General features: G+C 46.2%; 3 protein-coding genes across 5 annotated transcripts in view; all 3 read left to right on the forward strand.

Moving 5' to 3' along the window:
• Positions 1-5,853, forward strand: part of C13H11orf88 (chromosome 13 C11orf88 homolog) — a 12,112-nt gene extending 6,259 nt beyond the window's left edge. The window contains exons 4-6 of the mRNA XM_032228940.1: positions 1,271-1,330; positions 3,166-3,215; positions 5,716-5,853. Of these exons, the coding sequence (XP_032084831.1) occupies positions 1,271-1,330; positions 3,166-3,215; positions 5,716-5,776 (171 nt within the window). The 3' untranslated portion in view covers positions 5,777-5,853. The remainder of the gene's footprint in view (positions 1-1,270; positions 1,331-3,165; positions 3,216-5,715) is intronic.
• Positions 5,854-11,409: 5,556 nt separating this feature from the next.
• On the forward strand, positions 11,410-24,610 carry LAYN (layilin). 2 transcript variants are annotated; one of them, XM_032228893.1, is made up of 7 exons: positions 11,410-11,585; positions 15,065-15,359; positions 18,071-18,228; positions 18,621-18,662; positions 19,606-19,692; positions 21,137-21,236; positions 23,793-24,610. In XM_032228893.1, exons 1-7 carry the CDS (start codon positions 11,465-11,467, stop codon positions 24,142-24,144), a joined length of 1,155 nt encoding a protein of 384 aa, XP_032084784.1. In that variant the 5' UTR covers positions 11,410-11,464; the 3' UTR covers positions 24,145-24,610. The 2 variants fall into 2 exon arrangements, with proteins under 2 accessions (XP_032084784.1, XP_032084785.1); XM_032228894.1 differs by lacking the exon at positions 19,606-19,692.
• A 28,632-nt stretch (positions 24,611-53,242) lies between these two features.
• Positions 53,243-120,981, forward strand: SIK2 (salt inducible kinase 2). Of its 2 annotated transcripts, XM_032228812.1 has the most exons (15): positions 53,243-53,552; positions 69,187-69,303; positions 78,247-78,310; positions 95,348-95,509; positions 102,657-102,781; positions 105,312-105,435; positions 106,276-106,496; positions 109,624-109,776; positions 111,143-111,295; positions 112,237-112,465; positions 114,783-115,067; positions 116,339-116,502; positions 117,200-117,313; positions 117,612-117,703; positions 118,847-120,981. In XM_032228812.1, exons 1-15 carry the CDS (start codon positions 53,325-53,327, stop codon positions 119,406-119,408), a joined length of 2,793 nt encoding a protein of 930 aa, XP_032084703.1. In that variant the 5' UTR covers positions 53,243-53,324; the 3' UTR covers positions 119,409-120,981. The 2 variants fall into 2 exon arrangements, with proteins under 2 accessions (XP_032084703.1, XP_032084704.1); XM_032228813.1 differs by lacking the exons at positions 53,243-53,552; positions 69,187-69,303; positions 78,247-78,310 and adding an exon at positions 93,460-93,942.
• The last annotated feature ends 8,720 nt before the right edge of the window (positions 120,982-129,701 follow it).

A 129,701-nucleotide genomic window follows, 5' to 3' on the forward strand; every position in this document is an offset into this window, starting at 1 on the left:
TTAATATGAATCCAGATTTATAACCAGATTTATACATTTGGAATCTGTAGGAGATTACTCAGCTGATTATTCTCCAAAGCACCTGCAGGCAGGACGAGAAGCAATGGGTGGAAACTAATCAAGAAGAGAAGCAACTTAGAACTAAGGAGAAACTTCCTGACAGGGAGAACAATTAGTTAGAGGAACCATTTGCCACCAGAAGTAGATGCTCCAACGCTGGAAGTTTGGGGATAACCCTTTGTCTGAAGTGGTGTAGGGTTTCCTGCCTAAGCAGAGTGTTGGACTAGAAGACCTCCAAGGTCCCTTCCAACTCTGCTATTCTATTCTAACCTTTGAAGGACGTGGAACCTCTTTGGAGTCTGATGAGGTAAGCCCCACGTGATGGTTATACTAGGGTGCAGGAGTGGTTACATTCAACTGTTGGTTGCGCAAATCTCAGCTATGCCAAAACTGCCATCCTAAGCTTCAGCCTTGCTTTGCTAGAGGCCAGAGGGAGTTTCTGGGAAAGGGAAACCAAAACTACTCACTGTGCCTTCCTGGGATGTCGCCTCATCGTCCCAAGGGCAGAGACCTGGGAGGGGAATGCAACGGTTTACCATCTAACCTGCCGATGCAGGGAACATTACCAAAACAAGTCCTTCAAATGTAACTGGACAATAGGAAGATAAGAGGAAGAACAGGAAAGGACAGTTAACTGGGGAAACTTTGTGCATGAACTTCTAGTTCTGGCTTTGCTATACTGTCGCCACTTCGCTTCTATTGAAAGTATACCGTTTGCATTCATGGAATCAAGGGTTTCTCTTTCCTAAGGACCCAAGTCAGGGCAGGTGTGACACGGTATTTCCCAAACTTGTTCACTTGAAGATGTGTGCACTCCCAGAATTCCCCAGCCAGTATGTCTACACCAGGGGTGGTTTCCTGCCGGCATTACTACCAGTTCGGCGTGCAAACATTTTTTTATTCACTCTGCGCATGTGCTCATTTGCACCTTAAAAGGTATGCGCATGCGCACAACATTAGAAAAGAAAAAAAAATACATTTTTCACATGAAGATTGTTCTGCGCGTGTGCAGAACAGAAAATCGAGATGGCAGCCCCAAGCATAGAACTGGTTCGGGCGCGTGTCCGGACGAGTTACTATCTGTTCAGCCGAACCGGGCCAAACTGGTAGGAACCCACCTCTCGTCCACACCTCTTCAAGCAGCCAGTCTCTGGAATTAACCAGTCCACTTCCTTCCTTCTCACCATTGCAAAAAAATCTCTCTTCACAGGCTAAAATGAGAGAAGACATCATTGCATTACTGAAAAAACAAAGGGAAGAGAGAATATCGGTAAGATGGCTTTTTAAATTGTCCGAACCTCCTGTTGCGGCCCGCCAGCGGTCAGTGGAGCTGGCAGCAGATTCGGGCAGTGAGGAGGTTAGGGAGGAAGATGGGCCAGTCCTGGAGTCTGGGGGAGGCTCGGATGAGGGCTCTGTGTCGGAGGCAGAGAGGGGGCCAGAGCCGTATGCCAGTTATCAGCTGCCTTCAGAGTCAGACATCATTAAGGCAGCAAAACAGCTGGAGCCTGTTCCCAGTATGCACATGTGCAGAATTGCCAGACGAAGGGAACGGCTAAAGAACTGGGATGGACTTGGGAGTAAGGCCACAGGTGGATGGTGAATGGCCCCTCCCATAGGAAACAAAAGGGGAGGGGGCTTTTGCGGGAAACAATTTGTTTGTTCGGTTAGATTCATTTCAGGAGTGTGAAGATCTGTCCATGAATCTCAGAGACTCTGTGCCAAGTCTTTCCTTGCACAGCACCTCATTTGGAAAACATTTACATGGCAGCTTTCCAAGACAGATAAGGTCTGTGGTCATAAATTCACCTTTGAGAGACTGTTTACAAGGCCTGTGCTGAAGGTGAATGGGTTTTGTTGCATCCAGGACTTCCCTTCTGCTTTTGGGGGAAGCAGGACATACCCTCCTCTCCCGAAAACCAAGCATCGCTTCCATGCTCAGCTTTCCTTTCTCGTTTCTTCCCTCCTGCCAGCTGCAGCACGCAACACAAAAGAAGGAACTAAGCCAATAACCCTATTGAAATTTGGCGAGTTTACTAGCCAGGCTGTAATTCAGTCCTCCATAAAACTGGAAAAGATGCCAGAAGCCTGGCATGAGTTGAGATGGTTCTGCTTTCTGCGGAAAGCTTTGCGAAGAGGGAGAGCTGGGGAGAGTTATTTAAAGGAGATGATTGGTGGGGAGAAGCTGCCTTAATTATATGGAGCTGGAAAGAAGATCCTTAGTGCATGTTTAGCTCAATTGGCTGGAATCTGTCAAGGGCCTTTCTGTCCCGTTTTCTCCTCCTTCCTGAATCGGTTTCACCCGGGTTCTTCCTGCATTTCTGACTTTTATTTTGTTTTTTTCAACTCGCGGGACAATTCCTTGGCAATTTTTGTGAGTGTTTTGCTTTGCGTGTTCTTCTTGTCCAGCCTGCCAATGGTGTCGTGTATTTAAAGCTGTCGATCCTATTGCAAAATTCAAACCCATGGGAGTAATCCAAGAGAGAATATCTGTAGCTCGAGGCTGAATCGTGGGATCCTTGGTGCTCCCTGAATGTGGTGGTTTTCTTGGAGATGTTTCATTACCCAACTAGGTGATGTCATCAGTGCTAGAACTGAGTGGGGTTGAGGAGGAGCGGAGGGGGAAGAGGAGAAGGAGGACTGTGGGGTCCTTGGTGCTCTCTGAGCTTGGTGGTTTTCTTGGAGATGTTTCATGACCCAACTAGGTAACATCATCAGTGCTAGAAGGGAGGGGGGTTGAAGGAGAGGGGGAAGAGAAAGAGGAGGAGGAGGAGGAGGAGGACTGTGGGGTCCTTGGTGCTCTCTGAGCTTGGTGGTTTTCTTGCAGACGTTTCATTACCCAACTAGGTAACATCATCAGTGCTAGAAAGGATTGGGGTTGAGGAGGAAGAGGGGGAGGACTGTGGGGTCCTTGGTGCTCTCTGAGCTTGGTGGTTTTCCTGCAGACGTTTCATTACCCAACAAAATCAGTGCTAAAAGGAGTGGGGTTCGCATCAAGGACCTCCCAGAACCCCCGTAAATTTTGCACTGCCCCCCCCCCGCAAAAGGACAGTTTAAAACGGGGGGGGGAGTTTTTAACAGCAAATTTTTTTCTCTCTCCTTTCTCAGAAAGAGTCCTTATCTAGTCCACACAAGCCGAAGGCCAAATCATCACAGAGGTAATATATCAAGAAGACAAGTTTCTCCCTCCCTGTTTGTTTTCGTTGATCCTCGTTGTAGATAAACGCCTGCCTCATTTTGAAAGGTGTAACTTTCCCCCCCCCCCTCCTCCCTTCTTTCCATCTTTTTTTTTAAAATTTCAGGGACCAGGAAGATGATGGATAAACTTCCTGTCCAAGTTTAGAATTATTTCACGCAAACCAGAGGGGGAAAAAATGTGTGCTAAAAAATTCCTGGGATTTAAGACGAGCCAAATTGTTCAGGGGTATTTTTTGTTTGTTTGTTTGGGGTTATTTTTGGCCAAGAAATCAACCTGGCCTCTCCATATATTCTCCAAAAGTTCAAAGGAGACATTGCCCTTTTTTTTTTAACTTTTAAAATGACCTCTCTGAAAAAGCTGATTTGGCCCCTTCTGTTTCTCCTCTCAGCCTTTAATTCAGTGTTTCTCAATCTTGGTCACTTGAAGACGTCCGGACTTCAACTCCCAGAATTCCCCAGCCAGCATTCGCTGGCTGGGGAATTCTGGGAGTTGAAGTCCGGACGTCTTCAAGTGGCCAAGGTTGAGAAACACTGCTTTAATTTGTTACCCATTTTTACGGCAGTTCAGGTGCTTCTTTCGAACCCTGGCATGCCTCTTGACTCCAGTTATTTCCCCTGAGTCACTGGGAACAACCCGGATCTATCCGGTCAGTTGGGCTCACAGATAAGTAAGTGGGTCTTGTTGAAATTGCTTGCTTAGGTGTGAATTGCCAGCTGACAGGTTTTCACGAGCCTGGGAGTTCCAGCCACCCACCTCACAGGGGTTTCCAAGCAATTCCTGTTAACCGAGAAATCCTGTGAAAACCTCCTTTATTTCAAAACAAAACAAAACTGTATTTCGCAGAGGGAAAAAGTAACCTTGCTACATGAATTGAGTAGAGTAGAGTAGAATAGAGTAGAGTAGAAAATAGAATAGAATAGAATAGAATAGAAAATAGAATAGAAAATAGAATAGAAAATAGAATAGAAAATAGAATAGAATAGAATAGAAAATAGAATAGAATAGAGTAGAATAGAAAATAGAATAGAATAGAAAATAGAATAGAAAATAAAATAGAATAGAATAGAAAATAGAATAGAAATAGAATAGAAAATAGAATAGAAAATAGAATAGAAAATAGAATAGAAAATAGAATAGAATAGAATAGAATAGAAAATAAAATAGAATAGAAAATAGAATAGAATAGAAAATAGAATAGAGTAGAATAGAATAGAAAATAGAATAGAATAGAATATAGAATAGAATAGAAAATAGAATAGAATAGAAAATAGAATAGAGTAGAATAGAATAGAAAATAGAATAGAATAGAATAGAATAGAATATAGAATAGAATAGAATATAGAATAGAATAGAAAATAGAATAGAAATAGAATAGAATAGAATAGAATAGAATAGCAATGCCAAAAGGGAATGGGGTTACCAGAGAGAAAGAGGAGGAGGGGGAGGAAGAGGAGGAAGAGGACAGTGGGGTCCTTGGTGCTCTCTGAGCTTGGTAGTTTTCTTGCAGATGTTTCAATACCCAACTAGGTAACATTATCAGTGCTAGAAGGGAGAGGGGTTTGTGGAGAGGAGGAGGAGGAGGAGGACGAGGAGGAGGAGGAAGAGGATGATGATTGTGGGCTCCTTGGTGCTCTCTGAGTTTGGTTGCTTTCTTGCAGATGTTTCATTATTCAAACTAGGTAATATAATCAGTGGTAGAAGGGAAAGGGGTTTGAGAGGAGGAGGAGGAAATGATGACTATGGGCTCCTCGGTGCTCTCTGAGCTTGGTAGTTTTCTTGCAGACGTTTCATGACCCAACTGGGTAACATCATCAGTGCTAGAAGGGAGTGGGGGTTTGCTTCCTGTTTACATGCAGCAGCTTGCCCGGCAGTGTTGGTGGGGGTGTTCAGCCCCCAAATAAGCAGAGATTACCAAGATTAATTAGACCAACAGCCTAACCAAGGAACCACCAAGAAACATCCCGCCCCCCTACTGACAGGGCAAGCCACCAGCATATACGAATGAGAGCACACTCCACCCTCATCTGACGCTGTTGACGTTACCTAGTTGGGTCATGAAACGTCTTCAAGAATAACAACCAAGCTCAGGGAACACCAATAGCAATAGCAATAGCAGTTAGACTTATATACCGCTTCATAGGGCTTTCAGCCCTCTCTAAGCGGTTTACACAGTCAGCATATCGCCCCCCCCACAGTCTGGGTCCTCATTTCACCCACCTCGGAAGGATGGAAGGCTGAGTCAACCTTGAGCCGGTGAGATTAGAACCGCCGAACTGCAGATAGCAGTCAGCTGAAGTGGCCTGCAGTACTGCACCCTAACCACTGCGCCACCTCGGCTCAAGCGCTCCCAAGCTGAAAAGACGCTTTGAGATTGGGAGATTTTCCTGCTTGTGTTGGGGAGAAGGAGACGGGGAGTGTTCCCAATGACTCCAGGGTGTCCTTAATTCCTTTCTCTTCAGTTCCAAAAAGGAGAAGGAAGAACAGTCGGAGGACGAAGAGAGCGTAAAGACGTTACCTTGAGGATCCCGACCAGGGACACCAACGTAGAAGGCCTGTTGGTATTTTCAGCCAGACTATCCTTGGTGTCCGACAGTGGCTGTGGCTCATTGTTGTTGTTTTTTTTAATAAAAAGTTTTTAATTAAACATTAAAAACATTGGACATAGTGCGACATTTCTGGCATAAACATTTCCATACGGTGATTAGATCTTACAACAATTACATTTTATATCCATTACATAGGTAGGTGTAGTCGGTCAGATTACCTGTCCATTAATCCCTTCCTTTAAAGAATTACTAACCGTCCAAATACATATCCAATTCCTACCTATCACACAATCTTAATACCATGTTTTTCAATTCTTGTCTGTGTTTTTCTATCCCGACCTTTTTCCTTCCTTTCTATTTGTCCCAGATTTCGTGGTATTCCATCTCCTCCTTGTCTTTGAGCTCCAAGAGTCAGTCTGTTCATTTCTGCGCACATCACTATCTTATTTATTATTTCTTGTTCCGAGGGAGTCTCTTTGTTTTTCCATTTTTGTGCGAAGACCAATCTTGCTGCTGTTAAAATATGCAGCATTAGATGTAATCCACCTTTGCCATGTTTTTCTTTTGTGATCCCTAGTAGAAATAATTCTGGCCTCCTTTGATTTAGCATCTCTTCCAAATACTTTCTTATCTGGTGCCAAAAAGCCCTAGCTTTCGGGCACTCCCACCACATATGGTGGAAGGTCCCAGTTTATGTTCTGTTGCTAAGTGGGGAGGGAGGGAAGGAGGGAGGGAGGTGATGGCACAGTGGTTAGAATGCAGAATTACAGGCTAACCCTGCAGACTGCTAGCAGTTCGATCCTGACCAGCTCAAGGTTGACTCAGCCTTCCCTCCTTCCGAGGTGGGTAAAATGAGGACCCAGATGGTTGGGGGGGGACAAGAGGCTGACTCTGTAAACCGCTTAGAGAGGGCTGTAAAAGCACCGTGAAGCGGTAGATAAGTCTAAGGGCTACTGCTATTTCCCTCCCTCTCCATTCTTCCTTCCTTTCGTGTTGGCACAGTGCTAGAATGCAGTATTGCAGGCTAATTCTGCAACAGTTCGATCCTGACTGGCTCAAGGTTGACGCAGCCTTCCCTCCTTCCGAGGTGGGTAAAATGAGGACCCAGATTATTGTGGACAAGAGGCTGACTCTGTAAATCGCTTAGAGAGGGCTGTAAAAGCACCATGAAGCGGTAGATAAGTCTAAGGACTATTGCTATTATTCGTTGTTGTTTTTTTTAGCCCCATCTTGGGATTTGAATTTCCAAAATACCCAGCCAGCGGGAGGCATTCCAGAGCTCCCAAAACCCCTGGCGGGCACCAGGCAAGAGAAAGCCGGTTTCCATCTTAAGTACAGCACATCACGTTTTCACTCTCTTCTGAGTAAACGGAACAGCGTGCTAAAAACAGCTGGCTCTTTCCCAAGGCTCGAGACGGCCCGGTTGAATTTCTGCCTTGTGTTTTCTGCTTTTGCCTCCCAGTTTCCCTTCTGGCCTTTCGGCATAAATGTGCTGAGATGAAATTGCTGGGGCTGAATCCCTCCCCTTCTTTCCCCGGCATGCAGGAAACGGTACCGTCCTTTGCCAGAAAATGGGTTTGTGTTGTTGGTGGTGGTGGTGGTTTTTTTCTCTCTCCTCCTCTTCCAACTTTCAAAAATTGGCCTTCAAGAGGTTTTTGCACTTCGAGTTGTGGGAAGACGGCAGGGGCGAGAAATGCCACTCAACCCCTCACTGGGTCAATAAAAGGAATGGCTCCTGTAATTTAGCTTGTTTTGACTGGGGTGTTCAACCCAAGTTCAGCACTCTCGGTTAACCAAATGCCTTACCCGTAAGCCAGGACTTTTCTGGCTGGTGGCGGATTGTCCTGGGATGGCCAGTAGATGCCACTGACCAAGTTTCTGTGTTCTGACCGAGGCTTCCCAAGAGCATGAAGCCAACTCCTGGTCCCGACAAAACTCCCTTTTATTAATTGACTGTGGATTCTGCTCATTCACATCCAGCAAAGTCTTTTGAGGGAGGATTTACAGCCACAGACCTTATCTGGCTTGGAGAGCTGCCAGGCCGATCTCTGCAGAACTTGGCAAGGAGTCTCAGAGAGTAAGGAACCAATTAAGTGAACTAATGGTCTCCTGCAAACTCCACTCCCCTTTCGCTCCTCTTTTATTTCCTCTGGGAGGGACCATTCATTGTCCACCTGTGGCTTTACTCCCAAGTCGACCCCTGTTCTTTAGCTGTTCCCTTCGTCTGGCCATTCTGTTCAAGCGAACCCTGGGTACAGGCTCCAGCTGTTCTTCTGCCCCACTGCTGTCTGACTCCGAAGGCAGCTGATAACTGGCTTACGGCTCTGGTCCCCTCTCTGCCTCGGATGCAGAGTCTTCATCAGAGCCTTCCCGGACTCCAGAACTGGCCCAGGTTCCTCCCCAACCCTCCTCACTGTCTGAATCTGCTGCCAGCTCTGCTGGCTGCTAGCGGGCCACAACAATGGAGGATAATGGCGGAGAAGCTCATTCCAACAGGCTAAAGAGACACAATTCATCCCAGATCCCTACTGATGGCTGCAAAACCTGGACTCTGGAAAAGGCAGATAGGAAAAGGGAGCTTTGAACTGTGGTCCTGGAGGTGACTGTTATGCATCCCACAATAACCCCAAAAATAACAGAAGAAGTCCTCGCCAAAAATACCATCTCAAAGCCAAGCTCGCCGCAGAGGCTGTCACATTTTGGCCCTGTCCTGAGAGCTGACTCACTCGACAATGCAGTCACGCTAGGAGTGATCAGCGGGAAAAGGAGAAGGGGGTGCCCTGGCACCCGCTGGCTGGACACTATAAAGCAGTGTTTCTCAACCTTGGCCACTTGAAGATGTCCGGACTTCAACTCCCAGAATTCCCCAGCCAGCGAATTCTGAGAGTTGAAGTCCGGACATCTTCAAGTGGCCAAGGTTGAGAAACACTGCTATAAAGGATGACACCGGGATGACCATGCCGGATCTGAAGGAGGCGGTCAGATCTGAGAGACGGAGAGGGGCATGGAGAGTCTTGATCTTGATTGTATCCCTCTGTTAATGCAACTTAGAATTGTGTTGGGGTTTTTTTGGCCACTGCCGCCGGCGCTGCCGTAGCCTCTTGGCTCATATTTCATTGTTTGATGTGCCATGGCACCCAGCTCCTCTTTTCGTGACAGTGGACGTAACTTGAAGGCCCCAGCTCCTCTTTTCGTGAAGGCCCGTTTCTGCTAGTCAGCATGAACTGGAGGCAGATTGGGGGGCAGTAGGGTCGAGAAGGAATGAGTGTGCAGGCATGAATGCGCACATGCACTCAGAGATAACACACACACACACACACACACACACACACACACACACGCTTCATAAATCAGAAAGCCACTTAGGAAATTGCTGATGCGGCTTCCAACGGCAGGCCAGATTTCAATAGGAGTTGGAATCGTTCTAGTCCAGCCTTCCAAGAAATTCCTCCGACGTTAATAAGGAGACGGGATGAAGCAAATATTGTGTTCCCCATGGCGTCCCTCCCCAGCCATCAGAAGCTTACAACGCCACACAGCCAGAGTTTTGACAGTGTGGGATAGCAGTTTAGTCCCCGTGTTTTTTGAGCGGCTGGGGTCACGCATTGTTCTGAGCTGCTGTTCATTGGGAGCACGGTTTGTTGAATCCATCCACGAAAGAAACATTGGGGTTGGACTAGAAGACCTCCAGCACCCCTTCTAACTCTGTTATTCTGTTAACCGAGGTGGCGCAGTGGTTAGCGTGCAGTACTGCAGGCTACTTCTGCTGATCACCGACTGACAGCAGTTGGGCAGTTCGAATCTCACCAGCCTCAAGGTTGACTCAACCTTCCGTCCTTCCGAGGTCGGTAAAATGGGGACCCAGGTTGTTGGGGGCAAGGTGCTGACTCTGGTTATAGAGGGCTGGAAAACACTGTGAAGCAGTAGATAAGTTTAAGGGCTATTGCTACCTTCCTTCCTTCCTTCCTTCCTGTTAGAATGCAGTATTGCAAGGCTAATTCTGCTGACTGCCAGGAGTTCGATCCTGACTGGCTCAAGGTTGACTCAGCCTTCCCTCCTTCTGAGGTGGGTAAAATGAGGAGCCAGATTGTTGGGGGAAAGATGCTAACTCTGGTTAGAGAGGGCTGGAAAGCAACACACACACACACACACAGAGGGGGGCATGGAAGGGAAAACTTCCACGCTCTTGGCTGCTTCCTCCCAACCCCAAAGCCAAAATAGCATGTTTGCAGCTGGCCTCCTTTCCTTCCTCACCCCGGCTGGGCATCTGGAAGCTGTTTCCAAACCAGGATGAGTGGAAAGTTGGCTCGGGATCCCGGAAGCTCAGCCCAGTCCAGCTTCCCAGTGCTCAGGAAACCAGCAGACAAATGAGTCCCGTCAGCATCTGGGCAGGAGCCGATCCTGCGATGGGAGCATTCCGTGTGCATTTCCTCCTCTGTTCCCAAGCAGAATCTGGCCCAGGCTTGTTGCAAGATCCCTCGCAAAGATGTAGACTTAAGGTTGCTGGGAAGGTAGTTTTTCTCATCCAGGTTTTCTGGATTCAGACAAGACGGCGAACCGCGATTCAGTCAGACCGATTATTTTCAGAGCCAAGCAAAAACGTGATTTGATGGTATTGTGCCAGCACCACTATAACAGCCTGTAAGAAGAAAGATTAGAGGAGAGGAAGTAAAGGAGTGGGTAGTAAGAGTGGGGAAGAGAGTAAGAAGGAGAAGAAGAGGAGTAGGGGAGAGGGAGGGGAATAAGAAGAGAGGAAGGAGAGGAGGAAAGAAGAAGGTAGAGAAGGGAGGTTTGGGAAGAAAGAAGGAAGGAGTAGGGTTGTCGCAAGATGAGATGGATGTACGGGTTGGCAAGAGAGCAACCCCTATTGTGCTTTTTGTATCCTTAGACTGGTTGTGATAAATGCTAGAAGTCAACAGATAAATGTTGATAGTACCTATGAGAAAGAGGATTAGGGGGCTGGAGGCTAAAACATACGATGAAATGAACGGTTGCAGGAACTGGGGATGTCTAGTTTAAGGAAAAGAAGGACCAGGGGAGACATGATAGCAGTCTTCCAATATCTCAGGGGCTGCCCCAAAGAAGAGGGAGTCAAGCTATTCTCCAAGGCACCTGAGGGTAGGACAACAGGCAATGGGTGGAAACTAATTAAGGAGAGAAGCAACTTAGAACTAAGGAGGAAATTTCCTGACACTTAGAATAATTAACCAATGGAACAACTTGCCTCCAGAAGTTGTGAATGCTCCAACACTGGAAGTTTTTAAGAAGCAGTTGGATAACCCTTTGCCAGAAGTGGTGTAGGGTTTCCTGTCTAGGCAGGGGGTTGGACTAGAAGACCTCCAAGGTCCTTTCCAACTCTTTCATGCCCCGCGACTCTTCTGAATCCATCCTAGGTTCACTCCTCGGCGTTGCGGGGGTCCAATGGACACGCGTGGACGCTGCTACACACACACACACACACACACACACACACACACACACGTCCCTCAGCCTCGCCGGCTGGAAGCCAAGGCTCGCCCTCCGCCCCCGGGAGCCCCTCCAGCGGCCTCCCCCCTCCCCTCCCTCCCTCCTCCCCCCGGCCCAGAGGCGGAGCCGCTTCGCCTCGCCCGGGCCAGACGTTCGGCCGCTCCCGGCGACTGCACTGGCTCCGGCGGCTGCGGCCATGTGGCTCCCGGGCTGCGACGGGGGAGCGGCCGGTGGGCTCTGGCAGCTGCCGCTGCTGCTGCTACGGCTGGGCGCCTTCTGCGAGCCGGCGGGCGGCCAGGAGGCCAGGCTGCCCAGCGGTGAGTCCGGCCCCCCGGCGGGCGGGCGGGCAGAGGGTGGACGGGGCTGGCGGAGCGAAGCGCAAAGGACGGGGATGGGCGGACGGCGGGGCTGCCCGGCTGGAGCGCGGAGGAAACTTTGCAAAAGTCGGGGAGACTAGAATCACGTCCCCACTTAGGGGCCGCGCGTGGGGACGGCGGTCTGCTGGCGGGGGGGGGGATGCAAAGCGGGAGCCCCCTTCCGTCCAGCCGGGAAAATGGGGGCAGAGGGGTGGAGGGGGGGGTTCAGCTGCAAGACACAGCCCCCCCCTCCCTCAAGCTTGCCCTCTGCCAGCCTCCTCCTTGGAGGCTCTTTGCCACAGAACTCCCCCGTGGTCCTTTTTCCCAGGGTGGTAGCGGGCATCCTCTCAAAGCTCTAGCCACAACCCTCCGCCCTCTTTACTTTGGGGGGGGGGGCTCTACCTGCAGTCCAAAAGGGCAACCAAGCAGCCAGCCTGCCAGTTGCCCTGAATTCGTTGCAAGCCTTCAAGCCAAGATATGCCAACTGAACAACTGGTGCCTACTGAGGCTTTGCTGCCCACCTACCCCAGCCCGGAGCCGCCCGCAGAGGAGGAGGTTAAGATGAAGCAGCTAAAGAGGCCGGGAGGGGGGAGGCTGCGGGAATCGAGGTGCAGCCGTCGGCCCAACACCCCCCCCTCCCCGCATCAACCGGGCAATCGTGCCCATCCAAAACCACGATTCGTAAATCGCTAGTGGAGTGTTTGAGCGCTCCCGCGTATAAAGGCGGCCGGACAAGGAGGGGAGGGCAGTCCCGAGTGGGCTGAGGAGAGGGAACAGCCAAAGGGGGGGGGGGACTCCCCTACTTCGTCTGCCAAAGCTGCGGCGGGACCGGACACCCCCCCCCCGCAGCTTCTTTGAAGGCGTGGGGAGGGGTCGTGTCTGCTGTCGGGCGGTGGGCGCGTTTCCAAGTCCGGGATGGGATGAGGAGGGGGGGTCTCAGCTGCCGGAGTCCGGCCCTGAGCCAGCGACGGCCCCTTTAGCCTCCCGTCAGGCCGCTGGGATGTTTGGGGGCGGCCAAGTTGGGGGCGCAGAAGCCCCCGTGCCCTGTGGAATCCCGACGTGCTGCGGATCGCCTAGGGCATCCCTGGATTCGGGCTCCACAGCCGTCGGAACCTGAACCCACTTCCCTCCAGGGTGTCAGCCAAAGGACTAAGCCTGAGAGCATCGTAGCTGGGATTCCCGCAGCTCTCTAAACGTCTTGCGGAGGGGAGGGGGGGTACAATCCTGGCACTGGAACTGGACCATAGCGGGCTCTGTTTCCACTCTGAGCTCCATCCTAGATCAGAAAGGTCCCTTTAGCTGCTTTATCTTAACCTCCTCCTCCTCTGCCGTCTGCTCAGAGCTGGGGTAAGTAGCAATAGCAATAGCAGTTAGACTTATATACCGCTTCATAGGGCTTTCAGCCCTCTCTAAGCGGTTTACAGAGTCAGCATATATTGCCCCCACAGTCTGGGTCCTCATTTCACCCACCTTGGAAGGATGGAAGGCTGAGTCAACCCTGAGCCGGTGAGATTTGAACAGCCGAACTGCAGATAACAGTCAGCTGAAGTTGCCTGCAGTACTGCACCCTAACCACTGTGCCACCTCGGCCCTTGGGTGGGTGGGCAACAAAGCCCCATTAAGACAGCAGGTACACCCCCTCCCCATGCCTTTAAAGAAGCTGTGGGGGTTGGCAGGTAAAGTAGTGGAATCCTCCCACCCCCTTTCTGGCTGTTCCCCCTCCCAGCCCACTCGGGACTTTCCTCCCCTCCTTGCCCACCTACCTTCAATGGGTGAATGGATTCCCAAGGCTGGGATAGTTTTAGCAATGCCCGTCCAAAGGACACTGAACAATGGGGCAGGCAGCGTCTTGGCAATGACGCAGAGGACCCTGAGAAGATCCAGTCACTTAAGACGATCTCATGAAGCGCAAACTCTGGCGATTGTGTTCTTATTTTAAGTTTTGAATCAGTTCTTCCCAACATCAGGCACTTGTTTACTATTTGGATTGTTCTAATTTGTTGGGTTTCCATTCGCACGCTGCCCAGACACTGCTGGACAGTGGGGGGGCCATATAAATCATGGGAATAAATCAAGCATTGAGATAAATGACTGCCAACCAGCGGAGGACTGCTGTGAATGGAAAAGAAGAAAAGAGAAGAGAAGAAGGAAGGATAGAGAAGAGAAAAAGGAAAGAAGAGAATAGAGAACAGAACAGAACAGAAAAAGGAAGGATGGAAAAGAGAAGAAGGAAAGAAAATGTAGAGTAGAGTAGAGTAGAGTAGAGTAGAGTAGAGCTGGGCTGGAAGGGACCTTGGAGGTCTTCTAGTCCAACCCCCTGCTCAAGCAGGAGAGTAAATCTGAGGATCCTCACTTGACTCTCAATTCAGATTTGAAATAAACCCAAAGGTGCTTTTTCATGTGCCAATTGGACTTTCTTGTTTTTCTTTGGAGATGTTTCCGCTTCTCATCCAAGAACCTTTTTCAGCTCTAAACTGGACAGAAGGGAAGGGAAGGATTGATAACTCCTTGCAGACAGCTGGTCATTTGCATCCTTTTAGAGAGTCGTTGAGGTTTATCTGTGTTCTCACAGTCACCTGAGTAGGGCAAAATGGATGTGGAGCCTTGAGAAGCGAAACGTCTTTTTAAAAAATCCCCCAAGAAAGTCTAGTTGCCCCTTGAAAAAACCCCGTTGGGACAACCAGGACCTGGACGCTGGAGAATCTCTATAGACATTTAAAATAAACATTTTTATCCCATGGCCACCGGTTTCTTCCCATAATATTCAGCAACAAGAAAAGAAGGCAGAATTTAGAATATTGCTGTTCCTTTTGTGATGCTGGGAAAAAATCTACATCGTGCAGTTGTGGAAGTCAAGAATTCTTTCTCTGTCTAACCCAGGGATGTCCAATATGGCGACTTTAAAATGTGCGAACTTCGGTTCCACCACAAAACCGCGGACGACAAAATCGCGGTCGACGAAAGCGCGTATGTGACGTCATCACAGCGCGACGAAAAAGATCGAAAAATGTAAAAATAAAGCGAAAACCTTACCCTAACCCCCCCAAACCTAACCCTAAACCTAACCCTTAACCTAACCGTTAACGTAACGCTAAACCTAACGCTAATCCTTAACCTAACGCTAAACGTAACGCTAACGCTCTAAACCTAACCCTAACCCTTAACCTAACCCTTACCTTTATGTGAATCGGCTTGCTGTAATTTAATTTTTATTTCAATTTTTCGATCTTTTTCGTCGCGTTGTGATGACGTCACATACGCGATTTCATCGACCGCGCTTTTGTGGAACGCGCTTTTGACGGGTCACGGTGAACTTCAATTTCCAGAATTCCATGCTGGCTGGGGAATTCTGGGAGTTGAAGTCCGCAAGTCCTAAAGTTGACAAAGTGTTGGACCACCCAGCTCCCCTCCTTCTAACCGAGGCTGTTTCTGCTCCACAGGGCAGGCCGTCTGCCTGAGAGGCACGCAACGGCCTTGCTACAAAATCGTCTACTTCCACGAAGTCGCACGTAGGGTCGGCTTCCAGGAAGCGCTTCAAACCTGCCGGAGTGATGGCGCAGACCTGGTCAGCATCGAATCCCAGTCGGAACAGGTGATGGTTGAGAATATGATCCAGCGTTTTTCAGCCTCCGATGGCGATTTCTGGATCGGCCTCCGGAGAGAAGACGAACCCGAGAACGGCACCGAATGTCCATCTTTGTACACCTGGACCGACGGGAGTTCGTCCACCTTTCGGTAAGCCAGAATGAAGTTTCCATCAAGAATTTAGGACAGGGAGGGCGAACATTTTAGACACCAAGTGACCAAACTACGTGCTCGGACATGCCCAGACTGAAAGGTGGGTGTGCGAAGGCAAACACGTCCATGCGCTGACATGCGCATATGTGCAGCAGGGACCCAAAGACCGGCTGGCTGGCGTGAGCTGGGGCATCCCAACACCAGCAGCGCAACAACCAATTTTTATTTTTATTTTTTTTAATTAGGTTTTTTGGGGGGGGGGTTCAAAAGTTTTATTTCTTTTAAAACAAACATTTCATCATTCCTCAATCAGTAAGACATCGGAGTACAATTTTTTGTGTGTCAAAATAGTTCTAGTTTTCCACCAAATTCTTGTCTAGCCTAATGTATACCCCTCCCTCCCTCCCCCTCCCCCAACCCCCCCTCTCCTTCCCCCCCCCCGACTTCCCAGAACCCGTACACGGTATGGATTTTTAACAAACACAGTCTAAAATCTATTGAGAAAAAAAGAAATAAAGAAATTAATGACATTCTACATTGACCTTAGCTTCTTCTTGCTGAGCTAAACAATTTAAATCATTTCTGATCTTAAGCATAGGCTAACTGGAATTTCTTGGTCCCGTATTTATTTTGTATATAGTCAATCCATTTTTTCCAGTCTCGTTTATATCTCTCATTTGAGTGATCTTTAAGATATGCCAATATTTTAGCCATCTCGGCTAAGTTTGTGACTTTCAATGTCCATTCTTCAATTGTAGGCAAGTCTTCCTTCTTCCAGTATTGCGCCACCAACAGTCTTGCTGCCGATATTAGGTGCAGAATCAAGTTAGTCTCTACCACTGTAACGTCAGTACATATACCTAGTAAGAATATTGTATTTATTTTGTACAATGATAATAAAGACTATACTAAGAGGTAAGCTCTTTTTCTCTTGGGAGCTTCTGTTCCGTCGTTTGCAGGGAAGCAGAAGCTCACGAAAGAAACATCAGAGAGATCTGACCGGCGTGCGTGCCAGCAGAGAGGGCTCTGCATGCCACCTGTGACATGCGTGTCATAGGTTCGCCATCACAGATTTAGGAGGCCAGGCAGACTCTCTCTCTTTTTTTAAAATATATATTTATTGTACATTTTCCTTTGTTCTACATCACAATTTTCAATTTTGCAACAGCGGCATACTGGTCGTCTCTAATTCTTTTTAAATATACATAATGTTATACACTCTAATCACAACCATTTTCCTCTTAATCATACAGTGTAGTCCTCTGATGGCGAACTTATGACACCGTGCCCGAAGGGGCACACGGAGTCATATTGCCCGACATGCACGCCGACGCCCATTCCTCTTCCAGAGTTCTGGCACACATGCGCGCGCGATGATCAGCTGGCCTTCGTACATGCGGCACTGCCCAAAACTGGAAGAGCTGGTCTTCTGTTTTCCTGGCGTGAGCATGCGCGCCAATCAGTTGTTTGTTGTGCGCATATGCGCATCAGTAACCGGAAGGCTAGCTGGGTGGCCGTGCATTTTTGCACACCAGAAAACAGAAGTTCATTTTCCAGCATGTGCATGGCCCCTGGGCAGCTCCTCTTCCGGGTCACAGATGAGACATGCGTGCAAAGCAGACACACTCGCTCGCTCCCTTTTCGGCCTTCGGTGCCGAAAAGGTTCACCATCACTGGTATAGCCTCTTTTTAAATACAGAATATTGTACAGCATAGTTTTAGTCATTGTTTCCATGGTTATGACGTAACTCTCTGTACATTTATCTACGCATTTTGATTTACAGTTGTGTACAATGCAATAATGATATTGCTTGCAATATGTATTCTTCTATATAACTCTGTACCGTTATTTGTTTCTAGTTTGTTAATCTTCTTTCATTATTAATTTTCTAACCTCTGCGCCTATTATCTAGCCATTTATACCATAAATTACTCATATTGAGCAATATTCTATTTCCCCTTTATCTTTAAGTTCTATCGTTAACTTGTCCATTTTGGCACATTCTAATATTTTCTTTATTACCATTTCATCTGTAGGTATACTTCTGTTTTTCCAAATTTGTGCATAAGGAATTCTAGCCGCTGTTACGACGTGTAACATTAAATATATAATTCTTGTATTGTATTTCCCTGGCAGTATGCCTAATAAGAATAAATCATCTCCTCTAACCACTCTTTTATCTTTAACCAATATTTTTTTGCCGATGGACAGCTCCACCACATATGGTAATAAAATCCCTGTGCGTTTTGAAAAAGCACCTTTTCACATGTCAATATACCTCTAAAAATACCTCTATAGTACTTACTTTACTTTCAGATAAGTGTAATACTACAATTATTTAATTAATTGCTTAATTGATAGCGAGTCATTCATAGTTAATAATTAATAGGTCAATTGTTTCCTTATCTATCTGAAAAATATTCTGTACAACTATTACCGTTGTATTATCACTTTTTCATTCAGTTCAATTGCATTCAATGACTTAAACAATAGCGTTCCTAATATTATTTTCTAAACACTGATATTAAATGCAATAATAATCCTAAATAAAGAAAAGAGCATCAAGCAAGATGTTGACTTTGTTAATCTATAATTTCTTCCCCACAATTTTTGCCAGTTATCTAAATTCTGTAGTGTACCCATTTTTTATTTTTTATTTTTGGTGGAGGCCAGGCAAATTCTCATGATTTGCTTGTCCTCCTTACAGAAACTGGTACGCGGATGAGCCCTCCTGTGGAAGTGAGTGGTGCGTGGTGATGTATCACCAGCCCTCGGCACCTGCTGGCGACGGGGGACGTTACCTGTTCCAGTGGAACGATGACCGATGCAACATGAAAAACAACTTTATTTGTAAATATTCAGAAGGTAACATTCCCCCTCCCAGCCTCAATGGAGTGAGCTCCCCGTTCCTTGTCCCAGCTTCTGCCAACCTAGCAGTTCGAAAGCACGTAAAAATGCAAGTAGAAAAATAGGGACCACCTTTGGTGGGAAGGGAACAGCGTTCCGTGCGCCTTCGGTGTTGAGTCATGCCAACCACATGACCACGGAGACATCTTTGGACAGCACTAACTCCTTGGCTTTGAAATGGAGATAAGCACCGCCCCCTAGAGTTGGGAACGGCTAACACATATGTGCGAGGGGAACCTTTATCTTTGCTTCTCGCACGGTGGTTTTAAAGTTCCTGTAATCAAATGTAGGATTTGGGGCTTGGTTTTTCAGCATGTGTGCCGTCTTGATTGTTTTCCTTCTCTTTGCAGAAAAGCCAACAGTTGTCCCTGAATTGGCTGCTTCTCAAACAGGTAACATTTGGTGTTAGGGAAAGGAGGGGGAGGTTGCGACTTTTGCTGGGAGGAATGCCAAATCTAGCACAAATAACAAACAATGCCAAAAAAAATGCAAAAGAAATGGTTAGAGGCGTGAGAAAGACAATGAGGCGTACTAGGGAGATGTAAATTGGAGTCCACGTTTAACCATGGAGCCTAGGAGCCTTCTCATGACTTCAGAAGGTCTCTGCATTCCAGCCAGCCTTCCTCACAAGGTTGTTGTTATTGTTTATGGGAAAAGAAGGAGAGATTTGTCCCCACTCTGGAGTTTCCTCCACTCCAGGGGTGAAATCTAGCAGGTTCTGACAGGTTCTAGAGAACCGGTAGCAGAAATTTTGAGTAGTTCGGAGAATCGGCAAATGCCACCACTGGCTGGCCCTAAAATAGGTGAGAATAGAGATTTTGCAGTATCCTTCCCCTGCCACGCCCACCAAGCCACACCCACAGAACTGGTCGTAAAAAAAAATTGAATTTCACCACTGCTCCACTCCCAAAGGAAAGACAGACTTATCCATTAAATTGGTGTTTCCCAACCTTGTCAACTTTTAAGATGTGTGGACTTCAACTCCCAGAATTCCCCCAAGCCAGCTTGGCTGTGGGGATTCTGGGAGCTGAAGTCCACACATCGTAAAGTTTGCAAAGTTGAGAAATGTTGTTTTAAACAATAAATAAGCAAAGTTCCTTCTTTTGAACTGATGACTCTCAATTGCTTTTTCAAATGTTGGATGCTAATTGATCCTTTTCTAACTGATTGACCCCCAAAATGTGGATGCTTCGCCCAAATTTGAGTCTTATCCTAGTCCTAAATCCTCTTCCATCATTCTTAGGGCCTCGTTAATCTTGAATTATCCAAATCAACTACTTACATTATCGAGACAACATCCTTAAATCGTAACACTCGTAACACTTTTTTCCCTAGGGTATATAACAGGGTCTTCAGCATTCACATCCCCAGAACCCCCCATGCAGGAGGCTGTCGCTAACAAAACCCTCCCACAGGCCAAAGGTACCAAAAAAAAACCCTGCAATTTCTTGTAATTTTAAACAAAGTTTTTTTTAATTTTTTGTTAACATAGTTTAAAAAAATTATAAGCAAAGTGTTGTCCAGGTCCCTCCCCCCTCTTTACATCTTCTATTTATGCATAGTACATGTTACATCTTATTTCCATTTTACATTTCAGTCATCTTATTTTCATTCCATAATCTCCCACTTAATTTTAATTTCTTCTTAATATATTGACAATATCCTTATTTGCCTCTCCAAGTTAATCACATTTAACATATTATTCTATCTGTTATTCTGTTTAACAAACATATATTCTCAAATTTAGTTTTATATATTACACATTTCATTTGATTAGTTATCCACAAGTAATAGTTTTAATCTATTTCCCACACATTATATTAAACATATACCTTTGGCTATATTTACTAAATTTCATTCTATTCTACAAACAAATCCTTCTCTTTCTTTTCTCCTTCCAACCATTTTCTCTTAGTATCTCAGGAACTTCATTTCTTGTAATTTTAATGAGGATGGAAAAAGAATAAGTTTGTTATCGTTGTGGCAAAGAAAGTTGGAAGTCTTTTCTTTATGTATCTTTTCTTATTCATATGTCTTAATCACGTTTCTTGAGTTCTGAATTCCATGACCCGTCAAAACTGCGGTCCACAAAAGCGCGCTCGACGAAAGCGCGCATTTGACGTCATCACAACGCGACGAAAAAATTAAAAATTGAAATAAAAATAAAATTAAAGCAAGCCGATTCACATAAAGGTAAGGGTTAGGGTTAGGGTTAGGGTTAGGGTTAGGGTTAGGTTAAGGGTTAGGGTTAGGTTTAGAGCGTTAGGGTTACGTTTAGCGTTAGGTTAAGGGTTAGCGTTAGGTTTAGCGTTAGGTTAAGGGTTAGGTTTAGGGTTAGATTTAGGCTTAGGTTAAGGGTTAGGTTTAGGGTTAGGTTTAGGGTTAGGTTTGGGGGGGTTAGGGTAAGGTTTTCGCTTTATTTTTACATTTATCGATCACAGCGCGATGTTTTCGTCGCGCTGTGATGACGTCACGTACGCGCTTTCGTCGAGCGCGCTTTTGTCTACCGCAGTTTTGTGGTGGAACCCTGAATTCACACTTTTCCTTTTATTTAATCTTACTTTATATGATGTCATGTTTACTGTGAGTGAAACCTTCTAGTAAAAAAAAAAATACTTTAAAAATACAGTTGCAGTTTCCTTTCTCCAAAGCTGTTTTAACAATACCCTGACTTTCTCGGAGAAGAAATGTCTTTGCCGCACCCGAAGAGAATTTAATATACATTGTTCTTGTTGCTTTATACCCTACACAGAGAGTATCTCCCCACAATTCATAAATAAATGGGGGTTTGAAAGTCACAATTCCACTGTGATCAAACTTTGTTCTCGGTAACACATTAAAACTCGTGCGTTTCTTTCCTCTTCAGAGCCTGCTTGGAGCCTTCTGTACATCTTAATTTCAAGCATTCCTGCTTTGCTTCTGTTGATCGCCATCGCCGTTTTTATCTTTTGGGTTTACGCAAAAAGGCAAGTGGCATTATAATACAAACTGGGAACAGTTTTGAGGGCAATGCCTCAAGGCCAAGGTAGAGAGAGGAGAAGAAATAGAGATGATACTGTTGTCTGTGCACAGCTGAGACGCTTTTCTTGTTGGAACAGGTGTTGGCTAAGAAAAGCACCCTGTCCCAAGAAAAAAAACAGATTTTTGAGTTCCTTCAGGAAATAATAGGAGTCTTGCAAACTAAGCATAGGGAAGGCCAAAGCATTTTGCTCAAGGAATTTCGTTCCTTGAATTTAGATCCATACAACCCCTAAACTTTAGAGCAGGGGTTGGTAACCTTAAACACTCAAAGAGCCACAAAGATCCTAACCGGAAGTCCCCCTTTCAATTCTGGAGCCAACCGGAAGTCCGGTTCCCCCCCACACACACCATAGAATCTCCTTCTTGCGCGGTGTTTTTTTTCCTCTGCCAACCAGAAGTCTAGTTCTCCCTACCATAGAGTCTCCTCCTAGTCTGGCGAAGAGCCGAGGTGGCGCAGTGGTTAAATGCAGCACTGCAGGCTACTTCAGCTGACTGCTAACTGCAGTTCGGCGGTTCGAATCTCACCGGCTCAAGGTTGACTCAGCCTTCCATCCTTCCGAGGTGGGTGAAATGAGGACCCAGACTGTGGGGACGATATGCTGACTCTGTAAACCGCTTAGAGAGGGCTGAAAGCCCTATGAAGCGGTATATAAGTCTAACTGCTATTGCTATTGCTATTTTCCTCTACCTGTCCTAACTGAAAGCCCTATCAATTGTGTAGCCAACTGGCGACAGGGAGCCGCAGCAGAGGGATGAAAGAGCCACATGTGGCTCCAGAGCCACGGGTTTCCGATCTCTGCTTTAGAGCAGGGATCTCCAACCTGGTATCTTTATGACTTGTGGACTTCAACTCCCAGAATTCCTCAGCCAGCCACTTGATGGATTGTGGATTTCAACTCCCAGAATTCCTCAGTGAGGAATACTACAATACTACGACAAGTCGTAAAGTTCTCCAGGTTGGGGACCCCTGCTTTAGCGGACATGGGGGGGAAAGGCCTTAAAAGACAGAAAGAAAAGTTGCTCCCATGGCCAAGATTAGATAAGCGTGGCTTGAGCCCAGGCCAAGACAAGAACGTGAGAAAACAAGTTCCGCCCCGATTCACACAAACTTAAAGAGAAGAAGAGAGACACACATTTGGGTTTGCAAGATCCTGCCACTATGGCTATTACAATCAAATTCACTCTGAACTACATGCCATTGGTTTCTTGATCTGGTCTATAGGACTAACACACACTTTGTTTGGACTCGAGAGAGCTTGCCCTTAATTTACACCCAGTTGCAAGTAAAGTCTTTCCCTTCCCCAGAATCACTCTTTTCTCCATGAGTTGAAGAGGGGAAGGATTGCATCGGCGTGGTTTCCAGATTTAGCCTCCCCACCCACTCACAGGAAGGAGATGCTTGCGAGCCGGAGTCAAAAAAGGAGGAACTTAAGCCTTCCTCTGGACAAGTCAGCTTTTGTTGAGACATCTGAGTTGTTCTAAACTAAAACTCTTGTCTCCTGCCATCTCTGCTGTTAAATTTTGGGTGCGTTTTGATCTCACAACAGAGGTGGATTCCTACCGGAGTTCGGCCCAGTTCGGCCAAGTAGGTATTAACTTGGCGGCGTGGGTCACTGGAACCAGCAGTAACCCAGGACTGCCACGACCCTGAACCAGTTCTTTCGGGGGGGGGGTGTCTGTGTTTCTGTGTGTCTGTGTGTCTGTGTGTCTGTGTTCCACCATAACTCTGGAGTGCCTCAAGCAATTTCAACCAAACTTGGTACACAGATGACTTACTCTCTGGAAACAAATACTGTAGGGGTAAGACACCCCTAACACTCCTCGGGGGGGGGGTGTTGATATAGCCTGTTGTGCCTTAAAATGGCTTCTACTGTACTACCGTAAAATGGCTTTATTAGTCTACAGCACAGTGGAATTGCCATGGTAACGGCTTCACAGTATTCCACAAGGGGGCTCTCCCTGGTAAGGGGGAAAATCCAACATTAGAAATTACGTTTGGTCCAGACATTTTACCTCTATAAATAAATACCCAGGCAACGCCAGGCTATCAACTAGTATTTTAATTTAAAAACTATCGAAAAGCAAGGCTACCCCTTCTTATCTGTCTAGATCACCCAAGCATCCAGCAAAACCATGGTTCATTCATGACTAACCCAAGTTAGAAAGTAGAAGAAAACTCAGAAAATCAGAAGGAAGTTAATATATTTTTCCTTCCTTCCTTCCTTCCTTCCTTCCTTCCTTCCTTCCTTCCTTCCTTCTTTTTTTCTTTCTCTTTCTTCCTTCCTTCCTTTCTTTCTCTTCCTTCCTTCCTTTCTCTTCCTTCCTTCCTTCTTTTATTTCTCTTCCTTCCTTCATTTCTTTCTTTCTCTTCCTCCCTTCCTTCCTTTCTCTTCCTTCCTTCTTTTATTTCTCTTCCTTCCTTCATTTCTTTCTTTCTCTTCCTCCCTTCCTTCCTTTCTCTTCCTTCCTTCCTTCATCCCTTCCTTTCTTTCCTGGCCAAGGAAACGGGAGCAGAGAGAGGAGAACACGAAGGAAAAAGACGATTGGTCGTCTACCAAGACGCGAAACAGCCCCAGTTTAGAGATATATAACGTGATTAAAACCCAGGGGGAAGCCGATCTTGATGGAACGAGACCACAAACCCAGAACTCCTCTTTCCGTGTCCGTCTCGGAGGAGAAGACCTCTGTGGAGACTATGACAATATGGTGGTCAACAACTCCGAGAGTGGCTTCGTGACCTTGGCAAGCACCGAAAGCGGGTTTGTCACCAACGACATCTATGAACTCTGCCATGACCGAGTGGGGCCAAGCAAAGAGTCCGCTTGGGTAGAAAACGAAATTTACGGATATTGAAGAGCCGGTGGTGAGAGACGGATTCAAGATGGGGAATGTTCCTATCGATACAAACTTTAGCACACAAAAACATGGCTGTTGCATTGAACGGGGAGGTTCTTTTCCTCCCTGAAAGGGGCACATGGATCTAAACAAATTGATTGATTGATTGATTGATTGGTTGATTGGATGTCATCAAGTTGTTTTTAATTTCTAGCAACCACGTTTTCTCCATGAAGATCTGTCCCTGGTCTGGTCATTTATATCTTCCGCTGGTGAACCCATCATCTCTGTCATTGAGTCCATCCAGTTGGTGCTGGTCATCTTCTTTTTCCATCCATCTTTAACCGTGAAAGCAGAGATCTTATTGACCAGGAAATGGTCTTGGGAGAACTTGATTCCCTTCCTTGTTACAGCTGCCTGATCTGTTCTGACCGAGGCTTCCCAAGAGCCTGAAGCAAATTCCTTGTCCCGACAAAAACCTCTTTTATTAATTTGCTGTGAATTCTGCTCATTCACATCCAGCAAAGTCTTTCGAGGGAGGATTTATGGTCACAGACCTTATCTGGCTTGGAGAGCTGCCAGGCCGATCTCTGCAGAACTTGACAAGGAGTCTCAGAGAATCACAAACCAATGAAATGAACTAATTGTCTCCTGCAAACTCCACTCCCCTTTCGCTCCTCTTTTATTTCCTCTGAGAGGGGCCATTCATCGTCCACCTGTGGCCTTACTCGTCGACCCCTGTTCTTTAGCTGTTCCCTTCCTCTGGCAACTCTGTGCATGCGCACATCGGGAACAAGCTCCAGTTGTTCTTCTGCCTCCCTGATGTCCGACTCTGAAGGCAGCTGATAAATTTCGGACGGCCTTGGTCCCCTCTCTGCCTCCGACACAGAGCCCTCCTCAGAGCCTTCCCCAGACTCCAGGACTGGCCCATCTTCCTCCACAACCTCCTCAGTGTCCGAATCTGCTGCCAGCTTCGCTGACCACTGGCGGGCCACAACAGTTACAGCCGCCTGATCATCTAGAACCTGGCAACATCTTTCGCATTATAATAAGCACATCAACTAATTGCTGATATCCAGATGGAATATTTGTGAGGTATGGCTAAATATAACACAGGTTTCGTTTCTCGCCACCTGGCTTTGATCAGCTGCCGAGTTTCCATCTTTACCTGTTTGGCAATCCAAAACATTTTTTCCCAGAAAGGAGGGAGTTTGTTTCTGCTCTTCTATTCTTCACGTGGTATTTTTGCAGGATGATCCAAGGACAAAGGAAAGGACATGCTCTAACTGCAGTATCTTCCGTATTGATAAAGACATTTTTGTTTTGATTCAGAAATGAGGCAAGCGATAAGAACTCCTTGGCCGTTGTGGGCAGGCCTGTTTCTTGGAAGCAGAATTAAAAAAAAATGGGGTGAAGTCGGTCAGGGGTGGGTCGCTGCCAGCGTTACTGGCAGTTCGTGGCGCATGTGCTTTGCATGCGCAGTTTCCTGTAAATAGGTCTGCGCATGCGCAGAACATTTAAAAATGCCAAAAAAAAAAAACATGCTGCAGTGACGGGAACCAGTTTGCGGGCATGGCCAGCCTGCCATCCCTACCGATTCGGTGACCCCGTCACAATTTTCACTACCGCTTCACCTGAACTGGTGCAAACCAGTAGCAACCCTCCTCTGAAGTTGGTGCTAGTTTCAAAAAATAAAGCTGCCAAAGATTATTTCCTTCACATATCAGATGCTTTCTGTCCCAGATGAGATTGGCAAATTTGAGAAACGAGCAACATCCTTGTGGTTCTAAGCAACATACAGTTTCTAATTCTGAAACCATATCCAGCTTTGCAGGGGTGGGTTTCTCGCCCCGTTCCAATCGGTTCGGTTGGAACGTGGCCGGCGGCATCCTCGTGCATGCGTGCAGCGCACGCATGCGTACTAGCATCTGTGCGATGCTCCAGCTGCTCCTGGAGGATCGCGCAGGCGCTGTATGCATCCTGCGCATGCGTGGAAGTGCAGAACTCGTCAAAACCGGGTAAGGAACACGGGCGGGCGGGTGGGCCCTTCGCCGTTCCCGGAAGTTACTTACTTCCAGGTTCGCCGACCAACCGGTTCGCGGGGACCGCCGTGAACCGGTTGAAACCCACCCCTGCAGCTTTGCCTAAGTAAAACATTCCTACTGTTCTTAGGAAAAAACACTAAGAGCAAATAAGCAATGCATTCTTTGAGATCCTTCGCAAATTTTGATACCTTTATAATTGCGCTTTTCAACTCAAAATGTCAGCTCTTCGTGTGGCTGTCCCCACAGAGAAGCTGCAAGATAAGACATAGAAATATTTTCTGGTGTCTTCCTTTGTTATTTGATGTGTAAAAGAGTGGGGGGGGGACTTTAAAAAAAAATCAACAGGCCGGTGTGATGTTCTGTGCATGTGTTACTCTACCAGGTTTCAAAAGCTTTCGATATGTGCATGTGATGTCATCTTACATTGTCGTGGACTGAGAGGTTTCATGCTGGTGTTGGATGCACGAAGCCTGTGGCTACAGCGGTTCAGTTGCTATGATCTTGTGGAATGTTGGTGGGAATCTCTGAAGGACCAAAAGTCTAGCTCAGTGATGGCGAACCTATGGCACGCCTGGCACAGGTGGCATGCGGAGCCATTTCTGAGGGCACACGAGGCGTTGCCCTGTCAGCTCCAGCACGCAGGCGTGCACTGGACAGCTGATTTCAGCCTTCATTTTCAGCTGTTTCTCGCCCTCTGACGCTTCTGGAGGGAGAAAAATGGCCCAACGAGTGAATCGGAAGTCCATTCCCGAACTTCCAGTTTGCATGTTGGGCTGTTTTTCGCCCTCCTGAAGCCTCCGGAGGGTGAAAAACGGCCCAACGCGCAAACTGGAAGTCGGATATCGGGCCGTTTCTGGCCTCCAAGGGCCTCTGGGGTAGTGGTGGGTTTCAAAAATTGTTCGAACCTACTCTGTGGGTGTGGCCTCCTTTGTGGGAGTGGCTTGCTGCCCATGTGACCGGATGGGAGTGGCTTGCCACCCATGTGGCCGGATATGAAGATGCCGACGACACTTGTCAGAACCACCTTAAATTACCTCACCACAGCACTGGCATGCATAAGAATAGGATGTAAACTTGTTTCTTAAAAGGCATCTTTGGTTTGCCGTTAAAACAACTTCAACACACGCAATGTTCTGATTGCACCACAAACGCAGTAGTCATCCTTACCTTTCACAGAGGCACTGAGTTTTATAAATAGGAGCATGATAGTGTAGAATAATCATATCCAAGGACCAGTGGTGGGTTTCAAAAACTTTCGGAACCTCTTCTGTAGGTGTGGCCTGCTTTCCGGGTCCACTGGTGGAACCTCTTCTAACCGGTTCGGTAGATTTGATGAACCGGTTCTACCAAATAGGTGCGAACTAGTAGGAACCCACCTCTGCTCTGGGGGGGTGGGGGCGTTTTCACCATCCCCAGGCTCTAGAAAGCCTCTGGAGCCTTGGGAAGGTGAAAAACAGAACTACCAGAAGTTGGGAAACAAGCCATTTCCAGCCTCCAGGGGGTGAGGGAAGCCGTTCTTGCCCTCCCCAGGCTCCAAGAAAGCCGTACATGCATGCCCGGGGCAGCAGGGAGAGAGTCACGCACACATGAGCAGGGAACATGGTGCAGGGGGGGAATTAAATGATGGGGGTAGGCACACTTTTGGCACCCAATGCGAAAAAGGTCCTCCATCACTGGTCTAGCTTGACTAGAAGTTTTCTTTGTGCTTTCCCTTCTAAGTGGAAACAGCAAAGCTAAACCTTTGGCGAGAACGTCTGCAAAGATTGGAGAGGAGAGGAGAAACCCCCCTCCCCCAAGAAACCCCCCCCCCCAAAAAAAATGGCCAGGGGAAACTCCTGATGGAATGTTGATGCTCGGTGCAATTCTCATCACTCAAGGATTATGCAACGTTGTGGGATGAAAAATACACACCGAGGAAAAAGATGGGAGAGGTGGCTTTGAAGTGCCATGCTTGGACATGATCTCCTGACACCACATGGCTGGCAAATGTGTCATTGTTCTTGGCTTCCTCTGCTGCACAAGCCACGCGGTGTCCCACATTATGTCTCTCAGTCCTAGGAGCTGCCGAAGAAGGACTACATGGGGCCGAATGAGGTGAGGCACAGCTTGTGGTTGCTTAATGCCTGGGGCGGGGCGGGGTGGGTCTGAAGAGCCTTACTCATGGTCTCATGTCATGACTGACAGACACCCGAGCATCTGTGGGTAGAAGAAGCCGCTGGCGTTTGCACTGTTCTCATTTCAGTCCGGGTGTTTTTCCTGCACTTCGGTATTGCCTTACGGCCGTGTTTCTCTTGTGCATGTCTGAATGAAATGTTGGAATCTCTTGAGCTAAGAAATAAACGTGTTTGGTTGCAGAGCAACAACAGATTAATATTATAGGCCTCTTTTTTTGTGTGCTGGGTCTTTCTCAGTGGTGTTCTGACCTGACAGTAAAAAGCACACGCTTAGTCCCAAAAACCCTCTTTTTATTTCAAAGGCTGTGAATTATATTCATTCACAGCCTGTAATGAGTCCCAAATAGTTGTAGAGAGTCTTACAGTAGGCTGCCAAAGTCTTTCGGGATAAAGCTGATAAGCACCCACCTTTATCTTCCTTGAAACACTGCCAAAGACTTAACTGGCAACTAGCTTTGCTAGGCCACACGTAGCAAAGAGTCAAAACAGAGCTGCAGAAGTTAAACCGACCAGCACGAACCAAGTTGCTTCCTGCGAAGACTCACGTTCCTTTGCTCTTCCTTTATGTCCTATGGGAGGGGCCAATCATCTCCAAGCCTTACTCCCAAGTCGTTCCTTAACTGTTCTTGCCTTCTGGCAGCTTTGTGTATGCACGCACTGGGAACAGGGGGAGCCTGTTCCTCTGCCTCGCTGCTGTCTGGGTCTGGAGGCTCTGAAGGCAGCGCATAACTCCCAGATGGCTCTGGTCCCCTCTCTGCCTCCGACGCAAAGCCCTTGTCCGAGTCTTCCCCAGACTCCAGGTCTGCCCCATGTTCTTCCCCAACCTCCTCACTGTCCGACTCTGCTGCCAGCTCCGCAGGCCACCGGCAGACCACAACAAGTGGTCTCTCTCGATCTTGCCTTAGGGGTATCTTCAGCAGAATTTATGTACACTGAGGAACATAAATGGTGATAACTCATAATCTAATTTTGGAGTCAGCAATGTGCCTGTTAATCCTAGCTAAAAGCAAAGGTATTCAGGATTCCTGTTAGCAGTAGCTGGAATGGTAAGGAACAATAGAAGGTTAATTGTAGTAGAGAGATAGTAACTAATCCAGAGTTGCTTCCTGGTGTTATCAGTATTCTTGATGTCTTATTGTGACACATCCTTCATTCAGCAGTTAAATGCACTTCAATTCTTTTCTTGCTTGGTAAAGCAATTTTTTTGTAAAGCAATTCCTTTTCACCAATAGTAGTTGCTCAAGGGGAAATAATTTCCTTATTTGTGGAATTTGGGCTTGAAAGAAGTTTCTTGTATTATTGTAAGAAGTTCCCTCACCAATCAGCGAGGGCTAGGTAGCTAGAGAGAGACTGTGGAAAATGTACAGTAGGGAATTATGGCAATATACAGATTTCTCTTTTGATATTGGCAGGATTCATAGCCTTACTTTTCTATCTTACTTACCTTACTTTCATTTTGTGAGAAAAAGAGCTAAACCACAGGATCAAAGTAAATAAAATTATATCCTAAGCACCCGGAAGCCAAGATTTGCACCAAAATCTCTGGGGGGGCAGGGAAATGAAGTATATGGATTGATTTCCAAAACTGACTTTCAATTTCAAAGCATCTGGTTCAACAATTCAATATTTGACACCATTTGGAAGTCAATTCAGTGCAAAGATCCAAAATAAATTGTGCCTCTGTCTGGAATCTTTGCACCACCCAAGAAACAATCGTATGTTATGGGTATACCACTGATTAATTTACAGCTCCTGCGGTCTTTATCAAATGCCACTTTTCAATGCATCTTTTCACATCATCTGCGACGGGTTGTCCTAGGAAGTAGCGTCAGAGTTTGTTGCAAAAATCCAGAAAGCACACATAGGTAACTGATTCAGCAGGATTCATTAACTTCTTTATATACATAACGCATGGATAAATGTACAATACCAACAGCAGATCCTTCCAATGTAGTAGAGAGGAGAGATTGGTTTCCGGTTTCAATTCAGAGAGCAGACTAGATTAGTTCTCTTGCACAGACTCAGAGCTATATAGGTAAGCCACGCCCATGCTCCAAGCCATCATCACCAAATAATTCCCATTGGCTGACCCAGTTGCCATGCCTATACATTGGCTGACCTTGTCATCATGTCCTATTCCAGCCAGTCCCCAATAGCTGACCTGTTGCTATGTCCTATTCCAGTTCATGAATATTCTGACAAGTAGCTACCTTGGGAAACGTGTATTGAACCTCCTAAGTGCCAGGTTTTCTGGAAAGGGGTGATAATATGTGAGGGAGACAGGATTAGGAGATGGAGAAATGTTTGCAAAGCAAACTTGGCTCTGGCTGCCAAACTACAGTGGATTAAGCCATAATAGCCAGCCTGAACAATTCTCTAGTTTCCCCATCTTTATTGGTTATATTTTCTGCAAAGCTGTTGCAGCTTTGCTGGTGTTGTCATAGCTGCCCGTTCTCAGTTGCTTTGCTTTCCTGGCCGGTCCAGAATCATCTGTTGTTGATTTAGGAGAAAGAGGAAATGAGCTATGTTGGAAGAACGCCTGGCTTCAACCTTTTCACATCTTATCAATCTCTGTCACGATGGGATGACCACATTTTTTGGATGCCGCTGGTGATGGGGCGGCCCATGCAAATATCAAGCCCGCTGTTTCGCACAGATATTTTTTAAGTGGCGAACGGGTGCAAGAAGTCGCAAAGCAAAGGCATGAAAATGATTTACTTCTAAAAGCTAAAGTGGAGTGGCAGTGTAAGATGGAAATGAAGAGGGTTTCCAAGTTTGGAACAAGACAAAAGGATGGAGGTGCACGAGCCAGGATCAGTGCATACTTGCAAATTTGGCGTTAATTTTATCTGTGGTGTATGTTTGTTAGAGGGGCGCAGTGGCTCAGTGGCTAAGACGCTGAGCTTGTCGATCAGAAAGGTTGGCAGTTCGGTGGTTCAAATCCCTAGCGCCGCGTAACAGAGTGAGCTCCCTTGACTTGTCCCAGCTTCTGCCAAACTAGCAGTTCGAAAGCACGTAAAAATACAAGTAGAAAAATAGGGACCACCTTTGGTGGGAAGATAACAGCGTTCCATGAGCCTTCGGCATTGAGTCATGCCAGCCACATGACCACGGAGACATCTTCGGACATCGCTGGCTCTTCAGCTTTGAAACGGAGATCAGCATCGCCCCCTAAAGTCGGAAATTACTAGCACATATGTGCGAGGGGAACCTTTACCTTTATATATTTGTTCTATATATTTGTGATACCCAAAGCACTGCAATTAGTCTGGTAGAAGGGGTTGGTGTTTGTTTGTTTTTGGAGTTGGGTAGGAGTACAATTTGGGTGAAATTTTTCATAAAATAAGGATGTTCATGCCGTCTCCAAGACTTTCCCTTTGTCAAAATCACTCTGAACTGTTGAAAGATGAAGAATTCAAGGAGGTTAAAAATAGGACATTTTTGAGACTTTTTGGTTTTTGTTTTTTTTCCCAAAACCCTAAAATGTCCTGGGAAAAAAAACATGTATCGCTAGAGGGCGCTTTTTATTTTGTACTTAAAATAGCTGCAACCTGCATTTCCTAAATAGATTGCAGACTTCTGACTGGAAAAGGGTTTTATTAAAATCCAATTGGAAAAGCAGCTGTGGCCTTTTATATATATCCCCAATCTTGAGTGACAGTTAAAATTTTAAAAAGCCATTGACTTAAATGAGATGTTTCTTTAAAAAGGTATGCGTGCATGACAGCTCCAGAACAAACTTAAATTGGAGCTTTTCAGAAGAATTTGGTAGCATGAAAGAATAATAACAGATTATCCAGTTTTGGTCACCACACTCTAAAAAAGATGCTGAGACTCTAGAAAGAGTGCAGAGAAGAGCAACCAGGATGATTTTAGGGGGCTGGAGGCTAAAACATCCGACGAACAGTTGCAGGAACTGGGCCTGGCTAGTCTAGTGAAGAGAAGGACCAGAGGAGACAGGATAGCAGTCTTCTAATATTTGTGGGGCTGCCAAAGAGAAAAGGGGGTCAAGCTATTTTCCAAAGCACCCAAAGGCCAGACGAGGAATAATCAATGGAAACTGATCAAGGAGAGATTCAACCTGGAAATAAGGAAGAATTTTCTGATAGTGAGAACAATCAACCGATGGAACAGAAGTTGCCTTCGGAAGTTGTGGGAGCTTCATCACTGGAGGCTTTCAAGGAGACTGGACTGTCATCTGTCAGAAATGTTGTAAGGTCTCCTGCTTGGGCGGGGGGAGTGGGTTGGACTAGATGACCTACAAGGTCCCTTCCAACTCTGTTAATCTGTATGTACATTCATGCTAATTATACAGCGCAGATCAGGACCTTGAATGCATGAAATACCCTGCCTTTTTTTTTTTCCAGCAGAAGGAATAATGAATGGGTTTATGAATAGACTGGTAGGATATCATTGTCTGGTAGAACTATTCTTAGCTGCCTCTCGGTTGTCTCCAGCATCTCTGGGGGAGAATGCTGACTAATCCTACTCTGCAGTTGCTCATTCACCGGAACTTTCTAAAATAGCTAAATCAGGAAGGCAATAAAACAACCGGTAAGCACAACGGAATAAGTCATCATTGACAGAAATGCAAACAGCATCTCACCAGATCCGCATGGCCTGGAAAACTGTGGGCGGAGAAGGATGCAAAACTTTTATTTCCATTGTAACGTGGGAACGTTACGTATTTCGTTCCTCTTTTTTTTTGTCACTTTAATTCCCATCCATAAAGGCTGCTTGGTGGTGAAAGAAAATTCCATCCTTTAAGCTGAACTTTCCGCCTCCTTATATTATCTTGCATTATAACTTTCCCTTATGTTAGAGGCTTTTTAAATGTGACTGAACTGGATCTCTTGGATTAAAATTCTTCTGAAATAATTGACATGTTATTTTGCTAGTCGTTCTGTCTTTTGCTCCATTTATTGAATTTCTTGGAGCCATTGTTCCAAGTAGGTGCTTTTTGGGGTGGGTGGGATCGATTTTTCTTTTTTCGGTCCTTGCCTTTGATACTCTTGTCGTGGCCTGAGGTTTATTTTTTAAATGAACCGAACTTGAGATTAAAGAACTTATTTTTCTCATTGAGTTCTTCCTCGAAAACCCTTCTGCTATGAGTAAAACTATTCCATCCAAGTAGTGTTGTTTAGGGTTCCACCACAAAACCGCGCCCGACTAAACCGCATAGCTGACGTCATCAACAGGGCGACAACAGCGCGGAGACAGAAGCACGCTGTAAACCCTAAACCTAAAATTAACACCTAAACCTAAACCTAAACCTAACCCTAAACCTAACCCTAAACCTAACCCTTAACCTAACCCTAAACCTAATCCTAACCCTTAACCTAACCCTAAACCTAACCCTAACCCTTAACCTAACCCTAAAGCTAACCCTAAACCTAACCCTTACCTTAAGTTGAATCGGCTTGCTTTCAAAGCGCTATTTAAAGCGCCCTTCTTTCTCCGCGCTGGCTGTTGTCGCCCTGTTGATGACATCAGCGACGCGGTTTAATCGGGCGCGGTTTAGTCGAGCGCGGTTTTGACGGGTCATGGTTGTTTAGTGACCCATACGGAGACTGGCAACTCATTGGTTCACTGAAGCTGTCACTATGTGAAACCATGCCTGTGATTTTACTTCAGTTTTCCTTTCCTTTTACACACTTGCAAAGGTCATAGATGCAAGGACTGGTTGCAAAATTATGTTTTCATCTCCTTTCTGAGAACAGTTGCGAAATGATGGATCTCCCCATAGATCCATCCAAGGAAATTACAGACCTTTCTTTGACAAAACATGTGCCATGTTAGGAGTTGTTTGCATTATTTTTGAGTATCATTTTTGACTATTCTGTCCATCAAGAGAGTTGATCTAACTCTACTTGACCATGATCTGGGGCATAAACAAACGACAGTTTAAGAATCCTCAGTGAACACCCAATACATCTAAAAAGTAAAGGATTGGCAATTTAACTTTGATTTTATTCCAACCAGCTTGATGGTTTATAAGATGTTGGTAGCCCATGATCAAACACTGACTAATAGGAATAAGCTAAAAGCAGTTTTACATAATTTAACAGATTAACAGAGTTGAAAGGGGCCTGGTAGGTCATCTATTCCAACCCCCCACCCAAGCAGGAAACCCTACACCAGTGCTGACAAATGACAGACCAATCTCTTCTTGAAAGTCTCCAGTGATGAAGCTCCCACAACTTCTGAAGGCAACTTCTGTTCCATGGGTTGATTGTTCTCACTCAGAAAATCTCTCCTTATTTCTAGGTTGAATCTCTCCTTGAGTTCAGATGATGTTTTTAAAAATATGGGCTGGCTTTGATACCAAGTGGAGACAATGACTTTCTACTGGAAACTTCCTGAAGCCAGATAATACCTACACATATCCAAAATAAGAAAATAGGAGTCTACCTTATCTTTAGTCATGGCATTGATCTGTCAGCGTCATAACTTTTGGGCTAAAGACCTTCAGGATTCAGATTGGAGTTCTTCCAAGCCTTATTTGAAGTTGTTGATAATTGAATATTTATTTATTTATTAAATTTGTACGCCGCCCAATCCCGAAGGACTCCGGGAATATGGGAGGCAAAACAGGTGCTAAGGAGTTGAACAAGAACAAACTTGATTCCCATTGCTAAGTAGCTTCCTTTGGAGTTCAGAGAGGATCCAAGAGTATTAATATAATATTTTGGGGGGAATTGGGCTGGTAGGGAACCATAGCTTTGATTTACTCAGGAACTCAGGAACTAATCAATTAGCCATAATTAATAAAAACACAGTAAGTATTGTATGGGGCATCACATAAGAAATTTAGCTTCATATATGTCTGAAAACAGTCCATGACCTTCAAAAAGAAATATACGGTTGCAGGAACTGGGAATGTCTAGTTTAATGAAAAGGAGGACCAGGGGAGACATGATAGCATCTTCCAATATCACAGGGGTTGCCCCAAAGAAGAGGGAGTCAAGCTATTCTCCAAGGCACCTGAGGGTAGAACAAGAAGCAATGGGTGGAAACTAATGAAGGAGAGAAGCAACTTAGAACTAAGGAGGAAATTTCCTGACAGTTAGAACAATTAATCAGTGGAACAGAAGTTGCTTCCAGAATTTGTGGATGTTCCAACACTGGAAGTATTTAAGAAGATGTTGGCTAACCATTGGTCTGAAGTGGTGTAGGGTTTCCTGCCTAAGCAGGGGGTTGGACTAGAAGACCTTCAAGGTCCCTTCCAACTCTGATATTCTATTCTATTCATTTTTGTTTCCGGTCTCAGTCTGACTTTGTTTCTGCTGTTCTTGCTTCTGCTTTAAGGATTTATTCTGCTTCTCTGTTGCTGGATCTGCTGCAGCAAATCAGTCTGTTTTGCAAGTGCTTGATCTCCTGAGTCATCTCTTGAAAGTCATTTTTTTAGGTGCTCTATCTCTTCTGCATAGATGAGAAAGCCAAAGAATGATGTCCAGAGCCTGAAGGAAGGAAGATTGACCTTATCAGATTGAGGTCCCTTTTATGCAGCACCAGAAGAATTATGAAGTTAACAGGGGGGGGGGGACATGCAAAAAGCATACAACATTTCATCATGTACAGGAACATGCTGTGCTTCCAGATGTTGTTGGATTACAACTCCTAGCAGACTCTGCCAGCATATCAATTGGCAGGAAGTACTAAAGGCTAGAGTGGTACCACAACATCCAAAAGATGAGTTTCTCCATTGCAACTTTATTCTAACACACAACATAGAAAGCAGCTGATTTTATCAATCAATCAGTAGCTGGGCATGTCCATCACAAAGAATCGGTCACCACCTCTGTGAAAGTAGGTCACGTTGATAACTTACAGTTCATTGTCATTCAAGGACAAAAAATGTGGCTAGTTCCATAAACCACATTTAAACCATGAATAAAGACACACAACCAAGACAGCCATTTATTATTTTGCACTTGTTGGAAGAAATGTCCTTCTGGGTTCAGTTCCAAGTGGGGAAAAAGAGGTTGGAAATATGGAGGTTGCTTGGGAAAATGGTTGAATGGTGGACAGGACCACATGGCTTGAGCTCCTGAACAGAAAAGGGGGATCACATGTTTCCAGATGTTGGGTGAAGAAGAAAAGAGCCAGAGATACTGAAAGCGCCTGGTTTTATGCCTTCTCTGGGCTTCGAACCTGAAGCCTGGAGGAGAAGGCATTTCACACTCGCACGCACACACACACGTGTGAACAGACCGCGTGCCTGCCTCTAATCGCCCTCACCTGTGCGGCCGTGGCACACCTGGCCACGATGAGCCGCTTCCCAACGTTCCCATGGCAACTACAGCCGCGGCTCAGCTGCGCCGCTTTTCCCGGCCACCGCTCTTCAGAGCTACTCCACACCCACCTCGGCTGGGATTGGCTGTTTTTGGAAACCCAGCCCTCGGATTGGCTGAGCGGCCTCTCTCTCTCGCTCCAACCTCCCTCGAGGGGCGGGGTCGATTTAAAAACACGGCGGGCTCCTCGAGCTGAGGCAAAGCACGCGAGCGCGCTGCTGAGGCAGCCGACGCCGCGGTTGCTGCGCCTCTTGTTCCTCGCAAGAGGCGATGCTGCGGGGCGCGGGAGAGCCTCCCAAAAAAGCCTCTCTCCCCGTTGCGCCTCCGCAGCCCAAGACCTCGCGCTTGAAGCCGGGACGTGGCTTTTTGCGCTCTGAGGTAATTCTAGCTGAAACTCTTCGGCGTTGCGGGGTATGGAGGGGAGGCTAATTAATGGCTATGGAACCTTAACTTAGGTCAGACTTGCATGCAGATGCGTCGGGGTAAACTTCGCTTATATTTTAAAACAATGCATAATTGCAGGGGGGTTGGACTAGAGGACCCTCCGAGGTCTCAACTCTTCCTCTGTTAAAAGCTATTCTGGCACCTGTGGTAATTTTAACCACGGCGAATATATTCTTAGAGGAGTCAAAACGCCAGTGGTGGCTGAGGTAAAAGTCTCGATTTAGGCGTCTTATTTTAAAGGACTCCCAATACCTCAGCTTCACCCAATGGTGAGTTGCCTCAGTTTCCCTCAGGGAATAAGGTAAACTTTTGGGTCCTGTTTAATTTTAGTCAAGGCTCAAGTATTTCCCGGAGTAAAATATTGGTGGAAATTGAGGTAATATCAAACGTATCCTGTTTCAAAAAAAAAAAAAGGACCAAGCCACCACAGGTGAGTTAAAATTAGCTTAAGAGGAATCATGCTGAGCCAATTTTAAGTCAGGTGAATGCAGTTAAAAGGGGCTAAACCACCACAGGTGGAAAGAGTTAAAATCAGCTTAAAGGCAAAATTGCCTCAGTCTCTTCAGTTGGCTTTCTTGAATAAAGTCAACTTTGGGGACCTGAGGCAATGTTTAGCCAGAGGTTCAAATTCATGAAGTAAAACTTGTAGAGGACTTAGCTACTTCAGGTAAAGGCAGAAGTTAACTAAAATTACTTCAGGTTCTGGAATTGACCTTACTTTCTTGAAATAAAGTCAACTGTTGAGGTCTGAGGAAAATTTAGCCAAAGCTTAAGTTCTTAAGAGTAAAATACTGGTGGAACCTGAGGTAATCTCAGCCACATCCTGTTAAAAGGACCAAACTACCAAAGCAAGTCAGATTTAAAAGTAGGTTTAAAGCTAAAATGACCTAGCCAAGTTCTTAAAATCTTGACTGAGGTAATCTCAGCCATGTCCTGTTAAAAGGACCAAACTACCAGAGCAAGTCAGATTTAAAGGTAGTTTTAGAGATAAAATGGCTTAAATTCTAGTTCTTAAGAGTAAAATACTAGTGGAGCCTGAGTTCATCTCAGCCATATCTTGTTGAAAGGACCAAACCACCACAGGCGAGTCAGAAAATCAGTTTTAAATATAAACTTCTCAGGAATAAAGTGAATTCTTGGGACCTGAGGTAATCCTAGCCAAGGCTCAAATTATTCGGTTCTTGGCAAAATAAAGTATTGGCCAAATAAAGAAGCAAAGCATGTAGAGGACTAGCTACTTAAAGACAAAAGTTAATTAAAATTACTTCAGGTCCAGGAGTTGACCTGCCTTACTTGAAATAAAGGCAACTCTTGAGGCCTGAGGAAATTTTAGCCAAAGCTTAAATTCTTAGAGTAAAATATTAGTGGAATCTGAGGTTAATCTCAGCCATGTCCTGTTGAAAGGACCAACCCATCATAGGTGAGTGGGACTTAAGAACTCAGGAGCTGACCTTGTTCTCAGGAATAAAGTGAATTCTTGGGACCTGAGGGAATTCTAGCCAAGGCTCAAATTCTTAAAGTCCTTGTGTGTCTAATCACACTTGGCCAATAAAATCTATTCTATATTCTGTTCTGTTCCACTCTACTCCACTCTCCTTCCATTTTCTACTCCTACTCTACTACTCTAAGCAAAACATGTGGAATACTAGCTACTTCAGCTAAGACAACAGTTAACTAAAATTACTTCAGATCCAGGAACTGACCTTGCTCTTAGGAATAAAGTTAATTCTTGTGACCTGAGACAATTCTAGCCAACTCAAATCCTTAAAAGCAAAACATGTAGAGGACTAGCTACTTCAAGGCACTAGAGGCAAAAGTTAACTAAAGTGTCTTCAGGCCCAGAACCTGACCTAATTTTGTTGCAGGAAGATAAACTCTCAGGACCTGAGACAATTTTAAGGATGCCTTTCTACTCCTGCAGTGTAAGAGAAACTTATATGGAGGCCATCTCTTTGGGAACAGTAAATTTCACTTGTAGGATAAAACCCCATTATAAAATTGTTGAATTGGTTTTCTACTCTCTGAACATCAGATGGTCATCTGGTAACGTTGATTTGTTTTCCCCCAAAAGGCAATCTACATGATTGACAACAGACAAGCAGCCGAAGACATCAAAGGTAGGACCAGTTTCATTAACTAAACAGTATTGCATTTAACTAAGAAGCTTGACAGGTACTATTGGCAACATGTGTTTTATTACTGCAAAAACTTTTGGGACTTGCTAAAGCTTACCCTAAGGCATGCTTTAGATAACTTTTCTATCTATAAAAAAAGCAATGATGGTAAAAACAGTAAGCATAAATGTGACAAAAGTATCTAAAATGTATAAACAATTTCTGATCTGAGATAATTTTGATTATTGGCTGTGGTTTTTAGAACCAGAGAGAGCCCCACAAGAAATTCCCCATATTAAGAAAGTGTGGAGAATGGGGGTGATGCCCCTACTTGTGGAGGTTGTTCAGTCCCTGAGTTTCCATTCTGTGACGCAATCAATGAGCCCAGCAGTTTGGCCAGCTGCCTGGCTCATTCTGCCTGATCACACACTCTGGGAGGCCTCTCTGGAGTTCCACTAGGGGAACCTTTCAGTCCATGAGTGAGCAGTGAGGGTGAATCACTCTGGAGGAGTCACTCACCTGCAAGCCTCCTCCAGTCCCTGAGGACACCCTCAGTACTCCGACTGCAAGGGGATCCTTTTGGATCACCTCCCTCCCACATTTACTTCCTAAGAAAGAATGCCAGTACCAGCCAGACTTCTTAGAACTGAAAGTAAAACATGATGATGTGCTTTAATATGATGCTTGTATACAAATAACGTCGAAGATTTGTGGCTCGTGATTGTAATTAAGGGTCCTTGGTGCTGTCTGACATTGACATCAAGGAAGTGAACAAATAGACAAACCAACGAACCACAAAGACCACTTCTACCGACCCTGAAACCACAATCCACTAGAACATGAGCTCAGAGCAAACTCATTCTTTCCTACCCATTGGCATTCCCTAGTTTGGCCAATGAATCGTCAAGATTCCTTAACCAGACTGGGGGATGTCAGTGCTAGGAAAGAGTGAGGTTTGCTCTCAGCTTATGTTCTACTGGATTTGTGGTTTCAGACTCTGTAAAAGTGGTCTTTGAGGTTCTTTGGTTGGGTTATTTGTTGTTCACTTTTTTGACACTTCCTTGATTCAGGGATTGTTCATGACTGTTGATCTTACGTTGAATTTGTAGTTAGTTGATGCTCATATTGGTGTTGATTGCTGGTGAGAAGTTTTGGTCCTTTTTGATTCCTTTGGGCTTGTTGATGGCGCCGCCTTGTTCATAGATGTACAGATTGTTTATGGAACTATTGATGGCTAATTTTTCATACTGCCAGGCTTTTTGAAATTTCCAAACATGATTGATTGATCTATTATGGTCAGTTTCCCAATTGGCATTATACTTAAGTGTGTCAAAACATTGTGAAATTAAGTATTTTTCATCATGTATTATGATTCTTAGTTGGGGCTATGATTGATAAGAGATTTGATAGATTTCTAGCCTGGCATAATTTGGCCATGGCAAAGGTTCTTAGAACCAGAGAGAAAACCACAATGGCCCATTTTAATGCTAGGTGTGGCTGTTGATGGGTCAAAGATTGTATAGATTTCTTGCCTGGCATAAATTGGCCATGGCAAAGGTTCTTAGAACCAGAAAGAAAACCTCAGCAGCCCATTTTAATGCTAGGTGTGGCTGTTGATGGGTCAAAGATTTTATAGATTTCTTGCCTGGCATAAATGGGCCATGGCAAAGGTTCTTAGAACCAGAAAGAAAACCTCAGCAGCCCATTTTAATGCTAGGTGTGGCTGTTGATGGGTCAAAGATTGTATAGATTTCTTGCCTGGCATAAATTGGCCATGGCAAAGGTTCTTAGAACCAGAGAGAAAACCTCAGCAGCCCATTTTAATGCTAGGTGTGGCTGTTGATGGGTCAAAGATTTTATAGATTTCTTGCCTGGCATAATTTGGCCATGGCAAAGGTTCTTAGAACCAGAGAGAAAACCACAATGGCCCATTTTAATGCTAGGTGTGGCTGTTGATGGGTCATTGGCCATGGCAAAGGTTCTTAGAACCAGAAAGAAAACCTCAGCGGCCCATTTTAATGCTAGGTGTGGGCTGTTGATGGGTCAAAGATTTTATAGATTTCTTGCCTGGCATAAATTGGCCATGGCAAAGGTTCTTAGAACCAGAGAGAAAACCACAATGGCCATTTTAATGCTAGGTGTGGCTGTTGATGGGTCAAAGATTTTATAGATTTCTTGCCTGGCATAAATTGGCCATGGCAAAGGTTCTTAGAACCAGAGAGAAAACCACAATGGCCCATTTTAATGCTAGGTGTGGCTGTTGATGGGTCAAAGATTTTATAGATTTCTTGCCTGGCATAATTTGGCCATGGCAAAGGTTCTTAGAACCAGAGAGAAAACCACAATGGCCATTTTAATGCTAGGTGTGGCTGTTGATGGGTCAAAGATTTTATAGATTTCTTGCCTGGCATAATTTGGCCATGGCAAAGGTTCTTAGAACCAGAAAGAAAACCTCAGCGGCCCATTTTAATGCTAGGTGTGGCTGTTGATGGGTCAAAGATTTTATAGATTTCTTGCCTGGCATAAATTGGCCATGGCAAAGGTTCTTAGAACCAGAGAGAAAACCACAATGGCCCATTTTAATGCTAGGTGTGGCTGTTGATGGGTCAAAGATTTTATAGATTTCTTGCCTGGCATAAATTGGCCATGGCAAAGGTTCTTAGAACCAGAGAGAAAACCTCAGCGGCCCATTTTAATGCTAGGTGTGGCTCTTGATAGGTCAAAGATTTTACAGATTTCTTGCCTGGCATAAATTGGCCATGGCAAAGGTTCTTAGAACCAGAGAGAAAACCTCAGCGGCCCATTTTAATGCTAGGTGTGGCTGTTGATGGGTCAAAGATTTTATAGATTTCTTGCCTGGCATAAATTGGCCATGGCAAAGGTTCTTAGAACCAGAGAGAAAACCTCAGCAGCCCATTTTAATGCTAGGTGTGGCTGTTGATGGGTCAAAGATTTTATAGATTTCTTGCCTGGCATAAATGGGCCATGGCAAAGGTTCTTAGAACCAGAGAGAAAACCACAATGGCCCATTTTAATGCTAGGTGTGGCTGTTGATGGGTCAAAGATTTTATAGATTTCTTGCCTGGCATAAATTGGCCATGGCAAAGGTTCTTAGAACCAGAAAGAAAACCTCAGCGGCCCATTTTAATGCTAGGTGTGGCTGTTGATGGGTCAAAGATTTTATAGATTTCTTGCCTGGCATAATTTGGCCATGGCAAAGGTTCTTAGAACCAGAGAGAAAACCACAATGGCCCATTTTAATGCTAGGTGTGGCTGTTGATGGGTCATTGGCCATGGCAAAGGTTTTTAGAACCAGAAAGAAAACCTCAGCGGCCCATTTTAATGCTAGGTGTGGCTGTTGATGGGTCAAAGATTTTATAGATTTCTTGCCTGGCATAAATTGGCCATGGCAAAGGTTCTTAGAACCAGAGAGAAAACCACAATGGCCATTTTAATGCTAGGTGTGGCTGTTGATGGGTCAAAGATTTTATAGATTTCTTGCCTGGCATAAATTGGCCATGGCAAAGGTTCTTAGAACCAGAAAGAAAACCTCAGCGGCCCATTTTAATGCTAGGTGTGGCTGTTGATGGGTCATTGGCCATGGCAAAGGTTCTTAGAACCAGAAAGAAAACCTCAGCGGCCCATTTTAATGCTAGGTGTGGCTGTTGATGGGTCAAAGATTTTATAGATTTCTTGCCTGGCATAATTTGGCCATGGCAAAGGTTCTTAGAACCAGTGAGAAAACCACAATGGCCCATTTTAATGCTAGGTGTGGCTCTTGATAGGTCAAAGATTTTATAGATTTCTTGCCTGGCATAAATTGGCCATGGCAAAGGTTCTTAGAACCAGAGAGAAAACCTCAGCGGCCCATTTTAATGCTAGGTGTGGCTGTTGATGGGTCATTGGCCATGGCAAAGGTTCTTAAAACCAGAGAGAAAACCACAATGGCCCATTTTAATGCTAGGTGTGGCTGTTGATGGGTCAAAGATTTTATAGATTTCTTGCCTGGCATAAATTGGCCATGGCAAAGGTTCTTAGAACCAGAGAGAAAACCACAATGGCCCATTTTAATGCTAGGTGTGGCTGTTGATGGGTCATTGGCCATGGCAAAGGTTCTTAGAACCAGAAAGAAAACCTCAGCGGCCCATTTTAATGCTAGGTGTGGCTGTTGATGGGTCAAAGATTTTATAGATTTCTTGCCTGGCATAAATTGGCCATGGCAAAGGTTCTTAGAACCAGAGAGAAAACCACAATGGCCATTTTAATGCTAGGTGTGGCTGTTGATGGGTCAAAGATTTTATAGATTTCTTGCCTGGCATAAATTGGCCATGGCAAAGGTTCTTAGAACCAGAAAGAAAACCTCAGCGGCCCATTTTAATGCTAGGTGTGGCTGTTGATGGGTCATTGGCCATGGCAAAGGTTCTTAGAACCAGAAAGAAAACCTCAGCGGCCCATTTTAATGCTAGGTGTGGCTGTTGATGGGTCAAAGATTTTATAGATTTCTTGCCTGGCATAATTTGGCCATGGCAAAGGTTCTTAGAACCAGTGAGAAAACCACAATGGCCCATTTTAATGCTAGGTGTGGCTCTTGATAGGTCAAAGATTTTATAGATTTCTTGCCTGGCATAAATTGGCCATGGCAAAGGTTCTTAGAACCAGAGAGAAAACCTCAGCGGCCCATTTTAATGCTAGGTGTGGCTGTTGATGGGTCATTGGCCATGGCAAAGGTTCTTAAAACCAGAGAGAAAACCACAATGGCCCATTTTAATGCTAGGTGTGGCTGTTGATGGGTCAAAGATTTTATAGATTTCTTGCCTGGCATAAATTGGCCATGGCAAAGGTTCTTAGAACCAGAGAGAAAACCACAATGGCCCATTTTAATGCTAGGTGTGGCTGTTGATGGGTCAAAGATTTTATAGATTTCTTGCCTGGCATAAATTGGCCATGGCAAAGGTTCTTAGAACCAGAGAGAAAACCACAATGGCCATTTTAATGCTAGGTGTGGCTGTTGATGGGTCAAAGATTTTATAGATTTCTTGCCTGGCATAAATTGGCCATGGCAAAGGTTCTTAGAACCAGAGAGAAAACCACAATGGCCCATTTTAATGCTAGGTGTGGCTGTTGATGGGTCAAAGATTTTATAGATTTCTTGCCTGGCATAATTTGGCCATGGCAAAGGTTCTTAGAACCAGAAAGAAAACCTCAGCGGCCCATTTTAATGCTAGGTGTGGCTGTTGATGGGTCAAAGATTTTATAGATTTCTTGCCTGGCATAAATTGGCCATGGCAAAGGTTCTTAGAACCAGTGAGAAAACCACAATGGCCCATTTTAATGCTAGGTGTGGCTGTTGATGGGTCAAAGATTTTATAGATTTCTTGCCTGGCATAATTTGGCCATGGCAAAGGTTCTTAGAACCAGAAAGAAAACCTCAGCGGCCCATTTTAATGCTAGGTGTGGCTCTTGATAGGTCAAAGATTTTATAGATTTCTTGCCTGGCATAAATTGGCCATGGCAAAGGTTCTTAGAACCAGAGAGAAAACCTCAGCGGCCCATTTTAATGCTAGGTGTGGCTGTTGATGGGTCAAAGATTTTATAGATTTCTTGCCTGGCATAAATTGGCCATGGCAAAGGTTCTTAGAACCAGAGAGAAAACCACAATGGCCCATTTTAATGCTAGGTGTGGCTGTTGATGGGTCAAAGATTTTATAGATTTCTTGCCTGGCATAATTTGGCCATGGCAAAGGTTCTTAGAACCAGAGAGAAAACCACAATGGCCCATTTTAATGCTAGGTGTGGCTGTTGATGGGTCATTGGCCATGGCAAAGGTTCTTAGAACCAGAGAGAAAACCACAATGGCCCATTTTAATGCTAGGTGTGGCTGTTGATGGGTCAAAGATTTTATAGATTTCTTGCCTGGCATAAATTGGCCATGGCAAAGGTTCTTAGAACCAGAGAGAAAACTACAATGGCCCATTTTAATGCTAGGTGTGGCTGTTGATGGGTCAAAGATTTTATAGATTTCTTGCCTGGCATAAATTGGCCATGGCAAAGGTTCTTAGAACCAGAGAGAAAACCACAATGGCCATTTTAATGCTAGGTGCGGCTCTTGATAGGTCAAAGATTTTATAGATTTCTTGCCTGGCATAAATTGGCCATGGCAAAGGTTCTTAGAACCAGAGAGAAAACCACAATGGCCATTTTAATGCTAGGTGTGGCTGTTGATGGGTCAAAGATTTTATAGATTTCTTGCCTGGCATAAATTGGCCATGGCAAAGGTTCTTAGAACCAGAGAGAAAACCACAATGGCCATTTTAATGCTAGGTGTGGCTGTTGATGGGTCAAAGATTTTATAGATTTCTTGCCTGGCATAAATTGGCCATGGCAAAGGTTCTTAGAACCAGAGAGAAAACCACAATGGCCATTTTAATGCTAGGTGTGGCTGTTGATGGGTCAAAGATTTTATAGATTTCTTGCCTGGCATAAATTGGCCATGGCAAAGGTTCTTAGAACCAGAGAGAAAACCACAATGGCCATTTTAATGCTAGGTGTGGCTGTTGATGGGTCAAAGATTTTATAGATTTCTTGCCTGGCATAAATTGGCCATGGCAAAGGTTCTTAGAACCAGAAAGAAAACCTCAGCGGCCCATTTTAATGCTAGGTGTGGCTGTTGATGGGTCAAAGATTTTATAGATTTCTTGCCTGGCATAAATTGGCCATGGCAAAGGTTCTTAGAACCAGAGAGAAAACCACAACGGCCCATTTTAATGCTAGGTGTGGCTGTTGATGGGTCAAAGATTTTATAGATTTCTTGCCTGGCATAATTTGGCCATGGCAAAGGTTCTTAGAACCAGAAAGAAAACCTCAGCGGCCCATTTTAATGCTAGGTCTGGCTGTTGATAGGTAATAGATTTTATCGTGGCCCGACAAAACCATGAAGCCCTTATCTGCAGAGACATAAGCGCGTCACTAAAGCCGCGACGTCATCACCGCGCGTCATCACCGCCGCGACAACAGCGCGGCAACAGAAGGGCGCTTTAAAACGGTGCCGCGGCAGAAAGCCGATTTCAATTAAGATAAGCGTTAGGATTAGGATGTTTTAGAGTTAGGTTTAGGGTTAGGTTTAGGGTTAGGTTTAGAGTTAGGTTTAGGGTACTGAGTGCTTGGGAATGCGCGGATTTGCCCTCCGCGATTATGTTATCGCGGTAGGGTCGCGTTTTTCCTTAGCGCTTCGAACGGCGCGAATTAGTCTTCGCGCTTATGTCTCCGCGGATAAGGGCTTCGCGGATTTGTGGTGGAACCATTTTTTATGGATTACTTGCCTGGCGTAAATTGGCCATGGCGAAGGTTCTTAGAAGTAGAGAGAAAATGTCAATGGCCCATTTTAATGCTAGCTATGGCTGTTGACAGGTAATAAAGGTAGGGCCCCCTTCACGGATTACTGCCTTGTCGTGGCGAAGGGGCTTGTGTAGCTCAATTAATCTATGGACTAATGCCGTGATGGACCACCTAAAACGGACACCTCATAGCATTGAGCTCTGACAAAACGTAATCCACTGGAGAAGGAAATGGCAACCCTCTCTTTTATTTTTGCCATGAAAACCTAATTTAATGCCAAGTGTGGCTGTTGATAGGTAATAAAAATTATAGATTTCTAGCCCGGCTTAATTTGACCATGGCGATGGTTCTTAGAACCAGAAAGAAAACGTCAGCGGCCCATTTTAATGCTATTTTGGAAGCAAAAGATTATATAGGTTTCCGGCTTCGTAAACTGAGAGGAGGAAGAAGTGAAATTCTGCTGCCAGTTGTCTTGTTCTTGGAAAGACGTATCCTTTGCTGGGGACAGGAGAGGAAGAAACAAGAGAAGGAACAAGAGAGCATTCCCAAGCCCTGTTAGCCTTCGGCTGTGATGTTGCCTTCTATGCTCTGAGGTAATTTTTGTTGAGTCTATTACAGAGGTGGGTTCCTACCAGTTCGCACCTATTCGGCAGAACCAGTTCGTCAAATCCACCGAACCGCTTAGAAGAGGTTCCACCAGTGGACCCGGAAAGCAGGCCACACCTACAGAAGAGGTTCCAAGATTTTTTTGAAACCCACCACTGACACACACACACACAGACTCACACAGAGAGAGAAAGAGAAGGAAAGGAAGAAAGAAAGAAATAAAAAAAGAAAAAAGAAAGTAAAAGTGAGAGAGAGATGAAAGAAAAAAAGGAAAAAGGGACAGAGAGGCAAAAGGAAGGAAAGAGAGCGAGAGAGAGAGAGAGAGAGAGAGAAAGAAAGAAAGAAAGAAAGAAAGAAAGAAAACACATGGCTGGCAAACCACTCCCACCAGATCACATGGCTTGCAAGCCACACCCACAAAGGAGACCACACCCACAGAGTAGGTTCAAAAAAAATTTGAAACCCACCACTGGTCTATTACTGTTCAACATGTTAGGATATAGAAGATGGGGTTTATGGCCTTCAGTAACTGATCGTTCATTGTTCTTGGGTAGGTAAATATAGCACCTTCTTCTGAGGTAATACTAAGAACGATGGATTGTATATTCTTGAAAGCAAAACTCCAATGGCAGCTGAAGTAATGTTGTCGTCTTTTTAAATCTCAAAGTCATGTACCACACCTCCTTGAAAAGCCAGAAGACTCACTTTTCAACCTGCAATGTGGATGGGGAAAATGCAAGAGGAATGGAAAACAAGAATAAATATCATCCTTGTCCCTAATGCTACTTCACCAAGTTAATCAAAATGGATCTGTAGAAGATTCCTACAAATCGTAAGTCAGTTTCATTAGTACAACACACTATACATTGCCTAGTTTTATGGTCTGGCATAATTTTAGCCATGGGGGTGGTTTTTAGGACCAAGAACAAAATCCTGTTTTGATGCTAGGTGTAACTGTTTATTGATAATAGATTTTATAGTTTTCTTTCCTGGAATAATGTTGTCCTTGGGGATGGGTCTTAGAACCACAAAGAAGATCTCAGCTGCCCATTTTAATGCTAAGTGTGGCTGGTGTTTTAAGGGGCCGACTGAGCAAGCTCACCTTGCAGGCTTTGATTGGTGGCTATGTGGGGAAAGGCTGTTTGTGGCCAAGGGGTGTTGTGGCAGCCTTTGAGGCTGGTGGACGTTTTCTGGCATAGGTCCCTGCCTTCTCGTAATGCCAGCCCAGCCAACCAATGGGTGGGGTGCAATGCCAACAAACGCCCGCCATCCTTGAGCACCGCCAACTCCCTTGGCTGTGGATGCCATCCCTCCCCAGCTAGCCATTCAGCTACGCTTGCTCACTCGCTGAAGCAGCCCCTTAAAGGCACCTGGCTGGCAGGAAGTCTCCAAACTGTGCATAAAAGTGCGCACATTTGTGGCTCTGCCAGTCACCCTGCATGAATGTGTCAAATCCCTATTATGGTAGATGTTGGGTACTTTCAAACGGGCAAAGGGAGTGCATGTTTCCTGGGAAAGAGGGATATCTCAAAGCCCCCCCCCATCTCCCTCCCAAAATGATGTTTTCATTTTTTATAAATGTTCTTGGTTTTACTAGACAATTTAAGATTGCTTTTTATTGCTTCTCCTAACTGGTTTTGCAAGAAGAGTGCTATAGGAATAGAGGAAAAAATGAAATGGGTAAATGAAAATCCTGTTATATAGGTCAGTGTTTCTCAACCTTGGCGACTTTAAGTCCTGTGGACTTCAACTCCCAGAATCCCCCAGGAGTTGAAGTCCACAGGACTTAAAGTCGCCAAGGTTGAGAAACACTGATATAGGTGCCTAACAAGAACAAGCAACAGATGTTACAGTCATCTGTGGTAGCTCAAGAGCTGCCGAAGTTATTGCATAAATGGTACCACGGGTGACAGAAAACTGAATAAAGTCACGAGGAGTCAAAAGTGGGACCCATGGCTCTCATTTACCATATCTGCAAAAGAGGTCTTTGGTTAGGATCCATGGCGCATGATTTTAACGAGTTGTTTTGTCTTCTGCAGGAATGGTAGCATACTGCCAGCTTCTATAGCAGCAAGCAAGACATGGGGAAACCAAAAAATGATAGTCAAGACGTCCGGAGACATCTCAAGGCCACGGTCCTGCGAATGAAGCCCATATCCATCTACCAAATCACCACACGGACCTGTCACCAAAACATATTCTCTAAATATGAGTGTATAATAATGTGGAAATAATAAAGGTCATGGCTTGGGAAGGGGAATTTCAACCTAGGAATTTTTACACTCGAACTTGAGTTATGTCTTTGCATTACCCTGATCACTTGGCTTTTAGTAAAAGTAACCTTTTCACTTCGAATGGTACTGAGCAGTCTTTTTAACACCGTCGGAGCATAGCTGTTCTATAAACTGATGGATTTTATTGAAATATTTTTCAAGTATACCTCTAATAATTTGCTCCTCCATTTTTTAACTCCTCTTTAGTCAAAGAGTAGCTTTTTTTTGTAACTCACCTAAGAATTGCTGACCAATCGGGAATCATAAAAATCAGAACCTTTTAGTTCTAGTCACCCATAGCAAAAGCAGACCAAGCTACAAATGGCTAAAAATAATCTAGAACCACAACAATTTTCTGCCTTTATATTCATATATTTTTTAAAGATAGCAGGCTGTAGCTAAAGCTAGCCTCTTCCAGTTTAATGAAGATTAATAGTCCTTAAGGAAGGTTAAGGAATGAAAAGCACAACTGGGCAGTAGCCCAATTGAAAAATAAATTCCAGAATGGCTACTTCTTCAAGCATGAACTGATTACAGCTCTACCCCTCAGCTTTCGGCACACAAGCTTCTTCAAAAGAGCTCTCCTGTGTAAGGGAAAGTCCCAGAATGATCCCAAAGATCCTGAAACTACTTGCAAACCTTTTGCTGTAGCGGAGGGTCTTGTGGGAGGATTCTGGGACTTTCCCTAACCCAGGAGAGTCTCATAAACTAAAGGAATGCCGGTTCTACTCTGCTAAACAACTAATTTACTAAGACTATTACTATTATTCTTTTCATCCTTCCTAATATACCTACCTCTTCCTACTTATGGCTATAATGATGCTTCTTGTACTTTACAATTTATATTGTTTTGCTTCCTGGTATGGTTTGATTGCTTATTAGTAACCTATGAGTATAACTAAGTCTTATATCTTATGACTCTTGATGAATGTATTGTATTTTATTTTTCTTTATGTATTCTGAGAGCATCTGCACCAAATCACACTTGGCCAATAAAGAATTCAATTAATTCTATTTAATTCTAATTCTATTGTATATTCTATTCTATTATATATTCTATTCTATTGTATATTCTACTCTATTTCTATTCTATTCTTATTCTATTCTTTCTATTTCTATTCTAAATGAAGCTGAAGCTCAGATATTTATGGCCACCAGATGAGAAGAGAGGACTCCTTGGATGTTGGGAAAGTTGAAAGGCCAAAGAATGGGACTTCAGAGTATGAGATGGTTAGATAGTGTCATCAACGCAACGGACGTGAATTTGGGAAAATTCTGGAAGACAGGGAGGCTAATGTGCTGTGGTCCACAGGGTTGCAAAGAGTCGGGCACGATTTAGCAATTGAAGAACCGTAACTAAACCACTGTAACCCTTCCCCTGAACTCCACAACTCACTCCTATCCTAAAATTACACACTATGAATATTCATTTGTAATCCCATTGAAGTTACAGTTGCGTCTATGCAAGATGCAAATTCAATTTATTCTATCCCAAAGTGTCTTTTCTTTGAAGACGGTTCTCACATGAGAAGCGAAAGGTGTTCAAAAGAAAACCAGAATATCCAGTTGCTGCTTTGAAAAAGTCCGGAGAGGAGAATCCACCCAATGGAACAGAAGTTGCCTTCGGAAGTTGTGGGAGCTTCACCCCTGGAGGCTTTCAAGAAGAGACTGGGCTGCCCTCTTTTGTCAGAAATGGTGTAGGGTCTCCTGCTTGGGTGACGGGTTGGACTAAGTGACCTACAAGATCCCTTCCAGATCTGTTAATCTGTTATTCAGTTGCCTTTTGCAAAAAGCCCCTTTTGGACAACTACGACCTGGATGACTGAGAATCTCTAGATTCATCCATTCATTCTACCGTCTTCAGCAAGGTGGATTTGCAGATTCACCTTGAAAACATTCCCACATGGAGATAAATCAGGCAAGTCAATTCCTAATTTCAAGACTTTTGTGCACGATCTTTGCTTGCATTAAGTTCCTATTGACAGGCTCTTTAGATCCCAAGAGATCCATTTGGACCAGAATTTAACAATTAATTAAACGAATGATTGTGAAGTCAAGGACTCCCTGTAATTACAATCCAATTAGCAGATCTTGCAGTGTGAATGTCTGATTTTGAGGAGGGGTCAGATTTGTGTGTGTGTGTCATCCCATGTGGTCTTAGCACAGCCCCTTTGCTTTTGACTCAAATTATCCTAGCTAAGAACAAACCCTGCTTTGAGGCCAAACCAACATCATCAGCTTCTCCCAGGCTACAGCGGGTTGCATAAGCCAACTGAGCCGCATGCAAGGGAGGGGGCGTGCCCGGGCATGTGGGAATGCATGTCCAGAGGACGCGTGTCGTCGATCCAAACCAAACAAAAAGAAGAAGGCAACTCAAGGACCAAACTCAAAGGCAGAAGCTGCAGCCTGTCCACGAGACATTCTCAGGGTCGAAGGCTTTCCCAGACCACCCCCTACTCATCGGGACCCCACTGTGAGGGGAAGGGGGAAGAAGGAAGGGAAGAAAGAAAGATGGGAGGAAAGAAAGAAGGAAGGAAAGAAAAAAGGAAGGAAAGGAGGAAAGAGGAAAAAGAAAAGGAAAGAAAAAAGGAAAGGAAGGAAGGAAGGAAAGAAGGAAGGAAAAAGATGGGAGGAAAGGGAAGGAAAGGAAGGAAAGAAGGAAAGAAAGGAGGAAAAAGAAAAGGAAAGAAAAAAGGAAAGGAAGGAAGGAAAGAAGGAAGGAAAAAGATGGGAGGAAAGGGAAGGAAAGAGAGAAGGAAAGGAAGGAAAGAAGGAAAGAAAGGAGGAAAAAGAAAAGGAAAGAAAAAAGGAAAGGAAGGAAGGAAAGAAGGAAGGAAAGAAGGAAGGAAAAAGATGGGAGGAAAGGGAAGGAAAGAGAGAAGGAAAGGAAGGAAAGAAGGAAAGAAAGGAGGAAAAAGAAAAGGAAAGAAAAAAGGAAAGGAAGGAAGGAAAGAAGGAAGGAAAAAGATGGGAGGAAAGGGAAAGGAAAGAGAAAGAAGGAAAGGAAGGAAAGAAGGAAAGAAAGGAGGAAAAAGAAAAGGAAAGAAAAAAGGAAAGGAAGGAAAGAAGGAAGGAAGGAAAAAGATGGAAGGAAAGGAAGGAAAGAAGGAAAGAAAGGAGGAAAAAGAAAAGGAAAGAAAAAAGGAAAGAAGAAAGGAAAAAGATGGGAGGAAAGGGAAGGAAAGAGAAAGAAGGAAAAGAAGGAAAGAAAGGAGGAAAAAGAAAAGGAAAGAAAAAAGGAAAGGAAGGAAAGAAGGAAGGAAAAAGATGGGAGGAAAAGATGGGAGGAAAGGGAAGGAAAGAGAAAGAAGGAAAGGAAGGAAAGAAAGGAGGAAAAAGAAAAGGAAAGAAAAAAGGAAAGGAAGGAAGGAAAGAAGAAAGGAAGGAAAAAGATGGGAGGAAAGGGAAGGAAAGAGAAAGAAGGAAAGAAAAAAAGTTGGGAGGAAAGAGAAGGAGAGAGAGAAGGAGGGAGGGGGAGAGAGAGAGAGAGAGAGAAAGAAGGAAAGGAAGAAAAGTTGGGAGGAAAGGGAAGGAAAGAGAAAGAAAGGAAAGAAAGAAAGGAAAGCGCTTCCCCTCATGACCAGAGCCCCGACTGAGGACTGGCTCGCGCGGGGCATGATGGGAATCTCTCCCGCTGGGTGTTTTTCTCCCCCCCCCCTCTCTTTTATTTGGCGGGAGCGGCCCCGCCCCTTCGAGCCGAGCGTCCGGATTGGCGGCGGGCGGCGGTTGCCGGGGCGACGCGCTCCGCCCGTGGTGACGCGCAAGGGGCGGGGCGCGGCGTCCGGGAGGGAGGGAGCGCGCGTGCGCGTCCCCGTGTCCCCCCCCCCCCCTCGGGCTCCCTCAGCGGCTCTCCGTCCTTGGCGGCGGCGGCGGCGGTGGCGGCGGGTGAGGCGCGGGAGCCGACCCGGGCAGCATGGTGATGGCCGAGCCCCGCCGGCTTCCTCCGGCCGCCGCCGCGCTGCTCCTGCAGCCTCCGCCGCCGCCGCCGCCGTCCTCCTCCTCCTCCTCGCCGGCTCAGCCTCAGCCGCCCCGCGGCGCTTCGGTGCCGGTGCGCGTCGGCTTCTACGAGATCGAGGGCACGCTGGGCAAGGGCAACTTCGCCGTGGTCAAGCTGGGCCGGCACCGCATCACGCGCAGCGAGGTCAGAGAGGGGCACGCGGCGGTGGGGGGGGGAGGGGGCAGGGGAAGGTCGTGGGAACGGAGCACCGGAGACACGTGTCTGCTGGGGGGGGGGGGAGGGGGCGCGCGTCCCCGAAAGGGGCAGAACGTGAGAAGCGGGGAATTGGGGGGGGGGGGAATTCCCTCTGCGTAAGGAAGGGGGGAGACCCTGCTCTTCAATCTGCCCCACATTTGGGACCCTAAATTGGGGGGGCTGGGGGGAAGCAGAGAATCCATAAGGGGATCCCCATAGCTTTGGGGTGGGGGTGTCTTCTTCTTCAATCTGCCTCCCCCCCCCCAGACCCTGCCCTACATTTGGGACCCTAAATTGGGGGTGCTTTGGGGAGAAACGATTCAAAAAGGGGACCCCCCATGGGTTTGGGGGGGGAGATCCCGCTCTTAAATCTGCTTCTCCCTAATTTAGGGTCCCGCTGCCCAAACCCTGCCCCACATTTGGGACCCTAAATTGAGGGGATGGGAGGAAGCACGGATTCAGGAAGAGAATCCCTCTTGGCTTGGTGGGGGGGGGGGGAGAAATCCTGCTCTGCTTCCCCCAATCCTGCCCCATGGTTTGGGACCCTAAATTGGGGGGGGTGTCTTTGAAGGAAGCAGGGATTCAGTAAAGGAACCCCCATAGCTTTGGGAGGTGATCCTGTTTTTCAATCTTCCTCCCCCAGACTGCCCCACATTTCGGACCCTAAATTGGGGGGGGCTGGGGGGAAGCAGGGAGTCGGGCAGGGCACCCCCATGGCTTTGGGGGTGGGGTGTGCTCCCTCCCCTGCTATGCTGTGACACACACCCCTCCAAGTTGGGACTGCAGTGATGCTGCAGACAGCCTGGCCGTGCTGCCCACCTGGGGCAGGGGCAGGTGGAAGAGTAGAGGAAACACCAACACCCCAAGAATATGGGGGGGGAGGGAGGTCTTGGGGTCTGGGTGCGAGAGAAAAGAAGAAGGGGGCGTCTGTGCGGATTCTCGATCATCCAGGTTATCCCGAAGGTCAAAAGCCAAGGAAATCCAGTTGCCTTTTTTTGGGGGGGGGGGACAGGTTTGGGACAGCCAGGGGGTGTGGTCTCTGAAAGGGGGGGACTCCCCCCCCATGCAGATTGCTTGGTGCAGAGGTGCCCCCCAACCAAAGGTGTTGTGGAGCCCGGCTGGCTTTGGAAGAAGAATGCTGAGTGTTGCCGTTGGTCTCCTCGGGCCGGTGACCGACGTGGCTTCAGATCTTTTCAGAGATCTCTGTGGATGCAATGATAAGATCATCTGGGGAAAATTCCCCCTCCTGGGCAGTAGATTCAAAGGCACCCATCCGAGAGTAGACAGGAGAGAGGACTAGTGGTGGATTCAAACGTTCCAGCATTCTTTCCTATCTCCACGGAGCCCCATCACGACTCTCCAGGAGACCTGAGAAACTTCATTTATTCTTTTTCTTTCTTTCTTGTTTATGTTCGGTTGTCGGTTTCTTGGCTGGGTTGTTGTGAGCCACGCGGGATTTTTGAGACTCGGGGAGCGTACACCTTCGATGTATTATCATGGCTTGTCAGCCAGATGTTCAGGCTGGGTTTGGCGTTTTTATCCACCTTTCGAGTCCTTCCCAAGGAGCTGAGATAGGCAAATGTGGTTTAATGAGAATGTAAGCTGATCCAAATTGCCTTTTGCAATTGACGGGTAGAGATTTTGGTCAATGCCGAAGATTCTCAAAAGGGTTGCTCCGTTTGTTTCGGGGGTTGCAGCCAAGGCACCTGTCTCTCTCGGTGCTGCCTTTGCTTTCTTACTCTGGCTACGACTACTTTAAAAATGGTTGTTTGTGGCTTTTCGATGCTTGGTGTGAAACCTGAAATGTCATTTGAATCTCTGGGTGCTGCATTTGTAAGCTGCTTTGGAAACCTACTTACGATTATTGTTTTTTGAATGGTGGCCTCTGTGTTTCTTGCTTAAAAGATAAATAATGAAATAGATTCTGAGAAATTGTAGTAGCTGCTCCAAAGGGAAACATGGAGGGCTACCAAAGAAGATGTGAGGGCCATGTTGATAAGTGGCTCCTTTGGAAAAGGGTGGGTTGCACCTCAAGAGAGGGTGGTCTTCACCAAATTGGAGGTCCCCTGCCCTCTTTCCCCCACTGTTCTGACTGAGGCTTCCCGAGAGCATGAAGCAACTCCTTGTCCCGAGAAAAACCCTTTTTATGAATTGACTGTGAATTCTGCTCATTCACACCCAACAAAATCTTTCAAGTGGGGGATTTACAGTCACAGACCTTATCTGGCTTGGAGAGCTGCCAGGCCGAGATCTGCAAAACTTGGCAAGGAGCCTTGGAGAGTCACAAACCAATGAAGTGAACTAATTGCCTCCTGCAAATTCCACTCCCCTTTCGCTCCTCTTTTATTTCCTCTGGGAGGGGCCATTCACCATCCACCTGTGGCCTTACTCCCAAGTCGACCCCTGTTCTTTAGCTCTTCCCTTCGTCTGGCAACTCTGCGCATGCGCACACTGGGAACAGGCTCCAGCTGTCCTTCTGCCTCATTGATGTCTGACTCCAAAGGCAGCTGATAACTGGCATACGGCTCTGGCCCCCTCTCTGCCTCCGACACAGAGCCCTCATCAGAGCCTTCCCCAGACTCCAGGACTGGCCCATCTTCCTCCCCAACCTCCTCACTGCCCGAATCTGCTGCCAGCTCCACTGACCGCTGGCGGGCCACAACACCCCCTTCCAAATAATTAGGATGCTCACACAGGGTATAGATGAGTGGGAATAATGCTCTCTCGTGGCAGCTTACTATATTTCTGAGACTTTGTGCATGAAGATGACCAAAAGGAAAGTCTTCGGGAAGACATCCTTCAAAGATCAAGGGGCTTCCTGTTTGCTCTGATTCCTTATTCAGGAAAAAAATTCCATAGACAGGAAAATAGCTTCCTTCAATGTGTAGATACTTCATCCAGGGATGGTTTCTAGTGAAACTTGCTGTGCCAGGTCCTTCAGAAGTGGAGGACCATATCTAGGAAACAAGTCTTATCAGAAGGGAAAGGAAGATCCAGAGATATTGAGCGGCCTCAAAAGAAGGTCATCCGAGATGTCCTTCAGAAGATTATCCATTGAAGTTGCTTTCTGAAATTCAAAGCGTTTTCTCCAAAAAAGGACAGAAGTAAGGAATCTTGAAGGGAATCAGACATGGTATCCTGATTGGGGGGGGGGGGCATTTTAGGAATATTGTGAGAACCAAGTCACGGGTCGAGATGGATGATAAAGCATCTTGAAGACAGGTTGATGGTTCTGAAAAGGGGCTTCCTTCCTTAGCCGAAGGATTGATGATCTTGAGATGAACCTGCTTGAAGGAAAAAGGGGACTTAAGAGGCCATGAGCTGCTAGCAGGACCAGCCTCCCAGGTAGAACGGTGAGGAATTATTTCCTTGCTCTTCAAAGAGATTTGGAATTAGGATTAAATAAAATCTATGATCTTTTTTGGAAGGAAATTCGAGAAATCCATTGGAGAATGAGATAACTTTGGAAGGGGAGAGGTAGAAAAATGCTGTAAATTTCCAAGGATTCAGTCAGAATATTAGCTGGAAGGGACCTTCGAGGTCTTCTAGTCCACCCAAGCAGGAGACCCGATACCATTTGAGACATGTGCCTGTCCAGTCTCTTCTTAAAAACCTCCAGTGATGGAGCGCCCACAATTTCTGGTGGCAAGCTGTTCCCACTGGGTTCATTAGGAAGTTTCTCCGTAATTCCAGGTTGATTCTCTCTCTCGATTAGTTTCCATCCATCGTTTCTTCTCTTGCCTTCTGGCTCTTTGAAAAAATAAATGAAGAAATAAATCTCATAACAAAAAATAACTCGAAAATACATCTCGATCCAGGCAAGAGGACGTGGCCCTCTTAAACAACGACTTGAGCTTCGGAGGTGCGAGCGGTATAACCAACCACAACGATGCCAGTTTCTAAGTGCCAATCCGAAGCGTGGTCCCATTTTCCCAGCAGTTTCTGATTTCTGCCGACTCTTAGATGGCACAAATCCACCTTTCCACTGCTAGGCCTTTGTTCTTGCAGCCTTCCCCCCCACCCCCCACCCCCCAGTAGCTGAGAATACAATGGGGTGCATAATGTTTGTTCTCTCTCTTTTTGCCATCCCAGCATCAAAAAAAGAGGGCGGCTAGTCTAGGCCTGTCTTAATCTTGCAGCCCGTCCGTCTTTCTTTCGCTGGTAACGCCGTTCGCCGGTTTGGAAAGGAAGATGAAGGAACAACACCCCCCAATTCCTTTGCTTTGCCCACTTTTAAAGCGCAGAGCCCGATGGGCAGCTTTTGGCAAACTTTCGATTCCTTTCAGTGCTTAAGCAGGGAAAGTCTCCGGAGGCCTAGCCCCGGCGCCTGACCCGGAGGGACGTATTTGGAGTGCGGCTGTCGTACACAGCATGGATGGGTTGCCTCAGCCAGGCTTTTAACGGCTTGGACAAGCGTGGCAACAGCTGTGGAAGCAGCCTTGTACTTCCACTTGTTAACTACCGTGGAAAAGAACTCACACCTTGATCGTGTTAATGGTGTGGTTGCAATAGCAATAACAGTTATAGCAGTAGACTTATATACCGCTTCATAGGGCTTTCAGCCCTCTCTAAGCGGTTTACAAAGAGTCAGCATATTGCCCCCAACAATCTGGGTCCTCATTTTACCCACCTTGGAAGGATGGAAGGCTGAGTCAACCCTGAGCTGGTGAGATTTGAACCGCTGAACTGCTGATCTAGCAGTAGCCTGCAGTGCTGCATTTAACCACTGCGCCAACTTGGCTCTTCATAGGGCTTTCGGCCCTCTCTAAGCGGTTTACAGAGACAGCATATCACCCCCACAGTCTGGGTCCTCATTTCACCTTGGAAGGATGGAAGGCTGAGTCAACCTTGAGCCGGTGAGATTTGAAGCGCCGAACTGCAGAATGCAGAATGCAAACCCCTGTCTCTGAAACCCGGCATCGGTAGAGTAATTTGGTCTGTCCTGCTGTGTAGTCTGTGTACAAGGAGTCCTCGACTTACGACAGTTCATTGAGTGACCGTTAACAACGGCGCTGGGGGGAAAAAGTGATGTCTGACCATTTTACACACTTAACGACCATTAAAGCAATCCCCGGGGCCACGTGATCAGAGTTCACGCGCTTGGCAATTGATTCGTATTTATGTCAGCGTCCTGGGGGGATGTGATCCCCTTTTGCGACCTTCTGACAAGCAAGGGGAAGCCAGATTCACTTAACAACCAGGTTTGCTAACTTAACTGCTGCAATGATTCAGTTAACAATGGTGGCAAGAGAGATGGGGCAAAACTCACTTTAACAAATCTCAAATGGGCTCGGTTGTCATAAGTTGAGGACTACCTATGATTTGCTGGATCAATAGGTGGCTGTGAGGCAGTGGGCCCAGTGTCGCCCACATGCCGTACCTGCCTGCGATGCCTCCCCGATGCTCCAGCTGCTCGGCAGAGCGTTGTGCAGGCCCTGTATGCGCCATGTGCATGCGCAGAAATGCCGAAGGTTTTAAAGGACAGGTAAGGAGCTCGGGCAGGTAGGTGGGCCCTCCGGAGCATCGTATCAGAACGGTACCCGGTGCTGAGGGCAGGTTCCGGTACGCCCGTACCGAGACGTACCGCCTGCAACCCACCACAGCTGTGAGTTAAACACTGAAAGAACAATTGAAGGATTCGTCTTAAATTGAGACATCCAGTGGGTTTTTAAAAGTTCTTGGTGGAGACCAATGAATACGTCAAACAAAGATGGAGTAGATTTCTGGTTAATTTATTGAAAGTGATGGTATGCATGTTTAATAAATAACTACACTGGAAAATCCAACAGCGTCACCACATTCAGAGAACGCTATAGATAACTTTTTCTCCATTCATTCAGAAAATCACGCCAAGAAAGCTGATTGGCGTTGAGTTGGGCCTGACTTTGGAGGAGAGATCCATTTTATTGCGGCCAAAAAGAACAGTTCGCTGGCATTTGCACTCCGTTTAATGGGGGCTGATGTAGCCTTTTAGAAGCGCTGGCATTTAAATAGCCATTTGTGGCCATGGTGCCTTTAGCCAAGGCATAAAGGCTAATGAACAAATTGGTTTACAGCCTGTTGCTACATTGCAAGTCCCTAAATCCTGAATCCCATTAGAGCTGAATATTTTGGAAGAGGGGACCGGGCAGAGAAAGTTTTCCAACTGGTTCTGTAGTCCTAAGGAAAATCCATCTCGGTTGACTCTCTGCCCATCACGATGTTCCTTATCGTGATGCTCCTTCCGTGATGCTCCTTCTAGGATCATTGGTTCTTTAGACATAAGAATTCATAAATAGGGATTTTTATTTCCTTTCTTTCTATTCCTATGCTTCGTTTCAAGTGTTGAATTCCCCCTCGAGTAGAGTTTGAGCATTAAATTGCACCCCGCTTTTAATTGCTCTGCCCAGAACGGAGATTGCGTGTGTTCAAAGCTATGCGCCGCCTCATTTAGCATCGTCTTTATATACAAGAAGAACGCTTCTATGACATCATCTTAAATATTAGGTTGGGACGAGGTTTACAGAAATGAATTTTCATAAATGTTCTGGCCCACACTTCACCTTTGCAGTCAAGAAACAATATTCAGAGCTTTCCGCTTTGGGGTTTTGGAAAGTTGCTTGACCTTAACCTTAAGGTAAAGGTTCCCCTCGCACATATGTGCTAATTGTTCCTGACTTTAGGGGGCGGTGCTCATCTCCATTTCAAAGCCGAAGAGCCAGCGCTGTCCATAGACATCTCCGTGGTCATGTGGCCGGCATGACTAAATGCCGAAGGTGCACGGGACGCTGTTCCCTTCCCACCAAAGGTGGCTCCTATTTTTCTACTTGCATTTTTTACGTGCTTACGAACTGCTAGGTTGGCAGAAGCTGGGACAAGTCACGGGAGCTCACTAGGGATTCGAACCGCCGAACTGCCAACCTTTCTGATCGACAAGCTCAGCATCTTAGCCACTGAGTTACCATGTCCGTGGCCTTAACTATAGCTGTGTTTAAAAATCCAGTTTTAATTCTAGAATGCACCCAGGCCTCCTTGTTTCAACCCTGAGCTACGAATATTCCCCTTTATTAATACAGATCTTCCCATTGGCGGCTCCCATCAACTCAGTGTGGCCAAGGGTGCCATAGGCCTTTGACCAGATGCTAACGGTGCAGTTAATTTGTGCTGTTTTGTTACGAAACCTTAAAAAAAATTCCTTACAGACTAAAATCTTACACTCTCAAAACTCATCTTCTGAATAGGCATCAAACAGTTTTATTTGCTGCCTATAATTACAAGCAAAACTCCTTAGAGCAGTGTTTCTCAACCTTGGCGACTTTAAGTCCTGTGGACTTCAACTCCCAGAATCCCCCAGCCAGCACAGCTGGCTGGGGGATTCTGGGAGTTGAAATTCACAGGACTTAAAGTCGCCAAGGTTGAGAAACACTGCCTTAGGATGGGGATGGTCTAGTGACCAAGTTTCTTGGCCAGCCATTAAAAGACATACCTAGTCTTGGTTTCGCGCCATGTGTGAGCTCAGCCATGGTTACTGAACCATGATTTATGGCTTAGCACAACGTCTGAAGACCTGGCATATTCCGTCCGCCGGGTCTTAATCCAAATCCGTGAATCCATTCCAGATCAGTTTAGAGTTAGATTTGATCTACCGAAATCAATGACCAAGTGCCATTAAAAAAACCCCATTGAAATGGGGTTTTAATGATGTTTACCTCAAATCCTGTCGTTTTTAACCGAAACCCAAGCTCCAAACTTGACATCTTTGTCTCTTCAGAAACAAGGAAGCGGCGATCGTGGTCACCTCATGGCAACTGCTCTGTTGCAATATTTGGGGGGGGGGGTTATTTTAGCCCATGCCCTCAAAAGCCCGATTGGGCTTATTATCCAGGGAAGGCTTATTTTCAGGGAAACAGAGTAGAAATGATCTAACGGACAAAGTTCAGGACAGGGACTAATATGGTGGGATAAAATAATCCATGCAGTGAAATTTGATGCCACCGTGATTGTCAAGGCCCACTAACGTCTCAGGTGTAAAAGCTGGGTACCGCCACCCAGGTATAAAGAGATTCATCGTTATTTCGCTGTTTTATCAAGCTGAGCTTTTTCTGTTAGAACTTTCTAACAGAAACCTGCAATATATTGGAGCCCCGGGCGATCTTGATTGCATGCTTTAAAGAAAATATAGAATTATCTCTGGGTGGCCAGGTCTCCTGCAAGGACTTGAGCAGTGAGGTGAAGGGCCTCCTTTGCGGTAGAACAGCTGAAGAGGAGATTTGGTTGCAATCAGAAGGCTTAGGCGTTAAGATAGCACAGAGTTCCTTTTCCGAGTTGAGATGCTGAAGACGTTCGTGGCAAAGACCACACTGGCTTTGGTGTGAAGCATCTGACTTACCGTGAAGTGAAGTTCTTGGAACTGGATAGCTCACAGACCTTCAGGAGAAATGTCTTTCTTCATTGTTTGGAAACATTATTTTGCTTGTGAGTGTATGTGTGTGTGGATAGATTATAGATAGATAGGTAGGTAGGTAGGTAGGTAGATAGATAGAGTAGATAGATAGATGATAGATTAGATAGATAGATGATAGATAGATAGATAGATAGATAGATAGATAGATAGATAGATAGATAGATGATAGAAACCACATTCTAGCACAGGGATGGCTAAACTCTCTGTCGTTGCGTGCCGAAAGCACAGGCAAGCGCCCGCACCCATAATGCAATGCGTGCACCACGCCCTCTACGCACGTGCTCACAACTCCCCCCTCCCAGTGCCCTGTTTTGGGCGTAGTAAGCCTCCCTGCAGCTTCCTAGGAGCAAAAATGGACGGGGGGGGCACCACACATGCACCCCCAAAAATGGGCTGCATGTGAGTGTACTGCACTCCCCTGCACTCCCCACGCATGTGTGTGCATCTGCATGCACAGCGCCCCCGTGCATGTGCGGCAAAGACCCGAAAATCAACTGGCCGGCAGGAGGCGCACGCGCATGCACAGTAGAGCGGAGCTGGGGCAATGGCTTACACACACACCCGAGAGGGCTCTGCGTGCCACCTGTGCCACGCCTGCCGTAAGTTTGCCATCCCAGTTCTAGCAGAACCTGGAGTAGGCAACAAACATCCTGTGATCGGGACCAAAGAGCATCTTTGACTCCTTAAGGCCGGGTCTCCCAGCCTTGGCGACTTTTGGTTGACCGACCCACTTTGGATCCTGCGATCTGATTCTACGACACGCATTATTCTCTTTTATTTGGAAATAATTCGATAGTGCAGGGAGAATAACTGTCCTGCTGCCAAAATACAAGCCGGGTCCATCTGTTTTGTGTCTCTTCACAAATGTCCCTGTATCTTTGTGGATTTGTTTTGTTTGAATGGTGCAAGCTGCTTCCTGGCCCTTCTCCCCCTCCCTTCTCTCTTTCTCTTGATACATGCAAGGTTTTCAGGGATGAATAAGAGTTTCTAAACTTCATCTCTCTCTCTCTCTCTCTCTCTCTCTCTCTCTCTCTCTCTCTCTCTCTCTCTCTCTCTCTCTCTCTCTTTTGCATGTGTGTGTGAGAGAGTGAAAACCACTCATAGCAATAGCAGTTAGACTTATATACCTCTTCATAGGGCTTTCAGCCCTCTCTAAGCGGTTCACAGAATCAGCATATCGCCCCCACAGTCTGGGTCCTCATTTCACCCACCTCGGAAGGATGGAAGGCTGAGTCAACCTTGAGCCGGTGAGATTAGAACCGCTGAACTGCAGATAACAGTCAGCTGAAGTGGCCTGTAGTACTGCACCCTAACCACTGCGCCACCTCGGCTCTCATGCCGCGATCATGAAACTTCCAGAACCGTAAAGCTTACAACTTGAAATGGGGCATGTATGTTCCTCTTCTTCTAAGGTGCGCTCTTAGAAAGGATTTTTCGAAACGACCAGAGCATTAGCATTTCTTATTATTAACATGCTCTGATGCTAAGGAGTTCTACTCCCCCTCCCCACCCGAAAAGATATCTGTTCCAACTGCCACTCGGGTGTGACCAGCGCATGACTCATCCGGCCTGTGGGATGGGAGTTTGGAGAGGATCAAAGGGCCGTCCTAAGGAAGAGAAGGGAGAGGAGGAGAGGAGAGGCTTCTGTAGGGCAAGCCTGAGGGAGAGAAACTCCCCCGCCCCACCTGAAAAGAACTCTGTTCCAACTACCACTTGGGTGTGGGCGTGGCCAGTTCATGACTCATCCAGCCTGTGGGTTGGGAGTTTAGACATTCTACTCGCCCTCCCCACCTGAAAAATGCTCTGATGCTAAGGAGTTAGCCTGAGGGAGAGAAGGGGATAAGATAGGAGAGGCCTCTGTGGGGCAAGCCTAAGGGAGAGAATTGGAGGGGAGAGGATCAATGGGGCCAGCCTGAGGGAGAGAAGGGGATAGGAGAGGCCGATCATAACTACTCCTTAATTTCCAAGCTGTAAGTGTCAATTTATCGAGCACGGATATTCAGCTAGTTTCTAATAAAAGCTGTTTCTGCTGATTATTCTTTCTGTCTCCGTTGGAAGCCCTGCTCATCTTAATTATACGTGGTGACATTTTCATAAGCTGGTTATCTGTTGGGTAAACAAGAGAAGTGTGGGTTGGGTGCTTCTCCCGGGGAGATTGACTTTCAGTTTCCAGGCCTGTGTTCGTGACACAATGCTTTGCAGCCCTCGATCGCTAGGTTCCAGCGCTGTTCGAGATAGAAGTGCTTTCCCCGATAAGGCCAAAAAAGAAGAAGAAGAAGAAAAGATGGAATTTCCTATTGCATCAAACCACCGCTGGGTTTCCGCAGATGGTTACAGTGGAATTTTGCTGCCCAGGATGGTTGCTGATGACAGGGGCTTGGAAAATAATCCCTCCTAAATAGACCTGTTCTTAGAAAAAACTTGACTGGGGATATTTCGAATATTTTGGGACAGATGAAAAGTACAGATTAGCCCTCAACTTAGAACAGTTCTTTTAGTAACCGTTCCAAGTTACGACGTCCCTGAAAAAAGCGACTTACGACCGTTTTCCATGGTTACCTATGCATCCTCCCCACGAACATGTGAACGAAATTCAGACGCTTGGAGACTGGTTCGTAGTTACGACCGCTGCAGCGTCCTAGGGGGTCACCTGATCCTCTTTTGCGACCTGCTGACCAGCAAACTCCACCGTGGGGGGGAGCCAGATTCACTTAACAACCGAGTTACTAACTTAACAACGGCAGTGATCCCCTTAACAACTGTGCCTAGAAAGGTTGTAAAAATGGTCGCAACTCGCTTAACAAATTCTCCCTTAGCCACAGAAATGTCGGGCTCAATTGTGGGCGTAACTCGAGGACTATCTGTACCTTACAGTCCCTTTTTTGTGCCCCCTGCATGCCAACCAGATTTGCCTAAAATCAATGCATAGAAGAAGGAGATGATGGGGCTCAATCCATGTTTCTGAAAACTTCACAATGGGTGGACTTCAACTCCCAGAATTCACCCTGGGGAATTCTGGGAGTTGAAGTCCACTCATCTTAAAACTATCCAGGTTGAGAAACGCTGCTGTAAACGTCTTATTTACATTTATTCACATTTTAAAAGAAGTTTTAAGAAGCATTTTTAACTCTTCCCATTGGGCCAGAGGTAGGATTCAGCAGGTTTTGACCAGTTCTGGAGAACCAGTAGCGGAAATTTTGAGTAGTTCGGAGAGCCGGAATACCATCTCTGGCCCCGGCCCCATCTATTCTCTGCCTCCCGAATCCCAGCTGATCGGGAGGGAATGGGGTTTTTGCAGTATCCTTCCCCTGCCACGCCCACCAAACCACACCCACCAAGCCACGTCCACAGAACCGGTAGTAAAAAAAATTTGAATCCCACCACTGAGTTGGGATGCTATTGGAAGCCCACCAACCGGCAGGATGAGGATAATTGTCTTCTCAATCTTGAGGTGTTCGGGAAATGCGCTTATAGTTTTTACACTGTCTTTGCGAGCAGCAAATTACGCCAACTAAATATATGCACCACCAAGAAAGATTTCCCTTTACTCGCCGAGAAATTTTCACCATTTCTCTTTCTCAAATGGATTGCAGCTTTCAATATTCTGGAGAAAAGTGCCTGCTTAGAGCCATTTTGGTTTTTAATATTCAATATTTGCCTCTACCATGTATTGTCCAACATATGAAAAAGGGGGTGGTGGTGGTACCGTAACAGTTCAGAATAACGCCGTCTGCATAAAAAGCAACTTAATAAAAAAACTCCGAAGATTGATAAGGGGGTGAAAACCAAATAAACCACATTGTGTAATTATAAGCTAAACCTGTCTGCCAACGTTTGTATGAGAGAGAGAACGAGAACAATTGATACTGATTTTTTTAGAGGTCACCTTGTTCTTTCCTGATTCTTCACTGACAATGCACTGTGATTTTTCAGTTGGTCACTCCTAAATTCTAATTTTTAATTTTAACATGGGCGTATTTTAATTTTTCTCACGGGGACGCGTTGGCTAAGACGATCAGAAAGGATGGCAGTTGGGCGGTTCGAATCCCTAGCACCGCGTAACGGAGTGAGCTCCCGTTCCTTGTCTCGGCTTCTGCCAACCTAGCAGTTCGAAAGCACGTAAAAAAAAAATGCAAGTAGAAAAATAGGAACCACCTTTGGTGGGAAGGGAACAACATTCTGTGCACCTTTGGTGTTGAGTCACGCCGGTCACATGACCACGGAGACGTCTTCGGACAGCGCTGGCTCTTAGGCTTTGAAACGGAGATGAGCGCCGCCCCCTAGAGTCAGGAACGACTAGCACATATGTGTGAATGGAACCTTTACTATTTAAATTTCTAAATGGCTGTCTCTTTGACTCTTTTTTTAAAAAAAAATATATCCAGATTTGTAGATAGTTTGAATTGTGTTAAGCTAAGTGGCTTAGCTTTCTCTTAGCGGTTGTATAATAATATACAGGAGTCCTCCACTTACAACATTTTGCTTAGTGGCCATTCAAAGTTACAGCGGCATTAAAAAAGCATTTTAACCGGAAGGAAGAAAGGAAGGAAAGAGAAAGATAGGAAGGAGAGATGAGAAGGAAGGAAGGAAAGAGAAAGAGATAGGAAGGAGAGATGAGGAGAAGGAAGGAAGGAAGGAAGGAAAGAGATAGGAAGGAGAGATGAGGAGAAGGAAGGAAGGAAAGAGATAGGAAGGAGAGATGAGGAGAAGGAAGGAAGGAAAGAGAAAGAGATAGGAAGGAGAGATGAGAAGGAAGGAAGGAAGGAAGGACTATTTTTCACCTGATTTACATTAAAATCCTTGACAAGTGACTCACATTTAGGACGGTTGCAGTGTTTCCCTTTGTGACCTTCTGACAAGTAAAGTCCATGAGGAATCCAGATTCACTTAACAACCTGGTTATTCATTAAGAACTGTGTTGATTCACTTAGCAAATGTGGTGAGAAAAGTCGTAAGGGAGGGAAAAAAACTCACTTAATAAATCTCACTTAGCAACCTGAATGTTGGGTTCATTGTATGCCTAGGCCAGTGTTTCTCAACCTTGGCCACTTGAAGATGTCCGGACTTCAACTCCCAGAATTCCCCAGCCAGCGTTCGCTGGCTGGGGAATTCTGGGAGTTGAAGTCCGGACATCTTCAAGTGGCCAAGGTTGAGAAACACTGGCCTAGGACTACCTGTGTGGGTTTTTACATCCGAAAGATTGATCATAGTTAAATAGAAAGACATGCAATAAATCAACCCCATTGATTTTGCTTTCTAATCCCACTTTCTTAAAGGACGGTTTTATCTTAAATAACCTTCCCCCCCCCCCCCCCGTCTCTGAGGAATAGTAGGTGGGGAGATTCCTCCTGCAAGCACAGAGAATGTGAGTTAAACCTATGACTAATGCACAACATGTTAGTCATGCCCTTTTAATAGGAGCAACCTTTGAGGCACATTTGGTGTGAAGCAATGTCTGGTTTATTTATTTGTTTTCTTTCTCGGCCGCAGTCCCTTGCTTTGCTTATCCTTTCCTCCACGATAAACCTCAGAAAGTTTGCTCTCCCTTGTGATCTCTGGTGGCCAGGATAAGGCTCAATACTTAAGCCTCGCTTTAAAGCTCTCTGTCCCATTTTAGCACAAACAGGACGACAGTCGATGCTCCGGATTAGGTTCAGTTAAACTGATTTATTGCTGTAGCCTGTGCACATGAATCTTCACCACTAATAGCAGTAGCCCTTAGACTTATATACTGCTTTACAGCCCCCTCTAAGCGGTTGACAGAGTCAGCATATTTGTCCCCAACAATCTTGTGTTCTCACTTCACCAACCTTGGAAGGTTGGAAGGCTGAGTCAACCTTGAGCCAGTCAGGATCGAACTCCTGACAGTCAGCAGAATTAGCTTGCAATATTGAATAGTAACAGGGAAGGAAGGAAGGAAGGAAGGAAGGAAGGAAGGAAGGAAGGAAGGAAGGAAGGAAGGAAAGTAGCAATAGCACTTAGACTTATATACCACTTCACGCTGCTTTACAGCCCTCTCTAAGCAGTCTATAGACTCAGCTTCTTGCCCCCAACAATCTGGGTCCTCATTTTACCCACCTCGAATGGACCGAAGCTGAGTCAACCTTGAGCCTGGTGAGATTGAACCTGCCAAATTGCAGGCAGCCGGCAGTCAGCAGAAGTATCCCGCAGTCCTGCATTCTAATCACTGCGCCACCACGCTTGTTAAAGAGTTACATAAGGGACCAACAGTGCTCAAGGAAGAGTGGGCCGATCTCGCTTGTGACTATGTAGAGATTAGGCTGGTCCCTCTCTTCACTCTCCCCCTCGCTCCTGCCACTCGTTCTCTCACAGCAGGATAGCTGTAAAGAGTAAAACGAGATAAATTAATGGGATCCAGTGCTAATCGAATGGGAGAAGTATATTCTCAAAATCTACTTTTAGGAGAAGTCTTTGAAACACGTTGCTATGGAGAAATGCGCTAGCCAGTGAGTGTGGATCCCATTCTTTCAGGAACCAGCTTCCATCAACTCAAGCACCGCATTGGTTTTTATACAATATATATACATACATACATACATACATGCATACATACATACAAATATAAATATAAATATATTACAACCCCCAGTATGCCCAAATATGGGAGGAAGATCACTACTTCCATTCTCTGTCCTTCGGCTCGTCACAAGAGACCATCCAGACAGACCCAATATTTTTTTACTGTTGCCTTTTTGTTACGTTTGTTATATTTGTGCTGATCAATAAATAAAGGGAGACTAGTATAGATCTATTTCAAGCTATTTAGCTCTCATCAGTTAGCCATACCCTTACTGGGAATACAGCACAGGCTCGATTCCCAGTAAGGGTATGGCTAGCTGATGAGAGCTAAATAGCTTGAAATAGATCTATACTAGTCTCCCTTTATTTATTTATTGATCAGCACAAATATCTCACACACACACACACACACACACACACACACACACACACATATATATATATATAATATTTGCTCTCACTCAATCCACCACCCCACCCACCCCTCGTGCGATGGTTCAGCATTAAGTCAAAACTGGTTCTTGCAGTTTCTTTGCACTTTGGTGAAGCGGCTTATGAAGGCAGGGCTGATCTCATCCTTTTGTTTTTGTGTGTTTCTAGGTGGCAATAAAAATCATCGACAAATCTCAGCTCGATTCTGTGAACCTGGAAAAAATTTACCGGGAGGTACAAATCATGAAAATGCTGGACCATCCACATATTATCAAGCTTTATCAGGTATGTGACACCTCCCCCCCCTCTCTCTGTCTCTCGCCTGTCGAATCTGAAAGTTAAAAAAGTGACAGGGGAAATCCTTAATTCATCCGTGGTTGGTTGCTGTTGGTGGAATTATTGAGCAGTAATTTCTCCCTCCCAATGTACAAATCTGGAAACAATTTGATACTTCAGATCCTTCAAGGTTAGTTTTTTTTTCCCCTTCATCCTTTTTTGAACGTTAACAGCTGTATGGCTTTGAATAATTCATGAATTCACCGGCCTGAACTTCCCTTGGCTTCGGCAACGAAAAGCCAAGGGGGAGCCGGCCTTAAAATTTGTTGACTCGGTCATTGTCGAAAAGAACAAGAGTTTTTTAACCGATTGAGGCTAGTCTGCAGGAATTGTGTTCCGTTTGGAAAATCGGTAGCAGCAGCAACAGCTTCTGAATGCCAGGATCTTAGAATAGAACAGAATTCTTTGTTGGCCAAGTGTGATTGGACACACAAGGGATTTGCCTTTGGTGTATACAGAATGGAATGAAATAGAAATAGGAATAGAATAGAATAGAATTAATAGAGAATAGAAATAAGAATAGAGTAGAATAGAATAGAATAGAACAGAACAGAATTCTTTATTGGCCAAGTGTGATTGGACACACAAGGGATTTGTCTTTGGTGCAGATGCTCTCAGTGGACATAAAAAGACAAGATACGTTCGTCAAGAATCATAAAAGTACAACACTTAGTGATAGTCATAGGGTACAAATAATCAATCAGGTTTACAATCAATATAATCGTAAGGATACAAGCAATAAAGTTATAGTTCTGCAGTCCTAAGTGGGAGGAGGTGGGTGATAGGAACGCTGAGAAGACTAATAGTAACAGTAATGCAGCCTTAGTGAATAGTTCGACAGTGTTGAGGGAATTAGTTGTTTAGCTGAGTGATGGCGTTCGGGGAAAAACTGTCCTTGTGTCTAGTTGTCTTGGTGTGCAGTGCTCCATACCGTCGTTTTGAGGGTGGGAGTTGAAACAATTTATGTCCAGGAGGCGAGGGGTCTGTAGATATTTTCTCAGCCCTCTTTTTGACTCGTGCAGTGTTACAGGTCCTCAACGGAAGGCAGGTTGGCAGTAATTGTTTATTCTGCCGTTCCGATTATCCTCTGAAGTCCGTGTCTGTCTTGTTGCGTTGCAGAGCCAAACCAGACAGTTATGGAGGTGCAGAGGACAGACTCAATCCTTCCTCTTGACTTATAATCTTGACTTAATAATTGTTAGCAAGTACAGGTGGATTTACAGCCATCCGTTTAGTGACTGTGAAGTTACAACAGCGTTGGGCAAAGTGACTTATGACCATTTTCCACACTTACGACCGTTGTGGTATCCCCACGGTCGTATGATCAAAATTCAGGCACTTGGCAACTGTTCCTTATTTATGACGGTTGTAGCGTCCCGGGGTCACGCGATCCCCTTTGCAACCTTCTGACAGGCGAACTCAAGGGGGGTAGCGAGGTTCCCTTAACAACCATGTTATTAAGATTTGCGGTGATTTAACTTGAGGTTGTAAGATGGGCCAAAATTCATTGAACTGTCTCGCTTAGTGACAGGAACGTTTCGTATGTCAAGGATTATCTGCAGGCCTTGCCCATGTTGCACAATTGTGCCTATGTGGTTTCTTTCATCTGCAGGGCTGACAGCTATGCTAACCAAAGGCTTGCAGGGTAAACCATCGTATATCTGAATGGCTTGACTTCTAGCCAGTTTGTTGGTCTGCAAGGAACCGAGGTTTAGAAATGTTTACCGTATCTTTTGTAGTATAAGATGCACCAAGATTTTGAAGAGGCAAATTAAGAAAAAAGGTTTTACACTCTGCAGACCTCCCAAAAACAGCCCGTTTTTCACGAAAACAGGCCCATTTTTTGTTCAAAAAAAGAGCATGCATAGCCTTTATAATGCTCCTGGCGGCTGGGGAGGGGCAAAAAATGAGCCAAAAACCAGGCCCATTTTTTGCCCCCCAAAAAGGGCATGCATAGCCTTTAGGAAGCTTATAGAGTGCTTCTGGGGCTGGGGGGGGCAGAAATGAGCAAAAAACAGCCCATTTTTTCTGCTCATTTTTGCCCTCCCCAGCCCCCAGGAGCACTCTGGAGGCCTCCTAAAGGCTCTGCACGGCAATTTATTCAAAGGGAGCGGGGTTTCAGGAGGCCAAAAATGCTGTATTCAGTGTATTAGACGCACCCAGATTTTCACCCTCTTTTTTGAGGGAGAAAGGTGCGTCTTATACTCCAAAAAAATACGGTAACCCCAGGCGTGTTAAGAGAAATGGCCATGGCTTGGGCATAATGCTGAACATTTCCACCCTGGTTGCTGGTTAGTTTATCTGTCTCTGCTTGAAGAAAGAGTGGAGCAGGAAGCCAAGATTCATCAGCCCACTTTCTTACTAACAAGCCACGTTGGGGAAGAATCCTGGCTTAAGAGTCTTTTAAGGAAAGCAGTGAGACGCTTGAGGTTATTGGCTCTCGCTAAACATAAGGTCGGATGGATCAGTGGGATCCCTGACAGGATCCTGTTTATGTAATCTGCGGTGTGACCTGAATAGCTTTGCCCCAGCGTGTTCAAGTCGAGCGATTCCCTACGCCACAATTTGCCAGCTTCCATTTGTATCGTGACTTTTACTCTTGGTGTAAAGCAGGGATGGGCATCTGTGGCCCTTTTAAAGCTGCGGACTTCAACTCCCAGAATTCCCTTTTTTTTAAATTTGGTTTTAGTTGAATAAACATTACAAACATTGGACATAAAGCGACCTCTCTGGCTTTGTCATTTCCATACGTATTTTAACATAACCACAAATGCACTTTCCGCTTATCGTACATAGCTACGTTAACCTTATTAACACATCCCCTTATCCTCCTTTATATATTTATCTATGTATTGTCCAATTCCAATTTTACAATCCTCAAAATATTCTGTTCCGATTCCTTTTCCTCATTTCCAGCCATTGATACATTTTGTTCCAAATTTCATAATATTCTGTCTCATCTCTATTTCTGATTTCTACTGTCAGTCTGTCCATTTCTGCACAGATCAAAAAAAATTTTTATTACCGCTTCTTCCGTGAGGGCATCTCTGTTTTTCCAATTTTGTGCATATACGAATCTTGCTGCGGTTATCCCATGCAGCATTAAATATGTCACTCCTTTACTATATTTTTCTTTTATTATTCCTAATAGGAATACTTCTGGTTTCAAATCTATCTTTTGATCTAACATCTCTTCCAACCATGTCTTTATCTGACGCCAAAATTCCTTGGCTTTTGTACATAACCACCACATATGATAAAAAGCCAAATTACATTTCTAACGCTGCAGAAATGGATTCTTATTCATTTTTGCTAACCTCGTGGGAGGAAGATGCCACCTATAAAACATTTTGTACAAGTTTTCTGTATACGAAGTGGCTAGTCTTAGTTTTCTATTTCTTACACTTAATGCTAATCCATATTCCGCAAATATGAATTTATGTGGAACCTGTTTATCAACTCTCCCAATTTATCGGTGAGTTGCTACTGGCCAAAGCGCTGAAGACTGATCTAATTCCTTCAGACAAATACAGCTCTTAAATAAGTTTGAAAGTTTAAATAGATCACATAATATTTGACTTTAATATGGCCTTCCTTGTTATGTTCCTCCATGCTGTCCTACCAAAAAGAATTTCATTTTAGCATTAATCAAGTGAATATCTTAGAAACGTCCTTGTCTAGGGCAGCGTATCTCCATTAGCATTGATTATCTTTTATCTTATGCGGGTGGTATGCGCACACAAAGTATTAAGCAATCAGGAGTTTATGTAACATCGATACAGAAAGCTACATTATGCCCCTTTAAACAGTTAAACGCTACTTATTTTGATACTCAACGTTGATCTGTCTGATAAAGAAGGATGGTTTGATTTTGAACAGAAGTCTTTCTCATGAACCAGGTGTTTGAAATGATGGCAGCCAGTTGTAGAACCGAGGTATTGTGTTTCTCCGAAAATAAGACAAAATAAACGCTTGGTTTTATTTTCGGGGAGGTCTTATTATTTTTGAGGTGCAGGAGGCGGCGAGCGTGGTCACTTCATGGCTGCTGCTCTGTTGCAATATTTTTGGGGAGGGCTTATTTGGGGGGGTGGCTTATTTTAGCGCATGCGCTCAAATGCCCGATTGGGATTATTATCCAGGGAGATCTTACCCTGTTTCTGTCAGCTGCGACTTCATTTAGTAATCAGGAAAGAAACCACTCAACTCCATTTCTTTGAAATCAAGCTGACTGCAGTTTTGCAGTTCGGCTGTTCAAATCTCACCGGCTCAAGGTTGACTCAGCCTTCCATCCTTCCGAGGTGGGTAAAATGAGGACCCGGGTTGTTGTTGGGGGCAATATGCTGACTCTGTCAACCGCTTAGAGAGGGCTGAAAGCCCTATGAAGCGGTATATAAGTCTAAATGCTATTGCTATTGCTAAGTGTACTTTTACTAGTTATAAACAAACAGTAGCAAAGCTAAGCTGAATCTGGTTAATTAGGCGCGAAAGCAAATAATATCATGTATAATTCAATCCCCTCCCCTTGGCACCCCAGTCCATAGTCCAATTATAATGCACCCAACTGTCAGGTGGGAGATAACTTCAAAAGACATCACCAGGATGGAATGCTGGACAGTTAGCCTTGGCGGGAAACTCCCTTCCTCCGCATGCGCAGTAAGATGGTCAGGTCAGCGTCTAGAATCTTCCTCCAGCACATCATGATTCCTCTCCCAAATACTATGCCCCCCCCTCCCCGTTTCAATGGCAGCCTAAGCAGCAGCAAAGCGGAGGCTGACAGTTTCCCTGAAAATAAGACCTCCCCAGATAATAAGCCCAATTGGGCTTTTGAGCGCATGCACTAAAATAAGCCCTCCCCGAAAATATTGCAACACCGCAGCAGCCATGAGGTGGCGCAGTGGGTAGAGTGCAGTAATGCAGGCTACTTCAGCTGACTGTTATCTGCAGTTCGGCGGTTCAAATCTCACCAGGCTCAGGGTTGACTCAGCCTTCCATCCTTCCGAGGTGGGTAAAATGAGCACCCAATAGCAGTAGACTTATATACCGCTTCATAGGCCTTTCAGGTCTCTCTAAGCGGTTTACAGAGAGTCAGCATATTGCCCCCAACAATCTGGGTCCTCATTTTACCCACCTCGGAAGGATGGAAGGCTGAGTCAACCCTGAGCCGGTGAGATTTGAACCGCTGACCTGCTGATCTAGCAGTAGCCTGCAGTGCTGCATTTAACCACTGCGCCACCTTGGCACCCAGACTGTTGGGGGCAATATGCTGACTCTGTAAACCGCTTAGAGAGGGCTGAAAGCCCTATGAAGCGGTATATAAGTCTAACTGCTATTGCTATTGCCGCCTCCTGCACCTCAAAAATAATAAGACCTCCCCGAAAATAAGGCTGAGCGCTTATTTCAGAGGGGGGGTCAAAAGAAAATAAGACCCTGTCTTATTTTTGGGGAAACAGGGAAGGAAGTAGTTGAGACTTCACCATGGAGTGAGCCAAAACTCAAGAACAGAAGTTTTAAGCGCGGAGAGGGAAGGCAGTAATTCAGGAGCAAATCCCAGGCGTGAATCAGTCAAATGAGCAGAGTTTTTCGGAAGCTGTGCTGTGGGCCACCAGATGCCATCGGATTCCGACGCCTGTAAATGTCTTGCTTAGAACTATCTTTATTAGTTTACCCAATGTCATTAGCAAATTACTCGTATTAAATGTTGAAGCTCAAGAAGAAGAGACCTCCCCACCATTTAAAGAAGAAACATTTGGTTTAACAAGGATTGGCTGGGGCTTTTTATTAAATCATGTCTCAATATTGACAGCGGGCTGTAAATCAAGCGGTTAATGGCGATATAATAAAACGAACAGCTTACTTATTTGAACTGGAATTTAGACATGAGAGAACGATCCAGATCGTTAAAAAAAAAAAAAACCTCAACATAATACTATTTCATGCTCTGAGATCTTCTGGAAAAAGCAGCCAGCTGTCATCAGGATTCTTTTAGTCATCTTTAAAAAGCCTTTTGCTTTTGCTATGGAGCAGTCGAGACTTCCTTTGACTTCTAATTATCCAAATCCTTCCAATGATTTCGCCAATAAATACATTCAGAAGAAGCCTCCCAGCTTACTATGGTTGGGTGGTGTTTCATGCAAATCTTTTTCAGCCTTGTTGATTTCCTCACTGGTTTTTTTTTAAGTTTTAATTTGTTAATTTTAATCTGGTTTTTTTTAAAAAATTCTTTTCTTAACTGTGCTGTTAGTCACATTTTTATATTATTTTATAGTGTTGTTTGTAAACTGCCCAGAATTACTTTGGTGAGATGGGCAGTGTAGAAGATGATAGGTAGGTAGGTAGGTAGGTAGGTAGGTAGGTAGGTAGGTAGGTAGGTAGGTGGGTGGGGAGAGAGAGAGAGAGAGAGAGAGAGAGAGAGAGAGAGAGAGAGATGATAGAGAGATGATAGATAGATAGATAGATAGATAGATAGATAGATAGATAGATAGATAGATAGATAGATGATAGATAGATGATAGATATAGATAGATAAGAGTAGATAGATGATAGATAGATAGATAGATAGATAGATAGATAGATAGATAGATAGATAGATAGAAGTAGATAGATAGATGATAGAGAGAGAGAGAGATGATAGATAGATAGATAGATAGATAGATAGATAGATAGATAGATAGATAGATAGATAGATAGATGATAGAGTAGATAGATAGATAGATAGATAGATAAGAGTAGATAGATGATAGATAGATAGATAGATAGATAGATAGATAGATAGATAGATAGATAGATAGATAGATAGATAGATAAGAGTAGATAGATGATAGATAGATGATAGATGATAGATAGATAGATAGATAGATAGATAGATAGATAGATAGATAGATAGATAGATATAGATGAGAGAGAGAGAGGAGGGAGTGATGGATGGTTGGATGGATGAATGGAAAGAGAGAGAGGAAGAGAGAGAGATGGAGATAGGTAGAGATAGATGGATACATAGATACATAGACAAACAGAAAGAGAGACAGACCCATTCTGTTCTAACCAACTATGGCGAAGAGCCGGCATCCTTTATCTCAACCTGAGAAATTACGTTGGGGACTTTGCTGATTTGTGTGTGTCAGGAGGCCTGGTCTGAAATAGCCGCAGCCCTCGCTCGCCATCCTTGCACTTCTTCTCAAGGCCCGAGAAAAACCCTCCCAGCTTTGCAAGTCTCCAACTTTCTCCAACATTTATTAAAAGCCTTTCGGTCTCCCCTCCCTCGTTTCAAGAAGGGGCCAGGCTGTTTTAACATTCTAAGTGAGATTATTATTCACAAACGCCAGCAGCTCTCTCTCTCCGGCACACGAGGTTTTGCAATCTGTGTTCGATTTGGGGAAAAAATATATATATTTGAAGTTCTTGGAAGTGTCTTGTGATAGCTTGAAAGCAGACAAACGTATTCTGGCATAAACCCCTTTGTGGATCCCATCCAATTCCCTCATTTCCGTATTTAAACACTTGGGAGACAGAAATTGGTACTGATCTAGTTGGGCCATCTAAAATGCCCCACTTGACCAATGCTGTCTTCTCTTCACCCCAAATTATAACACCCTGGAGAAGAATACGGTTAACCGGCAAGGACGAGAGTATTGGGATACTCTGTTCTTGCAAGATTTCAAAAACCCCATTTGTGGTTCTTATTTGCCTTCCTATTTTGTGCAAAAGCCATTGGAGAATTGTTTAATGAGAGCTGATCTTCCCCCCCCCCCAAAAAAACATCTATTCATTTTGGTGCCAAGTGATTTATCTTGTCTCTGCCTTCAACTATCTGGCATTGTTTTCTTATATTTGGCATCCCCACAGTAAATGCTTAGATGTGTCAGGGAGGCGATGCAGAATTCAGGACTATGGATTTTATTTGTTCGCCTGCTAATTTGGAAGTTATTGCTTCAGCATATTGGCTCAAATCCCACAACGTTCGTCTTTGCGGTTTATTCTGAGAAACCTCCATATATCTTAAGGTTGTTTGTGTTCCGGTAACGAGGCATTCCTTTTAATCACCAATTTGGGGGTGCCTGATCTCCATCAAGCCTTCTTCACCTTTGAATTTTTGAATTTTTGAAGTTATTTAGAATTTGTCTAAATTTGAAGTCAGGATGGAGAGGAGAAAGGAGAGGAACAGGAAAGGCAGAAGAAGGGGGGAAGGATAAAGAGGAGGAAGAGAAAGAAGAGAAGGGAAAGGAGGTGGGAAGAAAGAAGGAGAGAAGAAAGAGAAGAAACTGGGGGAGGAAGGAGGGAGGGAAGAGGAGAGGGTAGTAAAGAGGGAAAGAGGGAGGGAAAGAAAGAGAGAAGGAGAGTTGAAAGGAAGGAAGGAAGGAGGGAGGAAAGGAGGGAGATTAAGAGAAAAGGAAGGAGGAGGGAAAGAGGAAGGGAAGGAGGGAAGGTATGTGAGAAGGAGGGGGGGTCGAGGGAGGGAAAGGAGGGGGAAGGAAAGGAGGAAAGGAGGAAAGAAAGGAGGGAAGGCAGGGGAGAAGGAAGTAAGGGGGGAGGGAAGAAAAGGGTATGGAAAAGAAGAAATGAGGGAAGAGAAGAGGGAGGGAAGGAATAAGATACCTAACCTTTGATGTTTATAAGGATTTGATAGTATGGGAATATCTCGAAATGTAGTTGTATTGTTTTTTACAAGTTATGGATGTTGTATTTTCTTTTTACCAATAAAATCTTTTTTTTAAATAAAATAAAAAAAAAGAATTTGTCTACGTGTCATGATAACCTCTGGTGTTTCATTCACCCCAGGAAAAATATTTAAAAAGTTGCTTCCAAAGATTTCCTGGGATTTCCACACACACACCCGCCGCCACCCCTTCCCTCTTTTTGCCACTTAAAATGATGTTTTATGTCTTTCATTCACAGGTGATGGAGACCAAAAGCATGCTTTACCTTGTGACGGAATATGCCAAAAATGGAGAAATCTTTGGTAAGCTTTCTGACTATAAAAATAGCTTGTTGGTTTCTTCCAACAGTTGCGCGCTGTCATGTATTTGGAAATGATCTTTGCTCTTAAAAATAGAAGCTTTTCTCTGCTCAGTCGTCCAGAAACAAAGAGTGGGGGATTTTGGACAGTAGATTATTCACTCCGGTATGTCCTCGGTCCCAAAATTAAGATGGTTCCTCTTTCCATTGGCATGCCGTATCCTGCGAGTGATTTCAGAAGGGGAAGTGCAGTCTTCATCAATTTCAATTTCCCTTCTCTTAGATCTGTGTTTCTCAACCTTGGCCACTTGAAGATGTCCGGACTTCAACTCCCAGAATTCCCCAGCCAGCATTCGCTGGCTGGGGAATTCTGGGAGTTGAAGTCCGGACATCTTCAAGTAGCCAAGGTTGAGAAACACTGGCCTAGGACTACCTGTGTGGGTTTTTACATCCGAAAGATTGATCATAGTTAAATAGAAAAGACATGCAATAAATCAACCCCATTGATTTTGCTTTCTAATCCCACTTTCTTAAAGGACGGTTTTATCTTAAATAACCTTTCCCCCCCACTGTCTCTGAGGAATGGGGTTGATTTATTGCATGTCTTTCTATTTAACTATGATCAATCTTTCGGATGTAAAAACCCACACAGGTAGTCTTAGGCCAGTGTTTCTCAACCTTGGCCACTTGAAGATGTCCGGACTTCAACTCCCAGAATTCCCCAGCCAGCGAATGCTGGCTGGGGAATTCTGAGAGTTGAAGCCTGGACATCTTCAAGTGGCCAAGGTTGAGAAACACTGTCTTAGATTATTGGCAATGTTGGCTAAGATGATGACAGCGAGAACATAACAGCACAGACTCCTCCTTCCCAACCCTGTTTTAGGACAAATGGCAAACATTTCACTGTGAAGGCAGTTTGCGTTGCCTGTCTGGGGTCAACAGTTAAAGCAAAACTATTTTTTATTATTATTTGTAACCATTGATTGGGGCTCCAGAATAATTTCTCAGGCTGCAAATAAATCCGTCCTGCAGATGTTCTCGCAATCTTTAAGCTCAACTTTTTTTTTTTTTGAGTCTTGCACGGCTTTGAAATGTTTATTCCACTCCTTAATTCAGGATGTGCATGGGGAGTTTGAAATTATACACCTGCGAAGGGGAAGTATGCAATCTCACTAGCACAACCCCGTCATGCTGTGGGGTATGGTAGTCATTTTAAGAGAGTAATATGAGCTGTCTCTCTCACAAGTTTGTGCCTTTTAATGAAAATCCTGGAAAGTTAGTTCCAGATTCTTCCTGTTTGTGTCACCCAAATCAGGAAGAGGGTAGCACATTTTCGGATCAATGCCTTTTATGAAAAGGTAGAAACTTTTGTGAGGCATCATTCATTTCATCAGTGGTCTGAAGTGGCCAAATTGATGAAGGATTTAGAGTGGGAAGAGAGAAGGTGCGGAACTGGGATAATTTTGCAATTGCAGGCTATATGGAAGAAATATTATTTTGTCAATTAACATTTGTAACAAACCACTGGATTTGTTGAGGTCTTTTGAGGCAGCCTAAAACTTTGGATGCGTGCGTGTTTGGCAATCTCTCACTCAATGGTGCTGTTATTATTTCTCTTTTTGCCCCCAAAAGAGATCTGTCATGGAATTCCTTTGGAAACCAAAGTGCTTTGAATATTATTTTTGTCCTTATTTGGTCAAACTCGTGTCACGTCATTCTTTTGGGGGAAAATTTGCCTTTGTTTGTTCTGCACGGAATTCCGAAGAGCCGCGATTCTCCATCTTGACAAGCTTTAAGACGTGCGGACTTCAACTCCCATAATTCCTCGGCCAGCTGTGAATTCTGGGAGTTGAAGTCCGCACGTTTTAAAGCCGTCAAGGTTGAGAAACACTGACGAAGGGCACCGCTGGCCGATGATTGCAGACGTAGACTAGCACATTAGAGAGAGAGCATGCAAGGTTCCCACTGTGTAATCCAAATAATCAGGACGTCCTGGAAGTGTTTAAACCAGATAATGTATGCAAAGGACCGAGGGTGTAAGGAGCCAACCGCCAAAAGTCTTTTAAGAGCTGAAATGTAAAGGCTGCTTTTAATCTCATTAGCCCGCTTTATCTTGAGTCGTCATTGGGTAAGATTGCCAGACTTGGGATTGGACTGTGCAAAAAGAAAGGAAAGAAAGAAAGAAAGAAAGAAAAAAAATAAGAAAGAAAGAAAAAGAAAAGTAGGAAAGAAAGGAAAGAAAAAGAAAGAGAAAGAAAGGACAAGAAAGAAGGAAAGGAAGAAAGAAAAAGAAAGAAAGAAGGAAAGAAAGAAGGAAAGGAAGGAAAGAAAGAAGGAGAAAAAGAAAGAAAGAGAAGGAAAGAAAGAAAGGGAAAGAAAGAGAAAGAAAGAGAAAGAAAGAAAGAAAAAGAAAGAAAGAGAAAGAAATAAAAAGAAAGAAAAATAAAGAAAGAAAGAAATAGAAAGAGAAAGAAAGAAAGAGAAAGAAAGAAAGAAAGGGAAAGAAAGAAATAGAAAGAAAGAAGAAAAAGAAAGAAAGAGAAAGAAAGAGAAAGAAAGAAAGAAAGAAAAAGAAAGAAAGAAAGAAAGAAAGAAAGGGAAAGAAAGAAAGAAGGAAAGAAAGAAAGAAAGGGAAAGAAAGAAAGAGAAAGAAAGAAAGAAAGAAAGAAAGAAGGAAGGAAGGAAGAGAAAGAAAGAGAAAGGAAGGAAGAGAGAGAGAGGAAGAAAGAAGAAAGAAAGGAAGGAAGAAAGAGGGAGGAAGGAAGAAAGAAAGAAAGAAAGAAAGAAAGAAGGAGGGAGGGAGGAAGAAAGAAAGGGAAAGAAAGAAAGAAAGAAAGAAAGAAAGAAGGAAGAAAGAGGGAGGAAGGAAGAAAGAAAGAAGGAGGGCGGGAGGAAGAAAGAAAGAAAGGGAAAGAAAGAAAGAGAAAGAAAGAAAGGGAAAGAAAGAAAGAAAGAAAGGTGGCACATGATAGATTATATATGACTGAGGGCAACTTCCTCCAATGTCACATTTCTTGGGTACTTCTTTGCGTCGGGATGTTTCAGAACGCAAAATCCAGTGGATGACTAAGAGTCAGGCTGCAGTCTTGGCTTCCTATTTCGGAAGAGCTTTGAGGGTTTGTGACATTAACGGCAGGAGGAATTTGCGTGGGGGTCCCTGATAGAGAAGCGGGCGGGCGAGAGTTTGGTCCCGGTAGAAAGAGAGCACCTTATTCGTTATGCTCAGGGCGCAATTGTGGTTTCCGAGCTTGGTTGTTTTCTGGCAGACGTTTCATGACCAAGCTGGGTAATATCATCAGAGCTAGCGATTGTGTTATCTAGGTCGATAACCTACTGATAACCACCAAACTCCGAGAACCCCAAGGACAACCACAAGGATTTGGTCTCTCCGTAGGGTGAGTCATCCCCCATGTCCTTGGGCCTAATCCATGCCTTGGCCCGGCTTCTCCAGAATGCTTAGATAAAACTCAAACGGGGGACGAACATTATACAGGGCTCCAAACCCTTCCAAGAAGAGAGATGCCCGTGAGAATTCTTGGAGGTATCAGCCATGTCACCATTATTAAGCGGATTGGAGGATATTCTTCCAGCCTCAATTTTGCCTATTTTCTGGGTGGCATAAAATGGAGAGAGGTTAGACCAGTGACGGCGAATCTTTTAAGCCACCAAGTGCCCAAAGTGTGTGCACGCCCCCAAACTGCAAGTCGCAGGCGCATGTGTGCCCATGCGTGCACCATTGTGCATGTGCCTGCAACCCACCCAAGCAGCAAAGCGTGGGTGCATGCGTGCGCCCCGTGTATGCATACACCCCCTCGCAAATGTGCAGCAGGGACCCAAAGACTAGCCGGTGGGAGGCGCTTGTGGATACGCGGCACAGAGCTGGGGCGAAGGCACACATGCCCACGGAGAGGGCTTTGTGTGCCACCACTGGGTTAGATTTTTGTTTCTCAACCTTGGTCACTTTCAGATGCGTGGACTCCCAAAAACCAGAATTCCCCCAGCCAGCCTTGCACATAACTGAAAATGTTCATGGTTGAGAAAGGGGCTATTTTTGTTCGTGCTTCACTTCCTCATCGGTGAAGGCCGTGTGCGCTGCTCTGCAGAGGCTGGCTTCCCGGATGACCGATTGGCCCCCTTGTTTTGCCCCCTTTCAGTCATCTTCGATGGGTGAATATTATTGTTCTGCTTCTTTTTTTCAAAGTCTTCCTATGTTTCACCATTTAGAAAAACAGGTTTTCATGGTTTTCGGCTTCCCAAAGAGCCTAGTGTTCTTTTGGGGAGGTGTGTGTGTGTGTGTGTGTGTGTGTGTTGGATGCATAATTGTGCAGTATTTCCAGGGCTCAAGAGAGAGATCTCTTTAAGAGGAAATTCCTCACTGGGGCATCAGCTTGCGTGTGAGAACAAAATCACTGGTTTGGTGTTTTTAGTTTTTCTTTTTTAATTATTTATTCATGTTCGGAGATTCCTTTCTTTCTGTAGGAACTTTTTCTGGATTTTGTTCCTCTAGTACAGGGCTCAGCAACTTACGGCTCCGGAGCCACATGTGGCTCTTTCATCCCTCTGCTGCGGCTCCCTGTCGCTAAAAATATGCGTCACAACCGCCAATGTGCGACAACCGTCAGCACACAATTTATTGAGAGATTTTCGACCCCTGGTAGGCCAATACACTGCAGCGGTTAAGGGAATCACATGGTCATTAAGCGAATCTGTTTTTCCCCCCCTTGACTTTGCTGAAATGATGCTGCTATTGTGGAAGGCATGAACTGGAGGCCATTTACACTCCGAAATCCACCAGCTCCCCAAAACGTGGCCCCTTTTTAAGAAGGTTAAAAATTGCTCACCAGGAATCCCACGCGGGTAAATGCTTAAAGTCAACGACCGCGATTTTGGAGTATGCTGCAGAATTTGCATATATTTTTAATTGCATAAATAATGTATGTGAATCAGAAGTCTTCCCTGGAATTTAAAAAAAAAAAAATTATGCAGAGCCGTGCTCGGAATGTATTAGGTCACCGGTTTGGCATCAAATATCCCTTATAACCTTATTTAGAACTTTTAGAAAAGGTTTCCACTCTAAAAAGGACTGTTTTAGAAAAATTGGCATTTTCTTTCTTTGCAAATAAATTATTATTATTATTATACAATTGTATCACAGCGGCCAGTTGTTTCGCCGGATTTGGTTATTACAAAATAATAACGCAGAATTATTTTACGGGGGGTACATGCCTGGGGGCGGCTCTCGCATTTCATTTTGGGGTTTCGGGTGCATGCTCTGGGCACTTGACACCAAAAAGGTTAGGCATCTCTGGCACGGGGTCTCCTGCTTGAGCCCCAGGACTAGATTAGAAGGCATCTAAAGCGTGGCATGAAAAAACCGCGCTCGACTGAGCCGCGCCCGATTAAACCGCATCGCTGACGTCATCAACAGGGCGACAACAGCGAGCGCGGAGAAAGAAGGGCGCTTTAAATAGCGCTTTGAAAGCAAGCCGATTCAACTTAAGGTAAGGGTTAGGTTTAGGGTTAGGTTAAGTGTTAGGGTTAGGCTTAGGGTTAGGTTTAGGGTTAGTTTAAGGGTTAGGATTAGGTTTAGGTTTAGGATTAGGTTAAGGGTTAGGGTTAGGTTTAGGATTAGGTTTAGGGGGGTTAGGTTTAGGTTTAGGGGTTAATTTTAGGTTTAGCGTTTACAGCGTGCTTCTGTCTCCGTGCTGTTGTCGCACTGTTGATGATGTCAGCTACGCGGTTTCGTCGAGCGCGGTTTAGTCGAACGTGGTTTTGTGGTGGAACCATCTAAAGACCCTTCCAGCTGTAGGATCCTGGGATTCTATTCTTCCAAACACTTGAGGCCCAGACAAGAACTAACTGGTGGAAGATCATTCAAGAGAGAATCAACCTAGAACTAAGGAGAAAGTTCCAGACAGCGAGAACAATTAATCTGTGGAACAACTTGCCTCCAGAAGTTGTGGGTGCTCAGAAGAGATTGGACAACCATTTGCCTTGGATAGGGTCTCCTGCTTGAGCAGAGGGCTGGACTAGAAGACCTCCAAGGTGCCGTCCGACTCTGTTATTCCGTCGTTCTAAATTTGCCTCCCCCCCACCCCACCTCATCAGCCTTACCACTCAAGTAGAATTCCCATCATTGCCTGGAATGCAGATTAGCCACGTGCATAGAAAGGCGTTTTATAAGAGCCCAGAATAGGGACACTGTTGATAATAAAAGTCAGCCGAAATAAATAACAGATCTGCCTTGTGTCGCTGAACTGTTTCCTTTTTTTTCCGTCAACACCAAGTTGGGTTTATATTAAATCCACCTTTCTTGTGAATTGCACGTGAAGCAGACTCCTGGCGTTTCGTCACATGTTTAATACCCTGGGCAAAGCCGCGAGGCTCTCTTGCCAGGGTGCCTCTCCGGCCACTTACCCACCGTTGTGTGTGTGTGTGTGTGTGTGTGTGTGTGTGTGTGTTTGGCCTGGTTGTGCGCATAAGGTCACTTTTATCAGCCTGTTCTGTTCCAACTGGAGATTTTCTTTTGGTGCCCATTGGTTCGATGGCCTTTCTCCCGGGAGCCTTGCAAATGTTCAGAACTGGTCAGGGGAGGGACGCCCCAATTAATGGTCAATACTTCGTTTGATCTAACGTGGTACCAGGGAAGAACCTCTGGGCGCGTGGGCTGTGCTTTGCCCAATGTCCCCTTTTGCTGAGCAAGGCACGGTAGGACACCGATAATCACGTCCAGAAAGCAAATAGTTGGAGGGAGGCTATGCAAACACGAAGCACTTAAGCAAGACGTTTGAACTCCTGGTTGTGCGTTTCTCACACTACTTGTGTTGGAAAGCAAGCAACAAGCAGCTCAAGGATCTTACTCCCCTTTAAAAGTACCACATCCAGTTTTGGGCACCACACTATAAAAAAGATGTGGAGACTCTGGAAAGAGTGCAGAGAAGAGCAGCTAGGATGATGAGGGGACTGGAGGCTAAAACATAGGAAGAACGGTTGCAGGAACTGGGCCTGGCTAGTCTAGGGAAGAGAAGGACCAGGGGAGACAGGATAGCAGGCTTCCAATATTTGAGGGAGGGGCTGCCACAGAGAAGTGGGGGGGTCAAGCTATTTTCCAAAGCACCCAAAGGCCGGATAAGGAATAATGGATGGAAACTGATCAAGGAGAGATTCAACCTGGAAATAAGGAGGAATTTTCTGATAGTAAGAACAATCAACTGATGGAACAGAAGTTGCCTTCGGAAGTTGTAGGAGCTTCATCCCTGGAGGCTTTCAAGAAGAGGCTGAGCTGCCATCTGTCAGAAATGGTGTAGGGTCTCCTGCTTGGGCGGTGGGTTGGGCTAGATGACCCACAAGGTCCCTTCCAACTCTGTTAATCTGTTCAAGTCTTCTTGGGTTTGTGATGTTCCACAGAGTCTTTTATAAAGACCAAAAGACACGTCCTCTCCTGACTAAATCAAAGTTAAGGGCCATATCTTTAACCCACGACCCTCTAATTCAATGTTTTTCAAATCTTAGCGCTGGTGGGGGAATTCTGGAAGTTGAAGCCCACCCCTCTTAAAGTTAGAAAAACGCTGATCTCTGATTGATCCCACAATTGTAGATTCTGGCTGGTGTTTCCCCCCCCCCCCCCCACACTTCCTTAAATAGCAAAGAGTTGACAAGCCAAATTCCTGGTGTTGTTTGGTGTGTGAAGCAGGCCCGAGGAGGCCTCTGTTGCTGGGTCTCCAGCCCCAGTCGCACGGGGAGCCTCTTCAAAAGTTGCTTGCTTTCGTAAAATCTGATTATTAATCCTGCCAAGCACGCTAAAATCAAAGGGCTTTGCTTTCGTGCTGAAGCAGGAATTGGGAGGCAGGCTGGCACCACCGAACAAAGCATAGACTTTACCCAGCTTGGTTTGGCAATCCCATCTTTTTTTTGGGGGGGGGGGTGGATTTTTGCAGCTCTCGTGGTCAGCAACAGGGAGGAGGGGGGAAAGTAATATGGTCAGAAGATCGTGTAAAAGACGTGATTCCCTGGTGATCCTTTCCAACCGGTTTCCCAGCACATAAAGAGGCTGCCAAGTGCACGAAAATTTTAATTTTCTTAGCTTCCTCTTAACAAAGTTTCCCCCAGGATTTCCTAGCTGGCAAATACGTAGTAATAAGGGTCGGGAGGAGGAGAGGAAAGACTTTGGAAATTCTCAAGAAAGGAAAGTCCAAACAGCTGGTATCTTCATTGGACTGGACTCCCGTTTAGTCATCATCCCTGGGATATCGGGCCCTTCCAAGCCTTTGGGGTTTCTTGTAAATGAGAAGCGAGAGGGTTGCCGTTATAAGCAAGGCAGGAAACGGCCTCATTTCCAAGTGAAAGGTCTGTTTATTCCAGCTATTGTTCTGTTTGAAACTGAGGTGGTTTCCAGTTCTTCTGAATTACCCCAATTAAAATGACTTCAGGAGGTTGTAGGTCATGTGTGACCTCCGTGCGTAGGGCGGGGGTGGGGGAATTAGGGGTGGAAGCCAGAGAGAGAGAGAGAGAGAGAGAGAGATGATAGATAGATAGATGGATGGATGGATGGATAGATGGATAGATAGATAGATAGAGAAATAGATACCGTTACCCGACAAATGCGTGCACGACAAAAGCGTGCTGACGAAACCATGGCAAGAAAACCGCGATGTCATAAACGCACCCACAAAAGCGCGATTTCAGTTAAGGTAAGGGTTAGGTTTAGGGTTAGGTTTAGAACTCGCGGTTATTTCTTGTTTGTTGAAGGCGCGCTTTTGTCGGCGCGCTTCTGCGCTCATTCGTCGGTGCGATTTAGAACTCGTGGTTTTCTTGCCGCGGTTTCGTCGGCGCGCTTTTGTCGAGCGCGCATTTGTCAGTGCACCAATAGATACATAAAGAGATACATAGAGATACAGAGGTAGAGACAGAGATACATAGATACATAAAGAGATACATAGAGATACATAGATAGATACATAGATGGACAAACGGACAGACAGATAGGAGAGAGAGAAAGAGAGAGAGACATGAATGGATGGATATGTAGGTAGGTAGGTAGAGACAGAGACGTATAGATGCTTGGATGGACGGACGGACAGACAGACAGAGACATACATAGATACATAGGTACATGGATGGGTAGGTAGGTAGGTAGAGACATAAAGACAGATACATATAGATACATAGATGGACGGACGGACAGACAGACAGACAGAGACATACATAGATACATATACATAGATACATACATAGATGGGTGGACGGACAGACAGACAGATGAGGGATAGATGGAGATAGACAGACAGACTGACTATCAAAACGATGAGACTCTAGACAAAGTGCAGAGAAGAGCAAGCAGGATGATTTTAGGGGACTGGAGGCTGAAACATACGGTGAACGGTGGCAGGAACTGGGCCTGGCTAGTTGGATGTCATTATCTTATTCTACTGCGCCAAAGGGAGTCGGAAGTCAACGCCTTTTCTTTCTATTTCCCCCCTCTTTTCTACACTTTTGTGGGAGTTTTATCACTGGAGGCTTTCAAGAAGAGATGGGCTGCCATTTGTCAGAAATGATGTAGAGTCTCCTGCTTGGGCGGTGGGGGGGGGTTGCACTAGATGACCTCCGAGGTCCCATCCAGCTCTGTTAATCTATAACTTCCCTCCCCTTTTTCGCCCCCTCTGGTTCCTATTATTTTCATTTGCGTTTTTTGCCTTTTATATTCAAACCGTATAACAAAATCAAGTTTTTATGCATTAAATTGTCAGGCTTCTGATTTCTTCCATTAAAAATATGGGTGGAATCAAAGAGACTTTGTGGAGTAACAAGACTGATAATATTTGGTTTAGCAATATTAAAAAGTCTCTCTTTTTTTTTTTAAGAAGCCTCTACTGGGATGGGATTGCTGGGTGTGAACTTGTACCATATCACAACAGTGCAGGATTTTTGACAAAAAGAAAAAGAAAAGCTAGCTACTTGCTACTGTTCATAAGAGGCCGTTGAAAATACCAGCTGGGCTTCCCTCTTAAGAAGATTTGGGAGGACTGACCGGATAATAATAATTTAAGAGGCAGCTTTTCCCCCAGGGTGACGGCTCATTGATGAGAGATACTATGAGATCAGGTCAGAGGACAAGCAAGGACCAGATCAGCCAGGAAAGACGGCGGCGAGAACAAACAGACACAATCCATCAACCCCCCCAAACTCCACCCCAGACTTTAGATACAGATTAACAGAGTTGGCAGGGACCTTGTAGGTCATCTAGTCCAACCCCCTGCCCAAGCAGACCCTGCACCCTTTCTGATAAATGCCAGTCCAGTCTCTTCTCGCTATCTTTGTCTACGGGGGAAAAAGTATAGGTTCGCCATCACAGTTGTAGGTCATCTAGTCCAACCCCCTCCCCCACAAGCAGGAGACCCTGCATCATTTCTGACGGATGGCAGTCCAGTCTCTTCTTGAAAGCCTCCAGGGATGAAGCTCCCACAACTTCCAAAAAGTGTAGAAAAGTGGGTGGTGGTGGTGGTGTTTTAATAGAAAGAAAAGGCGTTGACTTCCAATTCCCTTGGGTGCAATAGAATAAGATAATGGCATCAATTTATTTATATATATATATATATATATATATATATATATATATATATATATATATATATATATATATATATATATATATATATATATTCAGTATAAACTCGCATTTTCTTTTTTTATATATACATTTCTTTCTTTATTTATACTTAGCTACTTATGATCAAGTATTATTTACCTATATTGTGCTTTATATTTTTACTGTCATCTATTCTCTTACATGCAGTTATAGGTATACATTCACATAGTTATTCTTTTTCTTTGCCATTCTTATATTATTATTATTCCATTTAAAAGGGTATAAGGTATAATTTGGAATGTATTATTTACCATCCTTCACACCTGTTGTGACACCACCTTATTTTCTCTTTCTTTTCTTTTCTTCCTCCCTTCCTTCTCTACTTACTTCCTTCCTCCTCTCCTTCCCCTTCTTCCTTCCCTTACTTCTCCCCTACTCCTACCCTCTGTCTTCTCCTTCCTACCCTCTCTCCTTCTCTTTTTCTCTCTTCCTCCCTCCTCTCCTCTTTCTCTTCTTCCCCTACCTCTCCTCCACATCTCACCTTATTTTCTCTTTCTTTTCTAAACTCGCCTTTTCTATAACAACAAACCTTATCTAGTGAGTAAACCTCCAAAATCAATGCTTCAAAGGTTTTTTTTCACCACCTCAGGCACAAAGTCCAGAAGTGGTTTCCAAGTCCGAACAAAAGTAATTGCATTTTTTTCTTCTTCTTTAATCAAAGCAGTCAGTTTAGCCCATCTCTGCTAACTCCGTCAACTTTTGTCCTCTTGAGTTCATTTCACGGACATCCCCATGTCTTTTTCTTGGCTACAGTAGGGAAGTTGCTTTCCATTGGTTGTGTAAGTACATTAGAGGTTAAGTAAATGTTTGCCGACAATGGTTTTAGACAGGCAACCCCCCCCCCCCACACACACACACACATACACGGGGCCAAATGTCTCTGGTGCAGAAGTATGTTGTTGATGGAATATCTGTCCTTTCAACAGTGTCGTAATTGCTTGATTGGGTATTTTTTTATCCCATGCCCCCCCAATTCAAAAGCCTTCTGAAAACACACAACTCTTTTCAGGCTGCCTGTAGTAATTGGCATCAGATTGGTGCTCTTCCAATCTGCTTTCCTTCTCAAAGTGAGGCCAGAGATGATGATCCAAGAGGAAACCCTCTTTGAAGCAGGGGTGGGCTTCAAACGTTTTAGCAAGGGGGTTCTCTGCTTGGTTGCTGGGTGGGCATGGCCTAACTAACCGATCGCTTAGAGAGGGTTGTAAAAGTACTGTGAAGCAGTATATAAGTCAAAGGGCTATTGCTATTGAGACGGTGAGGATCGAACTGCTGGCAGTTGGCAGAATTAGCCTGCAATACTGCATTCTAGCCACTGCGCCAACACAGAAGGAGGGAGGGAGGAAGGAAAATGGCAGTAGCCCTGAGACTTATATACCACTTCACAGTACTTTTACAGCCCTCTCTAAGCGGTTTACAGAGTCAGCCTCTTGCCCCCCAACAATCTGGGTCCTCATTTTACCCACCTCGGAAGGATGGAAGGCTGCGTCAACCTTGAGCTGGCCAGAATCGAACTGCTAGCAATCTGCAGAGTTAGCCTGTAATATTGCATTCTAACCACTGTGCCACCACAGTTCCTTCCTTCCTTCCTTCCTTTCCTCCCTCCCTCCCTCCCTCCCTTTCCACTTAGCAATAGTAGATTTATATACCACTTCACAGTGCTTTTACAGCCCTCTCTAAGCGGTGTACAGAGTCAGCCTATTGCCCCCAACAATCTGGCTCCTCATTTTATTGACCTCGGAAGGATGGAAGACAGCAAGAATAATAACCTAATTCAGTGTTTCTCAACCTTGGCAGCTGGAAGCCAGATGGACTTCAATTTCCCCGGATTCCCCAGCCAGCTCTGCTGATTCAGTGTTTCTCAGCATTTTGGCCATTCGGCAGATTCTGGGAGTTGAAGTCCCCCTGCCTTAAAACTCTGCACTAGTGAGGATTGTTCTGACCGAGGCTTCCCAAGAGCATGAAGCAAACTCCTGGTCCCGACAAAAACTCCTTTTATTAATTGACTGTGAATTCTGCTCATTCAGATTCAGCAAAGTCTTTCGAGGGAGGATTTACGGTCACAGACCTTATCTGGCTTGGGAGGATTTACGGTCACAGACCTTATCTGGCTTGGAGACCTGCCAGGATGAGATCTGCAAAACTTGTCCAGGAGCCTCGGAGAGTCAGGAACCAATTAAGCGAACTCATGGTCTCCTGCAAACTCCACTCCCCTTTCGCTCCTCTTTTATTTCCTCTGGGAGGGGACATTCATCGTCCAGCTGTGGCCTTACTCCCAAGTCAACCCCTGTTCTTTAGCTGTTCCCTTCGTCTGGCCATTCTGTCCAAGGGCACCCTGGGAACAGGCTCCAACTGTTCTTCTGCCTCACTGATGTCTTAACTCCAGAGGCAGCTGAGAACTGCCAGACGGCCCTGGCCCCCTCTCTGCCTCCGACACAGAGCCCTCGTCCGAGCCTTCCCCACACTCCAGGACTGGCCCAGGTTCCTCCCCAACCCTCCTCACAGTCTGAATCTGCTGCCAGCTCTGCTGGCAGGCCACAACAAGTATTATAATCCACTTCCCCAAAAGGCCCGAATGCCACCTGCAAAGATCCCTTCCTGGGGAAGTTGGCCCAGAGCTGATTTCCTTACCCTTTTGCACCCTGTACAAAAACGAACACAACTCAACATAACTTTTTTTTCCCTCTTACCCTTTGTGTCCCGTTACAAATACGAACGCAACTCACCTAACTTAGAAAGCGTACAAAATGGGGGGTGCTCTGCCATCCCGCCTCCGCCCCCACTCCAACTGGACTGCTTATTTAGAGGGGGCTTATTCCCTCCCCCCTCCCCTCCCAAACCCGTCCCTTGCTGAGAGACTCGAGGTTTCTAGGCCAGCCTCCTTTGGTGGCTTGACAATTGTATAACCCGTTCGACTGAAAATCCGTAAGTAAAACCACTAATCAGATCTGACGGTGAGATTATTGCAACGGACTGGCATCCGTGGTTACATCATCTCCTTTTGTTTATACTGGGGGTGGGGGGATAGAATATGCAGCCTCTTTTGATCTCTTCCTGGGGAGTTGCAATTTGGTGCAGAAAGAAAACATAATTTTTTAGTGCCCGTCCAGGTTTCCTAGCCCTATAAAGATAATAACACAAAATATCTTTTCTTTTTTTTAAAAAAAAGACAACCACTTTTATATTTCTCTCTCCTCCCCAGCAACCTTGCTAATGAAGTACATTTTAAAAGAGCCTTTTTCGTTTTATTATAAGTGGCTCCTGCAAAAAATCGGGTTTTTGGATTTTCTCCTTCAAAATGACTTCTCCTTCTCCTCCGCTCACTCGCAGGTCTTCATGGATGCAAATCCGGATTCTCCCCCACTGGCTTTCTCCCCCCACCCCCCCTTCTTGTGGAGGTGCGAGTCGGCTGTGTTCATTGTTCATTTCCGAAGGAACACACACATACACATATGCAACACACACACACCTCACCCATGCCACCATAGAAGGTCATGGTTTTTTCCACTCCCATCCCTTCTCGTGAGTCCACCCCAATCTGTATAAATCGCCTTAAAGAGGCAGCCACCGCCGTAGGTTTTACTCAAAACGTTCTTGGCAAGGGTTACTCAGGCATTCTTGGCAAGGGAAGAGGAAGGGGAGCAGGCAAGCTTTCTCTTGGTTGGGGGCATGTTGCCAAGTGCCCAAATTTTGATCGCCGGGATTGGAGGGGTAGGGAGGTGGTTGCTGCAAGGATTATAAATCACATTTTTTTTCCGTGCTCTTGTAACTTCAAACATAAGTCTTACCTGTATGGCTGAAACTGTGTGTTGAATAGAAGCGCAGTATATTTTGTTCTTGGTTTTCCAAGAGGGTCTCCTCAAACAGGGGTCACCAACTTTTTGGATCTCCGGGACCACTAAATTCATAATTTTAAATCCCCTGAACCACTAATATGATTTTTTTTTAAAGATAAATAGTATTTAGTGCAGTGTTTCTCAACCTTGGCTGGCTGGGGAATTCTGGGAGTTGAAGTCCGGACATCTTCAAGTTGTCAAGGTTGAGAAACACTGATTTAGTGTAATATAAAAATGCAAATAATTTTTCTGGGGACCACCAAAATTTTCTCATGGACTTGTTGACTGCTGTCCTGAATGATACTGTTTTCCTGTCGTTTCTGACTTGTTTGAGCAGGGGACATGGGTTCCACTTTCTCCTTGGTATACGACCTTATTTTGTTGAGAAAAATAAAGAAAGGAATCTGAAAGAGGATAATTTTTCTTCAGTTGTTTACGTATTAGAACTTCGCTTTGCAAGAAAAAAAATTTAAGGGAAAAATCAAGGGCAGACCTGAAAAAAACCCGAAAGGGGATTAATTTTTCCTTTTCTTTAGTTGTTTACGTTTAGAACTTCGCTTTGCAAGAAGAATTTTAAGGGCAACACTTTACAAAAAAGGGCTTGTTCTAATAATAAAAAGAAATACTGAAAAAAATCCAACGGCATATGATGCAAACTTGTTTTTTTCTTTTTTTAAAGGGCAATTCCCTTTTCACATGTTTCGTATGAATTTGAAAGCGTGCGCATTAAGTGGTACCATTTGCACAAACGGACCGTCTAAAGGACAGAAGTGAGCTTTTTGAAAAATAAATAAATCTAAAGGACAGCTTTCCCAAATAAAAGACCAACCTTTATAATAAAGGCCGTGTGGCCGCTGTACTGGCTCATCTTAAAAGGGATCTAGGAAACGGGGCCGGCTCCGGCACGACTCCTACCCAGAGGTGGATTTCTACCGGTTTCCACCGGTTTGGACGGACCGCTAATGCTAATTTGGCTTTGGTCGCAGAACCGGCAGCGACTCAGGCTGGCCACGCCCCTGAACTGGTTCCCCGGTCTCCACTGCTGTTGCCGGTGTGTTTTTTGTTAGGTTTTCATGGTCTTTGCGCATGCGCAGAACAACCGAATTGCGCATCTGTGCGCAGTGAAGCACGCCTGAAGCAAACCGGTAACTAGTGCAGGTAGGAACCTACCCCTGACCCCCTACCCTCCTGGGGTTCAGAAGGACCTTAAAACTTGGCTTTTTTAGGGGTGGGTGGGAGTGTAGTTTAGGGAAGATGGTGTCGGAGGGGGAATGTAGTTCAGAAAAACAATACTAATAATAAACCTTATAAGCGGGTGTGAGAAGCATGACCGAAGGCCCTTCCTTAAGACTTCATTCTAGCGCCCGACGCATCTTCCTGTTTGCCATTTCGCCAAGCCCATAGCCGCCCTACCAGAAGATGGAAGGAGGAAGTGCCAGAAGGACATCTGGGGATTTCTTACTTGACTGCTGTAGTAATAATAAGAACAATAAAAATAATAATGAAAAAATCACAGGAAAAGATCTCGCTTGACTTGTAGCGGAAGTCCCCTTCAGTAGATCTCGAATCCTGAAACTCTTAAGGGAATGCACCAGATAGCTGGGTTAGCCCTGCCAACAAGTACAACATTTTTTTGCACTTTTTTATTTAGATATATATATAAATATACCTGTACAGCATTAAGGAGGGTTGAAAACATTGAAGTCTTCCTCGCTCTGTTTCTCTCCCCCTCATTCTCTCTTTCCCCCTCTCTTTCTTTCCCTCTCCTTCTCTCTTCTCTCCCTCTCTCTCCTCTCCTTCTCTCTCCGTCCCTCTGTTTTTCTCTTCCTCATTATCTCTTCTCCCTCCCTCTTTCTCTCCCCTCATTCTCTCTTCCCTCCCTCTCTCTCCATCCCTCTGTTTCTCTCTTCCTCATTATCTCTTCTCCCTCCCTCGTTCTCTCTTCCCTCCCTCTCTTTCTGTCTCTCTCTCTTTCTTTCTCTCTCCCTCTCCCTTGTTCTCTTTTCCCCTTCTCTCTCTCCCTCTCTCTTTCTCTCCTTCCTTCTCCCTCCCTCCTTCTCCTTCTCCCCCTCCCTCTTCCTTTTATTCCCCCTTTCTCTCTCCATCCCACCTCTCTCTCCCTCCACTTCTCTCTCCCCCCCTCTCTCTTCCCCCACCCCACCCGTTCCCAAGCACACACAGGAAATTCCAGGTGGCCTCCAAGCAACCCTTTTAGCGTCCTCGTTCTTGCAAAGAGCCAGGACAGAATGTCCTAGGAAGAAAGGCCGGGCCTTTCGCTCTTCCAGGGGAGAATTGGCTGTCTCTCCTTTCTGGTTTCCATCAGGGCAGGCACTGGTGCATACGAATGCAGAAACGTCCACCTAGCTAGCTACGAAAATCTCTCCGCTCAGAGCACCCCCTCCTGCTGCCCGTTACAAGATGATGCCATGCTCGGGCTTCTGAATTTGGGAGAGAGGAGAGTTTCCCCCCCCCCCCCTCAAAACCCATGAGAAGCAAACACCACCACCACCACCACTGAGCTGCCTTCTGTGCAATTTACCTTTTGCCTTTCCTCTTTCCGCAGATTACCTGGCCAATCGGGGACGTTTGAGCGAGACGGATGCCAGGCGCAAATTCTGGCAGATCCTCTCGGCTGTGGAATATTGTCACGGCCGGAAGATCGTACACCGGGATCTCAAAGCGGAGAATCTCCTACTTGATAACAACATGAATATTAAGATAGCAGGTATTCCATAAACGTGAATAGCTTCCGCATGGGGTGGACGGGTGGACGGGTGTTTAGAGAGCCGAGGTGGCGCAGTGGTTAAATGCAGCACTGCAGGCTACTTCAGCTGACTGCAGTTCTGCAGTTCGGCTGTTCAAATCTCACCGGCTCAAGGTTGACTCAGCCTTCCATCCTTCCGAGGTGGGTAAAATGAGGACCCAGACTGTGGGGGGCAATATGCTGACTCTGTAAACTGCTTAGAGAGGGCTGAAAGCCCTATGAAGCGGTATATAAGTCTAACTGCTATTGCTATTGCTATTTATTTATTTATAAAGAAAATCATAATTTTCAATGACAGCTTACAAACATTTTTTTAAAAACCGATATGAAGAGAGTAAAAACAATAGTGCCCCCCTCCCATCCCACTTGCCCTCAGGAGGGTTAGATAAAATTGGCCCTAAAGTCTTGCTACAAAAATGGCTCCTGCTTGATGCCTTCCCCTCTTCTTGGCCAAACCAGAGTCATTTCGAACGCTGTAGAGTTTTTACTCCTGTTTGCAGCACCTTAGCAACCCCCTACTCTTCCCCCCCGCCCCCCAGCCAGATGTGCAAGTCACAATCAAATTAATTAATTTGGAGGGTTTAAGAAAAGAAGAAGAAGAAGCAGCAGCAAACTCAAAATGGAAACTTGGGTTATTTTAGCACGCTTGATTCCGTTTTAATTACAAATCTAAATACAGCAGATGTTTGCCGCAGTAGGATAATTTCCCTCTGCCTCTGTATAATGCAAAAGGATTCGTGGATTTGCCTAACTAGAATTTTAAAAAAAAAAAATGAGAGGAACGAGAAGCGGGGAGATGTTTGAGCTTCAGAGGGTTTTGTAACGCTGTCGAGTTCTTGGAAGAAATTATCTCTCGCAACTTTGACAGAGAGTGCTTGGATCTAAGAAGGAGGAGGAACTGGGGGCATTGCGTTCCAGAGGGATTGACAGCGATAGGGAAGCGGGAACGGATGCTAAAATGACTTCAAAGCATCTGGCTTTAGTAACAGAGGTCATATATTATCGCAGTTTAATTTTGCATCCAGGGTAGGTTGAATGGAGAGACAAACCATGATCTAAAAAAAAAGCAACCTTGGTTCCCAATTGGGTTTGGGTAAAAATATTGTCACTTCTACTTGCTTGTAAAGGACCATCTTATGCTGTTTAGAGGATTCAATGTTTTTTGCAACTCTTGGCAGGTACTTAATTCAACTCCAAAACAGAATCTATATATATATATAAAAGTGTATGTGTGTGTGTGTTTTCTAGCCTAACTCTGGAACGCCTCGAGCAATTTCAACCAAACTTGGTACACAGATGATTTACTCTCTGGAAACAAATACTGTGGGGATAAGACACCCCTAACACCCCTTGGAGTGTGTATTCTGTTAAGATACAGCCTGTTGTGCCTTAAAATGGCTTCTACTGTACAGCACAGGTTATCGGCTAGTCTAAAATAAAATAAGGAATGGCAGGTACATCCTGAACGGTTTTGGTTTTTTTTTAAATAAAGCCAGTCAAGGACACCATTGTCATAGTTTTGGAGAAGGTACAACTGAGAGTTGGATGTTAGTAACATCCTTGTTTGACGTAACTTGAAGAAGAAGGACCGAAAACTGCCCTTCTGTTTTTTTGGCTCAATGGCAGCTTGTTTTAACTTCCTGATCAGAACTCCAGGCTATCATTTATGAAGCTGGTTTCTTTTTGTTGATCCCAGCAGAGATTGAAGATAATTTAGGGTGAAGATCTAGGCGAAGCATATGCTGTAGGTGGAGATTGAAATCAAGGCACCCAGAAGCTGTTCCTTGTAACCTCCAAACATGGTTTAGCCTTAGATACGAACAAAGGGGGGGGAGGGAGGGGGAAGAATCTACTTCTTTGTATGGAGATCAGCGAAATCCATTGGGTGTTTTTGCTGCCCAACAAGATAAATTCTTCCTTGCTTTCCCCACCCAGCGTTAATGCGAAGTGAAGCCTTGATGATGCCTGCAAGAAGTCTTGTAAAGACTGTATAATTGTCATCCCGGCGTCTGCTGATAATGTCACATGGCATCGCTCGGTTGAGTTCAAACCCAAGCAAGCAGCTCTGGGAAAGACGGAGGAGAGAAAATGTATAGCTCAGGGTGGAACTGGGGAGTGCTCGGTGGTCTCTGAGCTTGGGGGTTTTCTTGCAAGAGGTTCCATGACCCAAGTAGGGAACATCTTCAGTGATAGAAAGGAGTGGGGGAGAAGGGAGAAGAGGAAGAGGAGGAAGGACGGACGGACTGTGGGGTCCTTGATGCTGTCTGAGCTTGGTTATCTTGCAGACGTTTCATGACCCAACTAGGGAACATCATCAATGCTAGAAAGGAGGGGGTTTTATAGACAAGGGCCTTTTAGTGCTGATTCTGTTACCGTGTCAGGGGATGAAACATCTCAGAGAACAACAAGGGACCCCACAGCTCTGTGAAATTTACCCCTCCTGAAATCCACCAGGGATCAGATGTACGTTCACCCAAATACCCACCCACCCACCCACCCCCCCACACACACACCCCGCACACACAAAATGTATTTGACCCGAGAAGGGATTGGTTGCAAAAACCACTGCGGAGAATTTTATTTGCTTCTCTCTCTCTCTCTGCTTTGTGCAAGAGAGAAATCAGGGCAGCCTCTTTAGAAAGGCTCTCGATTTGCACGCCGGGGCGCCGCACAAGGCCGCGCCCCAAGTTCTCGCCCTGCCAACAACGCGGGTGACTCCTTGACAGCGGCGTGCGAAAAAGAACAGGCTGCCCGAGACAAACGAAAGACGCACTTCCGTGCCTCCTGGAGCCTTTCCCACCAAGGACTGTGCTGCGCTAGTTCGAATACCCTCCCTTCCCTTCCCTCCGGCAGCCTCCTTGCCAGAGGCTGGCTGGTTGGGCGGGTGAGGTTAACCTGTGAAAGGGGACAAAACAGGCTCTTCTGGTTCCTCCCATCATCTCCTCTTCCCTTCACAGTCGGCTCCTCCTTGGCTCAGAGGTTCTGCCCTTTCGAACCTCCAGTTCTTTTTTCTTTTTTTGCAATGCTCAGGCCGTTTAGGAGGTGGAGATTTTAGGCATTCCTTGGAAAGGGGTGTGTGTGTGTGTGTGTGTGTTTGTGGATTGGCAGCAACAACAGATATTTGGGACCAGAAATGCTCCGTTGGCCGCCAGCTGATTAACGGCTTCCTTGTTGGCGCTTTCAAATTTGGAGAGGTCGAACCAGGCAGAGAAGATGTCCTGACTGAGACGCTTCCCAAGAGCAGGAAACAAACTCCTTGTCCCGGCAGAAAAAAAACCTTTTATGAATTGACTGTGAATTCTGCTCCTTCACATCCAGCAAAGTCTTTCGAGGGAGGATTTACAGTCACAGACCTTATCTGGCTTGGAGAGCTGCCAGGCCGAGATCTGCAAAACTTGGCAAGGAGCCTCGGAGAGTCACGAACCAATGAAGCGAACTAATTGTCTCCTGCAAACTCCATTCCTCTTTCGCTCCTCTTTTATTCCCTATGGGAGGGGCCATTCATCGTCCACCTGTGGCCTTACTCCCAAGTCGACCCCTGTTCTTTAGCTCTTCCCTTCATCTGGCAACTCTGTGCACGCGCACACTGGGAACAGGCTCCAGCTGTTCTTCTGCCTCACTGATGTCTGACTCTGAAGGCAGCTGATAACTGCCAGACGGCCCTGGCCTCCTCTCTGCCTCCGACACAGAGCCCTCATCAGAGCCTTCCCCAGACTCCAGAACTGGCCCATCTTCCTCCCCAACCTCCTCACTGTCCGAATCTGCTGTCAGCTCTGCTGGCGGGCCACAACAAAAGAAGATGAAGCAGAGGGAGGAGATGAAATCATTCTCCGTCCAAGCCTGGTGCCAGGTGACTTCCTGAGATATCCCACAGTTTCCTAGCAACGGTGGAAAAGTGGTTTGTTTTTTCTCCCCCTGTTCCCAGATTTATTTTTTCCCACGTCCCCATCTAGGCCGCCGCGGGTCGCCTCCTTTCGAAATGCCAACTGGGCTCGGCTTAACCTTTTGAATCAAGTAGCAAGGGCAGCGAAGAGGGGATCAGATCAGGCCTGCTAAAACCTCTTTTCGGATCCTTAGCAAAGCTTGCAACGGGTTAGGTGTCTCTGAAGAACGTCAGTCCTTCAGCTCATGGTTGTCCCAAAGATTTCCCCACCCATCCACCCATCCAAAAATAAAAAAGGCAGCTGGACTTCCAACTCTGCTATTGTATTATATTGTATTGTAAGAAGAACTGAAGAAGCTTCTTGGGTGGAGAAGCGAAATATTTTTGGAAAAAACACCAAGAAAATCTAATTGCCTTTTACAGGGGGGAACACCCCCCCCCAATTTCTGATCTCCAGTGGTTACAGAGGCTGAGTCTTCCAAGAACATTACATTTTCATAGCGTTTAAACAAAAATGTTTAAGTGACGTGGCAGGAAGGGATGTTGAATTTGGCTCCTGGGGGTTAGAGACCGGTGTGTTTCTGCACATGTTAGACTCCGTTTCCCATAATCCTAGCCAAAGGCCAAGAACCTGGGCAGAATACAGCATATCTTCAGAAGGACGTTGCATTATCTACCATGGATATCCTCATGAGCATCTAGGCACGTGCACAGATTCTCCAGAGAATTTTTAATATTTTGTTTATTTATGGTTGATAACCCAGCATAATTTCTAGCGTTGGATTTTCCCCCTTACCAGAGGGATCCCCCTTCTGGAGTTACTGTGAAGCCGTTACCATAGCAACTCTATTGCGCTGTACAGTAGAAGCCATTTTACGGCAGTGCAGTAGAAGCGATTTTACGCCAGTACATTAGAAGCCATTTTACACCAGTACAGTAAAGCCATTTTACGGCACAACAGGCTGTATCTTAACACACACCCAAAGGGGTTTAGGGGTGTCTTCTCTCCCCCCTAGTATTTGTTTCCAGAGAGTAAGTCATCTGTGTACCAAGTTTGGTTGAAATGGCTCCCGGCGTTCCTGAGTTATGCTGGGGACAGACACACAGAGCCATTTATATATAAGCGCTCTATCTATCTATCTATCTATCTATCTATCTATCTATCTATATATATATATATATATATATATATATATATTTGTTTTCTGAGGTTTTCGCGGGTGTTAGTATGTAGGTCTTTGGTTATTCGGGTTTTCTCCCGCGTAAAATTGGACGTGTCTTGGCGACGTTTCGACGAAGTCTCATTCGTCATCTTCAGGCTTCGTCACGAAGCCTGAAGATGACGAATGAGACTTCGTTGAAACGTCACCAAGACACGTCCAATTTAATGCGGGAGAAAACCCAAATAACCAAAGACATATATATGTATATGTATATGTATGTATGGAGAGAGAGAGAGAGATATTAAACTTAGATGCCACCCATCTCACCTAGGGAGGCTTTAAATGGCTTACGATCAATAACAGCAAAATAAAGCATCGGAACAATAAACATTAGCAGTAAAATTGATTTAAAATTGACAAAGATGGGGAAAGAAAGACGCAAGAAGGAGGAGGTGGGGGGGGGGGGTCCTTATTCTTAGCCCATTAATCCCCTCCGGTTCATTATCCATGCAATTTCAGCGCCTACAGAAATTCCTTCTTGCACCCGAGGGAGCGCCAACAGTTGCACTTGAATTGTTGTTGTTTTTTTTTAAGAAGAAGGGGGGGGGGGATTATGAAATGTAACCTTCCCTCTTAAAAAATAATAAGAGACCCAAAGGGCATTTCAGCGGCCGGAGGCTGGCCGGCTTCCCCCCTTGCCGAATCTATCTTAGAATATGGATTTGCCGAGAGGAAGAGCGAGCTCTCCCGCTGATCTGCCGAGGCTTAACGTCTGACAGCCACGAGGGGTGAGATTAATGCACCTTTTCCTCTCGTTCAGCATCTGGGAAGGTGCGGGGTAGGGAGGAAAGCTGGCCACGGGGTCCAGGATCCCTGCAGCTTGGATCCTAGGTCATTATTGTGGGATTTCCAATTTTTTTTTGTTCCTGGAGGAAACGTGGCAGATAAAGGAGGCAGCCTTCCCACTGCTGGGCTATTCTGAGAGTTGAAGTCCCTCCGTCTTAAAATGGCTGCAGTTGGGAAATGCCATTGTAAACGGTTGGGTTTCAAGGAAACCAGGACAGGCAAGCGTTTAGAAAGGAAAGCCTCCTTTTACAAAATTATCCCAGGAGCCCAGGAGAAGGAAGGAGGGAAGGAAGGGAGGGAGGGAGGGAGGGTGGGTAAAGGAAAGGAAAAAAGGGTGGGTGGGAATGAGAGAGAGGGAAGGAAGGAGAGGGAGGAGGAAAGGAAAGAAGGAAGGAGATGGGAATGGGAGGAAGGAAGGAAGGAAGGAAGGAAGGAAGGAAAGAGAGTGAGATGGGAGGAAGGAAGGAAGGAAGGAAGGAGAGGGGGGAAAGAAGGAAGCAGATGGGAATGGGAGGAGGAAAGAAGGAGAGTGAGATGGGAGGAAGGGAGGGAGGGTAAAGGAAAGGAAAAAGGGGTGGGCGGGAGTGAGAGAGAGGGAAGGAAGAAGAGGGAGGAGGAAGGGAAAGAAGGAAGGAAATGGGAATGGGAGGAAGGAAGGAAGGAAGGAGAGTGAGATGGGAGGAAGGAAGGAAGGAGAGAGGGAGGAAGGGAAAGAAGGAAGCAGATGGGAATGGGAGGGAGGGAGGAAGGAAGGAGAGGGAGGAGGAAGGGAAAGAAGGAAGGAGATGGGAGGAAGGAAGGAAGGAGAGGGAGAGGAAGGGAAAGAAGGAAGCAGATGGAAATGGGAGGAACGAGAGAGAGATGGGAGGAAGGAAGGAGAGGGATGAGGAAGGGAAAGAAGGAAAGAGATGGGAATGGGAAGAAGGAAGGAGGGAGAGATGGGAGGGAGGAGGAAGGGAAGGAAGGAGATGGAGGTGGAAGGAAAAATGGGAGGGACGGAGGAAAGGAAGGAAGAGGAAAGGAAAAAGGTGGGAGGGAGGGAGAGAGAGGGAAGGAGGGAAGGAAGGAGATGTGAAGGAATGAAGGCTCTTTCACAAAGTGATCCAGAACCCAGGAATTGGGCTGGATCCATGAGAGGTTCTTGACACCTGCCGGGTAGAAGAGGCTCTCTTGTCAATCTGGGTGTTTTTTTCCCCTTCTTCTTTTTCCTCTGCAGATTTTGGGTTTGGAAACTTCTACAAAAGCGGGGAGCCTCTGACCACGTGGTGCGGAAGTCCACCTTACGCAGCTCCCGAGGTCTTTGAAGGCCAGCAGTACGAGGGGCCGCAGCTGGACATTTGGGTACCTGCCTCTCTTGTCTTTGTTGAAGCCCCCTGCGCCTTTCCTCCTCCCGTTCGGATTCTCTGACTTGCTAAGAAAAATGCCTTCTCCTTTCCCCTCTCCCTCTCCCTTCCTCCCTCTCCCTCCCTCTCTCCCTCCCTCTCTCTCTCTCCCTCCCCCTCTCTCCCCTTCCCTCCCTGCCTTCCTCTCTCTCCCCCTCCCCCTCTCTCCCCTTCCCTCTCTTCCTCCCTCCCTCCCTCCCTCTCCCTCCCTTCCTCTCTCTCTCTCCCTCCCTCCCTCTATCTCCCCTTCCCTCCCTCTCTTCCTCCCTCTCTCTCTCTCTTCCTCTCTCTCCCCCCTCCCTCCCTCTCGTCTCCCTCCCTTCTCCCTTCCTCCCTCCCTCTCTCTCTCCCTCCATCTCTCTCTTCTTTCCTCTCTCTCTCCCTTCCTCACTCCCTTCCTCCCTCCCCCTCTCCCTCCCTCCCTCCATCCTGAATCTGGATCAAGCTGTGCTGGTGTGTCAATGCTGGGTTTAGCAGATTAAGTTCTTCCCCCTTGGGAGATCCAACCAGATTCTCAAAGGCTGGAGGGGTTTGGCTGCTGGCTTTCTAGGGGGAAGAAGGTCAGAAGGCCTTTGGCACTCCTGCTTCTGGGGCCGGACTAGGCCCTGGGCCGCCGCCTTCCTTCATGCAGCTCTTGGGGGGGAAAGGAACACAGAGGGGAATCCAGAATCCCTCAGAAGAGTCCAGGGCCTTGTGGTGTGTTTTTTTTTAAATGACATAGGAAAAGGGACCTTGGAGGTCTTCTAGTCCAACCCTCCGCCTAGGCAGGAAACCCTATACCGTTTCAGACAAATGGCTATCCAACATCTTCTTAAAGACTTCCAGTGTTGGGGCATTCACAACTTCTGGAGGGAACTTCTGTTCCCCTGATTAATTGTTCTCACTGTCAGGAACTTTCTCCTTAGTTCTAAGTTGCTTCTCTCCTTGATTAGTTTCCACCCATTGCTTCTTGTTCTGCCCTCAGGTGCCTTGGAGAATAGTTTGACTCCCTCTTCTTTGTTGCAACCCCTGAGATATTGGAAGACTGCTATCATGTCTCTCCTTCTTTCTATTAAACTAGACGTACCCAGTTCCTGCAACCGTTCTTAATTATGTTTTATTCTCCAGTCCCCTCATCCTCTTTGCTGCTCTTCTCTGCACTCTTTCTAGAATCTCCACATCTTTGCTACATCCTGGAGACCAAAACAGGGTTTTGAAAGAATGCCTGGAAAGACGGTTGCTGCTCTTTCTCCCCACTAATTGGGTCTCTCGGGGGGATTAGCAGGGCTTCTGCGGGCGCTTGGGGGTTTGGAGGCAAAGTCCTCCATCCTTTTGGGTCACGCCAGGCGAGGGGAGAGAAGAACACGGGGCAGTCCAGAGCCTCCTCTTCCTTTCCAGCACTCTCAGCCTATCTGCCGATGAGATCTCTCGCAGGCCTGCAGGATGTAAGGAGGGTCCCTTCAGGACCAAAGGCCTCCTTTGAAGTTGGTCCTCCGGAAGCGCCCGTCCTCTTCCCCCCCCCCCCCTGCCGCCGCTGAGCAAGCGAGCCCATTTCTCCCATCAGGGCTCCGTAAGGAGGAGCAGCTGCCCCCCCTGCCCCGTGTTTCCCTGCCCCTCACTTGCAAACAAACCCTCTGGACGCCCTCAAACACACCCGAGGGCTCAAACACGGAACCTCACGCTCTCTGCACGCGTGCCAAAACAAGGAGGATTGATGGCGGGAGCTGTTGACTTGGCTGGGCTGCTAACAAAAACATCCTGCCTGTGGATCCCAGAAGGAAAGAATGTGCCTCAGAGCACGGAGATCGGTGGTGGGGCGGGGTGGTGGTGGTGTCTTTGCTGACACAACCGCTCAGGATGTTTGCTCCCTAAGGGTGGCTTTGATAGGAACCAGAGCAGGTCAGAGAAGGGCTCGGCCAGGTGTTGCAGAATTGGGAAGGAAGGAAGGAGGGGGAAAATGGGAGGGAGGGAAGGAAGGAAGGAAGAGTAAAGGAAAGGAAAATGATGGGAGGGAGGGAGAGGAAAGGAAGGAGATGGGAGGGGGAGGAAGGAAAGAGGAGGAGGAGGGGAAGGAAGGAGAGGGGAATATGGGGGGGAGAGAGGAAGGAAGGAGAGGGAGAGAAGGAAAGGAAAATAGGAGGGAGGAATGAGGAAGGGAAAGATGGAGATGAGAATGGGAAGAAGGAAAGAAGGAGAGGAAAAATGGAAGGGAGGTAAAGGAGGAAGAGGAAAGGAAAGGAAAATGGTGGGAGTGGGAGGGAGGAAAGGAAGGGAATGGGAAAAAGGAAGGAAGGAGAGGAAAAATGGGAGGGAGGAAAAGAAGGCAGAGTAAAGGAAAATGATGGGAGGGAGAGGAAAGGAAGGAGATGAGAGTGGGGAGGAAGGAAAGAGTGAGAAGGGAAGGAAGGAGATGGGAATTCGGAAGGAAACGAAACATGAGACAGTGACTGCTGTGTTTGGAGCAGGGTTGTGGTGATGTGACCTTGTGTCCCTCTGATCCTCTTTCGCAGAGCATGGGCGTGGTCCTCTACGTCTTGGTTTGTGGAGCTCTGCCCTTCGATGGACCCACCCTCCCCATCCTGCGGCAGAGAGTTCTGGAAGGAAGGTTCCGCATCCCCTACTTCATGTCAGAAGGTACACACACACCCTCCCCTCTTTTTGGCCTCTTTCTGCCTTCCATCCCCTACGGATTCTCACCTGCTGCAAGTGATGGAGATAGGAGAAGTCCCAGAGACCCACTCTCTTTGGTGCAGTAGAATAAGATAGTAATATCAAACCTCAACTTTTCACTTTTACATAATAGCATAAAGTATCTACTTCTCTAACAACAGACCTATCTAATCAATAAAACCCAAAATCAAAGTTTCATTTTTCCACAAGCACAAAGTCCAGAATTGGTTTCCAAGCAGAAAAAAAATTAACTGTAAGAAAGAAAGGGAAGAAAGGAGGTAGGAGAGAGGTAGAAGAAAGAGGTGTATGGAGAGCAGAAGAGCCAATAATGGGTTTTTATCTTTCTGGGCATTGATGACAAGAGGAAGTGATGTAATTACTACTTAATACAATAGGATATTGGCTATGTAATAATATACATGTGATTTATATGTTATGAAAATGGAAAATAAAAAAAGTATATTTTTTAAAAAAATCAAAGCGGTTAGTTTAGCCATCTTTGCTGACTCCCTCAAATTTTGCAGCCATTTGTCCACTGACGTTTCTCTTAACGACCATGTCACTGAGTGACGGAGCTGTTGGTCCCAATAGGGGACGTTAAGAGGTGGATCGCCTGTATTAATGGCTTGTAATGCGTAGATGATGTAATGCACAAATGTTTGGGTCATCACTGATCGAAATTTTGTTTTTAATATATGCCGATCAGTGAACATTCAGAAGTGACAGTAAATTCTTCTGTTCTGTATCGAGACGCTTTCCCTTCCTGTATCCAACTCTCTTTCTCTTTTTTGGGGGCCTGCGCAGAGTGCGAGCATCTCATCCGGAGGATGCTGGTTCTGGATCCATCCAAGAGACTCAGCATTGCTCAGATTAAGGAGCACAAGTGGATGTTGATAGAGGTTCCGGTCCAAAGACCCGCTCTCTATTCCCAGGGGCAAGAGAACGGACCTCCCATCGGGGAATACAACGAGCAGGTCCTGAGGTTGATGCACAGCCTGGGAATCGACCAGCAAAAAACCATCGAGGTAACAACAATCTCCGGCATTGACGGACTGTTTAATCCAGGGGTTACCAAAAGTGGCAGCTTGGAGACCTGTGGACTTCAACTCCCAGAATTCCCCAGGCAGCATGCTTTAAAATGTCTGGATTTCACACCTGGCTGGGGAATTCTGGGAGTTGTAGGTAGGTAGGTAGGTAGGTAGGTAGGTAGGTAGGTAGGTAGGTAGATGATAGATAGATAGATAGATAGATAGATAGATAGATAGATAGATAGATAGATAGATAGATAGATAGATAGATAATAGAGATAAATAGATATAGATAGATAGATTTGGGGGAGAGGAATATATCAGAACTGGGGGGAAAAATAGGTACTTTTCCTTTCATGTTTTTTCCCCCCATCCTAACCACAACTTTTGGAAATTCCCTCCAAGCCACCCGGATCGCTATTTCCTTTCTTTTAAAAAAGGGGCCGGTTCTCATGATTGCAGGAACCTTTTAATCCCTCCCGCTTAAACCCCAGGAACGCTTCTTAAAAGTTTCGCATCCCAAAGGACAAGCAGCCGTTGTTTTCTCCAGGAAGTTCTGGGAAGCCATGAGGAGCAAAACAGGAAATCCAACCCTCTTTGCGCATCACCGCTTCTTCCCGGCCCCAAGAAAGGCCCGTCTGCTTAAAAAGCCTGCAGAGCCGCCTTTTAATGATTATTTTCGCTCTCTGGGCTAGGATTCCAAAGGGAGCTTCTTTCCAGAAATAAATACACTCCGAGGGCTCCCGACGGACTCCGTGCAATCCCTTCCTGAGAGCCGGTCGATATTTTTAGCTGGTGTGGAGCCTGCAATATTAATGCTTCCTGCCAGCAACTCCAGCAGGGGGTGTGGTGGGGGGGGGGGGAGAGGTTAGGAGGAGGGTAGGAGGATGTACGTCAATGAAACTTGGAGCTTCGCTTCTCTCCGGGCCTCAGAATTGAGAAAGACCCAGCTGGAGTTGGGTTTCGCTTTATGCAGGGATCCGAAGACCTGAGTTCAGGATTCAGGAGTTTATTTGTATGCCGCCCTTTTCCCTGGGGGGACTCAGGGCGGCTCACATCCAAAAGGGAAAGGGGAGTTGGTGGGGTTCAGCTTCCCTCTGCAAAAGAGGGGTGGATGGGGTTGGAAAAGCTCCAACGGCCACGGGATGTAAGAGTCCAGTGTCCCCCATTAGGTTGAAACGATTGGGGTACACTTCAGGTAAAGCCTGTAGAGATTCTCCCTCCTCCACCCAAAGGTGCTTTTTTTTTTCAAGAGGCAAGTGGACTTTCTCGTTTTTCTTTGAAGGCGTTTCTCTTCTCATCCAAGAAGCTTCTTCAGCTCTGACAGGATGGTGTGGAATGGAAGGATTGATACTCCTTGCAGACGGTTCCACCACAAATCCGCGAAGCCCCTATCCGCAGAGACATAAGCGCGAAGACTAATTCGCACCGTTCTAAGCGCTAAGGAAAAACGCAACCCTACCGCGATGACATAATCGCGGAGGGCAAATCCGCACATTCCCAAGCACTCAGTACCCTAAACCTAACCCTAAAACAAACCCCTAAACCTAATCCTAACCCTTACCTTAATTGAAATTGGCTTTCTGCCGCGGCGCCGTTTTAAAGCGCCCTTCTGTTGCCGCGCTGTTGTCGCGGCGGTGATGACGCGCGGCGATGACGTTGCGGCTTTAGCGCCGCGATTTTATCACCGCGATTTTGACGAGCGCGGTTTTGTCGTGCCACGCTTGCAGACAGCTGGTCATTTGCATCCTTTCAGAGGGTCCCTGAGGCCACTTGGAGGTTTATCTGTGTCCTCAGGGTCACCTGAGTGGTGCAAATGGTTCCTGCAGTCTGCAACTTTCCCCCCATCTGGAAATCCCTTCCTCCTCCCACACCCTTCAAAGGGTCTCCATCCCAAATTATATAGCTAAAGGTCTGTAGAGATTCTCCATCATTCAGGTCACGGTTGTCCCAAAGGGGCTTTTTTAAAGAGGCAACTGGATATTCTTGTTTTGTTTTGTTTTCATTTGAAGATGTTTCACTTCTCACCCAAGAAGCTTCTTCAGCTCTGACTGGATGGTGGGGAACGGAAGGATTGATAACTCCTTGCAGACAGCTGGTCATTTCCATCCTTTTAGAGGGTCCTTCAGGCCACTTGGAGGCTTACCTGTGTCCTCAGGGTCACCTGAGTGGTGCAAATGGTTCCTGTAGTCTGCAATTTCCCCCCCTCTGGGAATCCATTCTTTCTCCCACCCCATTCCAAGGGTCTTCACCCCAGATTGCATAGCTAAAAAGTCATCCAGGTCGTGGTTGCCCCAAAGGTGCTTTTGCAAGCGACAGCTGGAGTTCCTTGTTTTTTTCCTCTTTCGAAGACGTTTCGCTTCTCATCCAAGAAGCTTCTTCAGCTCTGAAAAGATAGTGGGGAATGGAAGGATTTATTGCAGGCCACAGGAACCATTTGAATTGAATTGAATTGGATTGGATTTTATTATTTGTATGCCGCCCTTCTCCGGGAAGGACTCAGGGCGGCGAACAACTCAAAAAAGGGGAAAAGGGGAACATAGGACAGAATACAGATAATTAAAATAAGCAAGAATCACGCAACCACACAAGTCGAGAGGGGAGGGGAACTCATCAACCCCAGGCCTGCCGGCACAGCCAGGTTTTGACGGCTTTTCGGAAGGCCTGGAGAGAGGCGAGGGTCCGAATCCCTGCGGGGAGTTTGTTCCAGAGGGCCGGAGCTGCCACAGAGAAGGCCCTCCCCCGGGTAGTAGCCAGAGGCCACTCAGGTGACCCTGAGGACACAGATAAGCTTCCAAATGGCCTCAAGGACCCTCTAGAAGGATGCAAATGACCAGCCGTCTGCAAGGAGTATCAATCCTTCCCTTCCCCACCATCCAGTCAGAGCTGAAGAAGCTTCTTGGAGGAGAAGCGAAACCCCGTCCTAAGTCACTTTAGTGCCAGTGCCATTGTAACTTCGGTCACTAAACGAATGGTTGTAACTCGAGGACTGCACCTTGATTCCGGGGAGCTCTGCACCATCCCGGGGGGCAAGGCATTGGGGCAGGATCCGATGCCCCGAAGGACGCCGGGGAAGAGGAATCGGTGCCCTGACTTAACTCTCGGATGCCTCTTTCCTTCTCAGTCCCTGCAGGATAAGAGCTACAATCACTTTGCTGCCATCTACTACCTGCTGGTAGAGAGGCTGAAGTCCCACCGCAGTAGCTTCCCCGTCGATCAGCGGTTAGACTCCCGCCAGCGGCGGCCCAGCACCATCGCCGAACAAACAGTCGCCAAGGTAAAAAAAAACCTGGCCTCTGTTCTAGAGCAGTTGGACAATCTAGAACACAGAAGAGTGTGTTCTATTCTATTCTTCTATTTCTATTCTATTCTATTTATATTCTATTCTGTTCTTCTATTCTACTATTCTTCTACTATTTAAATTCTGTTCTTCTATTCTGTTCTATTTTTCTATTCTATTCTATTCTTCTACTATTCTATTCTTCTATTTATATTCTATTCTTCTAGTATTCTATTCTATTCTACTATTTTATTCTTCTATTTATATTCTATTCTATTCTTCTACTATTCTATTTTCCTATTTATATTCTATTCCTCTATTCTTCTACTATTCTATTCTTCTATTTTTCTATTCTACTACTATTCTGTTCTGTTCTTCTATTCTGTTCTATTTTTCTATTCTATTCTATTCTTCTACTATTCTATTCTTCTATTTATATTCTATTCTACTATTCTATTCCTCTATTCTTCTACTATTTTATTCTTCTATTTATATTCTGTTCTATTTTTCTATTCTACTACTATTCTGTCCTGTTCTTCTATTCTGTTCTATTTTTCTATTCTATTCTTCTATTATTCTATTCTTCTATTCTATTCTTCTACTATTCTATTCCTCTATTCTTCTACTATTTTATTCTTCTATTTATATTCTATTCTGTTCTTCTATTCTTCTACTATTCATCTATTCTATTCTTCTACTTATATTCTATTCTGTTCTATTTTTCTATTCTATTCTTCTATTATTCTATTCTTCTATTCTATTCTTCTACTATTCTATTCCTCTATTCTTCTACTATTTTATTCTTCTATTTATATTCTATTCTGTTCTTCTATTCTTCTACTATTCATCTATTCTATTCTTCTACTTATATTCTATTCTGTTCTATTTTTCTATTCTATTCTATTCTTCTACTATTCTATTCTTCTATTTATATTCTATTCTACTATTCTATTCCTCTATTCTTCTACTATTTTATTCTTCTATTTATATTCTGTTCTATTTTTCTATTCTACTACTATTCTGTCCTGTTCTTCTATTCTGTTCTATTTTTCTATTCTATTCTTCTATTATTCTATTCTTCTATTCTATTCTTCTACTATTCTATTCCTCTATTCTTCTACTATTTTATTCTTCTATTTATATTCTATTCTGTTCTTCTATTCTTCTACTATTCATCTATTCTATTCTTCTACTTATATTCCATTCTGTTCTATTTTTCTATTCTATTCTTCTACTATTCTTTTCTGTTCTTCTATTGTTCTAGCCAAACCCCTTTTTCGTCATAGCATCCTTGAACTTCCCGCTTCCCTTGGTCTTCTGCTTGAACCGTCTTTTGACTGTCCTTTTCTCTCGCCCTTCCCAGGCTTCCGTGGCTCCTGTCAACTTGCACTCTCAAAACATTCGGCTCCGAAGGTCTCCTGGCCTCCCACCCACAGCCGAGGCCTTCTCCTTTCCCAGATCCGTCTGCCAGGCGGACGCGGCCTTCATGGAGGAAGAGAGAATCGACACCCCCAAAGTAAGGGCCTCTCGCATTTTCCCTCTGTGGGGGGGGGGGGGAGAGGGGTTTGTGTGGCGCGATGCTTGTGCCCCCTTTTGCTTCTGGTGGCTGCAGTCCGGCCCCTCCCTGCACACCTCCTCCCCCTCCCCAGTAGAGGGGCTGGCGCTAATCTTGGTTAATTGGGAGAGACACCGTCAGTGTGGTTATGCGCAAAGGCACGGCTGCTCTGGTGAGCTTGGGCTGAGGCTTCAGCAGAGATGGGGGCTGAAGAGGGGCAGACTCTCTTGTGAAAAGAGCATGGAGGGTATGAAAAACTCCCTTTCATGGTGACCCTTGCTGGCTGGGGAATTCTGGGAGTTGAAGTCCATCCATCTTAAACTTCCTAAGGTAAAGAAACACTGATCTAGCAATAGGAGCATTTAGATTTCTGTACTGCTTCACAGGGCTTGACAGCCCTCTCTAAGCGGCTTACAGAGTCAGCCCCTTTTCCCCAACAATCTGGGTCCTAAATTTCACCCACCTCGGAAGGATGGAAGGCTGAGTCAACCTTGAGCCTGGTGAGACTCAAACTGCTGGCCATTGGCAGAATTAAGCCTGCGATACTGGATTCTAACAGGAAGGAGGGAAGGAAGGACGGACGGAATAACAATAGCACTTAGACTTATATACCGCTTCATAGGGCTTTTACACCCCTCTCTAAGTGGTTGACAGAGTCAGCATATTGCCCCTCAACAATCTGGTCCTCATTTTACTGACCTCGGAAGGATGGAAGGCTGAGTTTTTTGCCCCTTATTATTGTGTCTTTAACCTCTTCTTCTTCTAAGTTTATTCTAAGTAAGTAATTGTACAATTTTTAATCATTTTTTTTCATCCGTTCCCACGAGTATCCTATCTAATTCTGAATGTTCCGTACTAAAACCATACTCTTTAATGTCTTTCTCCCCCTTCCTCCTCATCAGGTGAATGGTTGCCTGCTGGATCCTGTCCCCCCGATGATGGTGAGGAAGGGGTGCCAGTCCCTCCCCACCAGCATGATGGAAACGTCCATCGATGAAGGGATTGAAGCGGAAGGGGAATCCGAAACTGATCCTGCCCAGGCCTTCGAGGCGTTGCAAGGATCTCGCGGTGGGAAGAGGAGACATACCCTGGCAGAAGTGACCAACCCCCTCTTGGCCATGCCAGGCCCAGGTACGAAACGAAGGTCCGAGGGTCCAGGATTGGAGATCAGAGCTTCAGGCGAAGGGGTCGTTTCTGATCCAACCTCCCACCCCCCACCCACCCCTTATGCTCTCTGGGAAGGTCTGGAAGGACCATCCCACCACGACAGGTTGAGGAAGGTTGGTAATAAAATCACAGAGTTGTAAAGCGATATTGGGTGTACCGAGGTACACCCACGTTACACCTGTCCTCCGCGAGCTGCACTGGCTGCCAATTGGTCTCCGAACTCAATTCAAGGTGTTGGTCATTACCTTTAAAGCCCTACATGGCTCAGGACCAGCGTATTTGCGAGACCGCCTACTGCCACATACCTCCCAACGGCCGATAAGATTCCATAGGGTGGGCCTCTTTAGGACACCGTCAGCCGGACAGTGTCGGCTGGCGGGGCCTCGGAGGAGAGCCTTCTCTGTGGCTGCTCCGACCCTGTGGAATCAGCTGCCCCCAGAGGTCCGGACCTCACCCACCCTCATGGCCTTCAGAAAAGCTGTTAAAACCTGGCTGTTCCGGCAGGCCTGGGGCTGTTGACCTTATTATGTAGGGTCCAGCCCCGATCAGAACGTATGCGTGTTGGTGAATTTTTAAATTATTTTTTATTTTATTCTGCTTTCTTTTCTTGTTCTTTGTAAGCCGCCCGGAGTCCTCCGGGATTGGGCGGCCTATAAATCTAATAAATGGAATTGAATTGAATTAAAGGGGCCTTGGAGGTCTTCTAGACCAACTCCCTGCTCTAGGGCCTCTACCATTTCAAAGAGAGGATTGTCCAACCTCTGTTCGAAAGCCTCCTGGTGCTGCCACACTGATCTAGCAAAGCCCCACTTAAGGCTGAAGAGCAGCCCTCGCTCCGTGTGTAATCTCATTGACTTTATGTCACCAGCTGAGGAAACCAGTAGGAGATCTTACCCTACAGGCCACTGAAGGGGTGCAGGAGAAGGGCCTCCCACTCGGTTTTACGTCCCACTGAATTCAGCCGCCAGGAAAGGAGGACCCGTGAGTCTTCTGCCTGCCTTGCGAGCCAGCTGTGGATGTGCTTTGGAGGAAGACCCGAGGGGGATAACCGTACAGATGGTGGCTGCCTGCTGTGCCAAGCCGTGTCTCATGACAGGGTGCACAGACTGGGGAGAGCAAACAGTGTCAGCTCAGAAGCCACCAGCTGGCAAGGGCTCCGCTGGGCTGGTGGCAAACAGAAAAGCCCTCGCAAGAGAACAACTTTTCTCTCGGTTCACGGGTTTCCGTTTGCGTGGCATATGTTAGTTGTCTGCAAGAGGGAAGGCCTGCCCACGCTCGAAAGGGCAGCCTAGTTTGAGAAAGAAATGGAGAGAGAGAGGAAAAGGAAGGAAGGAAGGAGAGAGAGAAAGAGAAAGATGGAAGGAAGGCGAGAGAAAGAAAAGAGAAGGAAGGAGAGAGACAAAGAAAGAGAAAAGGAAGGAGGAGAGGAAGAAAGGAGGGAAGGAAGGCGAGAGAAAGAAAAGAGAAGGAAGGAGAGAGACAAAGAAAGAAAAGGAAGGAAGAGAGGAAAGGAGGGAAGGAAGGAGAAAGAAAAGAGGAAAAGATGAATGGAAGGAGAGAGAAGGAAGGAGAGACAAAGAAAGGAAGAGAAAAGGAAGGAAGAGAGAAAGAAAAGAGAAGGAAGGAGAGAGAAAGAAAAGAGAAAGGTGAGAGAGAATGAAAGGGGAGGGAAGGAAGGAGAAAGAAAAGAGGAAAAGAAGGAAGGAGCGACAGAGAGAAAGGAAGAGAAAAGGAAGGAAGGAGACAGACAGAGAAAAGGAAGGAGAAAGAAAAGAAAGAAGTAGGATTTGGCAAAACAACCATTACGAGGCTCATCCCTCTAAAGCCAGGCATGTCAACTACGGATTTTCCAGGGGCCAAGGGAGATCATCTGCTTGAACCAAGTGTTGAAACCAAGGTCTGGCTTGGTCTGGTGAAGAGCTCCAGAGGATGCCGGATGAGCCCTCCCTCTGCTGCCTGCCTTCAGCGGGGTAGAAGCAGGGGGCTCACTCTCTCTCTGCCCAGTTGGAAGCAGGACCGGATGGCTGGGGAATTCTGGGAGTTGAAGTCCACAAGTCTTAAAGTTGCCCAGGTTGGAGAGCCCTGTGTTAGAGGAGAAACTTTGGCCACATTCTTTAGGTCAAAAGTAGCTTATAAGTGAAACCCAATACTGAGAAAAAAAAACTCTTTCTTGTAGGTCCCGCAAAGTCGTCAGTTGCCTTTCTAGGACTTTACAGACGACGACCCTGGTGGGAGGATGGTGGCTAATTCTGTTTCTTGCTGTTCTTCTCGGGCCCTGTAGGAAAAGTCTTCTCCATGGACGAGAACCAGCCCTTGAGCAGCGTTGACTCGGAATACGACATGGGATCTATCCAGAGGGATTTGAACTTCCTGGAAGACACCTCCTCCTTGAAGGAAATGGTTCTGGCCAACCCACCAGCTCCCAGGATGAACCCCCCTTTCATTGGCTTGAGACCGCCCAATCCGGCGATGCAGGCGTTGGCGGCCCAGAAAAGGGAAGCCCACAATCGCTCCCCGGTCAGCTTCCGAGAGGGGCGCAGGGCGTCGGACACATCCCTGACACAAGGTAACGGCTGTGGATTGAGGGGCGTCAAGAGGGGTACAGGTGGTCCTTGATGGCCAAAGGCTCTCTCGACCACGGGATGCAGGAGTTGGGGCCGCGATGGGTTGGCTTGGCCAACGGAGGTTTGGGATTGTCTCTTGCAAACCTGCAGAACTTGGGAAAGATTCTATCCATGGTTAGAAACACCGGGTGGAAGGTGGAATACAGAAAAAAAAATAGTTAGGTGGACTTGGAAAGAGATACTATATATATATATTTAAAGTCACAACCCCTGGTATGCCCCCCTGGTATGACTTTAAATATATACCTTTCACCCTGGCCTGGCTGATAAGGAGTCGAGCTCTGTAGCTCAATGGTTAACACATCTGCCTAAGAGGCAATAGAGCACAGGTTCGATTCCCAGCAAGGGTATGGCTAGCTGATGAGAGCTAAATAGCTTGAAATAGATCTATACTAGTCTCCCTTTATTTATTTATCAGCACAAATATAATAAAGGATAATTGACGCGCAAAATATAGCCTCTCATTATCAAGACAACCCCTGTCTTCTCGAGGTGCCCACCGTTTTCCAACAGAAGGGGCTCTGTCGACTCTTGGGCCCGGCGAGCTCAAGTAGTACTCAGCCTAGAATCATGGATCCCGTTGATTCGGGATGCATGCGACTCTACAGCGAAGGGATTGGCGATGCCGTACCGACGCTAAAGACTTAAGTCAAGTCACAAATATAACATATATATATATATCCACTCCAGGGGAAGGATACTGCAAAATCTCTCCATTCCCTCCCCACTCGGGGGGCAGCCAGAGGTGGTATTTGCCGGTTCTCCAAACTACTCAAAACTTTCTGCTACAGTGCTCTAGAGCAGTGTTTCTCAACCTTGGCAACTTGAAGATGTCTGGACTTCAACTCTCAGAATTCCCCAGCCAGCATTCGCTGGCTGGGGAATTCTGGGAGTTGAAGTCCAGACATCCTCAAGTTGCCAAGGTTGAGAAACACTGCTCTAGAACCTGTCAGAACCTGCTGGATTTCACCCCTGCTATATAGGCATTATTGTGTTAGAATAACTAGCACTGTTTAAAATAGTAGATACGTCATTCGATTTCACTTTGGTTTTTATGGCAAGTGAAATGCCAGGACAATTACACTGCATTCAATATGTTGATATATAAACAATAAAAAGTATATTAAAAGAAAAATGCGCCTTTGGGACAACATTGACCTGGAGGACAGAGAATCTCCATTAGACCCTCTGCTCTTTAACCTCCCAACAACAGGAATTGTAGCCTTCAGGCAACACCTTCAGAACTTGGCCAGAACCAAAGGCATCCTGGAGCTGAACAAAGTCCAGATGTTGTATGACCAGATGAGGTCAGAAGACGAACCTTCTCTGGAATCCGCTTCTCCTCACTTCCAGGACCTTGAAAGCAGCTCCCGGCAGGTAGGTCCTTGGAGAGCAACTTCATCGTCTGGGTTGGTGTTGGTCCCTGGAGCCCCCCCGCCGAGCTCCTACATTATAAACCTGTTCCTGAAGCTACCATGGAAGGAGTGCAGGTGTTTTAGGGGGGGGGGGGCTGAACCAATAGCTTGTGAAATTCTGAATATTGGGGATCGGAGAGTCGGCAACCTTAAGCACTCAAAGAGCCACAAGGATCCTAAACGGGAGCCCCCATTCAATTCTGGACCGACTAGAAGTCTGGTTCCCCCACCATAGAGTCTCCTCCTAGCATGGCGTCCTTTTTCCTCTTCCTGTCCTAACCGAAAGCCCTATCCATTTTGGAGCCTACTGGCGACAGGGAGCCACAGCAGAGGGATGAATTTGTTCCTTCAGTCATCTCAAGAGTGAAAAGTTCTGTTTGTGACTATATGAGACTCTGTGCCAAGTTTTGCCTTGTCCTGCCTTTGGAAACTAGTTATCTGGTAGCTCTCCAGGCGAGATAAGGTTCGTGTTGATAGATATTCCTCTAAAAGAGTGTTTGCTGGGCCTTGCTGACTGTGAATGAAAGGAATTCCCAGTCGTGTAAATAAAAGAGGGTTTGCCGGGACCAAGACTCCATTTCATGCTTGTTAAGGAAGCTTTGGTCAGAACAATCGTTTGGCTAGTAAGGTGTCCTCCTCCCCCTCTTTTTCCCCCGAAGGAAGAGGCATCCTTGCCGCAGGAGGCGGCTTCCAACTTCCCCGGCAGCCTCCATCCCCCATTGCTATCCAGGCGCCAGAGCTTAGAAACGCAGTACCTGCAGCACCGGCTTCAGGTAGGTTCCCCTTCCTGGAAAGCCTTCAAGCCAACGGAAATGGGTCCTTCCGTAGGAGAAGGCTGCCCATCCTTCTCAGATCCATTCAGTGGGGAAGGGCAGGAGGGGAGGGTCTGTCTCTTATCTGCAAAGCCCTTGCTTTCCCCCACCCCCTCCAAGTCGAAAGGCCCGGGGAGGGGATGGGGGAGGCTTAGACCAACTCACCAATTCAGCTTTCCACCCAACTTGCCAAGGCTTCCGACGGGCAGCTCCGAAATGCCATTCTCAGCTCTCTCTCTCTCCCCTTTCTCCTCCCAAGAAGCCCAGCCTGCTTTCCAAAGCCCAGCACGCCTGCCAGATGTTTTGCAAGGAGATCCCTCGGAGCCTGGAACAGCAGCTGCAGGAGCACAGGTGAGCCCCGAGCTCGGGGAGGGGGTCAGGATGCCAGCCGTTCCCCATTTGCAGAGACTGAATGAGCAGTGCAGGTTCAGGAGAACACAACCCGCCTTAACAGCAGGTTCTTCCACTGGAAATAGATTGATTTGATTGATTGATTGATTTGATTGATTGATTGATTGATTGATTGATTGATTTAATTTGTATGCCGCCCACTCTCAAAGAGACTCAGGGCCGAAATAGAGTAGAATCTCCCTTTGGTGCTGGAAGAAAAACCTACCTAAATAGCCCAGATCTTCCCTCCCCACTCAGTACAGGCTCATCGGTAATAAATTAATGGAATTCTCTTGCCAATCTGGGCTGGAGAATTCTGGGAGTTGAAGTCCTACAAGTCTTAAAAGTGGCCAAGGTTGGAGATGTGTCTGTCACCTGCACCCCATAACTGCCTGGTTTGGCTCTGCAACCCAACAAGACAGACGGAGACTTCAGAGGAGAATCAGAATGGCAGAAAAAACAATTACTGCCAACCTGCCTTCCGTTGAGGGCCTGTACGCTGCACGAGTCAAAAAGAGGGCTGAGAAAATATCTACAGACCCCTCGCATCCTGGACATAAATTGTTTCAACTCCCACCCTCAAAACGATGCTACAGAGCACTGCACATCAGAACAACTAGACACAAGGACCGTTTTTTTCCCAAACGCCATCACTCTGCTAAACAAATAATTCCCACAACACTGTTGAACTATTCACTAAGGCTGCATTACTGTTACTATTAGTCTTCTCATCGTCCCTCTCACCCACCTCCTCCCACTTATGACTGCAGGACTGTTGCTTGTGTCCTTACAATTTATACTCATTGTTTCCTAATTGCTTATTTGTACCCTGTGACTATTATTAAGTGTTGTACCTTATGATTCTTGACGAATGTCTCTTGTCCACTGAGAGCATCTACACCAAAGACAAATTCCTTGAGTGTCCAATCACATTCGGCCAATAAAGAATTCTATTCTATTCATTCTTTATTTCTTATTCTATCCTATCCTATTTTATCCTATCCTATTCTAAATCTGTTCTATTCCTATTCTACTCTATTCTAAGATGCTGAGAGCCTGTGGGAAAAGCAGACTAACCCGCTTATTCTCCACCTCTTGATTTAGGTTGTATCAGAAGCACCTCTTCCTCCAGAAGCAATCCCAGCTGCAGACCTACTTCAACCAGATGCAGATTGCCGAGGGCACCTACTCCCGCTCCAGCCAGCTGCCCCTCCCTTGCCACGAGGAGCCCCCTCCTCCTCCTCTCCCTCCCTCCCAGTTCAGCCTGGTGCCACCCTTGAGCCCCGTCATGGAGCCTCCGTCTGCCGAAGACATGCAATACGGCCCTTTCCTCAGCCAGTATCAGAAGCTGCAGCTCGACCTGCAGCCTCCCCCCGCCCTCCACGGCTCCCCCCAGGCTCCATCCCAGCAGCAGTATCCCTATCCGACTTGCGAAGGGCCGCTCGGCCTCTCCCCCGACCTAGACTATGCCGGCCAGCCTCAGTTTCCCCTGGACCCCAGCCAGCAGAGTGGCGTCGCCATGACCAACGTCCAGGGCGGCTCGGAACCTCCTGGGCCTCAGTCCAGCTACGACCCCTTAAACCTGGCCCAGTTGCCAGGGCTCCTGGACTGTGAAATGATGGAGACGGTCGATCCCCAACACGGAGGCTACGTCTTGGTCAACTAGCCGCTTAAGGGGGAGCTTTCTTGGAGAAGGGGCACGACGGTGGGCCGAACTCAAGTCACACCGTGGCCGCGGATTTCCACCGGGACTCCATGGCTGCTTCTCCGAGCTTCATGGATGAAGATCTTAACCCTCTGAACTGGTACTAGCGGAGAAGGGCCAGGGCTTCCCTTCCCAGGAGGGGCTGAAGGCAGGCCCTGCGCCTTCACACAGAACAAAGAACGACTCTTGAAGGGACGGGGGCAACCCGCGTCTGAGAAGGTCTTCTCGCTTCTAGGAGGATCTCTGGTCCTTCCAGAAATCTTGGGTGTTCCACTCAACCTCTGTCAGAGGAAAGCCTGGGAGAATTCAGGAAGAGGAGTGAATTTGCTCTACACCATACTTGGCAATAAAAGCAATACATTATTATTATTATTATTTTTCCCATTGGAATCTGGCCGAGACGGAAGCCAGACAGGAATGTAGGATGCTTCAGAATTGGTCTGCTAAGTTAGGCTAGGCTGTAGATCAGAAGTGGGGGGACGATGGCCCTCTTGGGACTTGTGGACTTCCAGCTCCCAGAATTCCTGAGAATTTTTGGGAGTGGAAGTCCACAAGTCCTAAAAGGGCCACCATTCCTGAACCTTTGTGTAGATGTTCTTCAGAGGACTTGCAGGAACTCTTGGGACTTCTTTCTTTCGTTGGCCGGATGACTTGCAGGGGGGGGACGCCAAAACTTTGCACATCTTGTGAACTCCCCGGGTTGCCGACGAAAGCTTCCCATCGGTCCCTCTTGAAATTCCGCTCGGGAGTCAACACCTAGGACCGTTGAAGTCGTCCTCCAGAGGTCAGCAAGGAAGGAGAACCAGGACTCTGAAGCTAAAGCAGCATCAAAGCAAGCTTGGGAAGGACTTGATCACTGGACAAATTGTTCTAAGCTGCCCTTTGTAGCTTTATTTTATTTTTTCCCTTCTTTTTCTTTTTTTTTTTAGAGGAAGCAAACCCACTTGGACTTCAAGAGTGTTGCGTTGGTGATGGTTCTTAGTCTTTGCATATTTGGGCAACTATTTAGGGGTGTAGTGTTTTAAGGACAAAGCAGAATAAGCTTATCAGAAAACCCATGTGAAGTGATAGTGCCGTGCCTTTTTTCCCCCCCGGTTCTTTCTAAGGCCCTTTCTCTCTTTTTTTAATTCTGAAGTTCTTTTCTTCTTTTTTTTAAACCCCCCACCCCCCACCCCATATCTCTTGTCTAGGCTGACACCAAAGTCCCTTCAGAGCCCAGGTTCCACCGTGTGGAATGCGGGCTTCGGGTTCCTTCGCCCCCCACCATAATTCTTTCTGACCCCCCTCATCTAGAGACCTGATTTTCATTTCCCTTTGGGGGGGGGAAAATAGAAGAAGTATTACAGCAATATTTAGGATCGGTAACCATTGACTCGTTCATCACTTCGACAGGCCTCTCTAGGAAAAACATACTTTGTTCCAAGAGGAGGGGGCGGGGCTTAGCGTTTGAGACACACCGGCGGGTTGGAAGCCGCCTCTTGGAACTTGGGTAAAAATTGAAGCACAACCTCGAATGTTTTTAAGCACAACAAAAGAAAAGGGGGGGGGGGTCACTCGGCAAAATTAGCTTGGTGGGAAGCAAGGTTCTGGGGATCCATTCCAGGGATCTGCTGGCCCATTTGATGGATGCTGTAGGACAGCATTTCTCAAATCATGGCCATTTTTAAGATGGGTGGACTTCAACTCCCAGAATTCCCCCTAGCCAGAAGCTAGGGGGAATTCTGGGAGTTGAAGTCCACCTATCTTAAAATGGCCAAGCTTGGGAAAAACCCAGTTGTAGTAGGTTAACTGCAATAAAATTTTGGGGAAGAGGCCTTCCACCCCAAATGGCCTAGATCTCTTCTGCTCTATGTTTGCAAAGTTTGGGCCAGTTTGACAGAAGAGAAAGTGGTTGCCCCCATAACGGTGTCCCCCGGCAGCTACAGTCGGACCCCGGAGCGGCTCTCCAAAATCGGCGCGATGAAATCGGTTCCGTGAAATAACGCCCAACGGATCTCATCGGGAACCGCTTAGAAATGGGACTTCCCGGGAGGGGCGAAGGGGCCCTTGTTGCTTCCCTTCCTCCTCAGCTCCAACCCCTTGGAGAAGGAATCCGTGTTCCCATGGTGCTGGGCTGGTGCCTTTGGAGAGCGCTTCCCCGCGCGCACACATACCCCCAGGCGTTTCACGCCCAACGGAGCATGGAAACCTCCGGTCTGCTGCCTCCTCTTGTTCCCATCGGTCCCTCGTTCAGTTTTCACGAGCGGGGAAGAGATTGCCCCAGCCCAAGGATATCCATCAGTGCCCCCCCCCATGCTGGCCATCTTGGGGACCTCAGGTAGATCCGGGGGAGGGGAATGTAGCCCAGGCCAGCTCTTCCTTCCCTCTCTGAACCCCGGACGAAGACCTCTGGCCTGTCCCCTCACAGCAGAACGGATTGAGCTAGCAAGAACCCCGCTGGGCCGGACACGGTCATCTCCGTTGCTGACACCCCCCCCTTTTAAGGAGCCAACATTCTTTCCTGCAGGGGGCAGCTCCCGGTGCAAGGACGCTGCTGATTTTGTGCAACACATCCCTCTAAACCGCACAGGTAGGAACCCTGGGAGCAGGCAGGTATCCCTTGGCTGGAGATCTATTCCACGAGTGGATTAGAGGAGGATCATGGGATCCTTTCCTTGCCAGGTTGACTGAAGGCCAGTCAACCGAGCTGGTCTGGCTCCCAAATGTGCTTCCAAGAGCCCACCTTGTGGCCACCTGGTGCAGATTGGTGCCCCCCCCCTTGAGTGACCCATCCTCATTCTATTGTTGGGAGGGGTTACTTCCCCCCCCCCCCCCACGTTGGGACCGAGCCTCTGAATGTAAAACTAGTTCAAACTTCGTCCCTCCTTTCCATCTCTTCCCTCCGCTTGAACAGCCTGTGTGTTTCTCGCCCTTGGTGTCTTCTCAACAACGGCGGTCCAGGGAAAAACGTGGTGTTTTCCCAGCCGGGCTCCCCCTGCCTGCAGGACTCCCCCCCCCCCCCCAAATCTCCTTCCTCCCGTGTTCCAGCTCGTGTAGCCGCTTTTGGTCCAATTACTGTGTGGGTCCTTCCGAGGGGGGTTTCACGAACGCTACTGTTTATCTTTTCTTTTTTTAGGAAACGACTAGCTTTATCCGTTGAAAACGCAGGTCCCTTTGAAGAGACTTTGGTGCGGCGTCATTTTTGGGGGGGCGGGGAGGGAGGGGGTTGTTTCCCACAATCTTTTACTCTGGAGACAAGTGCAATATGTGTGTGGTACGTTCTTTAATGTATTTTTTAAGGAAACAAACAAACAGAAGAGTTAAAAGGATTTAGCCTTCGCTTGGGGAAACCTGCACTAAGGTTGCAAACGCCTCTTTTTGGGGGTGGGGGTGGGGGCTCCCTCTGTAGTATTTTCATGCCGGACTCTGTCAAAGCAATTGCAATGTATTAATGCAGAATAAAGAACTTGGACCTTCCGTGTTTTGTTTTGTTTTAATTTTGCTGAGCTCCGGGTCATCGGCTCCTGGGCATCGGGATTGGCAGCCTCTCTCTCTCTTGTGGATCTTCAGGAATCCTCTCTCTCTCTCTTAGGGATCTTCAGGAAGCTGCTCACAAAGGTGGGCGTAGTTACCAATCAAAGCTCCAGCATCAGAAGCAACGGGGGCCCATCGTTGTCGTTGGATTAAGGTTCTGACTTGGGAAGCAATAGCCCTTAGATTTATATGCCGCTTCGCCATAGTTTGACAGCCCTCTCTAAGCGGTTTACACGGAGTCAGCATCTTTTCACCAACAATCTGGCTCCTCACTTTATCCACCTCGGAAGGATGGAAGGCTGAGTCAACCTTAAAGGCGGTCAGGATCGAACTGCTGACGGTCGACAGAGTCAGCCTGCAATACTGCATTCTAACCACTGCGCCACCAGGATGTTTGGTTGGCTGTTACATATTAGGATGTCAGATAGCAATGACACTTAAACTTATATATGCAGAATTGGAAGGAATCATAAAGGTTCCCCTTGCACATCTGTGCTAGTCGTTCCCGACTCTAGGGGGCGGTGCTGATCTCCGTTTCAAAGCCGAAGAGCCAGCGCTGTCTGAAGACGTCTCCGTGGCCATGTGGCCGGCATGACTAAACGTCAAAGGCTCATGGAACGCTGTTACCTTCCCACCAAAGGTGGTTCCTATTTTTCTACTTGCATTTTTTACATGCTTTCGAACTGCTAGGTTGGCAGAAGCTGGGACAAGTCACGGGAGCTCCGTTACGCGGCGCTAGGGATTCAAACCGCTGAACAGCTGACTTTTCTGATCAACAAGCTCAGCATCTTAGTCACTGAGCCCCCCTGTAATATTCTCCCATAAAGTTGGAGAATAATATATTATTTTAACAGGGATTTGCCCTCCAAGCTTGTTCCAATTTAGTTTCTGGACATTTTATTATCAGGCTCATCAGCTGAGGTTTTTCTTGTCCTATTCTTAGCTTATAAATTTCTCTTGCAATAACAACACATTTTTTTAATCGGAAACCAAATGTGTGGGACGGACCTCGGCTGTCTCCCCAAAAAGCAAGGTAGCCTGACGTTTCCACCTCTTCTTCATTCTCCCCTTTTGATACGACAGGCTGCCAATAATCAGATTGCAGCCGCCTTCCTCCAGCCCGAACATGGGTGCTTCCCTGTGCGACTTAATCCCTTGTCAAATTTGATTTCTACCCCGAGGATTATCATATGGCACAAGTAATGCCGAACGCAAACAAGTCGCTTTGCACGGTGCCATGGGAAATAACTCTGGGGTTTTGTTTTCTCTCTCTCTCTCTTTCTTTGTGGGTAGAAATTCAGCCTGTTGGGCATTTCCGGGGTGGCAAATGGATTCCACAGGTTAAGATGCTGAGCTGATTCATCAGAAAAGGTGTTTTAAGTTATTGCTAGTTGCAAAGTTGTATCCGACCCATCGCGACCCCCATGGACAACGTTCCTCCAGGCCTTCCTGTCCTCTCCCATCCTCCGGAGTCCATTGAAGCTCACACCAGCTGCTTCAGTGACTCCATCCAGCCACCTCCTTCTCTGCCGTCCCCTTCTTCTTTTGCCCTCCATCGTTCCCAGCATGAGGCTCTTCTCCAGGGAGTCCTTCCTTCTCATTAGGTGGCCAAAGTCTTTGAGTTTCCTCTTCAGGATCTGGCCTTCTAAAGAGCAGTCAGGGTTGACCTCCTCTAGGACTGACCGGTTGGATGGCCTTACAGACCAAGGGACTCAATGCAGGAGTCTCCTCCAGCACCAGAGTTCAAAGGCCTCCATTCTTTGGCGCTCAGCCTTCCTTATGGTCCAACCTTCACAGCCATCCATTGCAATTGGGAAAACCACAGCCTTGACTAGACACACTTTTGTTGGCAGGGTGATGTCTCTGCTTTTTAGGATGCTGTCTAGATTTGCCATAGCTTTTAAATTGTATTTAGTGGCATTTCACTGCAGCTGGAAAAATGCATCTCTCTCTTCTGTGTTAATGAAATAGAATAAACGACCAAGTGTCAGCTGGACCTAGTGGTTAAAGCAGCATTTTTCAACTTTAAGAGGGGTGGGACTTCAACTCCCAGGATTCCCCAGCCCTCTTAAAAGTTGCCAAAAAGTTGAAAAGCACTGCCTTAGATGGCACCATTCTGCAAAGCAACCCGTTTTATAACCAATGTGGGATTTTCACTCCCGTTTTTTTTTAAACGCACAGCAGGCGTTGTGGCGATAAAGAGTTATTTGAAACGGGGAATTCTGGGAGCTGAGCCTGTCTTTAAAAAGTTGGCACAGTTGAAACACACTGGAGTGAAAGTCTCTTGGCTGGAAATCACAAACCTTGTGAGTTTTAAATCCTCCCTTAGGCACTGAGCCAGCTGTTTGTCTCTCTTTCTCTCTCTCTCTCTCTGAAAGCAAAGGCAAACACTTCCAAAAATGTAGGAACTTGTTCACGTCGCCAGCAAGCAAGACTGGCTCTTAGCCACACAAACACACACACACACACACACACACACACACACACACACACACGCAGTGTAGAAATAGGCCGAGTGTGGAAAGGAAGATTAGCGACAACCAATGGCTGCGTTCTCGCACTGCATGAAGTCATTTTTGCCTGCTCTTTTCTTCCTAAATCTTTTACTAAAATTTTGCAAAACACCGTCTGTAAGAACTAAGGTAAAATAAGGGGAAAAGGAGAGAAAGAGGAGAGATAGAAATAGAAGTGCAGAAAGAGAAAAGAGCAATGAATATCAAGAATGGCTTCTGAATTCCTCCAAGCCTATAATAGGCTTCACCTATTTTTAAGAAGGCTTTGGATTGTGGCTTTGTGTGATAGATAAAGCAGTGCGCAGGCATGAACACACACACACACACACATCTGTAACTGAATTATAATCCTTGGAACAGAAAAGACACACTTGAGCTGCAAGCTGTGGGCAGCAGGGGAAGGTCGTGTGACTTGGCAAAAGGTGTGAATTTAGCCAGAGGTGACCGTTTCCCTTTGTCTGACCGCAGCTGCCCCCTCGGCTGGGCATCGGAACAGCCAGCCGGACTTCTCAAACTAGCCAATGAAAAAGTTTCTGATCCTTTATCCCCAGGGCGGGGGGAGGAGGGGTTAAAAAGGATCCTGTACTGAAGCGGATCCTTTCATGAGGCTTCATCAGGCTGGACAGCTGGCAAAGCTCAGATGCACCACTTGGACCGATGGCAAAAGATGGGAAATTCTCAGGGTTTTGGTCCCAAGAATTTGGACATGCTCCTCTTTGGCACACTTTCTGGGCACCCAAAACTTCCTGTCTCAGGAACCCCCTTAACCAGGTGGGAAATCCAGCAGGTTCTGACAGGTTTCCAGAGAACCGGTAGTGGAAATTTTGAGCAGTTCGGGAGAACCAGTAGTGGAAATTTTGAGCAGTTCGGGAGAACCGGTAGCGGAAATTTTGAGTAGTTTGGAGAACCGGCAAATGTCACCTCTGGCTGGTGCTAGAGTGGGGAAGGGAGGGAGATTTTGCAGTATCCTTCCCCTGCCACGCCCACCAAGCCACATCACGCCCACAGAACCGGTAGTAAAAAAAAATTGAATTTCACCACTGCCCTTAACCTCTGTGTGTGTATGTGTGTGTATGTGTGTGTATGTGTGTGTGTGTATGTGTGTGTAACGACTGCCTCTAAGCCCAGGCCAGGGTGGGCTGATGTACCCTCTGCCAACAGTGGGCACCAAATAGCAGTTAGACTTATATACCGCTTCATAGGGCTTTCAGCACTCTCTAAGCGGTTTACAGAGTCAGCATATCGCCCCCAACAACAATCCGGGTCCTCATTTTACCCACCTCGGAAGGATGGAAGGCTGAGTCAACCCTGAGCCGGTCAGATTTGAACAGCCGAACTGAAGAACTGCAGTCAGCTGAAGTAGCCTGCAGTGCTGCATTTAACCACTGTGCCACCACGGCTCTATGACCCTTGTGGATGGCTCAGGAAGCTCCTCCAGTGGCTGCTGGAAAGTCAAACTTTCGACAAGTGGCAATCAGCCGAGCAGATGCGTCGGCATGGCAACGGCTCCAAGGAGACCGTGGGTATGTGTGCCCGCCATCCCCTGGAATGGAAAGGGGTGGGGGTGCTGCCATCCTCTCGCCCTCCCTGCCCCACACAGGAAAGGCAGCCACAAATGGACTAGCATGAATTATTCGTGCCTCTCACCCTGCCTGCCTGCCACTCTGCATGCCAAGGCAGAGGCTCCAAGGGCATCCCCAGGGCCACTCGGGAGGCGCCCAGTGTCCTGGGTTCAAGCTCGGCCTTTGGTCTCCTGCCCGAGCTGCGAGCCCTACCCAGCAAGGGCAGAATTTGTACCCAATGCCAGCCGGATGAATCCTGCCAACTGTTGAAAAGAAGAATGCTTCCCCTTGCCTTCTTTTCTGGCTGCAGAGCCAGAAAGGGCCCTTTTCCCCTGGAGCAACCAAGCTGGATAAAAAGAGAATTGAGCAGACCTGAGATTTTGAGGGGCGGAAGGGGACACCCCCCACCCACCCAGGAACAGCCAGGGAACTTCAATCTTCCATCTGCAAATCTGCCCTTGGATTGCAAAGCCCATAAACAGCCTCCCGAGCCTCTGCAGGATCCGAGCTGCAGAATTCAGCAGACTGGCCTGGGGAATGCTGCTTCCCCCCCACACCCCATGCAAACCCACCCCACAGCTGGCCTGGAGCACGGAGGGGTCTCTTGCTGCCGAGCAAGAATGACATCATTAGCAGTAGCCATGGAAACTAGGTCCTTCCCCACCCCCACCCCCCCATGGGAGTCCTGTGGCTGGACCTTTGGAAATCAGGCTACAGTGCTCCAAATGCATTCTCTCTCTCCCTCTCCCCCCAAACTTGCTTTTTCCCATCCGGCTTGGAATGGAACCAGCATCAGCTGCCAGCTCTCCTTTTGGGGGGGGGGGGCTTTCCTGTAGGCTGGCAGGGAGGGGAGGGGTCTTGGCTGCCTGGAGAGGAGATGGTCCTTGACTCCAAAGGGCTGCCAACTTAGTGCAATCAAGGAGGGAGGGAATTAAACAGGTGCTGAATTCTCTACTGATGACCCCCCCCCTCCAAATTATATATATCATATCCAAAAATAAAGCCTTTCTGGTTTTGGTTCTCCCCAATAGAGCAGCGGTCACCAACTGGTGGTCCGTGAGAACATTTTGGTGGTCCGCAAAAACATTATTTGCATTTTTTATCTTGCACTAAATCGGGAGTCCTCAAACTACGGGGGTCCTCAAACTACGGCCCCTGGGACGGATACGTGCAATGAACGTTTGAGTTGCTGCAGAGTCTCTTCTTTGGGGTCTTTTTGTGCAGATCAGAGGGGGGCTGAGAACAGGAGGGAAACACTGGAGATTCATCCATCAATATTTGCTGTTCCCAACAAGCTGTTAGCATTCCGCAGCACTTAATCTTCATTTTTTTTTTAAATCATATTTTATTTTGCTTGAGCTCGTTTGGATGGCGGTTCTGCCTGCTGGAGTCCAGGTCGTGAGGTTTGTTGACGGAAGGCTTAGAGAAGGCTTTTTCCAGCTGGGGAAGAAACGCCCCGTTGGTACGTGAGGAGATGCACATGAGGTTGCATGGGCGAGTTTGTGTTGGCAGGAAATGACGCTCTGCACAAATTCACTTGTGGTGTCCAGCCTCAGAATGACAGAGTTGGGAAGGGACCTTGGAGGTCTTCTAGTCCAGTGTTTTTCAACCTTTTTTGTGCAAAAGGCACACTTTTTTCATGAAAAAAATCACAAGGCACACCACCATTAGAAAATGTTAAAAAATTTAACTCTGTGCCTATATTGACTATATATAAAGTAATTTTCCCACGGCACACCTTACACTATGTCACGGCACACTAGTGTGCCACGGCACAGTGGTTGAAAAACACTGTTCTAGTCCAACCCCCTGCTCAAGCAGGAAACCCTATCTCAGGGGTATCCAAACTTGGGAACTTTTAAGACTTGTGGACTTTTAAGACTTGTGGATGTCCACAAGTCTTAAAAGTTCCCACGTTTGGATACCCCTGCCCTATATCATTCCAGACAAATGGTTATCCAACCTCTTCTTAAAGGCTTCCAGTGTTGGGGCATTCACAACTTCTGGAGGCAACTTCTGTTCCACTGGTTCATTGTCCTCACTGTCAGGAAATTTCTCCTCGGTTCTAAGTTGCTTCTCTTCTTGATTAGTTTTCTAATCCGTCGCTTCTTCTCCTGCCTTCAGAATCAAGATGGAAGGGATCTTAGAGGTCATCTAGTCCAACCCCCTGCTCAAGCAGGAAACCCTGTACCGTTCCAGATAGATGGCTGTCCAATCTCTTCTTAAAAACTTCCAGTGATGGGGACGGACGGACGGAAGGAAGGAAGGAAGGAAATGGTTGTCCAATCTCTTCTTAAAAACCTCAGTGATGGGGAAGAAGGAAGGAAGGAAGGAAGGAAGGAAGTAGTGTCCAATCTCTTCTTAAAAACCTCCAGTGATGGGGAAGGAAGGAAAGAAATGGTTGTGCAATCCCTCCTTAAAAACCTCATGATGGAGAAGGAAAGAAAGGAAGGAGGAAGGAAGGAGGGAGAGAGGGAGGGAAGAAATGGTTGTCCAATCTCTTCTTAAAACCCTCCAGTGATGGGGAAGGAAGGAAGGAAGGAAGGAAGGATAGCAGAACAGTTGGAAGGGACCTTGGAGGTCTTCTAGTCCAACCCCTACGCCATTTCAGACAAAGGGCACTCCAATCTCTTCTTAAAAACCTTGAGTGATAGACTGATGAGAGA

The sequence above is a fragment of the Thamnophis elegans genome, chromosome 13 (genome assembly GCF_009769535.1).
Source record: "Thamnophis elegans isolate rThaEle1 chromosome 13, rThaEle1.pri, whole genome shotgun sequence".
Taxonomy (NCBI): domain Eukaryota; kingdom Metazoa; phylum Chordata; class Lepidosauria; order Squamata; family Colubridae; genus Thamnophis; species Thamnophis elegans.

Bases quoted from the DNA above. Each gene is read 5' to 3' on its own strand.
- LAYN (XM_032228893.1), top strand. From the start codon at position 11,465: ATGTGGCTCCCGGGCTGCGACGGGGGAGCGGCCGGTGGGCTCTGGCAG. The intron at 15,360-18,070 runs GTAAGCCAGAAT...TCCTCCTTACAG, and splicing joins GGGAGTTCGTCCACCTTTCG to AAACTGGTACGCGGATGAGC. The intron at 18,663-19,605 runs GTAACATTTGGT...TTTTTTCCCTAG, and splicing joins ATTGGCTGCTTCTCAAACAG to GGTATATAACAGGGTCTTCA.
- SIK2 (XM_032228812.1), top strand. From the start codon at position 53,325: ATGGTGATGGCCGAGCCCCGCCGGCTTCCTCCGGCCGCCGCCGCGCTG. The intron at 53,553-69,186 runs GTCAGAGAGGGG...GTGTGTTTCTAG, and splicing joins ACCGCATCACGCGCAGCGAG to GTGGCAATAAAAATCATCGA. The intron at 109,777-111,142 runs GTAAAAAAAAAC...CGCCCTTCCCAG, and splicing joins CCGAACAAACAGTCGCCAAG to GCTTCCGTGGCTCCTGTCAA.